This window comes from Schistocerca gregaria, chromosome 4 (assembly GCF_023897955.1).
Source record: "Schistocerca gregaria isolate iqSchGreg1 chromosome 4, iqSchGreg1.2, whole genome shotgun sequence".
NCBI classification, from domain to species: domain Eukaryota; kingdom Metazoa; phylum Arthropoda; class Insecta; order Orthoptera; family Acrididae; genus Schistocerca; species Schistocerca gregaria.
The window spans coordinates 546,514,498-546,631,681 of NC_064923.1; the positions used below are offsets into that span (position 1 = coordinate 546,514,498).

General features: G+C 42.6%; 1 protein-coding gene across 1 annotated transcript; it reads left to right on the forward strand.

The window, feature by feature from the left end:
- Positions 1-9,979: 9,979 nt before the first annotated feature.
- On the forward strand, positions 9,980-61,575 carry LOC126267804 (uncharacterized). Its single transcript, XM_049973109.1, has 3 exons — positions 9,980-10,311; positions 61,044-61,399; positions 61,460-61,575. Exons 1-3 carry the CDS (start codon positions 9,980-9,982, stop codon positions 61,573-61,575), a joined length of 804 nt encoding a protein of 267 aa, XP_049829066.1.
- Positions 61,576-117,184: the final 55,609 nt, after the last annotated feature.

The window sequence follows — 117,184 nt, forward strand, 5'->3', positions numbered from 1 at the left end:
TCTTTTTGTGGTTGGTGAAGTTTTGCAAACTACGTTTTTTATGACACTTTTTCATTTGTAGAAGATTATACGTGAGAGTAAAGATATGTGCAAGCCAAATTGTTCTCTGTTTATAACGGAAACCGCACCAGCAAAAGTGACGCAAATACTCATGTAAAGTAATATGGAGTAATCACACAGAGAACTGACCAAACTATTTTGTAAAACGCAACGGACTGGTGTAAGCACTGTAATTGCTCTTTATACGTCGTGTTTTTACGCAGAGCATCTGTAACTTCAGTGAGGAGAGACAACCACAAACATGAAAGGCCTTCCAAGAAAATTTACTTGCTACGTGATCCACTTTTCTTTCGCTAATGACATTCCGTTCGCTAACAATAATAGAATCCAAAGCATGACATATTTCAGAAGACAGAATGTTCTGTAGCCCGTAGTTCATTTAGTGCCTGTTGCGTATGCAGCGCCGCGCAACGAGACTGCTTACCAGGTTATCTCTCCTCCAGGCGAACCCACGAAATGGACCGTGCTTTCCCATAAGGCGTTTTTGTGACAATTGCGGGCTTTTAATGTTTTCCACAGAATGACTCGATACGTAATTGTGTTCTGTTTAACTGTCCACATAACACAGCACAATTATTTTAAAGCGAAGCTGGCATGTGCGCAGTCGATATTGCGGAACTTGTACAGAGAAATGTATCCATTGGTGTAACTTCAATTTAGAACCAACTTTCTGACAAGTTGCTTTCGGAAAACCGTTGTTCGCCATATCAAAGGCAGTGCGCTTTGTCGATCATATGGGAAGCAGACATCTTCTGCAGATATAACGATGACGTAGTCAACGACCGCCGAGTGACAATCGCTTCTCAATTTTTAGTCTAAATCATTTGATGAGCACGTCCGGGATAACCACTAAGAATTGTATCTAATCGAATACTTCAGTACGGTGCACTCAGCTGCGATGTGAGTGTAACCCATCAGAAACCTGTTCTCTTTTCCTCGACCCGTCCCAGCACATATCTTTTCTATAATGGCAGAAAAGCTTTAAACTTTTATTTACGATACCGACCTCTCATTCATTAAACTACAGTTTTTGAACTAATTTCTGAACATTAAAACTGATAATTTGAGATTTCAGACAAAGAACAAGCTCACGTTATACCGGGTCGGAATAAACTGACACACATAAAAGTATTTTTCTCTACGCTCGAGAAGTGTGAACGTTACACGCATGTCAGACAACGGCTGCAGGAAGGATGTGCAGAACTCGAAAAAGAAATGATCTTCGTGAAGATCGATTCAGAACATAAAAAAGTTAAAATAGCCTTTGGTGAAATTAAAAGAAAGGATGATAGCATTGAGAATCCGATGAGAATTACATAGTTACAAACAGAGAAAAGAGTTGATAGGTGGAAAGAGTAGATTGAAGGCCTCTTTGAGAAAGAGGACTCGGCTGATGACGTATCATCGTTAGGGATGGCATAGAAGATGCGATATTGGAATCAGAATTTAACAGAGCTATGGGAGACTTAAAATAAAATAGGGCCGAAATAGAGAAGATATAAAAGGTGGACTGGCAATGGCAAGAAAAGCATTTCTGAAGAGGAGAAATGTACTAACATCGAAAATTGATTTAAGTGTTAGGATCTTTTCTGAAGGTATTTGTCTGGAGCGTAGCCTTGTGTGGAAGTAATACAATGCTGAGAAACAGACAAGAAGAGGATATAATCTTTTGAAACGTGGAGCTATAGAAGAATGCTGAAGCTAAGTGGGCTGTATTTGTAACTAATGAGAGGACACAGAACAGAATTGAAGAGAGGCGAAATTTGTGGCACAAAGTGACTAAAAGAAGGGACACATTCTGAGACATCAAGGGATCACTTATTTATTAGGTTGGTGCATAAGTTAGTAGCGTTTTTATTTTGCATATTGCTATTCCGGTTGCTATGGGTTTATTTATTGACTGTCATTTTTTATTTGTAGTTCACTGTTGCTATTTGCGTTTACATATTTCCATATTGTGATTTTGTCGTTTGGAGCTGTGGACGATAGAAAATGGATGTCAAGTGGAGAAATCGGAACATTTCCGATATACGTGTATTTTTCTGTTTAGGTTCAATAGATGGGTGACAACAGCGTAGGCAGCCAGAAACATTTGCGCAGTGCATGGGGATAATGCCACTGGACAGCGCACTGTGAGAAAATGGTTTTAAGTAGGATCATTTTGTTACTAGTGGCTCTCGACGTTATGCAATACATTCGAGATTTGATGAAGATTGTTATAAGCAGTAATCCACAATGAACCAAGACAGTGTACTCGAGAACTGGCAACTGCGAGAAACTGAGAAACTGTGGTCATTTCATCATCGTGCGACACTTGAGCGCAGTGGGGAAGGTTCAAAAATGGGGTGTGTAGGTACCGCATGCTCTGAGCCAAAATCACAAAAATCAACGGCTCGTGAACAACACCGACCATTCCTATCCTTTATCGTTACTGCTGACGAGGAATGGTGTCTCAATGCAACCATAAGAAAAAGAAAGGAATGGTTGAGTCCAAACAAAGCAACAACTCCCCGTAAAAAGACCTGCACGCATTCACAAAAGATAATGTTATGCCTCTGGTGGAACAGCGAAGGTGCCATGTAATACGAATTGCTTCCCTGTGGTGTAACCAAAGTTGCTGACATTTATTGTCAGTAACTGAGGCGCAACCCACGAACAACGACCAGGAAGACTGCGTGAAGTGATGCTACTCCACGATAACGCCCACCCGAGTTCTGCTAGACTGACAGAAACTACTATACAGGAGTTGGGTTGGGAAGTCATTCCGGACCCACCTTACTCACTTGATTATGCGCCCCCAGATTTCACCTTTTCTATATCGAAAAACTTTCAAAGGACTTCTTTCCGGATGAAAATGCGTCCCGAATATGGTTCGAAGAATACTTTGTCTCAAAACCACATGATTATAAAACCCCGGAATCTGAAAGTTACTCCAGTAACATATTATTGATGATTAAAGCCTTTGTTATGTGTTCTGTTGTGTTTATACTTTTATGGGAAAGTACCGAACTTACGCACCAACGTTATAGTACTGGGGAGAACTGCGGGGAGGGGCGGGGTGTCAAAACTTTAAAGGGAGGCCAAGAGATGAATAGACTAAGCAGACTCGGAAGGATGTAGATTGCAGTAGTCATTCATAGATGAACTGGCCTTCACAGGGTACACTGGCATGGCGAGCTGCATCAAGCCAGTCCTCGGACTGAAGACCATAACTGGTGTCTGCAGCTTGATACATAACATGTATGAAGAATTTTGTGGGCTCTGTTCTCACCGAACTGAGGCCATTATGAAGACGTTACACGGTATTAGCGTCCTGTCTGCCGGCGGTGACTAAATTCTTTTTCGGTGTACTTAGTATTCACAACTGTCTCAGTTCTGCTGAGTAGTTCCGAAACTCAGAGGACAAAAAAAAAAAAAAAAAAAAAAAAAAAAATGCTCTGAACACTATGTACTTAACTTCTGAGGTCATTAGTCCCCAGGAACTTAGATCTACTAACTAACCTAAGGACATCACACACCTATCCATGCTCGAGGCAGGATTCGAACCTGCGACCGTAGCGGTCGCGCGGTTTCAGACTGAAGCGCCTAGAACCGCTCGGCCACTCCGGTCGGCTTCAGAGGACAAATGCATCATTAAATATAACTGTGATTCGTAAGCACGTGTGCTGGTGGTTGGAAAAGTCTGCGAAAGACGCACTTTTTCTCGTTGCGTGCGTCTGTATTGAGTCGTTTGGTCTGATTAAATTATCAACAGATTGTGGAGTTTAGGTGAAACCTACATCTTATGAAATCAATATAGGGTCTGTTATTCTGCATTTCAATAACATAACTTTCGCAAATATAACAGAATTACAAAGAATAAACATTTCTACAGAATCACTCTCATAACGAGAGCGCAAAGCAGCGCTTATTCGGAAAAACAATCCACAAGTGAAGACATTTCTGTAGGTGACATTAACGCCAAGTAGCGCAACACCTGAGTTATTTTAAACTGAGATGTGCTACAGTCAACGCAATAAGGAGTCTTTATTTCAACCATTTTCCTTTGTTTTTAAACTAGGACATATAACAACCACGTAGAAACATTGAAATCATACTCGGCCTCGGATTATATACCGGTTTTATTTCAACTGTGTTTTCGAAAGTGCTCCTGAAGTACTGTGTAATTCATAACCAAATTACGAAGATTATTACTTTGTCATTTCACTTACTTGTACGCTTTCTTCGGAGTATTTGTTACCCTACTTCTATAGGTTTTCCTTTTTTATTTCAGTTTTTCCTTTTTATATTGTAAGGTTTTTTTCTTTCTAAAAGTGTTTGTATGGAGTATAGCCACATATGGATGTGAAACAAGGACGGTAAATAGTTTGGACAAGAAGAGAATAGGAGCTTTCGAAATGTGGTTCCACAGAAGAATGCTGAAGGTTAGGTGGGTAGATCACGTAACTAATGAGGAGGTACTGAACAGAATTGGGGAGAAGAGGAATTTGTGGCACAACTTGACTAGAAGAAGGGATCGGTTGGTAGGACATGTTCTGAGGCGTCGAGGGGTCACCAACCTAGTATTGAAGGGCAGCGCGGAAGGTAAAAATCGTAGAGGGAGAGCAAGAGTGGAATACACTAAGCAGATTCACAAGTACGTAGTGTGCAGCAGATACACGGAGATGAAGAAGCTTGCACAGGATAGAGTAGCATAGAGTGCTACATCAAACCAGTTTCTGGACTGAAGACCACAAAAACAAAAAAATATATTGTTAGGTCAATTAATTTTCTGTTATTCTATCATTTATTGAAATATGCAGTTCTACCCCAAGCTCGTTTACCTACTTTCAAATCCGGCACAAGATAACGACTGCACGCTGTAATCAAGGTGCCGTCAATAATCGAATAAAAATGAGTACATTGGAATGAATATAAGCCAACAAACACGTAGAATCCCTGTCGAGTAAGTGTTTTTGGAAACTTTCGAGAATTGTGTAGCAAATTAGCTTTATTTCTTAAGGGCATAATTTTCGTAAAAATGAAGTTTGATGACATTTGAGGTGATCGGTGTTTTTGTGTCATGCAACCTAGAAAAAAAATTCACCCACGATAGCTAATAGACTGCGTGTTTTGCTAATAGGACTTTTCATCACCTCGTAGTTGTTCTGTCACCCGCGCACGTGTGATTTACCCATTATCATAGACAGAAACTCGTCCAAGATCGGGGCTGTACGTCGCTTAAGACTCAGCACGTGGAGTATTGTTTAATGTATGCCTAGGTGTTTTGCTAGCTACTCAATAATGCTGAATATTCTAAAGTTCACAGGAAGAAAGACAATAAGGAAACAACTTCCATTATCTCCACTCTGCAACTCACAGCCCCTGAAACTCGTGCCATCATGGAACGACGAGCGAAATCATTCACGTTATGTGATACATTCCTGACGTCCACCTGAACAGCTGCCCACTGTCGCCGCACCACTCTTGGTTGCCATTTCCGGTGAAGCTGCAATGATGGTCGCTGTGGTGACATCGTGTTGTGCTCTGCGTGTCGCCACACTGCCCGTATGTACACTAGTCTTGCTGCAGACAAGGCGATTTCCCGACTCGAGGTATGTTCGTAGCTGTACAATACTGTACGGCCGAGGGAATAACATGTCCGGCCTCTCAGGCACTAGTCACGTGGGACTGTTGAGTTCCTGCAGGGCCTTCAATATGGGCCTCTTGAGCCCATCGAATTACATGTCCCCATTTTCGCCGTGAGATATCGACTGACCTGAGTAGCAATATTGTGGATCGATGAACTGCAGACTAGGAGGTCACGATCAGCCTCTCTCGAGTTCTGACACATGCTGTTAGAATTTCTCATTCTTGCTCGTGATTCAACAAGACATTCTCACAAATAATCAACGTTGAAATATTATTTACGAATGAGAAACACGTTACATGATCTTGTTGCTACTCTTTCTTAATCTGTATGTTTGCCTTGCAATGCTAATCATTGGCAGTTTCTAGCACTTCAGCCATTTGTTGCATACTGCCTTCCTGGTGATGAAATTTTGAAAGCTAGCAGTATAAATTACAAAGCAGTGCGTAATATGAAGTAACTAGCACCATATCTGTTCGCAAAAATGAATATACAGTGCAATAAACGTAAGAGTAATAATCTGGTATTGAGTTTCGTAACGTAATTTATAATCAGTTGGATCAACGATGTATTTGGAACGTTCCCTGGTATTTTTTTGCGTTATGCGATCGTTCCATCGGTGTACAGCACTCATAATTCGTGTCCATATGTCGCTTTCGCTTACGTTTTCCTCTTTTTTTTGTCACCTGCTTTCTGTTTGTAAAGTCAAGTCAAGGGCTTTTGTTAAGTCTATAAATACTACATAAAACTATGGATAATCTTACGATCTTGCTATTTTATGCATGTTACCATCAGAATTTTAAAATGTGTTCAGATTTAGGTCTTATTCACTAAAATACGTGGCTGTATACTAATGTAAAAAAGATTCTACAGAGCTAAAGCATGAAATCTGAATAAAAGTACTTTGTGTAACGGGTGGATACGAATTCCCATAACGTTTTAGTTAGTTAGCATTGGAGGGGAACTGAATCTAAAGCTATTCGGAAGACCTCCGTGTATCCGCATGTTTGCCAAAAAGTGAGTTGGTAGTAACTGCGGCAATTACTTTATTTTAATTTTATGTCATATTCTGTAGGACCAAAATAAAGGAACAAGTCTTTATGGTCATGCAGCTAATCAGTACATGAAATTATAAGAGAAGAGTAACAACAGATCAAATGAAACTTATATGAATCCTATGCCGATGACATGCCATACGTTTAAACAGAAACAATAACAACGTAACACAGGAAGCAGCTTAATTTTTTATTTTTTCAAAAGTTCCTCGACAGCATAGAAGGAGTGAGCCATGAGAAATCTCTTCAGTTTAGACTTTTTGGGTACTTGTGGCAGCTTACTGAAAATGGCTGCAGTGGAATACTGCACGCTCTTCTGCACAACAGAATAAGGAGGTGCGTTCCAAATGCAAACTGGATTTTTGCATAATATTAACTGAGTGAAATCGGCTAACTCTTGGGAATAAGCTGATTATATTAACAACGAAACCATTAAAGAGAATATATATTGAGCAGCCAGTGTCAAAACTCCCAGACTACTGAATGGGGTCAACAAATAGCTCGCGAAATTACACCACGTATTGATCGAACCACCCGTTTCTGAACCAAAAAAGCCCTTCTTGGATTAGAAGAGTTACCCCAAAAAATAATGCCATACTTAGTAAGAGAATGAAAATAATCAAAGTAGACTACTTTTCGTGTTGAACTATCATTTATTTCAGATACTGTTCTGTGATGAATAAAGTAGCATTTAGTTTTTGAACAAGATCCTGAACGAGGGCTTTCCACAACAGATTACTATCTATGAGAGCGCCAAGGAAACTGAAGTGTTCAGTCTCAATAATCACATGCCCATTCTGTGACATCAAAAGGTCAGTTTTTGTTGAATTGTGTAAAAACGAAGTCAATCTATTTTCTACAAGCCATTAACTTATGTCTTGAACTGCGTTGTTTGGAACTGTGTCAATATTGTGCACAACATGCTTCACTACCAAGCTAATGTCATCAGCAAACAGGAATGCGGGGTGAGTCAAAAAGGACTTTACAACTTTAGACTGATAGAAATTTGTTGAGTAACTTACAGAATCGGTAGATGTGCCATTTTGTAGCAAATAACCTCAAGTTTGATTCACGTAGTGCATCAGTACTCTATTCCGACACCAGGAGAGCCAGCGTAGTGCACAATTATAATGGCTACTTGCTGTTTGGTTTAGTTTCATGAAACGAACTCTCGACAACCGTTTGGCGTTAATTTTCTTAGTGAATACACCAAACAACCTCGAAGCAGGCCTACAAATTACTCTTGGCACAAGAACTTTGTTGAAGCGGGTTGTTCACTGCGACAAGATAAATCACTGGTATTGTGTGTCTCGATACGCTTGAAAACTTTTTAATTCCACAGGTCGATGAAGATGATCGAGGTGGGATGGTTCATTACCAGCAAGACGGTCCACCATCTCATTTCCTCACGGAGGTTCGCGGTTTCCTCGATAATCGCTTCCCAGGTCTGTAACGGGCATGAAGGACCAATCACATGGTCGCTTCGCTTCTCAGACTTGATACTAGTGGATTTATTTCTCTGGCGTTTCATTAAAGACCGCATATATGTTTCTCCACTATCAATTTAGCAGACCTGAAAAATCGAATCTACGCTATCGCTGCATAAATTACGCCCGATTTGCTGCAACGAGTGTGGGAAGTAATTAATTACAGGTGGGACGTTCGCCGCATCATGAATGGTAGTCACACCGTGCCAAAATGACGCTTTACACTTTTGTGTGGCCGAGTGGTTCTAGGCGCTTCAGTCTGGAACTGCGCGACCGCTACGATCGCAGGTTCGAATCCTGCCTCGGACATGGATGTGTGTGATGTCCTTATGTTAGTTAGGTTTCGGTAGTTCTAGGTTCTAGGAGACTGATGACCTCAGCTGTTAAGTCCCATACTGCTCAGAGCCATTTGAACCATTTTTTGAACACTTTTATGTGAAACTTGAGGTTGTTAGCTACAAAATGAAAAATCTACCGATTCTGTCTGTTACTTCAATTAATTTCTGTATAATTCCAAATTGCTCTTGGCACAAGATCTTTGTTGAGGCGGGTTGTTCACTGCGACAAGATGAATCACTGATATTGTGTGTCTCGGTACGCTTGAAAACTTTTTAATTCCATAGATCAATGAAGATGACCGAGATGGGACGATTCATTGCCAGCAAGACGATCCACCACCTCATTTCCTCACAGAGTTCGAGGTCATCTTCATTGATCTGTGGAATTAAAAAGTTTTAAAGCGTACCGAGACACACAATACCAGTGATTTATCTTGTCGCAGTGAACAATCCGTCTCAACGAAGAAAGCTTTCGAAATGTGGTGCTACAGAAGAATGCTGAAGATTAGATGGGTAGATCACGTAACTAGTGAGGAGGTATTAAATAGAATTGGGGAGAAGAGGAGTTTGTGGCACAACTTGACAAAAAGAAGGGACCGGTTCGTAGGACATGTGAGGCATCAAGGGATAACAAATTCAGCATTGGAGGGCAGCGTGGAGGGTAAAAATCGTGGAGGGAGACCAAGAGATGAATACCCTAAGCAGATTCAGAAGGATGTAGGTTGCAGTAAGTACTGGGAGATGAAGAAGCTTGCACAGGATAGAGTAGCATGGAGAACTGCATCAAACCAGTCTCAGAACTGAAGACCACAACAACAACAACATCATTCCAAAGCTGTAAAATCCTTTCTGACTCATCCTGTATCTTAGCATCACCTGTAATACTAGAAGACATCTCAAAAAAATGGCTCTGAGCACTATGGGACTTAACTGCTGTGGTCATCAGTCCCCTAGAACTGAGAACTACTTAAACCTAACTAACCTAAGGACATCATACACATCGATACCCAAGGTAGGATTCGAACCTGCGACCGTAGCGATCGCGCGGTTCCAGAAAGAAGCGCCTAGAACCGCTCGGCCACTGCGGCCGACGAAAGCATGTCATTTACACAAACAAGAAACAGTAGCAGCAATAGTACCGACCCCTGGGGCACCGCCCACTTAACTGCGCTCCGTTGGGATTGCACATCGTAGCCATTCTCAATGCTGCGGAGAATGACTTTCTGCTGTCTGTTCTGAAAGTGAGAGATGATCCAATTGTGAGCCCGAGGAGGAACACATTCCTCGCCGCGGCCACGTCCCGGTGGCCGGCGCCTGGCGCTCAGACTGCGGCCGGTCGGTCGCTTATCTCTGGTAACGGCGGTGTTGGAGCAACAATGGTGTGGCCGTGGGCGGCGCCTGAGCCTCGCGATGCCGCGTGCCGGCTCCGCCGCCCAGGCCGCCGCCCCCGCCGCCCCCGCCGCCGCCGCTGCCGCCGGCGCCAACAATCGATACCCGGGCGGCGGCGCCAGCCCGTCAGCGCGCTGGCTGCCCACGCGGCGCGTAGGCGGAACGGCGCGGCTCGGCGCCCACCCGGTTGCAAATTTCCCTGTCCTGCCCTCTCGTAAAGCCCGGTCTCCGTCTCCCGGCGTTTGGCGAAATCTCGACTCGCAAAGTGCGAGCTCGAGGGCGGGCACGTTATGTTCCAGGGGTCCGGCGGGCGCCTCCGTCAGGGGAGGCCACCGAGCCAGGGTTGCCCTCTGGTTCGTTTCCACCGAGAGCGGAGGCGCTCGGGTTGCCATTACGCGTCTACCAGTTACACAGTGGTGCTAGCAGCTCGTTACTGTGCACTAACCAGGTGTGAATTCAATCTATGTTTCTGGCGTTTCCTACATCTTCGTCTGCTTCCACACTCTCCAAACAACAGTGAAGTGCACAGCTGAGGTTACTTTCCTTTGTGCAGTATATTAAGAATCTCAGAAAGAAGGCAGGATTTGAAGCTATTATAAACCGAACGCATTTATTTGAAAGAAGCAAACAAAATACACTATTCTCTTCAGGAGATGTTGATGTTTAAATGTAAACCACAATACCGAACAAATGACCCTTCCCGTGATAGGCCTCGACCTATGAAATGAACCGTCACTCTCTCATGCTTTTCACAATCAACTTCGTCGAGGACTAATCTGATTTCTTGTTTGAGTTCCGACAGAAGATCCGGTTAACCCGTGACTTAGCGTACCCCCGTGGGAAAGAGCCACAAGGTGTCAGGTCACGAGGTCGAGGTGGGTAGGTTTTGCCTCCTCGTAACGAGACTAGTCTTTCCGGGAACTTCCCACACAATAGAGCGATTGTGTCTCCCGAAGTGTGACAAGTTGCACTGTCTCGCCGAAAGCGTAAATTCGCTATGTTCATTTGATCCGAATGAAGCCAAAGTTAACGATGAACATCGCGCGATTAGGAACTACATTCACCGTGGCACCCTTCCCCGTTCATCTTTTTTTAAATTTAAAAAAAAAAAAACGGGGGATCGACTAAGCTCCCCCCCCCCCCCCCCACCCCACTCGAAATCCCACACCAAACCATAATTCGCTGAGGATGCATGACTTTGTCGTGAATTACTCAAGGGGTTTTCTGAGTCCCACATTTGGCACTTATGCTTTTTCAGAGAGCCGTTTAAACAGCAGTCTTTAACTGAGAAAATAATGCACTCTGTGAAAACATGGCTCTCGCGTTCCTTTTCCAGGTTCCATTACACAAATTGCCAATGTTTTCCATGATTCGCTGGTTTAGGTCCATATGTTAACTGAATTCTGTTCGAGTGTAAGTGCATTTGACGCTTGTGCATTTCTTGAGCAGGACGATGACATTATTTTCCCTGATTCCCAGTGACACAACCACTCATGTCACATTTGCCTCACTCCGGCCACTGCGAGGGCGTCCAGGGCTTTTGATATCTACTGTTCAACCGGTTACTTCAAATTTATTTACCTACTTGCTAACAGTAAATTAATCGGGCCCATTGTTGGTCCAAGAATAATACGGACTTTCGGAACAGCTTCCGCGAAACTTTCATCGTTCTTGTAGTGAGTTCTCACGATCAGCACTCGCTGTTCCGCACTGTGTCTTTCCATATTCTCAAACACTAACCTGGAAAACAAAAGCAGAGTATCAAAACATAACCTCAATGATCACTGATAACAAAACATGCAAAAATAAAGTTGCCGTGAGTAATAAATCAAAGTAATTGGCCTTTCAAATCCAGCGTTCTTTTTAAGACACCCATTACATTTACATTTACATATATACACAGCAAGACACGATACAGCGCACGGTACATCGTACCAATATTATCAATTTTGCTTCTTCAACATTCACATACAGTAAGAGGGGTGTGTCAGGAGTAGGGGAGACTGTTGTACTATGGAACACGTTTCAGACAGTTTTAATATATTTTATTTCATTTTGAAACGATAGCATTCACTTTATATGTGCTACAGTCTTTTCGTGGAATTATAAAAAGTACTCAGGGAAAGAGGGAAATTATGGTTTTTCCAAATGTAAAAAACTGTTCTAAGGTACAACATGCTCATGTATCTAGAAACAAGTAGTCTAAGAAATTTAAGAGTGTTGCAATTCAGGGAATCAGCCAAGACTGTCTTTAATAGCCTATGTGACACATTATTAGTCTACTACAAACCAATCATCACTATGCGTATTCAAATTAAATGTATTATAAAGAACTAGTAACAAGTTTTTAAAAAAATTGAAATAGAAGCTACTGGCAGCTAACGCAAATTTCCGCTTTCAAGGCAGGGAAAATTATCAACACATTAAGAAGACTCGGTTTAGTTGCAGATACCAAGTGTTTCGTGCTAGAATACCTTCTTCAGTTTCAAGGTACAAAATATCTCACGGCGGAGGAAGTATGGCTTCACCACTCACGTGTTAAGTACCTGGTTTTAAAAATATACGGAATTTTACTCACCATAAAACACTGTAACTGAATAATTAAGAATGTTTTCCAAATCGTTCTAATATGTTACGCAGCATTCAAATATACCTAAGTCGACATTTAAAATCGCTGCACAAAACAGAACCTCATGCCTCACAACAACAAAACAGTAGAGAATGCCGGAAACTGCTTATGGCTGAATCTAGTGCGCATTACTTTACGTGATTCTAAATTCAGTCACTAGACTGAAACACCGACCAGGGAACGTCATGTGTTCCTAGGTACACTACCCCCCAGATACAACATTCACTCCTGGCAGTGAATATTTAAGGAGGTGGCACTACAGACTGTTTCGAATGAAATATTCCATATAACATCTAACGAATTTTTACTCGTTACTTAGGTACTGCTGTCCGCATGAAACTCAAAGATGTACTCACAGAAGGCAAATGTTGACATTTAAAGTTGATTTTCATAAAAATTCCGCCCCCGAATCAATGCATGTTAGAATTATTTTGACAATGCCACGTGCAGCCGCCCTAAAGCATCCTTGGCGTTGACTGGGTCTGTTGTGTTAACGTATCATTTTACAGGGCCCGTTATCCAGGCTTCCTCAAAACGAGCTTCTAGCATTACTGTAAGCGGTTCCTATGGCTACACAGATGGGTACGTTCTTGCAGCAAACTCTAGTCAACGGGTAACACGTTCTCTGAACCTTGTATTCCCCGGAAGAACGGTCACGTTTCCAAGCCAATGAGATTCCTGGAACTTACCACTTTAGAGTTTAGCTTCTGAGGATGATTGAAAGACGAAGTCTATACAGAGAAATGAAACACAAGAGACGAGCTAATCGCTCGGATTACGAACAGTGCTACCCTAAAAAAAGGATGGCAAGACAACCGACGTCAGAAGAGCTACACGTGTTCTCAAAAGAAACTGCATTGAAGTCGGAGATGCATTCATGAAAATCAGCTTCGTACTTTGCAATACAATGTGTGAGTTTTTATTTGGATTACATACAAACAGCTGTATCTCTATAACCAATAAAGATTGGACACAAATATGGAATTTTTATTCAGAGTAGGCTATGCTACCGCCTCCCAAAATATTTAGTATTCCTGCTGACACAGCCTGAATAAGTCTCTGTATGAGTCCTCATCGTCGATTTCCGTAGCTAAATAGTCAGCGTGGCTGACTGCCATGCGGACGACCAAGGTTCGATTCCTGGTAGCGACAGAGATTTTTCCTTGGTGGGAGGTCTGATGCGGGGTGCACTCAGTCTCAGGAGGTCAACTGAGGAGTCAGCTGGGAATGTGGTTCTCTTACTCTCAACTTCGATACCTTCCTGTACACCACAGCATCATCAGTAAACGGCCGCAGCCTGCTGCTTAACCTCTCCGCCAATCATTCATGTACACAGAAAATATCAGCGGTTCTATCACACTTTCCTGGCGCTCTCCTGACCATAACCTTGTCTCTCATGAACATTCGCCATCGAGGACAACGTACTGGGTTCTGCTACTTAAGAATTCTTCGACTCACTCACATACCTGGCAACCTATTGCTTATGCTTGCACGAAGGTTATTCGAAAGTAAGGTCTAATTGGTCGCAAAATGGAAACCACGGTGAAAAACAAAAAGCTTTTATTTGCAACAGTTACCTACATCTTCCAGCCACTTCTCTGCAAAGTCGCCGCTCCAAATTAGACATTTTTCGTATCGTTGTACCAACTTTCTAATACCCTTATCATAGGAGGTAGGTGCCTGTGCTTTCTGTCAACCCTCTACGCTGGTCTACAGCTCGTTATCTGTGCCAAAATGTTGTCTTCACAACTAGCTGTTCGTGCGAGCAGAGATGAATCCCAAGGGGAGCCAATTACGGGGTGTATAATGGGTGATCAAACACTTCCCATGGAAAACGGTGCAGGAGCATCTTCATTGCCCCTACAGTGTGCGGTCGAGAGTTGTCATGAATAAGGAAACACATAACACTTATGTCATGGGGGTTGTTGCATGACACCAAGCGAAATATCTCAGCAGGACTCGGATTTGGTGGGAGACACCATTTTCTAGGCATCGTTACGTGCTCGCTGTGAGCTCAGAGCTGAAAAGAACGACGTGGCACGATCGACGGACATACTAGAGATACTGCCCAACACATCTGTGTAAAGCTTCATCTGAGTTTCACTGTGGTTTCAATTTCACACTCGATTGGACTTAACTTTCCGAATAGTCCCCGTACCTTCGTTAACAGTCGGCAGTTTGGCACCGTGTCAAATGCTTTACGGAAATTTAGGAATACGAAATCCGCCAGTTATCTTTCATCCATGGCTCGCATGTGAGAAAGGGTAAGCTGAGTTTCGCAAGAGCGATCCTTTGTAAAACCGTACTGATTTGTGGACAGAAGCTTTCCTCTCTCAAGGAAATTTATCATATTCGAACTGAGTATACGTCCAAGGACTCTGTATCAAACTGATGTTAAAAATATTTGTCTGTAATTTCGCGGGTCCATTCTTTTATGCTTCTTATATAAAAGGAGTCACCTGCACTTTTTTCCAGTCGCTTGAGACTTTGCGCTAGGTGAGAGATACGAGATAAATACAAGCTAAGTAAGGGGCCACTGCTGTAGAATACTCTTTGTAAAGCCGAACTGGGATTCCATCAGGACCTAATGATTTATTTGCTTGCATATCTTTCAGTTGTCTCTCTGCACCAGGGGTGCTTATTGCTATCTCCTCCATAGGAAGTCTGTGTGATGGTCAAGTGACGGTATGTTTGTAAAGATTCTCCTGCATGAACGATGTCTTAAAGGCGAAATTTAAAACGTGGCTTTACTTTTGCTGTCTTCTAGTGCCACACCAGACTGATCAAGAAATGAATGGATAGAAGCCTTAGACTCGCTTTTCTATTTTACGTAGGACCAGAATTTTCTCGAGTTCTCGGCAAGATCTGTTGCTGAGGTATGACTGATAGTTGTTATATGCTCCGCACATCGATCTTTTTACAAACATATGAATCTCTACAGACTTTTGCCTGTCGCCATTTGCGCTTTCTCCTTTGAATCGAGAGTGCAACAGCTTTTGCTTCTACAGCATTTTCCGAATGTTGTTAAACCACGGTGGGTTTCTGCCGTCCTTAATCCAGTTACTCGGCACAAAATTCTGCAGAGCATGATTTATAGGCCCTTTTAAACTTTGCCCATAATTCCTCTACGTCCGTCATATTGGACTAAATGATCTCCATTCATTGTTTAGGTGGGATGCTAATAACTGCTTACCTGCTCTTTGTAGCAGAACCACTCTCGTAGCCCCCATGACTGATTTATTAACTTTAATGATCACATCACTATGATGGTATCATAGCTACTAATCCCTTTCCCTATACTGCCACCATCGATGGGATCAGGCCTGTTTGTACTACACTCCATTACGTGTAGTCTGTGGAGCTAACTTCTCAAGGCAGTTTTCGCAAAATGTGTTCAAAAGTACTTCACAAGCCTATCTGTCTGTACCCCCTGCAGTGAATCCATAGATGTCCAATTGTCTAGACTCGCTACGTTAAAGGCTTCTCCAGCTAATACTGCGTGATGCGAGTATTACCGTGTTGCTGACTGTAGACTTTCTTTGAATGACTTGAAATGCCATAGCGTATTCGTGTGGCAGGTATAAACATGCAAAAATAAACTTGATTTTACGTAGACCGTTACACGCAGCCAACGCGTACAAAAAGAAATGCCAGCGGTTACGAAACAATCTGGAAACCTACCATTACTACGAGGAACATAGCAAACAATACCGAGTGCTGATTCGAAAAAAATACTATGGTGTGATGAGTCACTGTTTAGTTTTTGGAATACAACCCACAACCAGCTTAGAGACAGAAGTGATTACACTTTCTGCAGGACCCTACCAGCATTTTGCAGGACAATGCTCAAGCAGGTGCAGTGCAAGCTGTTACTGATTTGTTTGACTGATGGGGCTGCTAAGTGCTATACCACCTACTGCACTCCCCTGACTTAAGCCCTGGTAAGTTCAACTCGATTTCTAAATTGAAGAAAACACTTCACGGTATTCGCTTCAGAACCGCTACAAATTCGTTGGGAAATAGACCGCGCCGCTCAAACTGTCTACACAACTGGCACTGCTAAAAGTATCCTACGACTTCCACATCGCCGGCAGCGGGTTATACACAATACTGGTGACTAGTTTGTAGGTCAGTAAAACTTTGAAACACGTACCTATTCTAGGCGCTTCAGTCTGGAACCGCGCGACCGCTACGGTCGCAGGTTCGAATCCTGCCTCGGGCACGGATGTGTGTGACGTCGTTAGGTTGGTTAGGTTTAAGTAGTTCATAGTTCTAGGGGACTGATGACCTCAGATGTTAAGTCCCATAGTGCTCAGAGCCATTTTTGAACGTATCTATTTTGAAAGAGGTGTAAATAAATGGTTGCCACTATTTAAGTTCCAACCCTCGTATACTAGAACTGTACCACATGTAGCTGAATGAAAACTATCAACGGAAAACGGTGGAATTTTCGATCTTAGTAAATTAAAAGTGATGATCACTCCCCCGTCATCGAACTCCAGTACATAGGTGATATGCTGACTCATAGGACCCCTTCAAGCACTTTTGAATGTAGTCAAACAGGCATACACAAGTATCAAAATTTTCAGAAATCTTCATGAAATACCATCTATACAGGTACAGCCATGATACTGAGCGGTGAAATCTTGCAGAATGTTGAGCGCTTTCCGTACCCTAGTAGTTATCTCTCGGCTGCCGCGAATATTAACGCTAGAAACCATTACCGCATAATATGTGGTAGCAGTTCTTTTGATCGTCTGCGGGACAAAGTCTTCGACAATAATGACCAAGTTATTTATCAGACCATTATTATATCAATTCTCAATTATAGGTGTGAGGCCTGGATCAACTACGAAGGTATCTGAAGCTCCTCGAGAGAATCCTGAAAGTGAAACTGCGAAACCGACGTAGCTATATCAGTACCCTGGAGGAAAAAAAAACACCACAAGCATATCGAACGACATCAAAAAACCTACTTAGATGAGCCTCATGCCAGACTGACGTATACCTAAACAAATAATGTATTGATGAAATCTTCTCGGGCTTCCATCTGGATAGCTGCGTCGAAAATCCGCGACGTTTCGACGCAGCTACCCGGTTGGAAGCCCGAGAAGATTTCATCAGCAGTATACACTGGGAAAGCCTGCATTCACAAATAGTGTATTTCCAGCTCAAACACAGACGACGAAAACAAGGAGAACAACTGAAAAAGTACAAAGACATTTTGATGTCACCCTATAAAAATGCCAAATCGACACAGAGGATAGGGTAACTACTGTATCCAATCTTACAACATGCCATCGGTGTGTTTACTATTGCTCACAATATTCCAAACAACAATGGGCGAAGTCTAAGCTCGGACATGTGGCACTGTAGGAAAAGGCGAGAAAATCTGACAACCAGCTGCATCCCATGGTTGACTCGGCGATGTGTAGTAGAAAGTGTGGTTCCAGGAAAGATAAGCTCGGCCAAACGCGTTCTCATGAAGGTTAATGACACTTCTGGAAGACAAAAAAGTACTCATTAGCGAACCGGTGCATCTGATGATGATGATGAACCTCAACTGCGGACGCTGTGAAGTACAGTGCAGACACATTGTAGTACCGGTTTTGGCTCTTAATTAAATTTGGCTATATAACAACTATGAACCGAACGAGCTTGGTACAATAGTGCAGCAACGACACAGTGGTGTGGTCACGAGACTTGTTAGAACTGTATGAGCTGTATTCTGCTGTAAATCCTGCATTCATCTGCTTTGAAAAACTTCCGCACATTCGAATACCAATATCGTGGTTCTGTGATGAAATACAATAGATTATGAATATTATAGCACTCTTAAATAAAGAGAATTTAGCAAGGTTTGGATTTGAGACAGTCATTTACGAGTAAGCAAGATAAACCGTAGTAGCAAACGCGAAGACAAAGTGGATGCTGCTCGTAGTTGTTGGCTGTTGGTTGCTAACTTGGCTCCAGTGTAGACGTACTGGTGGTGTGGTGTCATGGCTGACGGATAGCTGGACGCCGAAGAGGCAGGCAGATAATTTGCATTCTAAAGTGTGCTGACCTCTTGACAGAACTGAGTTGCAAGAACAGCGTGTCTCAACATCTGGAAGCTTTTTACTCCTAGTTTAACGTATTGTTTGTTAATAATACTCATGCTTTGTCGTCGATGACATCTACAGCATTTTGCAACAAATAAATTATCAATAACGTTTAGATTTATATGTGAATTCACTTACTTGGTTGCTTCGACGATTTTGTATTAAACGAAATCTTGTGAAACGTATTTAGTTTTTATATGTGCGTTAACTTAACCTTACACGACGTATCCTTTGAAGTCCGAACTGATAATTACTGGTTGGAATCCAACAACAGCTGAGTCTATGACTTCGAAAATGATTAAACAGTGTGCATAGTCTGAGACAGTTATTTTCGTATTTGAATGAGTAGCCTGCATTTCGTGGATCACACTGTGTGCAGTACGATGGACAGACTAGGTGAACCTTTATCGTTCTTGCAAGGGATGCTCGTTTCGTTACTTTTTTGAAGATAAGAATGAACGTGCCTTTCCGTAATGCAAAAGTGATTACCAGTGTACATAGTATTAAAGTATTAAACTCTTAAGTGGATATGCAACATAACTGCATAAGCTTGACATACATTATTTGTTTTTTATTACTAAATGCTTATGTGTTTAACACGAATTGCGTTATTAAATAAACTCACGATGCGCGAATACGTTATGGTGTATCCTTCGTGTCAGACAAACGAGGAACCTTCATTCTTAACTAACCTTGGTCGGCCCTCCAAGAATATTTGCAGCAGATTGGTAAACAAAGCTAACAGACCCATAAAACGCAACTTATCGCTCGCTTGATCACTGGAGATGGAAAATGGGTCCTATATGATAATTCACAACGTAAAAAGCAGTTGCTCTCTCTGAATAAATCACCCCGAAGTACAACTAAGTCAGGTTTACACCCCAAAAATACTCTTTTCTGTGTTTGGTGGAATATTTGCGTGATCGTTCATTTTGAAGTTCTGAAACCTAGATAAACTGTGAATGCAGATCTTTAGAGTGACCGACTGAAAATTTCCCAGCGATTATCAAGAGAAAAGGAGTTATTCTACAACACGATAATGCAAGACGGCGCTACGCAGGACGAACCTTGGAAAAAATTAATGAATATGGAGGGGAAGTATTGCCTGATCCACCATATTGCGCCATCGGACGTCCACTTACTCGGATCGCTACATCTTCTAAGTGGTAAAATATGTGAAACTTTGGATGATGTCCAAAATGCCGTCTCCAGATATTTTGTTCAAAAACCAATTGATTTTTATCGGTATTGAACATTTGAACACTATTTGGATTAGAGGTTGTTGATAACGAGAGTGATTAGATCTTTGATTAAAAATAAAAACTTGTTAACAATTTATCTGTTTGACTGTAATGTATAAAAACATTTCTTTCCGGTCCGCCAAATGTCTCTGGGTTCTAAAAATGGCTCTGAGCACTATGGAGCTTAATTTCTAAGGTCATCAGCCCCTAGAACTTAGAACTTCTTAAACCTAACCAACCTAAGCACATCACACACATCTATGACCGAGGAAGGATTCGAACCTGCGACCGTAGCGATCGCGCAGTTCCAGACTATAGCGCCTAGAACCACTCGGCCACCCGGCCCGGCAAATGCCTCTGGGCATATGCTTTTTCGATCTTATTTTTTCTCAACACTCTTCGGTAACACCATTCACAGTTAATCATCACCGTGCAAAAATCAGTCTGTACGAGGCTTTATTTTTTCTTCATGACTAAAGATCGTATCAATTTGAAACTTTAAGTATATACTCCATTGTTTCACTTTACCCAGTGTATTTCTTCATCGAGATTGCAAAGGATAAAAAATAGAGACGTTTAGCTAGTCAGTTAAGCCAAATGAATTCATTTTGTTACCCCTATCAAGTCAGTCGATAATTACACCATAACTTTTAAACTAGAAGCTGTGGTATACGGATGGTAGAATTTTGACATAACTCTCTTGAATCCACCGCTCATTCAAAGGTCGCTGACTAACACTCGGTCGATACCTGGTCGCCTTCCTTTGTGTCTGAAAGCTCTTTCTTTCTTTAACATAAAGTTTCTCATATAAAAAGTTAGTTGTGAAGCTATATAACGTACTCGTTCAAATTTGTTACAATATATTTTTTTAAAATATCCCATGTTTTTTATACTAGTCATTTTAGATACATACAACTGCATTAATTGTCTGAGTGTGAATCCACTTTTCGCGTTTGGTTTATTTTTTAGTAACGACACCTAATGTTGCTAAAAGTTGTTACTGGTCATAACTACCTCTTAATCGCAGTGAAACAATAGGTCTTGTGAGAGACAGCTCATGAGATCATGAGGTCAGCCCACTAAGCTTTATACGTAAACGATACCCTTCTTGGATTTAGAACGTTTTCAGAAGCAACCTTTTAAAATAATTGCGGTAACCTTGTCGAAGTAGTAGGTCAAAATACCTCGATTCAGAAACATGACACACACTATAGCATTGTAATTCACATGAGTTAATTTAAACATCAATAGTAAATCATATACTACTTTTCAAACAGATACGCCTGCACAAAATGTAAATTCAGATCCATATTCCCCAAAGCAACAGTTACCGTTTCGTATTTAATAATAACGTTGCATTCATTTTTATTGCAGTACTGTATTCTTTTTGTTTTTAACACTTGAATCCTCACGTTAATCCTGTTCAGTCAATATATCATAAACGTGATTTGGATGGATACAGAATCGCCATCCTGTGAGAAACTGCGATTTGTATTACGATGCACTGAACTGTATAAAAAACTGACCTTTCGTTTAAATGAAAAATATTATTTATAATTTGAATCTAAGACATGCCATTAAGGCGTAGGGTTGCTTAAGTTACAGTGACGCCACGATCTACTGTGTTAAAAGACGCTGCCCTTATTGAAGGTATGCGGTGTATGCTAGTTACCGGTAAAGACATTGGTTGTAAGCCACGGGTCACTTAACAATATGACAGTGTGTTCGTGTGACATATTTTATGTTGGCGAAACTGATGTCAGCCATATTTACACGTCAGTCTTACTGTTCTCTTGTTTTTATTTTTTGTTCTACAAGCGGAAAATAAACATTAAGCGCTATATCTGTTTTATGTTCATCATTGTTATCATAATAACAAAAATTCTCGAAACACCGTTAGACCCTGTGGACCTCAACTTCTAGACGAAAAAAGGAGCTCACAGATTAAAAAGGCATGCACATCCACGCATGTTGTGTCTTTGTGGATCTACATTTTGTTATGTACGTAATATTCTCGGTTTACTTCCCCAGTCAGAAGAGGAAAAAGACTCGAGCTTTCAACGAAACCCTCCATCGCATTCGTAAGGAGCAATTGTCCGTCGTGCCTTGCTGTTGCGGTGACCATTTATAGTCCATAGGCGACTTGTGACTAGTCGGCGAACTTCGCCATTACGTTATACTGTCAGAGATTGTGTCCACCAATGCGCTCACAGCGCCAACGCTGCCATAGAAAGCCGCCTTATGTGCTACAAATGGTCACCACACCAGCAGGCAAGACCGTCAGATGTTCTTGAGGAAGGCATTGGAGGATTTCGTCGAAAGCTAGACATTTTAGCCACATCTGACGCAGGTAGAAAACCAAGAATTTTCTGTACAAGGATGCCACTGGCAGAAACTTCGGTTTTATTCATTTTGTGCTAATATTATTCGTGCCAAGTGAAAGCTGGATAGATGGCAGTATATCGGACCCAACACTCCTATTGCTGCCACGGTCCTTCTGCTAGATAACGATGTTAGGTCTTTGGTACTAGCCGTGGCGACAGTACTGCTGGTGAAGCTGCCACGCCGGCCACCAGCTGGCTTTCTCCATAGGCGAGACCTCCGTCGGACAGCGACGTCATTAAGGCCAGCGCGCAGACCGTTAACTGCCGGCACACAAATACTGACACTCACCTGCCGCAGCACATCACGGGCGACGTCTCCACAAGTGGCAGGGGCATACTCGGACCTGTGGTGCTTGCATACAGGAGAATTTTTTTTTTTGTGTATCTGCTGTCTTCTGAATAGCTTAATGGGGCCAGACACGAATTCCTCCCCTGTAGAAACTTCTTCATCACAGACTGGCAATTGCACCCAAAATCCTCAATTATTTGTTGTATGTATTACAGCCGCGCATAAAAACAGGTCTCGAGTTCTCTCGGTGATAAAGAGGTGGGGGTCAAGTGTTTTGTATAGTCCTTGGGCTAGGAACGAGTTGTGTACCCAACAGAAGGATCGCCTTAGTGTCACTATCCTACAATACTTGGTCGAAGTATGAATATTACACACTTCCTTCTGCTTAGGCAAATGAAGCAAAACGGTTGGTTCTTTTTGAATTTGATGTGTTCGACGATTGGCTTGATGGGACTTATGAAGGCACCGTTAGTTCATGGGTGGTCCCTCAGAAAACCTACAAAAAGCGATTTTTACTATATTTTCGCTGTTACTAGCGGACAAAACCGCGGACAAGGATTCCGAGGCGGCTATGCATAACAAATGGCTGAAATCTTCAGGATATATTCTTAAGATCCCGATCTCGAAAAACTGAAAATTTTCTTCGTAGGTTTATCCGTTTCCAAGACGTAGAGGCTCCGAGTTACCCTACTTCTACAAGCGAAATCCGGTATGAGGCGAAAGTTAAAAAATAAAGAACTGCAGAAAATTGCTCAAATTTTAATGGTATATTCTCGAGGCGTTTATCTAGAAGAAATACCTTCCTGATTCAAAAATCTTTATCCGTTGTCGAGAAACACCCCAAAAATTGTTTTTTTTTTGGCTTCCAAAATACAGCCGCGCATTCCGAGGCGGTTATGCAAAGCAAATGACTGTAATTTTTACAGTGTATTCCTAAGATCCCGATGTCGAACATCCTTGAAAATTTTCCTCTTATCTTTATCCGTTTACGAGATACCGAAGTTCAAAGTTACCCTGTTTGTACACATAAAACATTCACATGAAATCCGGAGTGAGGCGACTATGTAGCTTATAAAGTGACGTAGCACGGAGAAATATGCTATAAATGCCTCAGTTATCACCTGTTTCAGTACGACATGTTGTCGTACTGACGCACATGCAAAAATTTTTTGCACATAATATCCGGTCTGAGGTGTACAATTACTTTCGCGTTATTTCAACTATCTAGATTTTACTGAAAAATACATTTCTTATCATAGGAGTTACACGCCCGGATACAACAGGGAAAGCCGGCCGGGGTGGCCAAGCGGTTAAAGGCGCTACAGTCTGGAACCGGCGACCGCTACGGTCGCAGGTTAGAATCCTGCCTCGGGCATGGATGTGTGTGATGTCCTTAGGTTAGTTAGGTTTAAGTACTTCTAAGTTCTAGGGGACTGATGACCATAGTAGTTAAGTCCCATAGTGCTCAGAGCCATTTGAACCATTTTGAACAACAGGGAAAAAGAGGCACAAAAAATGCGAAAATGTTTATGTTTATCTACAAGAATCTGACTGAAAAGTGGGGTACCAGCTGCCTCATTTTACCTTCCTCAGCACTTTTACAAACCTTCCCAGAAGATTTGGCATGCGAACATATTCGTGGTTTTTTATGCTAAGAGAGGAGATTGCAGTGCCAATGCAAAAAGACTGAAAGTTATAAATGCTGGAAGATAGTAGACAGCAGATGAATTATAGAAAGAGTGGAGGAGTCAATGGCAGTGTGAGAGAAGGAGAAGGACACAGTTGACAGTGACATTTACAGAACAGTGCTAGGAAAAGAATGAAGGAGACAGTACCGGAGGGCGGGGAGAGGAATAAAGAAAAAGAGAAAGTGGATGAGAGTTCATCGATAATGAGAGACAGAGTATACAACAATTTATCGGTTACACGATAAATCAGTCTAATCTAAAAGCTCCAAATTCAGCTAAATATCTAGGTATTACAATTAAGAACAACTTAAATTGGAAGGAACACATAGAAAATGTTGTGGGGACGGCTGACCAAAGACTGCGTTTTATTGGCATGACACTTAGAAAATGTAACACACCAACTAAGAAGACTGCTTACACTACGCTTGTCCGCCCTCTTTTAGAATACTGCTGCGCGGTGTGAGGTCCTTACCAGATAGGACTGACGGAGTACATCGAAAAAGTTCAAAGAAAGGCAGCACGTTTTGTATTATTGCGAAATATGGGAGAGAGTGTCACAGAAATGATACAGGATTTGGGCTGGACGTCATTAAAAGAAAGGCGTTTTTCGTTGCGACGGAATCTTCTCACGAAATTCAAATCACCACCTTTCTCCTCCGAATGCGAAAATATTTTGTTGACACCGGCCTACATAGGGCGGAACGATCACCACGATACAATAAGGGAAATCAGATCTCGTATAGAAAGATATAGGTGTTCATTCTTTCCGCGCGCTATACGAGATTGGAATATTAGAGAAATGTGAAGGTGGTCCGATGAACCCTCTGCCAGGCACTTAAATGTGATTTGCAGAGTATCCATGTAGATGTAGATGTAGACAACGAGGAAGAGAGAGATACGGACAGTGAGAAGAAATAGCAGCGGCAGGAACAAGGATTGAGATTTTAGCAGAGATAACAAGAGGCAGGCAGTGATAGGGAGAGGGGACTGTAGTAGTAGGACACAACGAATGGGTCTGTGGCTGTGACACAGGAGACAATGACAGAGAGACACAAAAAAATAAAGAGTTGTGCTGAGTGAGTGAGTGAGAAAGAGCAACTGGGAATGGATAGGTATGAGCGACGTAAGAGCGATGGACTGTAGTTAAGAGACACAATCGATGGTGGTCGAGTTTAGGCTCCTTCTGCACATTACGTCAGACATACTCCGGCAGCAGTGTTCTAAGCGCTCTGCTGTGAATGCCGAACCCAATTCGAGCATTAAACATGATCTTAGCGAATTGTTTAGTGAATTTTATCCCACTTGTCATGGCTAATGGTGGTGGTAAGCGCAAAATTCTATACAAGCACGCGACAGACATAATTTGCAGGATACACACTTATTTCAGGCGCAAAGCACGTGTATGCGCTTAGTGCAGCTGTGGCTGGAAACCGGCAACGTTTCTCGACCTTCATGAACCGCCATCCATCGTGGATCGGACTGCAGTGGGTAAGAGATACAGTTAGGGGAGCTTCTGGGAGTCTGAGGTGAATTGTGTGATACAAAAAGGCGCGAACATATTCGTATGCCAAAATATTTAGGGGAATTTTGAAAGATACTGAGGTGGTAGAATGAGACAGCCAGTATCCCTTTTTTCATGCACAGCCTTTTGAACAAATGAGAACATATTCGCATTTTTTGGTATGCGACAGGAGCATTTTTCCGGTGGTATTGCTATATTCTTGTCTCTTCCTGAAATTTTTTTATATTCTTTTACATTTCCTTCTTTCGTCAGTCAGTTGAAATATTTCTCCTGTTAGAGAAGATTCTTCGCAGTTTAGAGATTCTTCATCTGAGATGCCTATTGTGGTCTTCACTACAGCAGTGTTAATAGCCCCAGACAATTTTAAACGAATCTCACCATTCATCACTACTTCAGTATCTTATTTCTTTCCACATCCAGTCTTGTGAATGACTCTCTTAAACTTCAGCCAGTTCTTCATTATTACTAAATTGTGATGAGAGTCTGTATCTACTCTTGGGCAGCGTGTCGTACAATCCAGTACCTCATTCGGAGTCCCTGTTTGACGTTTACATAGCTGGAGTCTTCCCGTGTCTCCAAGTCTTTTCTAAATACACTCCTGGAAATGGAAAAAAGAACACATTGACACCGGTGTGTCAGACCCACCATACTTGCTCCAGACACTGCGAGAGGGCTGTACAAGCAATGATCACACGTACGGCACAGCGGACACACCAGAAACCGCGCTGTTGGCCGTCGAATGGCGCTAGCTGGGCATCATTTGTGCACCGCCGCCGTCAGTGTCAGCCAGTTTGCCGTGGCATACGGAGCTCCATCGCAGTCTTTAACACTGGTAGCATGCCGCGACAGCGTGGGCGTGAACCGTATGTGCAGTTGACGGACTTTGAGCGAGGGCGTATAGTGGGCACGCGGGAGGCCGGGTGGACGTACCGCCGAATTGCTCAACACGTGGGGCGTGAGGTCTCCACAGTACATCGATGTTGTCGCCAGTGGTCGGCAGAAGGTGCACGTACCCGTCGACCTGGGACCGGACCGCAGCGACGCACGGATGCACGCCGTAGGATCCTACGCAGTGCCGTAGGGGACCGCACCGCCACTTCCCAGCAAATTAGGGACACTGTTGCTCCTGGGGTATCGGCGAGGACCACTCGCAACCGTCTCCATGAAGCTGGGCTACGGTCCCGCACACCGTTAGGCCGTCTTCCTCTCACGCCCCAACATCGTGCAGCCCGCCTCCAGTGGTGTCGCGACAGGCGTGAATGGAGGGACGAATGGAAACGTGTCGTCTTCAGCGATGAGAGTCGCTTCTGCCTTGGTGCCAATGATGGTCGTATGCGTGTTTGGCGCCGTGCAGGTGAGCGCCACAATCAGGACTGCATACGACCGAGGCACACAGGGCCAACACCAGGCATCATGGTGTGGGGAGCGATCTCCTACACTGGCCGTACACCTCTGGTGATCGTCGAGAGGACACTGAATAGTGCACGGTACATCCAAACCGTCATCGAACCCATCGTTCTACCATTCCTAGACCGGCAAGGGAACTTGCTGTTCCAACAGGACAATGCACGTCCGCATGTATCCCGTGCCACCCAACGTGCTCTAGAAGGTGTAAGTCAACTACCCTGGCCAGCAAGATCTCCGGATCTGTCCCCCATTGAGCATGTTTGGGACTGGATGAAGCGTCGTCTCACGCGGTCTGCACGTCCAGCAAGAACGCTGGTCCAACTGAGGCGCCAGGTGGAAATGGCATGGCAAGCCGTTTCACAGGACTATATCCAGCATCTCTACGATCGTCTCCATGGGAGAATAGCAGCCTGCATTGCTGCGAAAGGTGGATATACACTGTACTAGTGCCGACATTGGACATGCTCTGTTGCCTGTGTCTATGTGCCTGTGGTTCTGTCAGTGTGATCATGTGATGTATCTGACCCCAGGAATGTGTCAATAAAATTTCCCCTTCCTGGGACAATGAATTCACGGTGTTCTTATTTCAATTTCCAGGAGTGTATTTATGCCCAACAGTCACGCTCATCACGTAAATTATTCTTATTCCAGTCCTCTAGTCTTGATGTACTATTCTGGTCTCATGCAGTTTTTAGAGTTGCCTGAGCACCCTGATATACTTCTCTATAATTTGCATCTTCTGCCCTATGATTAGATGGATAACATCAGGGATAGGCTGCAATCCTGTCTCAGTCCCTTCTCAACTATTGTTTCCCTTTCACGTTCTTCGGCTGTCGTAACTGCAGTCTGGTTTCCGCACAAATTGTAGATAAATTTTTGCTCCCATCTTCAGAATTTCAAAGATTATGTACAACTCATACCGCTGAGAAACAGGCGACCATGTTCAGACCCAGAAAGGCAACCTGGTCCAACCCAGCCGGTGCCACGACGCGCTCATCACAGTCACCAGTCGCTGGACCTCTTGTTGCTTCGTCCGCAATGCAGCTGCGTTGAATAACAGCTGCGTTCATCTGTGATGATAAATTAAAATTAAAAGTGTCCAAGCTCTTCCAGATCGTGCAAAAGATTGAAGTGAAATAAAAAGGAGGAGGTTATAAAGCAATTTATTCTTGATACAACAAATAAAATTAAGATTCGTGAAAGAAGTATGGGATGAAAAAATAATTGGCAGGGGTTTAAGGCAAGCGTACTGTTAGTCACCGATCGTATTCAACAATTACTCAAAGAAAAATACCAAAAATTTGTCTTCAGTAAAGGTGAAGATTTGCAGTAGTCGAGTATTGAACTATCTGATGATATGTTAGCTGAAGATGAGAAAACAATCAGTAGATGTTCCATGAATTTGGAGCAGCTGTGAACATTACGGTATAAAGATAAATGTTAACAAAACAAAGGCAATGGTGACATTCAAGGTGAACAAAGAAGAATTGGAAGTTAAATGATGCAACAGGGAGACAGTTTTACTTAGGATGCGTACGAAGCTAAGAGACGGAAAAAGAGAGGAAACAAGGACGGCGATGGAAAAGGAAACCATTTATAGAAGAAATAATTTTTTCTGACTCATAGGATAAGAAGTTTTCAAAAGGTCGGTTTAGTGTTCCGTATTGTCTTCTGTGGCTCTAAAACATGGGCGATTTGATTGTTTTAAGAGCAACGGTTAGATGCTTTCCAAATGTATATGTGTGGAAGAAGACAGAGAGCGTCAACTGGAAACCCTGCACATTACAGGAACCACCAGGAGAAACTAAGATTGCTCGACAGATTAAAGGACGTAGAACATATCTAACAGTTGATATCAAGACGATTCGTCGTACATTAAGACGAAAAGGTGGCGCACTACAGAAAAGAATGGAAGACGCTGTGCTTATAGTGAAAGACCTGGTTACAGGACAGAACACACGATGCTGTGGACAGAATCGTACTACTAGTGAAAAAATTGTTGATGCAAAGTAGCTGGTGGCATTTTCCATCGTATTTTTTCACTTGTAAAATCACGCACACGAGAGAAATGTAAGCTTTTATATTATTAGTTGATGCAACGGTTTATCAATGGTCAGCCTATAATTATATACGATCCTGGTTTCGGGTAACGATAAAGAAACTCATAAGCGAGTAAGGCGGGCGCGGTTGCGTGTGCAAGGCGCGGGGCGGTAAGCAGGTCAGCGGCTATCAGGCAATACGCCTGCCCAGCGCAGCTCAGCGCCAGATAACAAAGCTGTGCTGCACTTTCACACGAAGCTCCAAAGAATGCCCGCGCTCGGCCCCGAACTCACTGACCCGCTCCGTATTTGTTTGTTGCATTCTCTGCCTAAGGGAGGTGTTGTGGGAAACGAACTAAATATTGTTTTGTCGAATCCCAGACGTTTCACCTACTTGGTAAAACATCGAATCACGTAAGTCTACAATCGTCATAGGCTTTCTAATACACTTTACACAGACAGAGAGCAATACTTGAACAGGATTGCGCATAATTTTTAATTTAATAATAATAATAATACTGAACATTTCGTGCAATATGAAGAAGTCACTTCTAAAGACATATGCAATACAAAATGTAGATAAACAGAGGGAGAACACATTTTTGTCTGAACTATGTACACTCTCGTGTTCTAATTTATATCTCATCACGTCTAGCGACCCACACACTTACACACACACACACACACACACACACACACACACACACACACACACACTAATGAGATGTAAATTAAAACATTAGATTTTCATTGCTTTTGCACACAATTAAAGCGAATACATGTTCAGTATATCTATGGCACTACTAAACACAAAACTGAGGCATTCTCTCGAACAATGACACGTTGAGTATATGTATGAAACTACTAAACATATAACTGAGGCGTTCTCTTGAGCAATGGCGAAACTGAAAAGTATTGAGTTCGAGGTACAGCGCATCAAACGTCTTCAATAGCTCTTTTAAATTTCAAACTCTCGTACATAGACTACATTTCAGTCAAATGTAAACGAAACCAGAATGAAAAATGCTCCTATTATATCAAAAACAAGGGCATGTATCATAGGCAGAGATTGGGGCATGAAACAAGAGATCTGGCAGCTTCAAACACATTTAAATCAGAACATCTCGACATATTCTCGCTTTTTTAAATGTTAGCATTACACAAAGAACCGCAGCTCCAAGAAGGAGTTGTGCGACATAAACCAAAGTTGGTGGGCGTATTTCTAACACCTGACAGATGACGTCTATTCAAATTTCGTGCCAGTCGCATAACGGTGGTGCTATTAGCGCCACTGTGGCAGGGGTAAAATTCAGGGAGCGAAAGGCTATTTACAATTTATTTACTATTAAAAACAGTCTTGATCACGATTTATTTATTAAGGTAACCAGTTTCGACCACAGCTGTGGTCATCTTCAGACCACTGAGTAGGATCCTCTTTCTACTGGAGAATCACTACTACAGAAACGAGATGGTAGGGAAGGGAAGCAGTGGTTGGGCAGGTAGTGAGACAGGGTTGTAGCCTATTCTCGATGTTATTCAATCTGTATATTGAGCAAGCAGTAAAGAAAACAAAAGAAAAATTCGGAGTAGGAACTAAAATCCATGGAGAAGAAATAGGTTCACCGATGACATTGTAATTCTGTTAGAGACAGCAAAGGACCTGGAAGAGCAGCTGAACGGAATGGACAGTGTCTTGAAAGGACAAGAGCAAAACGAGGATAATGCAATGTAGTCGAATTAAATCGGATGATGCTAAGGGAATTAGATTAGGAAATGAGACACTTAAAGTAGTAGACTAGTTTTGCTATTTGGGAGCAAAATAACTGATGATGGTCGAAGTAGAGAGGATATAAAATGTAGACTGGCAATGGCAAGAACAGCGTGTCTGACGAAGAGAAATTTGTTAACATCCAGTACAGATTTAAGTGTCAGGAAGTCGTTTCTGAAAGCATTTGTATGGAGTGTAGCCATATTTGGAAGTGAAACTTGGACAATAAATAGTTTGGACAAGAAGAGAAGAGAAGCTTTCGAAATGTGGTGCTACAGAATAATGCTGAAGATTAGATGGGTAGAGCACATAACTAATGAGGAGGTATTGAATGGAATTGGGGAGAAGAGAAATTTGTGGCACAACTTGACTAGGAGAAGGGATCGGTTTGTAGGACATTTTCTGAGGCATCAAGGGATCACCAATTTAGTATTGGAGGGCAGCGTGGAGGGAAAAAATCGTAGAGGGATACCAAGAGATGAATACACTAAGCAGATTCAGAAGGATGTAGATTGCAGTAGATACTGGGAGATGAAGAAGCTTGCACAGGCTAGAGTAGCATAGAGAGCTGCATCAAACCAGTCTCCGGACTGAAGACAACAACAAAAACAACAACAAAAACAACAACAACAACAACATGAGGATGCAAATCAGGTTTCCTTTAAATACACACGGTAATGGTCGTGAGCGTTGGCCACGTTTGATATTGGGCGTGGTGAGTTAATGTTAGTCAAGAATACCTTTACGGCAACAAATACGCCGTAATCAACATCTCATTGAGCCTGAACGATGGCGTGTAATAGGGCTACGAGAACCTGGATGTTCCTTCTGCGATACTACAAAGAGACGTGGGAGGTATTTAGATACTGTGCATGATTGGTGGCAGCAGTAGACATGAGAATAGACGGTCAAAAGGAGACCGGGCTCTGGACTAGCGTACGGTTCTGGTGCACAGTAACGTATCTGCAGCACCAATTTGAGCATCAATTGGCACAATAGTGACAAAACGAACTGTCACAAATCGGTTACTCAAGGGCAGTACATTCCACTGACCCCAAAACACCACTATTTACGACTTCAGTGGTGTCAAGCGATGGTTTATTCCAGGGCAAGATGGACGTTTATTGTGTTCACTTATGAAAGCTGGTTATGCCTCGGTGTCAATGATGTCCGTATGTTGGTTAGGAGGAGGCCAACTGAGAGGTTGAAACAAACCTATCAGCGTGCCAGACTCACTCGACCTACTCGTGGAGTCATGGTCTGGGGTGTGATTTCATATGACAACAGGAGCACTTTCGTGGTTATCCCACGCACCCTGACTGCAGATTAGTGCGTCAGCTCTGTAATTCGAACTGATTCGCTGCCATTCATGCACAGCATTCTAAGGGGTGTTTTCCAATAGGATAACGCTCGCCAACACACCGCTGTTGCAACCTAAGATGCTCTACAGAGGGTCGACATGTGGCCTTGGCCTGCTCGACCGCCGGAACTGTCCCCAGTCGAGCACATATAGGACAGCATCGGACGACATCACCAGCGTCTCCAAAAACGGCGTTAAACCGTCCATGTAGAGACCGACAAAGGGCAACAAGCGTGGAACACCATCCGAAAAACTGATGTCCGGCACATGCACAGCGCAATACATGCACGTGCGTTCTTGCATTCAACATCCTGGCGGATACACCGGTTACTACTGCACCAGTATTTTAGATTTGCAATTGCTTAGCTCGCAATTAAATTAACCTGTGATCTTGCAATGTTAATCACTTAAATATGTTACCTAGGCAAATGTATTCCCGAAATTTCATTGCTCTACATTAATTATTTTTTAGTGCTGCAATTTTTTCCGTCAATGTGCTATAATACATCGTGTTAAGTAAAGTAACATGATATATGATGTCATGTGGTACAGCATGATACATACCATCATGTCATCCAACATGGCATTTGTCGTTTGCAATATGACATAACATGTCATTAAAGTTTAGGATGCACGAACCTCCATTCGGTGATACCTTTTATTGAGGAAGCACCCCACTCTCCTAATGTAGATGCATGCCACTCTCTTGAAACACGTAAATTTATGTCTATTCGTTCTTACACTCTTCACCATAGATGCAACAGGGGGTGGGTTTTGGGGGAGAAATGGCCAACTCGGGGATAAAATCAGCCAGAAATAAAAAAGTTATTTTAGCGTCCCCCGAGAAACAAATTTATCCCCAGAAATTTTTTACTCCTAGAAAACTTTTTAGCTGTTCCATGTATGCTCTTCAGCAACATGATACTACATATTGTTTTTGGTTTGGAAACCCACTGTATTTTGGGCACCGGATCAGGGATATACTCTATAAATTGCAAGATGGAGATGTGCCAAATTTTTACAGTTAAGAGAACTCACTGCGCTGGGGAGGTAGGATTAACTCGTAAAAAAGAGCGAATACGTCAAGATCTTTTAATTTAAATATCTCTGAAGCTGCCAGATTAGTCGGATAACTAAATCCATTCTTTTATATCGCTACCTATGCCTAGGACATATCGGTATTTTTTGTACTATGGTAGGAGCATTTATCATTCCGGTTCCCCACTTCTGCTCTACAATAATTTTGACATTAGATCGCCATAGCGTGGCAACCGATGTAGATTTTTTTCGGCACGAAAAATACTGATCCGGTATGGATTTTTTTGTTGTGTTTCGAACTATGTTGCTTATTCCACGGTAACAGATAAAGCTTTCACAAAACAGCAGCACGATCGTTAGTTGCACATACTTGTTTACCGTCTTACGAAATTTCAACCGGTGTCCCCAAGGTTGAAACATAGAAAAACTCACAAATTTTTTTTGTGCACGTAAAATCCGAATGAACCTAGATTTTCGAAACCGAGTTTTCAATTATATTTACTTGATTCACTTTAAACAGTTTCCGAGCATTCAGTTCACGTAAGAAAGAATTTTAAGTGCTACATTTAGTTTTAATTTAGACTATCTCGACAACGAATAGAGATTATAGAAAAAAAAATCGTTTTGACCTTGTCCGTTTACCTATCATCGTGCAAAGTTTGAACCGTTCCGTACTATTTTACAGCATAAAAGTGGCGCGCTGCAAACACCTCCCAAAATAACGTGTTTTTGCTTGCTTTTGTACGTGAAATCCGAATGGTGCACAGACAAATGGTGCCATTAGCTGAGCATTAAAGAAAATATTTTGCAAAAATAAATTAATCGATTCGGTTCGTCATTCAAACATTGCTTAATATACTGTAACGTAGTCACAGTCAGACAGAGGTTCGAATGGGTGTACAAATTGCCGTTGCTCCGGCCTAAACCAAAAACTTTTCACCCCATGCTCCCAGCTCAAATAGGAACCGAGCACCAACACCCTCCACCATCCCCCAAACCGCGATCTGCTCGCGGCCTTTGCAGACATGTTTGTCACAGTGCTTACACGCTTCAATAATATTGTAGTTTCAGAATATATGCGAAATATGTAATAATTTCAGCAAAGTCGTTGTTCCAGAGAACACCTCAATTGCTCTTAGTCAACCGTGAAGCACTGAAAATTCTAAATTTGGATGTGCGGGCGGGATGGTAGTTGCATGTCTTTAGCGCAGCGTCAACTCTTTCGGTTCCAGTAGTGGGTTACGGCTCTTTGCGTGTGGCCTGATGGACTATCTACTGAAACAAAGAAAAATCATCACAGACTCCACTTACGTAAAAATATCTTTCTGAGGAAGGCACGAGCATTCTGAAGATCTACACATGCAATATTGGAAAAAAAAGAGGCTGTCCTCAGGACCCTAAATATCAGAGGTAAGCGGAGAATTATTGAATATGAGAGAGTAATGCTCACCTATGGGCATACAATGAAGGCTTTCACGACAGGATGTTTCAGCTGCTGTGAATTTTTCCGGGCTGTATGACCGTGGTCTATGGAACTTTTCAATCCCTGACGTTTCGTTCCAGGGAACGTTGGAAATCTTCGGGGGTGCTCCTGGTTGTGCTTAGTCTTTGCCGACTGACGAGTCGGACGTCGAAGAGCGACCTAAATACTGTGGAAAGTGGTGTATATAAGATTCCGTTTACGTGTGGCAAAGTCTACATTGGAACTACAAAGAGAAGTGTGAATACACGGATGAAGGTACATGAAAGTCTTTGCCGACTAAGGAAAACAGACAAATCAGACGTGGCGGAATATGCTCTTCAATCAAGTGATCACGTAGTGAAATTTTCGGAAACTGAAGTTTTATGTATTATGACGAACTATTCTCTACGGCTATATAGAGAAACCATCGAAATATATAAACATGGGGATAATTTCAACAGAAAAGAAGAAGCCATCAAACTCAGTGATATATGGACTGTGGCGCTACAGAATCGATGAGAAGTTTTTATCTTTGATGTACTATGATCGATCGTTAAAAACTTTTATCTTTGACGAGGTTTATCTCTGCTATCACGTGAAATCCAGACCACGCCCACTTTCCACAGTATTTAGGCCGCTCTTCGACGTCCGACTCTTCAGTCGGCAAAACTCAGCACAACCAGGAGTACCTCCGAAGATGTCCAACGTGGCCTTGGACGAAACGTCAGGGATTGAAGAGTTCCATGGACCACGGTCATCAACACGGAAACATTCTCACCAGCTGTGGGCAGCTGCCTTACCAATTTATTTTCTGCTATTTTTAATAATTGGTTCAAATGGCTCCGAGCGCTATGCGACTTAACTTCTGAGGTCATCAGTCGCCTAGAACTTAGAACTAATTAAACCTAATTAACCTAAGGACATTACACACATCCATGCCCGAGGCAGGATTCGAACCTGCGACAGTAGCGGTAGCCCGGTTCCAGACTGTAGCGCTCAGAACCGCTCGGCCACTCCGCCCGGCTTTTATTAATTGCTTAGAATGTAAATTCTTTAGAGAGAATCTTTCGATAACAACGTGATACAAAAGATATATTTGTGGCAAACTAATCTTATTTGATGATACAAAAGACGAAATTATTAAAGCTAATGAAAAAGAAATTAATAATTTACATCAGATTATTCTCCTCACTGTTGAAAGCCGCTCAAGCAAAAGTTTAAATTTCCATGATATTAGCATTAGCACTCTAAACACGTAACTTAAATTTCATGCATATGGGAAAACAACGTACGCAGATGTGACAATCAGTAAAACTTCATGTCACCCAGAGAAGCAGAAAATCTCTTACTACAGAGCGCCACCTATCTGCAGTCCCTGTCCATTGCCTTCATTCTCGCTACTCTGAGATTCCCGCAGGAGGTTGGACGTACTTGTGCATCCGCACAGAACTAGGTGGATTCATTGCCCATCTACGAGAGACAATTTGATGAATGTGGGGTGTCGTTTCTTCCGGAGATCAGATAATTATTTTCGCGTTGATGAGCAATGAATCAACCTAGTTCTGTGCGGATGCACAAGTATGTCCGACCTCCCGTGGGAATCTCAAAGTAGCGAGCATGGAGGAAATGGACAGAGGGTGGCGCCCGATGGTAATGTGGGTCGGCCTTAACGCGTGCTGGGATAGTCGGCGCAGTTGCGATAACACAGTGTACCGGATGGTGCAGGGGTTGTTAACGCGCCTGCCTAGTGAGCAGGAGATCCCGGTCCAGTACACATTTTTATTGGTCGCCGCCGATTCTCAGTAATGTCCCGATGCAGCTCACATCAGTAATCCCTAACCTTTCCTCTCCATTTCCCCCTCCTCCACCTTCAATTTACATATCGCAATTGCGGATTTCACGTGGTGTCAGTTCTTTCGGAAATGTCAGAAACAACGAACACTACGTATTCATACAACAACAAATGAGTTGAAGGCTGAAATAAATCCCATCATATCGCATAATAAGAACAAACCAATGCTACATCACAGCGAATAGAAAAATACGGCAACGAGACCAGGAAAGGATTTACGTGAAGTAGCAAACCTTTCCCGAGGAACGAATGTCAGAAACAGTTACCGCAGAAATAACGAAATAAATGACAAAGGTAACCACAGTAGCAAAAACAAGAGAAAGCCATGCAGTCGCTCAGAAATATACATCTTAGAACCATAGTGCATGTCCAAAGATATGAGTAGCCCAAACAGGAAGAAATTTCTACATGCTGCTGAATATGAACAGCAAGTGATAGACAAGTATCAATCAGCATCCCTGCTATTTGGCAGTTCTTCGGCATCTGAGCATCGATTAATCTTTTCGGTTGGATTCGGCATACATGAAGAAATTTGTCGACTCTCTTCCTCGCCAGACGGAGGCCATTATGAAGACTAGACGTAGTGGTACACGATATTGACGTCATGTCTCCTACTGGTGACTAATTTGTTGTCTGGCGTGCTTCATAGATTATGTATACAAGTGTACAGACATGGATTCAAAGTACATAAGCCTAGCTGTTTCGCGATACGATGTCTCGTGCAACTGAAAATGGAACTAAAGAGTTTCGTCCACGTAAAGATCACGGTGCCTCCGCCTGTTTGCACTGCGGACACTACCAGGTTGACGCACTGTGCCTACGATTTCCTGGTACCAGAGTTCCATGAACGACGCGGCCGCCGCGCTAGCGTGCGAGCTGCTGCTCGTGCCTGCCGCGGTAGACAGCTTACCATATTTTTTCCCGCACGTAAAAGTCATACCCTTCGATGAGATTTTAGTCGCTGGTTGGAAGAACAGCAGCACCTGCACAACGTTTGCCCACTCTCATGCGGTAGATTTGTTATGCATGGAAGTCCAGAACGTGCGGTAACTTGGATACAAACAGCTACAATTATAAGGGAGAGTCAGGTGAAAACGAAAAGATGAAAAAATTTAAGTAAACTGTTCATTATTCGAAAAGTAATCGCCATAACTGCTAATACATTCAGCGCACTGCGAGACAAGGTGGTCAATGCCTTGACGGAAAAATGTTTGCGGTTACCTACGGATCCACGATTATGCCCAGGCGTGCACCTCTTCGTCCAAAGCAAATCCACGGCCACTAATGTCTTTATTTAGCGGCTCAAAAGCTTCAAAATCGCATGAAAGAAAGATCGAGACTGTATGAAGGAAATGTAAGGGCTTTTCCGCCCACGTATTGCCAAGTTGTTTCGACTATGCTGGAGAAGTTACGCTGGCAAGCCGTTACACATCCCCCACATAGTACCGATCTCTTCCCATGTGATTTCTATATTTTTCGGATCCCTGAAGAAAGAAAGACGTTCGTGGCCGTCGATTTGCTTCGGACGAAGAGATGCATGCCTGGGTGTATTGTGTAAGGTGTATTCAAGGGGGGACTTAGAAACGACGGAGAGGCTTCGTCCCACCACGGCCCTCAGTGGTTCACAACCCCACAACAGGCCACAGCACTCCACCCAATCCACCGCCGCTCCATACCGAGCCCAGCGTTACTGTGCAGTTCGGGCCCACAGTGGAACGTCTCATTCTCATATCAGGCAAGTGTAGCTCCAAATGTTTGTATTGTGGAGTAATTACGGTGTTCGCGTACGTAGAGACAGTGTTAGAGCAGCAATCGCCGACACAGTGTAACTGAGGCGGAATAAGGGTAACCCGCCCGTGTTAGAGCAGCAATCGCCGACACAGTGTAACTGAGGCGGAATAAGGGTAACCCGCCCGCTTTCGCCGGGGCAGATGGAAAACAACCTTAACAACCATCCACAGGCTGGCCTCCAGCTCGGGAAGCAGTGTGCTAGATCGCGCGGCTAGCCGGGCGGGCACGCCAGGGTACAGTCGTTGTTCCGTAGGTAACCATAAAGATTTTTCCATAAAAGCATTGACCGTCTTGTCTCACAGTTCGCTAAGTATACCACCAGTTATGGCGATTACTTTTGAAATAATAAACATCATCCCATCTGTCTCGTTTTCATTTGACTGACTACATCCGTCGTAGCTTCGAGTCAAGGCACCTCGTAACTAATGGATGGCAATGGCATAGGTACAGCGTAGATGTACATATAATGCCGATCTCTCCAATTAAAGTACGATTTATCGTTATGACTGGAGACCATATATATTACTAAGCAACTATCTCGGAACTCGGAAACCGAAAACCTGTGCAGTTGCTTGTTGCCTATTCAGCGGCTTGCGGCGGCAGAAAAAAATTATTTCCGATAGTGAACCCGCCAATGCTTCGCATTTGCTAAATATTTATGGAAGTTGCATGCACACCCTAAATTCCTTACCCTCCCCCCTCTCTCTGCCCGTCCTCTCATCCCCCCGCCCCTCTTCATCCGTAATTCTCCTCCTTCCCCATCTCTCTGTTCGTAATCTCCTGCCACCTCTCTCTGTCCATGTCCTCCTGTCCCCTCTCTATGTCCACTTTCGTCTGAGTGTTTATTTTGGAATAAATCCGTCAAGATCTTTTCGAGATTTTTGGTAGCAACGTTTCCTCGTAGTGTATCTATAAATGTAATTAAAATATTACAAAAACATATAGCCTATTTCTGTCCGAATATTCATTAGGGTATCGTGCAAAAATTTAAAGTAAATCTGTCAAGAGCTTTCCGAGATTGGTGGTAACAACGCTCCCCTTCCCCCCTTCATATCACATTTATAGGTATACATTATATATAATACAAAAATTTATTATGTCATTCGGGATGATTAATAGGGTATCATGTGAAAACCTGAAGTAAATTGGTCAAGAATTTTTCTATCTCTGGGATAACTAAGTTTCTGCAAAAATATATGGCCTATGTCAGTCCGAACGTTCATTAGATTGTCGTGAAAAAATTCCTAGTAAATGGGTCAAGAACTTTACGAGATTTTCGGTAGCAACGCTTCCTCTTTAGGTATTACATACGGTATGTACTTATATATTGAACTGATGTTTTATGGAAACATGAGACGCCCTTACTGCCAAACTGAACGTATTTTTTTAATTTCTCTTTCATATCAAGTGAACCATTATCACCACACACACACACACACACACACACACACACATACACACACAAACATTTTCTTTCATGCAAACCTTGTCCTCACAAGTACGAACACAAAAAAGACAAAAATCAACCAAATCTGTCGAGCCGTTCTTAACTAATGATATTTCATGTATGCGCTAACTGATTTTCCGAAAATTGTGTTTCATACAAACTTTGTCCAGAGAATAAAAAAGCAAAATCAATCACATCGGTCAATCCGTTTTCAGGTGATGATCGTCCATATATGTGCCAATTGATTTTTATTTACATAGATTTCGCGTACTTGTTGACCAAATTTACGATTTTAAAAAGTTGTTGTAATCTATTAATTAAGATGGATAATCTCATATTAACAGCTTAATACACTAAGACAAGTACTGTGCATTTGTCTTGAAGCAGCGTATCTGGTGGCGCGCAAATACCTGGATTTTATTCATCTAGTATTTGAGAATGAGACGACTTACCGACTTACAACCAACTTTACAAATAATTTCAAACCTTTACGAAACGATTACTCGCTGACAGCCGCCCACAACGATAAAATGAATAAACTTTATCGCTTACCACATTTTCGCTGTTCATGCAGTAAAGCTTCAGCAACCTGCATGACGTTTTAATTTATTGCTTCTTCACTACCAACTCTCTTCACAGCACACGGCACGGTCTCTGCCCAAAAGGAAACACTTCATAGCGCCCTAGACTTACGCACTACTTGTTTTGCTAATATCTTCAGACAAAGAAAAAATGTTCTGATAATGAATGTGTGTGTGGTTCTCCTATTCGGTAAACAAACAACAGTTTTGATGTCGACTGCATTCTAAATACCAGGACAGAATATTTCACTTTCCCTTTACCCTAGAGCGGTCGAAAATAACAAGCTCTTTGTCGGAAACGTAAACTAAACGACACACAGTTGTTCCCTATTCCCGTCTCCATAAAATTTGGTTACAGAACATCCACAACTGTGCATCGTCGAATCAGATAATAAGCCGCTTCAGCCGTAAAAGATTTATTTGTTCAATTATGACAGGTTTCGGGTGATAATAAGCTCATCTACAGGTGAAACAAAAGCGATGAGGCGGGTGACCTCCGCACTCTGGACTCATCCTTCTTGTTTCATCTGAAGATCGGCTTATTATCACCAGAAAACGGTCGTGATTCAACAAATAAATCTTTTACTACTGAAGCGGCCTATTAACTGATTCCATGATATTTCTCTGTTCTTTATTGGATGACATTAACCTGCATTTATCGCCATTTGCCCTATACGGAGTGTTCAAAAAGTCTCTCCGCAGTGCCATATGATTGTTAGCCCAGCGTGCCGTATGCCGCAGTGAATATAACGAAATGAAACTCAGTGAAATACAAGTTATTAATTTCAGATGGTCCTGAGCACTATGGGACTTAACTTCTGAGGTCATCAGTCCCCTAGAACTAAGAACTACTTAAACCTAACTAACCTAAGGACATCACACACATCTATGCCAGAGGCAGGATTCGAACGTGCGACCGTAACGTTCGCGCGGTTCCAGACTGTAGCGCCTAGAACCGATCGGCCACACCGGCCGGCAGTTATTAATTTATTGAATATTCATTTTTACTCACAAATTTTCACATTAATGTTGAAAATGTCCCCTCTGTTGTTGAATACACAATTCAATTCGTCATGTTTCCAAACACAAGCTCTAACATCCCTTCTGTAACAGAAGCAGTGAAAGTGGATATTGCAGTTTTCAATTCATCGATGAATTTTGGACCGTTTTTTGGACAGTCCCTGTGAAATTATGCGATCACCAAAAACATCAGCAAGCAGTGACATTGAAACGCGAGCTGTACATGCGGTTGCACCATCCTGTTGAAAATAACACACACCAACGATACTACTGACTCTGGCTGAGATAAACGTAACCCAGGCAGGCGAACAATCAAACGGACGCGCAGCTAACAATCATACGGCACTTCGGAGAGACTTATTGAACAGCCCGCACTATATGTAGAAATTGTCGTTACAAATGTTCTCTATTCATGGTTTGTAACTATGAACTGTTTTCGGATGTTCACGTCCATTCTTACGGAAAGTCACTGCAATGTTCTCCAGCACACCACAATATAGCTAAAATAGATCCGCAAACTCCTGCTAGCCGCATCAACCGCCCTTGTATGATGAAAGGTATAGTGACGCTCCACCATTTGATACGAAATTCTGCGTGGATGCGCTGGCGACGTACGCGAACACAGCCCTTTTTCTCAGGTACCATTGCCGAAAACTTGGATAGTCTTTGGGTTCTAACGTACATACACTATTGTGCAGCAGCGCCTGTTTTTCATCAGGGCTACGCATTTCCTCAGCACAAACGCCAATTTAAGAACTGTCATAAACGTTCTGTTATAGCAGTGTGAAACAGAACTCAACCGATAAACTTTCAGAGATTGTACTAGAATGTTTTCTTCGTATTTTGGTTTAAGATAGCTGTAATCTTGGGTGGCTCGTTTCAGAGCACTTGCATTTCGTATCGTCTCTTACTCCCTTTGATCTTTGTATCTGTATCGTATTGAAAATATCTGAGAGTGCAGATGTAGACAGTATCCGCTGTGTGTCTTGTTTGAAAGTAAACTTATTTCCTTCAGTGACAACATCAATGCAGTCAGAACTGCTCGGGTTTGCCTTTCCAACGTTGCTAATAGTACGTGATACACAGTAGAGTGGACACATTTGCTGGTGAACAGCTGCCGATATGCACGTCATATATGGGTTCAATGAATGCAGTAGAAGAACGAAACTGTGGTATTACATATCGATAGCACCCGACTGGCGTCAATGTTGGCAACAGAATTACAAATTTGCGTAAGACGCCGATAGTGGATAGGTGGCACCTGGCGGACCCAACGGTGTGCGCTCACTGAGCCGCTCCTCTATCGGCTTAGTACCAGGAGCGCTCTCTGCAGCCGCAACACACAGTGGCCGGCAGGAGCCAGACATCCCACTTGCACTTCTCTACGTGAAGCTGCACAGGCGCCGCTTAGTTGTTACTCTGACACCATCGTTCGTGCTTCAGGACAGAGAGCCGCTTCTTTGTTGACATTGATAGCTGCATTTTTTGCTGCATTGTTCGTAATGTCTTCGTACGCTTGGTTCATTGTAAGTTAACTAAATCTCCGCTTTGTCAACTTTCCCGCTAATCATTTGTGCTTCTCTGTAGCCCACCTCTCCTTACCGTTGTGTACGAAGTGCACAGCAAACACAACGACACGATGCTGAGCTGTACCGCATCTCAGTGTACCAATTTCACCAGAGGACTGTTGTATTAGCTTGTGTTTTGTGTTGTACATTTTCGCACTGCGTTACAGGGTTCTCACTGTTGCGAAAGTATTTTCACAGAAACAAAGGTAACTGGGGCACAAACTCAACAAATCACAATTACCTTATTACACTGTAACGAGGTATCGGAGACCACAGGTCCCTCCTACCAATTTGCTTTCCACGAAAAATACCTGAAATTTTGTGATTGAATTTCGGGATCGCCGTGTTGTTGTTGTTGTTGTCTTCAGTCCTGAGACAGGTTTGATGCAGATCTCCATGCTACTCTATCCTGTGCAAGCTTCTCCATCTCCCAGTACTTACTACAACCTACATCCTTCTGAATCTGCTTAGTGTATTCATCTCTTGGTCTCCCTCCACGATTTTTACCCTCCACGCTGCCCTGAAATGCTAAATTTGTGATCCCTTGATGCCTCACAACATGTCCTACCAACCGGTCCCTTCTTCTTGTCAAGTTGTGCCACAAACTTCTCTTCTCCCCAATTTTATTCAGTACTTCCTCATTAGTTATGCGATCTACCCATCTAATCTTCAGCATTCTTCTGTAGCACCACATTTCAAAAGCTTCTATTCTCATCTTGTCCACACTATTTATCGTCCAAGTTTCACTTCCATACATGGCTACAATCCATACAAATCCTTTCAGAAGCCGTGTAGAGCGCTTTATTCAATCTGGTTCTCGTGGTACCTACTGTTGAGCTTCCCTATAACACGCGAGACTGATTTTCTCAGCGACGTGTAAGGATAAGAGGTCCTCTGTGTGAGAAAGTAGGTTACAGTACGCTTGTTCGCCCACTGCTTGAATACTGCTCAGCAGTGTGGGATCCGCACCAGATAGGGTTGATAGAAGAGATAGAGAAGATCCAACGGAGAGCAGCGCGCTTCGTTACAGGATCATTTAGTAATCGCGAAAGCGTTACGGAGATGATAGATAAACTCCAGTGGAAGACTCTGCAGGAGAGACGCTCAGTATCTCGGTACGGGCTTTTGTTAAAGTTTCGAGAACATACCTTCACCGAAGAGTCAAGCAGTATATTGCTCCCTCCTACGTATATCTCGCGAAGAGACCATGAGGATAAAATCAGAGAGATTAGAGCCCACACAGAAGCATACCGACAATCCTTCTTTCCACGTACAATACGAGACTGGAATAGAAGGGAGAACCGATAGAGGTACTCAGGGTACCCTCCGCCACACATCGTCAGGTGGCTTGCGGAGTATAGATGTAGATGTAGATGTAGAAAGGATTTCGGCATACAGGAGAATCCTTTTAGGATGCTAAATGGTGAAAGTTGAGATACGTGAAATTACCTCGTTCTGCCGTTCCACCGAGCAGTAGATAGCAGCTCGCAGGTTAATGCCATATTCCTTGACTTCCAGAGAGCATTCGACACCGTTCGGCGCTGTCGCCTTGCGAACAAAATACGAGCTTACGGAATGTCGGATCAGCTTTGTGAGTGGATTCAGGACTTCACTGGAGATAGACCTCAGCGCGTTGGTCTTAACGGGTCGATGTCATCGGATATAAAAGTAAAATCAGGAGTACCTCAGGGGAGTGGCTTATAACCGTTGTTGTTCGTCAGATAAGTTCTCGTGTAGTATTTGTGGATTGCGTGATAATATCCGGGAGGCTGCTTGTGGTCGGTACTGAAAGTATGACGTTGTCAACCGCAATGAGTAAAAACCGTAAGAGATTTTGGTCGTATGTAAAATCAGTAAGTGGGTCAAAGTCACCTACTCATTCTCTCAGAGACCACAGCGGCACCGAAACGGATGATAACAGAGAGAAGGCCGAAATACCGAATTCGGTCTTCCGAAGTTGTTTCACCGTGGAAGATCGTAACATTGTCCGTCCTTTCAATCGTCGTGCGAACATCGAAATTGGAGATACTGAGATAACTGATCGCGGAGTTCAAAACCAGCTACAACCCCCTAGTAGTGGAAAGGCTTCAGGACCAGATGAGATAACTATAAGATTGTATAAAGATTATGCGAAAGAACTTGCTCCCTTTCTAGCAGTAATTTGTCGTAGGTCGTTTGAGCAACAAAAGGCACCTAACGACTGGAAAAAAAAACGCAGGTCATTCCCGTTTTTAAGAAAGGCCGTGTGACAGATCCGAAAAAATATAGACCTATATCGTTGACGTCAATCTGTTATAGAATTATGGATCATGTTTTACGTTCAAGATTTATGACGTTCTTGGAAAGTGAACAGCTCCTCTATAAAAATCAACATGGATTCCGCAAACGTAGATCCTGCGAAACTCAGCTCGCTCTGTTCCTCCACGAGATCCATAGAGCAGTTGACAACGGCGCTCAGGCTGATGCCGTGTTCCTTGATTTCAGAAAGGCATTTGACACCGTCCCGCATTGCCTTTTAATGAAAAAATACGAGCTTACAGAGTATCCGAGCAGACCTGCGATTGGATTCAAGACTTTCTTGCAGACACAACTCAACACGTCGCTCTTAACGGAACTAAATCGACAGATGTAAAGGTAATATCCGGAGTACCACAGGGAAGTGTGAGAGGACTGTTGTTGTTCACAATATATATAAATGATCTAGTAGAAAGAGTCGGATGCTCTTTAAGGCTATTCGCAGATGATGCAGTTGTTTATACCAAAGTAGCAACGCCAGAAGATAGTAAGAATTTGCAGAACGACGTGCAGAGAATTGATGAATGATGCAGAGTGTGGCAGTTGACCTTGAACGTAAATAAATGTAACGTATTGCGCGTAGATAGGAAAAGAAATCCACTACTGTACAGCTACACTATTGACGACAGCATCTGCCGTAAAATATCTAGGCGTAATTATCCAGAGCAGCCTTATGTGGAATGACCATATAAAACACATAGTGGGAAAAGCAGACACCAGACTCAGATTCATCGGAAAAATCTTAAGGAAATGTAACTCGTCCACGAAAGAAATGGCTTACAAGGCGCTTGTTCGCCCGATTCCTGAGTATTGTTCATCCGTCTGGGAGCCCTCTCAGGTAGGACTGATAGAGGAGATAGAGAAGTTCCAACGAAGAACGGCGCGTTTCGTCACCGGATCGTTTAGCTGGCGAGAGAGCGTTAGGAAGATGCTGAACAAACTCCACTAGCAGACGTTACAAGAGAGAGAAGCTGTGCACCACGGAGAGATTTACTATTGCAATTTCGGGACAGCACTTTTCAGGAAGAGTCAGATAACATATTACTACCCCCCACATACATCTCGCGTATTGACCACGAGGGGAAAATTAGAGCCAGTACAGAGACTTACCGACAATCATTCTTCCCACGCACCCTTTGCGAGTGGAGCAGATATGGAGGGATCAGACAGTGGTACCGAAAGTACCTTCCACGACACACCATTAGGTGGCTTGCGGAGTTTGATGTAGATGTAGATTGCAACGATAGAAAAGTGTAGTGAAATGCGGGAGAACCTGCAGAGGATCGACGCTTGGGGCAACACAGATTATTGTATTGTATTGCTCATAAATAAATGGGAAACCCCGTTATTGCTCGAGTCCATTATTGAAGATCAGTCACTGGAAAGAGTAAAAACGGTAAACTATGTGGCATTTGATGTTCAGAGTAACTTTAACTCAAAGAAAGCTTGACCGGTTATGGAGTATTTTTCGTCAATCTGGGATGCTTATCAGGTTGGATTAATTGAAGAGACAGAAAACATACAACGGCGAGCGGTGCATTTCGTTGTGGGACAGTTTCAAATGGTTCAAATGGCTCTGAGCACTATGGGACTTAACATTTATGGTCATCAGTCTCCTAGAACTTAAAACTTCTTAAACCAAACTAACCTAAGGACATCACACAACACCCAGCCATCACGAGGCAGAGAAAATACCTGACCCCGCCGGCAATCGAACCCGGGAACCCGGGGGTGGGAAGCGAGAACGCTACCGCACGACCACGAGCTGCGGACTGTGGGACAGTTTAGTCAGCGTGAGAGCATTGCAGAGACGCTACAAGAAAGGAGCTGTGCATCACGGAAATTTCAAGAACGTATGTCCCAGACTCAGGCAGTGTATTACTTTTTCGCGCTTAGATCTCGAGAAATAACCATGAGAGAAAACTCAGAAAGATTAGAGCTCATACAAAGACTGAGGGATCGTCGTTCTTCCCATGTGCCTTTCGTGATTGAAACAGGCAGCTGGGGAAACCATAGTGGTGCCAGAAGTACCCTCCACCACACATCGAGAGTTGGCTTGCGGAGTACAAATGTAGCTGCTGGACGAACTATATGCGTGTCAGTATTCGTCGCGTAACTTTAGTTTTGTTAAAACACCGATAAATTAATAAAGAAAACGTATGACCGCTCTGGGCTATAGGAACTTATTTGATGGAGTTGCGATGGTCGTCCTGGAAGAGAAATGAATACCAATACAAATTGTAAATGACCACATAATTGTGTGTGATGTCCTTAGGTTAGTTAGGTTTAAGTAGTTCTAGTTCTAGGGGCCTGATGACCTCAGCTGTTAAGTGCCATAGTGCTCAGAGCCATTTAATTTAAAAACCTCATAATTGCACAATAACACTGCAATTAAGTTACAAGACAAAGTGCTGCTACAGGGTGTTTCAAAAATGACCGGTATATTTGAAACGGCAATAAAAACTAAACGAGCAGCGATAGAAATACACCGTTTGTTGCAATATGCTTGGGACAACAGTACATTTTCAGGCGGACAAACTTTCGAAATTACAGTAGTTACAATTTTCAACAACAGATGGCGCTGCAAGTGATGTGAAAGATATAGAAGACAACGCAGTCTGTGGGTGCGCCATTCTGTACGTCGTCTTTCTGCTGTAAGCGTGTGCTGTTCACAACGTGCAAGTGTGCTGTGGACAACATGGTTTATTCCTTAGAACAGAGGATTTTTCTGGTGTTGGAATTCCACCGCCTAGAACACAGTGTTGTTGCAACAAGACGAAGTTTTCAACGGAGGTTTAATGTAACCAAAGAACCGAAAAGCGATACAATAAAGGATCTGTTTGAAAAATTTCAACGGACTGGGAACGTGGCGGGTGAACGTGCTGGAAAGGTAGGGCGACCGCGTACGGCAACCACAGAGGGCAACGTGCAGCTAGTGCAGCAGGTGATCCAACAGTGGCCTCCGGTTTCCGTTCGCCGTGTTGCAGCTGCGGTCCAAATGAAGCCAACGTCCACGTATCGTCTCATGCGCCAGAGTTTACACCTCTATCCATACAAAATTCAAACGCGGCAACCCCTCAGCGCCGCTACTATTGCTGCACGAGAGACATTCGCTAACGATATAGTGCACAGGATTGATGACGGCGATATGCATGTGGGCAACATTTGGTTTACTGACGAAGCTTATTTTTACCTGGACGGCTTCGTCAATAAACAGAACTGGCGCAAATGCGAACCGAAAAGCCCCATGTTGCAGTTCCATCGTCCCTGCATCCTCAAAAAGTACTGGTCTGGGCCGCCATTTCTTCCAAAGGAATCATTGGCCCATTTTTCAGATCCGAAACGATTACTGCATCACGCTATCTGGACATTCTTCGTGAATTTGTGGCGGTACAAACTGCCTTAGACGACACTGCGAACACCTCGTGGTTTATGCAAGATGGTGCCCGGCCACATCGCACGGCCGACGTCTTTAATTTCCTGAATGAATATTTCGATGATCGTGTGACTGCTTTGGGCTATACGAAACATACAGAAGGCGGCGTGGATTGGCCTCCCTATTCGCCAGACATGAACCCCTGTGACTTCTTTCTGTGGGGACACTTGAAAGACCAGGTGTACCGCCAGAATCCAGAAACAATTGAACAGCTGAAGCAGTACATCTCATCTACATGTGAAGCCATTCCGCCAGACACGTTGTCAAAGGTTTCGGGTAATTTCATTCAGATACTACGCCATATTACTGCTACGCATGGTGGATATGTGGAAAATATCGTACTATAGAGTTTCCCAGACCGCAGCGCCATCTGTTGTTGACAATTGTAACTACTGTAATTTCGAAAGTTTGTCTACCTGAAAATGTACTGTTGTCCCAAGCATATTGCAACAAACGGTGTATTTCTATCGCTGCTCGTTTAGTTTGTATTGGCGTTTCAAATATACCGGTCATTTTTGAAACACCCTGTAGATGCCTACGACAAAAGCGCAGCTTGACTCCTATAGTCTTTAACTCGGATAGCGAACAACAGAGTACAAGCTCACTCATTAGTTCGATCGTGAGTGTTGTGGGATACCGAAATAGAAACCTTCTTTCCTCATCTCTGTGACAGTGTCGTGTGCATTACTGTGGTAACTGCGTTTGCCGCCACCAAGTGTCGTGTTTGTGCTGTTGTGGGTGAAGATGCAAACAAAACACGAGGAACATGGAGTACTCAGCATATAGTGCAACACGAGACGCCGACCTCAACGTCCCGGACTGACAGACGGGTCACCGCCAGTAAGGTCTCATCTGCTCTCCCCGCGAGGCAGTGTGGAGGAGCGTGGACCTTACCCTAGGACTAAGCTCCACAATATGCTGATAAGAAACTTTGCACTGCTACCTCCCAAGTCTGCCCAAATTTTGCTAAGTAAAATTTATTTAACCTTTAAGTTTCAAACCTTCTTCCTCAGGAACTGACACTACTCTAACTTGTATAAGCACTGGGATTGTGCGTGAAATGATGCACCACTGAAAATCCCAAGGGCATTTGTATAAATTTCAATTCAAAGTACAAGCAACAAAATCTTATGTAGAGAAAGCACTTTGAGAGTTACAATCCATATATAGTATGATTCTTTTTAAGAACTTAAGCAAGTAAAGAACGCCGACGGTATTCATTGAAAAATACCGAAAAGTAGTGAAGTACTGAATGTCAGCTAAACAACTAGGTACTATGTTTTAACTTTCTGGCCGGTGATGTTAACGTTGTTTTAACACCAATTTATATAACATTGTTAATAGGTTCAAATTACGTGTGGAGCAATCAGTGGAAATTTGAAAGACGAAAACACAAATAAAATTGTACAAACTGTTGACACATATAACCCTGACTGACAGAAGATTATGAGGAAATGAGCAGCATAATTTAAGTAAACGCTGCTGGCCACTAAAACCGTACAGGAAGGATGGAAAAAAATTTAGTTTTACGTATTGTTCGTATATGTGCAGTACGGTAGGAAGAATACATACTGGTATTACTTCATGATGTGTCCAGGATGCAAAAATTAGTACATTGAGCTGCCTCGTCTGCCAACAACAATGGCTTTAAGCTGGCTGGAAATCGACTCAAAGTCATGTCGGGTGACATACGGATACGTCATATCATGCTGTTTCAAGTTTGTGAGAGAATTCACTAGCCGTAGTAGTTACCGAGTAGTAGTGTACCAGAGATCGATGAGAGATCTGGAGAAAGGGCTGGCCAGGGCAACATTCGAGCACATTATGCATCGAGATAAATCAGGAGAGCGCTGCCATCATGTAGTCTTAGTTTTATTCTTGGGAAAAAGTCGCCAACGAGCTGACTTTATGACACAAAAACCGGTTTCAATAAGTCATCACTGTAATGGCAGTTGTCCACATTTTCGACTGAGCGAACCAGAGGGATTATCTTGAATAATGAAAAGTGAAACGAACAGCTGTATTGTAATTCAAACGTCGTTTATTCAAAACGTGTTACTAGTTTAGATATGCAAAATTGTCTTCTTCAGGCCCCTCTATATGAAAACATACGTAGCGTGATAGTTAAGTAGCCTATAATGTGAGTACTGGCAACGAAAATCACAGTTTGTGATTTAAACGGGAATAAATCACATCACTAAATTAAATAATAAAAGTATACTATCGATACCAACACAAAACAAAACTCGGCATTTAATTTACAAAGTTTAAATGTTTTATATACAATAACTACATATTCCAATGACGTAATGTAACCGAGGGGAGCCCACACGTACAACGAATTATACCAGAAAAGCAACAGAAGTCATTCATATATCTAACTGGAACACGTACGAATATCGGATGTACCAGTAATAAAATGAAACAACATAATAACATAAAGTCAAACGACAGGAGTTAACAAATGCAAGAAAACCTGATGAACAAACGTTAATTGGACAATACAAACCCAACGAAATAATATCACATATACACCAATGACGACCAGTACACAAACAATGTAAATCATGGCCTAGAGCCAAGTATACAAATAGCCCTGAAGTCACAAAAAACTATAAACACATGTTCCATTGTACAGAAGCCCAGTCATATCTCTGAAGTCCACGAACACACTAGCACAGCAAATATGTAACTCGTGTAAGTAAAGGACCATAAAAATGCAATATCTCCAAAGTAAGAACGATACTACTCACTAGTGTTTCTATTAATTACAGAAAAGGTACTGGCCATTAAACAATGTTGCCAACATGTAAAATCCACCATCAGTATCTGCCCACATCGTTAAAAGTACCATACATGTTAGATAAGGACGAACAGTTTCCGAAGAACACCTCTTGTGGAAAATCCTCTATTTATCTGTAACAATAGCCTATAAGGTAAACTAGTAGAAGTCAATCAGTAAAATCAATAAACACATATGTATAACATACAACCAAGAGACACATGCACATTAACAAACAAGAACAAGACAATGAACTTCAATGAGTCAATAAATTGGGGAACCGAGACAATAACCTTCACAAGGGAGGCAAACGCCGAGCACATCTTTTTATGTCCTCGCTAAAAGGAGGTGCCATTCATCGCAAATCGAATCCCAATCTACGTGAAATAATATTAGACGGAATGCGTAATTCAAATATTAAAACACTGAGTACCTAAAACACACTGTGATAGTGGTACACCAATGCAAAACGAACCCGTGCGCCCAAAAGGCACTTCGTAAAGAAATTCTCAACACTGAACCCAGTCCCAGTTACTGATAACCAGACGCAAAACGATACATTTAAAACGAAAACAAAAGCGGTAGTTGAAGTCATTCATTTTAGGACATACATCAGCCGCAACAAATTCACAACCGAACATTGCAAAACCACATACGAAATAGTAAAAGGCCTAAATTATATAGGAAACAAATAACACACTCATACGCCTTAAAAGCAGGAAGTGGTCGTGAAATATCTAGACTGAATAGTCCAAACAGCCATTCCAACACTACACACTGGGAAACCTGTAAGTAACACCCAATAACCATAAACTACAAATGTCCTCAGTAGTCCCTTGAAATATCCACAACTTCTATACGAATGCTAACCACCAAAATGAGCATTTTAGACAAGCACCACAGAATACCCTAAAAACATTAAAAACTTTAGAAAACTCTGACAACTAAATACATATCCACACCGGAAACAGCAGTTCATAACAAAGTATATGTACATGTTTAAAAACAGAGAACGACGAAACATTTGAATGCCTGCAAAGCAACGAGTGGCATACGGTGCAGTTCTTGTGTCTAAATAGTGTCATCCACCCTACCGGTGCGCCTCTCTCTGCTGCGAAGCAAAGGAAGCCGTAACAATGGTAGCTGTGGTAACAGTGGTGGTGTTCGAGACATCGTCACACTGTGAGTGTATTGTTGTGAGCGAGCCTATTTCCTGACTCAAGGTGCGTGACGTGGCTATACGATGCTGCACGGCTGAGCGAACTATATGCCTGTCATCTAGGCTGCTGGTCGCGTTTTGTCGATGAGATCCAGCACAGCGTTGAGTACGGCTTTCCTAAAACCAGTCGCTCACTACTCTTCGCCTTCTTACACGAGGCACAGAACGATCTTATTGCAAATGCGATTTATGAATAAGAAACCTTATACAGATTGTAGATGGAGCTACAGATACCAACTTTGTGTGACTGCACTGAAATGCTGATTATCTGCATGCCGTGTTCATGGTGCAGTTTTAATGGCGAGCAACCACATGCCTGTTAGTAGTTAGTGGCTTTAGTAGTAGAATCTTTTATTTAGCTGGCAGTACTGACGCTCGCTGTATTGCAGTCGCTTAATGAAGATTTTTGTGAGGTAAGTGCTTAATGAAATGTATAGGCTATTGTCAGGATTGCTTCTTACTCAGGGCCATTCTTTTGTATTATCTGAAGTCAGGTTGAAATTTTTTTTGAGCAGTCAGACTGCGTTGCGCTAGAATATTGCGGGTCAGTGTTGACATGATAAGAAAAAGTAAAGAGAAAGTAGACTCACTACGTTCAGTTTTACTCAGCTGTTGCAAAACGTAGAAGTTTCATCTTCTCAGTCATTCAGCATTTTAAGTAGAGATTCAAACATTTAAATAAAGAAGTTTCAACAATTTCAGCAGTGTTCGAGTGTCTCGCCAACTTTCTGGTCCTGGAGGGCTAGTGCACCGAGGGTAAGCTTGCGGGAGGCCCTACTCTCACTTTCCACGGACGTTTGTGTCAAAACTGATTGAATAGAAGTTCTAGGAAAAAAAAAAAACAGTTTCTAAGCTATTTCGTGTAAATGGTCAAGGTTTATCGAAACAAGAATGGCCACGAAATTGACTTAACTAAATTTTGTGGACTCAAGCCAAAATGATGTGTCACTTTCGGTTCCTTAGGCTTACACTCAAAGCATGACTGTCGCAATTCAGCAAAATGACAAACATGCTTGGTGACAGCATCAGTGATGGAGACTACAAATTTTGATCAGTTTTACAGTGTGAAGTACTGAACCAAATGTCTGCACGCTGCATCAATATGAGTGCTGCCCGGCACTTGAATTATGTCATTGATCTGTAGAGTATAGTGGACCCTAACAAATCGCATACCACTTGAAATTGAGCAACTGCCAATAAATGATCTTCCTCATAGCGGTGTCTACAAAAATCTCCCACCAGACAACCTATCACTTTGTTTCGCAAAATTAAACACAGTTTCAAAAAACTGTTATTTTTATTCATTTATGCGACGTGGTCCAGTACATTGTAATATTACATGTAGGAAGGTTAGCTTAAAATATTATTCGTAGAATTTTAGTTTAACAAATATAGTATGAATCTCGCGGTTACATCAGGTACATACTTTCCAAATACAAAATTATAGTGTATCAAGACTTGATAATTTAGTTAAATATCACTCTTATACCTACATCAATCTGTTAGCCTTCTTTCTTAGGTCCAGGATTTTCAGGACATGTATGAAATTTCAGTTCACACCAAAGAATTGTCGTATAAGTCAGAATCTTATTGAATAATAAAAGTTATAAAAATCTTTTGTGAATTCATGAACTAAGTGTGATTCATTGGTTGGTCATAGTTCTCCTTTTTCAGCTACCTGCTTCTTGAGGGTGTGCCTCTCTTTCATTAAATTACTACAGGCTGAAAGCAAGTGGACAATACATTACTCTCCTTCGTTACATGTGCACACAGCGTCTTCAAAAATTTTGAAAGGTTTAGAATAGACTTCCAATTCTCCATGGCGTGTTAACACGTCTGTACACTACGGTAATATTGGTTGTTTAATCGTTAATTGTTAATCGTCGACGCACCGTAGAAAAATATAGTTTCGTGTTTCCCCGTATTTAAGCGATTACACCACTCGATTTTGATGAGAAGTACTCGTTTATCATCCTCGATGTTGTTTAAGGTTTCTGCAGGAAAACAATCAAATCACTGCACATCATATTGTTACCCATTTTCTCGAAATTCAGTAAATGTGGTGCAAAAGCTTTTGCATAACCAGTGACAGCCTAAGGTATGATTCTGTTGTAGCTCATATCTTTTTTGGCAAAACTTGTGGGTTTATTGGAACAAAAAATAACAAATCTATTTCAGAGATAGGACTGCAGCCTGGTATAAGAGTTTGAATTTCACCTATGTAGTCTACCATCTGAAATATTTTGATGTATACACTTACTTGTGATCGAGGTTTTTCTACATTGTAAATTACTATAGTATCTCTTCAATTACGAACAATGTTTAAATCAGGATTTAAAATAACATGTTTTTTATTGATGCAAAAATTTAAAAGAAGCATAAATGTTAACGAATTCAATTATACATTTAAAAAAATTGGTGTGTTTCATGTCAAGTTAATAGACATTCTATGTTATATAAATGTCAAAGGCAGTCCTATGGTCCTACAGGTACAAAATTGTCACTGTAATTTTATCGAGGAGGAAGAGACAGTTGACTACGGAGGGGACTGATGACCATAGATCTTAAGTCCCATAGTGCTCAGAGCCATTTGACTACGGGGGACAGTAGTAGAAAGCTGCACACACAGGACATGGCAGTTTGTTAGTGAAGAAACGAGTTTTATTTTGTGGTAATGAATCGATGGTGAGTTCGGGGAGAAAAGTTGAAGCATTGTGAGAGTAGGAAGCATTTTTTGGATGTTGAGCAATGAGCAGCACGAAGATTTTGCCAGAGATGTGTGATGACATCTTTGTCATAAGAGTCACTGAATTTTAGGACAAAACAGCGTGATATTGAAGTTTTCAGCGGAGAAGAGGGCCTGATGGGAAGAAGAGGAGAAGAACAGAGGATAGAACGTATGCCAAGATCGACTCACAAGATCATCAAGAGGGAATGAAATATAACTCTGGAAGAACAAGAACTGTACGGATTTTTGTCAAAGAAGTAAGTGTGTACGGAAGAATAGCAGTGACAGTGTGTGGAGAAGATAACAACTACTTATTTGACAGAGAGGAGACTACTTTTCAACGTAATCCCCTTGAACATTTATGCACTTGTTCCAACGGGCTACAAACTGTTTAATTCTGGTTGCAAAGAACTCTTTATATTGATCTTTGAACCAATTTCCCAAAAACTTTTTCACGTCCTCGTTTTCCTGGAATCTCTACCCACATAGTACCTCCTTCCGTACACCAGACAAATGGAAATCATTAGGTGCTAAATCAGAACTGTAAGGGGGATGAGGCAGTACTTCCTAGCCCAATTTGTCGATGATTGCACAGGTTAGTTTTGCAATATGAGGACGTGCGTTGTCTTGATGGAGAATCACACCTCTCCTCTGAGATCCACGACGTTTCTCTCTCATGGCTGGCTTCACTTTGTTTAAAAGCAAATCCGAGTAGTATTGGCTGTTCATTGTACGCCGCTTTTCGAGAAAATGACAAAAAACTTGACAATCAACATCCCAAAACACCGTCACGATCACTTTTCCTGCTGATGTTTTATTTTGAATTTTTTCTTGACGGGTGAGTTGGTGTGCTTCCACTTCATGCTTTGTATTTTTTATTCTGGCGCAAAATAGCGAACCCAAGTTTCATCACAAGTTAAAATTTTTTTGAGGAAGTGCTCACCTTCTCTTTCATAACGTTCCTTTAGCTCTGTGCACACTCTCAACCTTGTTTCCTTGTGAAGCCGCGCCAACTCCTTTGGTACGTCAGCTTGTTACAGATAATGTTATGGAATGTACCAGTACCAACTTGAACCTTATCAACTATCGTTTCCACAGTCACACGCCGGTCGGCAAGAATAAAGCCATCAATTCGATTGTCAAGTGAGGGAATTGAAACTGCAGCTGGTCGACCAGAACGGTGTTCGTCAGTCACTGAGTCGCGACCATTTTTGAACTGCTCTACCCACTTGTAAAAATTTACACCATTCATACGTCCATCATAATGTACTTTAGACATTCTAAAGTATATATTCACTGGTTTCTTACCTTCAGCAAGTAAAAAAAAAAAAAAAAAAAAAAAAAAAAAAAAAAAAAAAAAAAAAAAACGAATGCCGGCCGCGGTGGTCTCGCGGTTCTAGGCGCTCAGTCCGGAGCCGCGCGACTGCTACGGTCGCAGGTTCGAATCCTGCCTCGGGCATGGATGTGTGTGATGTCCTTAGGTTAGTTAGGTTTAAGTAGTTCTAAGTTCTAGGGGACTGATGACCACAGATGTTAAGTCCCATAGTGCTCAGAGCCATTTTTTTTTTGAAAAAACGAATAACAGAACGGTGTTTAACTAATGTGGACGTTTCAAGTGGACTCGCCATTTTGAAATGTATTTTAGAGGTTATAAACAAAACAATGTTGATACATCAACTGATCAAGACTCATCCCAGTGATGCCAACTTAAAGCCATAAAAGTACTAACAGTAAGAAACTCGCTAACAGGCTTGAGAACCTGGAAAAACTCCCCTGCCTGTGGCTTGACTTGCCTATCTACCGAGCCTGGTCTCTTGTCGATGGACTTGCCAGTGTTTTATTGACTGCTGGTGGCAAAAGTTACCAAGGAGTAATTCAATCTTTTAATTTGACCGTACTTGAGAAGTCTTTGAAAAAAATTCTTTGTTTCTTTATGCTCCGAAATAAATGCGTGGCAAACTTCCCTGTATAATTGTACATCTTCAGGGAAAAGCAATAGTGGAAATTTGAATTTTTGTAGAAAAAATGGTAAATAATGCAGCTATGGATCAGACGTTTCTTAGAATATAGAAGGGCTTAAAAGGCACCTACTTTGTAGTAAATCTTTTTTGGTCAGCTTTACTGCGATGTATCTCAGAAACTACAAACCCAAAAATGACAACCCTCGCAAATTTTATAAAAAAGCAAATAGACAACATGCTCACAAAAGTAACCAAGTAAACCAAATAAGAAGAGGTCAGGCAAGTTAAACTTGAGTTATGTTTTGTCACGACAAATTTTATTGGCAGCTTTGTGTCCCGTTTGGATCTAAACTAGTGAATCAAATGACACAAACTCACAAAAGGTACACCATATGAACTATTCAGCTGTCTTGTCCAGGTTTGCAGTTTTACCACCGTTATACGCTGAAATACAGAACTTTAAACTTGGCTGCAATTTTTAGAAATGTCGCTTTGTCACTCTTCACTTCCCAGGCTCCTACCCAAATTTAAGAATAATGAAACTGTGCATCTGTCGTTGATCTTTTAGCAAACTTGCACACAAACTCTGAGCATAATTTGAGGTAGTTCATTATGAAACAGCCGTAAAACTACATTAGCTTTTATTGAATCACCCACAAATAACTTACGGGCACCTAAAGATAATGGAATTATGTCATACCGTGTCGTGCTAGACGTATATTGGTAATTAATGATGACTGAAGCAGAGCGAACTGTTGTAAAGGACTGGCTGCTGTGACCGTGCGGTTCTAGGCGCTTCAGTCTCGAACTGCGCGACCGCTACGGTTGCAGGTTCGAATCCTGCCTCGGGCATGGATGTATGTGACGTCCTTAGGTTAGTTAGGTTTACGCACTTCTAAGTTCTAGGGGACTGATGACCTCAGATGTTAAGGCCCATAGTGATCAGAACCATCTGAACCAATTTTTTGTTGTTGTTGTAAAGGAAGTGAAAGGATAGTTCGAATGTACAGGAACTGCCAGACAGTGGCAAATGTACGGATCCGAAATGTAGTTAATTTTGTTAATGATAACTTTTGTGTCAAATGCAGAACTCGGCTACAGTGAGGTACTTACCTGAGCTAGGCTAATAAAGCAAGATCCACATTTGAACTAGGTCAAAAATACATATTATATCATGAGTCATCCTTAATTTTATACAACTGAACTATGGTCGACTGCCTTACCTGAAAATAATTCATATTGCAGATAAATATACAGTAAGGAGAGTGATGTGGACTGCACATTTAAAATATGAAATGTTTTTCATGGCAATACTTTTGATGAACATTATTTTCAATAAATTAGTATAAACAAGAGCACGTATTTGTCTATTATCAAACAACTTTGTAATAAATAGATCTACGTGAAACATAAAGATATATGAGACACAAATTCCCGTCTGGTTTAGGAATATACTCAATCAAAAAGCAGATGAACAAAGGCATTATTATTTGCAGTATGTTCTCCAAGCGTTTTTGCTCTCAGTCACGCTGCAGACGGTGTTGAAAGGACATCCAAGTACGTACGCAACATTAGTGAATCTTCAGCATTTAAATCTCTTTTGATTCACAGCGCTGCAAACCCAACTGAATGTTTTCCGTTTTTACTGACACTAAATGTACTTCATTACGAACATTGGTATGTATGCACAATTCAACATAACACACAAAAGAGAAAGATAGTGGTCATCATCACACAGTGATGTTACTGTCGCGTCTTGTCCGCACAGACATAGTTTATGTCACCTTTTGCTACAAAGTATCCAGATTTTCTGGATATTGTTCTAGAAACATTATCTGCACATTCTCACGTGCAGCGTCTCCACTGCCAGGAAAAACAAGAGAAATCTTTTTATCACATCGATTACGATTAAAGTATAGCTTCAAAAACAACTGGATACAACAGAGTAATTTAGCTTTGAAACATGGAAACTATCATAAATTCAGGAAAAATATCAAAATTATTTAAAAAGGTTCCGCGTTCTATATATTTATGCGAAAATTATCTCTCGTCAAAATAATTAGTGATCGAGATAGATCTCAGCAAACGACGAGGGTTGATCGCCAACGTTGTTTACAATGTAAACCGGTGCAGTGACGTAAAAACCACTTTTGTATTTCGATTGTCTATTCTAGTTGTGTAGGTATTTCACAACCTACAAAACTTTTGAGTTGCCTATTCATTCGTGAAACGCAACTAATAAATGATGAACAACGCAACGCCATAATGCCGCTACCACTTTACGACCAAGTAATGAAGCAAACAGCACCTCACTTGAACGTGTAATTCTGTGGCAAGAAGAAGCTAGCGCGTTTCGCACTTCAGCGGAAACAACATCTCTGCGAGCGGCGGTCGGCTGCTGTTTATCGCGGGCGCTGACGTCTGTGGATCGACGGAAGTCGCATGACGTCACAGGCGACGGCTGTGTGGCGCCAGACTCAAGTCGAGTGCGCTCCGCGTAGATATACATCACGCGACGGCGGGTTGAGGTTAGGATCGTCATCTGCCGCTCGTGTTTCGCCAATACCTGACATATCATTTTTTCAGTGGTAATGGGACTAAAACTCATTGGGCGCCTTTGTTTCTTTATAAAAATTGACTCGCAGTGCGTTGGGATGTTACGTAAATTTCGTTGTTACATTAATCCGAACGCTCGACGTAGCAGAGGTGGAAATTTGCCCTGAACAGACAGCACACTCTAGAGCATATCTGTGTCTTGTTAATTAACGGTTGAGTTTTCTGACACATTCTACGCGACGCTGATTCTTGAAGAAGAGAAACGGCTGCTTTTTCCGAAGCTTCAGTTCAAAATTTGTTTTCTCTCAACCTTTTTTCTTTTTTGTGACCATCTTTTTGGGTGTGCGAGCCCGGTTAGCAGACGACCGCTTCAAAATCTCTCTTCCCGCCGTTCCCTATAGCCCATTTGGCATTTTCCCCAGCGCAGCGCTGCGCGCCCGCCGCGTCCTATAGCCCATCGTTGTTATCGTCCTCGCAGCTGCATAAAGTGAAACGGCGCCGCTGGCGGTGCGCAGCCACGGTGGAATAAAGCCGCGTGCGACAGCAGCGGCGCCCGGCGCTCCGCCGCGCCCTCCCCTTCTCTCCCCCCTCCAATCGATTCTCGCTGCGCTCTCTCGCTGAGACAGCGCGCAGCGTGTACTCACACAAACGCTGAATTGGCTACTATATAACTTTTGCTTAAGCTCAGTGTAAAAAAAAAAAAGTCAGATAAAACCTAATGCATGTTGAAAATTGGTACAGCTTGGTTCTGGACTGGTTTTCAACTTTTTCGCTGGTGACGTCACGGGTTTCTTTGGCTGAAAGAGAGCAGATACGGCGGAGGGATACATTGTTACGAAACAATGAAGAGCTACTGGTGATAACGGCGACGAACGGTGTTTTGAATTGGCAACGAAGCTTATCATTTTGTGGTTTTGGCAGGAATGGTGAAATGCGTGTGGAGAGAAATGGGAGCGGGCCGTGTCGAGTGACGGCAGCAGGATCTCTGCGAACAGCGAGGCACCGTTACTCGCGGGGAAGCGACGCGGAGCTGCGCCGGCCGAGCTGTGCCGTGGCGCGCTGCGCCGCGCTCGGTGCTGGCGGGTCCCCCGCCTCCGCACTTCCCCGCCGCCGGTGCCCTCCCTCGCGCCGTGCCAGGCAGCCCCACACTCCCGGCCGGCTGGGGACGAGCCTAGCGGCGATCAATGGCGGCGAACTAGCGAGCGGCGGAGCGGCCCCAGCAGTACCGACAGAGCAGCAGCGCCAGAAAAACAGCGGGCGGGAGAGGACGAGGACGAGTAGCGAGGGCGAGGGCGGGCGGGCGAGTGCGCGCCGGGACGGGACGGGACGGGACGCAGAGCAGAGAGAACAGTCGAGCAGCGGCAGCCGCTGCGGCGTGGCGTGGCGCGGTGCGCTCGCACGGGCAGAGCCGCGCCGCGCGGCGCAAAAAGAGAACGAGAATAAACGGGGCTAAAGCGGAGGGGCGGGGTAAAACTGACAGCCGGCAGCGACCCACCTCGCCTACACCCACCCCAACCCCTCACGCGAGAAGAGAAGCGACGCGCAGTTTCGTACTGGCGCGAATGAGAGCGCCGGGGAGGGGGGGAGAAATCCTGCAAAATGACAAAAATAACCCTTAAGGGTTTATGAGGAGAAAAAGCAAAATTATATCTGGGAACTTTTGTTCGTTTTACACAATTGAGTTTGGGGCTGGTACACGCACGCATATTGGAAACTGTTACCGTCAACTTCCAGCTTAATTCAGGAAGCACAGTAACACTATTAATTAATGAGCGTAGGTATATTTGTAGCGAACATCGCTTCGAAAGTTAACCTCGTCAAAGGCGTTACACGTCCCGAAGCAAAAACTTTATGAATACGCAGAATTACAACAACAATACAGGTTGTCATATCACACACGTCCTCCGGCTGCGGCATAACCTGCCGACTCTTCCGATTTAGGCGGAAGACTCCTGATCACTTTTTCTTCCTCCTCCGGATTTTTCTATTATTTCACCCGATTTTTTCTAATTATCGTCAGACCTAGGATATTTATTTTGAGAACCCGCCATTTAATTTAATTTTTTCTTCTTTCTTTGTTAATCGTCAGAGTTCGTTTGCTCATAGGTCGATTTGAATCGATACACGTATCGAAGTTTATAGAAATCAGGATGTCGCGGGCGACCTGTATATCGACTATGTGATTGTAGGCTTTCCCGGCGTAAATGCATATCGACTATTCTTTGTTCTCTTCCACCGTCTCCATTTGTATTTAGAACCATTACATGGCTTTGTGACGTCATAGTGAAAGACACAAATCAGTTGCCTCGGGTTTATACAAAAATGAGCCGCAACTTTTTAATCATTCGTATTTTCTGAGTTTTAGAACTGAATCATCTGATTTTTGGTTTTGAAGGTTTTTTCGTAGTTAAAAACATTACTACATATTTTTTTCCGTTTCGTATTATTCCTAATCGATTACGCGTTCATATGAACACATTCTATTTCTGAGGCCGAGTCATCTTCATTTGTCATCCAAAAGAGGTCGACGCTCACATGAGCAAATGGTATCTCTGCTACTGAGCCGTTTTTACTTATCACAAAAAATACTGAAGACTGGCTAGAAAATACTGCAATGTAGCTATGAATATTATAACTGAAATAACTCTTTCTCTTTAACAGTTCGATCATTTGAAGTGAGACCTTGATACAGTGCGTTGAACAATAAATTTTGTGTTAATGGCGGAAAATTAACTTTTCCCATATGACAACACAACGTGAAAGCCGTTGTATCACGTAAAATGACCTTGGATGTGAAATGTTTTGCACTATAAAATCTGCACTGAAAATTCATCAAGCCGCAGCTATAATCATCAAAATTATTTGTAATTGTGTTAAGTACACATTTAAATGTGTCTTTCAAAAAATCAATATAACTGTCATTACCGGTATCAATGCCCACATTATTCCTATTACCTTGTCTACGCAAAAATTATCTCTGTGTAGCCTTTCGTCTTTCATTCCGGCTCGTAAGCGTTCTACGAGACATAGAAAAAAAAATAAAAAAAATTTAAAAAAGTGAAGAAACTGAAAATTAGGAACTTACTTCAAATTTTGTGGCAACAGCGGCGGATGAACACAAAGTTAGTTCCGTTTTCTCTTTGGCAAACGTAAACGGAAAAACGACGCCAATGAAAAATGTCGTACAGTTTGTGTCGCCCAAGAAGGCTTCGTTGCAGCGCTGTTTTGTTTTCCACTGCTGACAACCTACCAGTTGTGACATTGTATGTATCTGCCCAGTGTGTATGTGTTGCTGCAAATGAGCCATACGCAACATTTAAAATGAAGCTTCCTAGAATGCGATTTCACGAAACCTTGGTACTTACGTGTGGCATTTCTACAGTAGCACCTGATCGGTAAGCATGGTGGAAGTTGGTAGCAGTATGATAGAGGAAAACATTTCTCATGTGTGTATGTCTGCTTCTTTTTGCCTCTGTTAACGGCTAAGGAACTCATAAAACTTTTGTTTTTGCTTGTGCGCATCTATGGCAAACTACATTTTGTATTATGTGAGTTCCATTGGTCTCTTTCCATAATTAACACTGAAAATCGGAACTTCAATTTTCGCTGTTTACATATTAATATTATTAACAGGAGCAGTAAAACACGAATAATAATCAGTCCTCCAGCAGCGACTGCATAGCGCTTCCGTACGTCGGCAGCAGCCAGAGCATGCCAGGGTGGTGCTCTCATTGCTAGAGTACTTGTTCCTCGTCTTTTGCTGTCCCTGTTCATAAATATCGGTAAAACGAATATCGCACTAGTCTAATTTAGGATCACTCTGTCGAATGGGCGCGATAAATTTACTTTAAAAATAATTTTGTTTGTAACGGTAAACAAAGCAGGGCCTTTTAGCGGTAGCGGGCGTCCCATGAAAGACGTGATGTGCACCATTTGTTTTGGCTGACTCCAGCTATACGATTCAAAAACAAAATTGCGAAGATCTGCCGAAAGACCAGAGAAAATGCGCCCGATGACTCGTAGTGGTGACACCCTATATATAAGAGGTAGAGTTGCACAAACAGCAAGAAACGCGAGTGGAGATATAGGATTCAGCCCTATCGACTGGTGCATTGATAACGTTGTTCCACAGCTAGCAGTCTGCGATTTCTGTTTGGCGTAACAACTACAGAAAAATTTCTACTAGATGTCAAAATTTAATAAGCGACATTCATTCTCCTCTCGAGAAATATTAAACTCACTTTTTCATAGTAACCATAGCCGCTGTTGTTGCTAAAACCAAAATAGTGTATAAATGGATAATTAGTAATCAATTCCTTTTGGTGTCTTCTGAATAGCGTTTTTACTATTTCAATGTACGGTGCGAAATCGCAGCTTTCTCGTGTGTAGGCATCGCAGTGGAAGTCCTAACATGGTAACTGAAGGCCTGGCGATGAAGCTGTGAGCATGAAATGTAAATTAGAATAGTAAGAACGCTATTGAGAAGACGAATTTAACTATCAATTTTTAGATCAAATTCACTGTTGTTGCTAGTTTTAATGAAAACGAAAGCCAGCCAACCGCATCGCTCGGCAGCTGTCACAGCTTACTGTACGAATGGGCGAACCAAAACTGCATAATTTTTCTTGGGGGTTCGTAAAAATCAAACAAAACTTTCTAAGGGTTAGTGTTTAACAACATAAGAGATGAATTAAATTCCTCACTGTCACTTCCAGTGGATATTACCACATGACAAATATTTCATACTATTTTGCAGCAAGTGTGCGCTTTCGATTCATGCCTTGTAGACATATTCTGAGGAACTTAAAGCATTTCTTCCCACAAGCGTGTAGCTACATGCTAACAAGGAAAGGGAACCGCGCGGAAAGAGAATTCGAGGAAGGGAAGTGCCGACATGAATCCAAAAAAATGGCTCTGACTACTATGGGACTTAAAATCGGAGATCATCAGTTCCCTAGAACTTAGAACTATTTAAACTTAACTAACCCAAGGACATCACACACATCCATGCCAGAGGCAGGATTCTAACCTGCGACCGTAGCAGTCGCGCGACCTGAATCCAGAAATGTTCCACATTCAAATAAAGTAGTACGTACTGTCAGTAATAGCAGTCTACAAAATGCTGATAAAGTTCAATTGTTGCCAGCATATAAGTTCACATACAAGAGCGAATAAGAAATTGTTTATAATTTTTTGCCTTAATATACATATCTCACTTCACAAATTCAGTGCTCTAATGCATTGGAATCGAGGAACAAAAGGTGCTTTCTTAAACGCAAATAAAATATACGAGCAACGAGTAGAAAGAGTTGTTCTAAACAACAGTTACTATGCGGTACTAGGTTTTATAATATTTTACGTGTAGAATTTATCTACCAGTTGGCAAGAGCGCGTTACACTTCAAGAGCGCGCGCACAACGCGTTTGGCTTGTGCTGCCATCTCTCGGCACCCGCTGGAAGCCCTGAAAAATTCGATTCGACGGCGCGAGTGAGAACGCAGCTCAGTGAACTCGCTCCCTAGCGGAGAAAGACGGAACGAAGCGCAGAGCAACGGGACGAGGGGTAACGGGCGACAGGGACGAGCGAGGGAATCGGGATTTATAAAGCGCCGCACAGGCAATGGCCAAAACAGCGGGACGCGCGCCAGACAACGTGACTGGGCGCTGAGGCACCACCTTTGCCGGAGCGGAGCGGCCTTGAAGGTCGTTAAACCGACCGCGAGTGGCATGACAAGTACGCGCGAGTGCACGTATGCTGCTAAGCCACTGGCAGGTGCAGCCACAGCGGCGCTGACTACAATACAATAGCTGTCCACTAATTACAGTCCGCCTGCGTTTCAGCTAAGAACCAGCCACTCGAAGGAGCGCATTTGGAAAATGAGAAACAAGGCGAGTGTGAGATAGTTGAGACATCTGACTATGTGTACTTTGTTAAATAAGGAGGCTACTGAGGGTGGCTCAGTGCTACGTGTACATGTGGTTGAATTCCAGGCATTAATCTCAATTAAACCTGTGTATAGCGTGGACCCGAACTTCGACAACATGTTGGAGATTCTTCAGGGTATTTGGCTACAAGGTAACCAGGGTCTCATGTGGTTCAGAGTAATAAAGTAAATATTATTCGTTCAATTTGATAACCCCATTACCTTTGATCCTGTAAAAATACCTTTACAATAGTGAAAAACCCTGTGACATACAATCACTAAAAAGTACAAAACAAAACATAGAGTAACGAAACAATCCTCCGACGAAACACCTGTACAGTGATTCATGCTGCACATTATTTTCAAAGAAGGTTTTTTTAAAAGACGGCAATAATCTTTACTGTTTTTGCAACTGTGCGATTGTTAAGCACACATCCATCCTTGAAAAGAAGACTTACTACGGCTATCTATGAGAGCGCTGATCTAAAAAATGCAACACTTTATTTCGGCCAAAATGCGGAATTTGTTGTGGGACATCGTGGAATAGTTCCGCTTCAGTCCGCATAGTTTCGTGAAGTTCCGATAGGTGGCAGCGCTATACGTAGCCTTCTGGAACGGAGGTGCGCTTAACCAGAGAACTGTTGCTGAGTTTCGTTTCGAAGAAAACTAGAGCACAGCACACAGTTATAGGCGCTCGCAGAGAGTTTACGGAGATCTGGCACTGAACAAAAGCGCGGATAGTCGTTGGCCGAGGCGCTTCTCATCATCGAAACAAGGTCGCCCAAAACTGTCTATCTTCCGTGTGCCGGCCAGGCGCACACAGCTGCGATTCCTGGTATGTTTGAATGTGCGGACACTCTCATTCAAGATGATCGACGGATCACAATCAAGCACCTCTGTTGGTAGTGCTGACACACTCGTCTACCAGATAGGGTACAAAAGATGTGCGATCCTCGCCGCCTGAGGCCCACAAAGAGCAATGAAGGGCCATCAGCGCGGAATTGCTTGGGCGTTACAAAGTTGATCGTGACATTTTTTTTATCGAACATCGCCACTGACAATGAAACATGGGTTCATCACTTGGAACCAGAAACAAAACAGCAATCTATGGAGTGACGCCACACCACCTCTCCTCCGAAGAGAAAGTTCAAAGCCATACACTCGGCCTGTGACTGCGATCTTCTAGTACTCTGAGGCGGTTATTCAATTTGCAACTCTGATGCAACTCTGACGTGTATCGTGCTACCCTCAAGAAACTGAAGAAACGACTTCAGCATCTTCGTCGCCATGACAACGGAACGCCGCACACAAGTCTTTGCACCCGGGATTAGCTCACTGGGCTGTTCTTCCTCACATACCCTGCAGCCCGGATCTCGCACCTTCCGACTTCCATCTGTTTGGCCCCGTGAAGGATGCACTCTACGCGAAGCAGTGCGCGAATGATGGTAAAGTTACGGACGGAGTAAGATGTTGGCTCCGACGTCGTCCACGCGGGCATACTGCCCCTTCCTTTAAGGTGGCTTAAGGCAGTCGCAAAGAACGGAGAGTATGTTAAAATGTAGAGTTTTGCAGCTAAAGGAGTGGAGAATAATACTTTGTACAAGAGTCCTGAATAAAACTAATCTGATTTCAGAAAAAAATGTGTTGCATCACTTACTGAACACTCATCATATTTAGTCCCTACTTGCATTAATTTTTACACTTAGTAACATCTAACTACTACTGAAATCTTCGAGGCGATGCTCAAACGGCTACTGTCGTTAGGATTTCAGTCATTGTTCGACAGTCGTAAGGAGATTTACCAGTGATTTAGATGCAACCAGTTCAAGGCGAATGCAAGGATCGTTTTTCATAGTGAGGCTACGGCAATTTTAATTCCCCTGGACTTGTTCATACGATTTTATGGTAATAGTTGGGCCGCTGAAATCTCGCCTTCCCTCTTTCCGAGCTGTGCTGAACGTAACCTGCCGCCCAGTACGGATCTCAGATTTCAATCTCGTATTTGGTGTAGAGATAAACTAATCGTTTATTCGAACATAATGTATGTTGTGAATCTTCAGGTTTTGGCGGGGCAAAGACAGTTCCATGAGTTTCGGGTGTGCAGCCGCAAGAATTCTCCTCCTTCTTCTAATATTTCGGCTGTATAACGTTCAGCCATCTTCAGATTGAGCCGCAAGACTGCCGCTCCAGTGCTCGCTTCGTCCCTTTATACTGGTATACCGCGCAACTGCACATACGACCACAGATTAAAATGCGCCAGAGACGTTGAAAATAGAGATAGTGGGTTCAACCTTGATAAATCATGGAATCCGGAACTTGGTGTAACAAACTCACAAAGACGTCGTCACAGTGCAGCTCACAATGATATATCGACATGCCAACACAGATCGACTGCGGAGTCATAGATGTAACCCGCGCATTGTGCACGTCTTTGCCGCCGACCAGCGTCTCTGATGCATTTGCATCTGTGACCGCATGTGCAGTTGCGCGGTACACGAGTATAAAGGGACGAATCGAGCTCTGGAGCGACAGTGTTGCGGCTCTCTCTGAAGATGGCTGAAGGTTACTCAGCCGAAAATTAGACGAAGAAGGAGAATTCTTGCGGCTGCACACCCGAACCTTAATGGAACAATAATGGTTGTTATATGGTTTTATTCGAACATAATGTATGTTATATGGCAATCGTCTTGTCAAATGCTACTAAAGCTGTAGGTTCGTTTACAATAAATTATTCAACTATTTGCATTCTACTGTTTACACAGTGTCAGTCACCTAAAACTTGCACCACAGATACTGCGGAAATAGAAAGTGCCATCGATGTGCGGTTTTCATAGCAAGGAATGATAGTCAGGGGCTCGTATTGTTAGCAATACCCAGATTGTGATAATACTTGGAAAGTGTGATTTTTGTACAAGCAACCAGTTAATATGAAAAAAAAATAAATGGAAATGAGCGTTGGGCGTCATTGGCCAGGAGACCCCTGGCGGGGCAGGTCCGGCCGCCTTGGTGCAGGTCTTATTACATTCGACGCCACATCGACGCCCACATGAGGAAGAAATGATGATGAAGACAACACAACACCCAGTCCCTGAGCGGAGAAAATCTTCGACCCAACCGGGAATCGAGCCCGGGTCCATAGGACGGAATCCGTCACGCTCACCACTTTTTTGTGGTCTTATTTTGTTCTATATTGTTCGTTGAATTTGTTCGAGGCGAACGTCCGATGACACCCGTTTAGATTCTTCGTTGACCCATTCACTTAATTTTTTGTTACAGAGAGTAGCTGACCCTCTGATCGCACTTGTCACTCAGGTATCGGGGCGGACACCAATTGACATTAACAAACTAAAAGTAGGGTAAATTAAAATGTCAGTGGTGTTTGTTGCAGGATTCTATTGTGAGTCAATATAGGAAAGCTCCCACGTCGATACTTGTTTGTGCCATTCAGACTGAGTAGTTGCTCGTTAACGATGTTTTTATGTTTGCTTACAGTGTGCTTGTGTGTTGCCTGAGTGTATTGTGATTTACTAGCCCTTTAGAGTGTGAGAGTCCAAGCAGTAGATCGAGTGGACGATGGGATTTACTAATGCAGAAAAAGCCGACTCGTTCATGGTGCATGTAGAGTGTAGGAAGAATGCATTTCGTTCCCGGTGAATACGAGAAGATATCCCAATAGACGTCAGCCACCTCTGCAGTTATTTATCAGCTTCCAGAATGAGATTTTCATTCTGCAGCGGAGTGTGCGCTGATATGAAACTTCCTGGCAGATTAAAACAGTGTGCCCGACCGAGACTCGAACTCGGGACCTTTGCCTTTCGCGGGCAAGTGCTCTACCATCTGAGCTACGGAAGCACGACTCGCGCCCGCTCCTCACAGCTTTACTTCTGCCAGTATCTCGTCTAATAACCTTCCAAACTTTACAGAAGCTCTCCTGCGAAACTTGCAGAACTAGCACTCCTGAAAGAAAAGACACTGCGGAGACATGGCTTAGCCACAGCCTGGGAGATGTTTCCAGAATGAGATTTTCACTCTGCAGCGGAGTGTGCGCTGATATGAAACTTCCTGGCAGATTAAAACTGTGCGCCCGACCGAGACTCGAACTCCGGACCTTTGCCATTCGCGGGCAGGCTCTCTACCATCTGAGCTACCGAAGCACGACTCGCGCGTGAGTAAGGCAAGTGCGCTTGCCCGCGAAAGGCAAAGGCCCCGAGTTCGAGTCTCGGTCGGGCACACAGTTTTAATCTGCCAGGAAGTTTCATTTATCAGATTCTTCAACCAGTACGTAAAGGTGGTAGTGTAACACATCGAAAACGTAATAGAAGGAAACAAGTGACGACGAAGAGAGGGGCATTAATGTTGTTACTGCTGTTGCTGTTGATCCCGCACGTTAGCTCCCGCGCAGTCGCACGGCAAAGTGGCGTGAGTAAGGCAAGTGTCCTACGCATTCTCCATCGACATAGGTTCCATTCCTGTCACATTTCTCTCCATCAAGAGCTGCATGGAAACGATTATCAGAATCGTGTTAACTTCATTACTTGGGCACACATGTATCATGTATCTTGTTTAGTGATGAGACCATATTTACTAATGATGGCGAGGTAAATCGTCGAAACATGCACTATTGCTCTGTTGATAATCTCCGTTGGCTTCATCAGGTGCAACGTCAGTGTCCATCGAGTTCAAACGTGTGGTGTGGGATAGTAAACTATCAGCTTATAGGCCCATTCTTCATAGACGAAACAATGAACGTGCGCAAGCACAGCAGCATCCTAAAAGACCATCTTCCACGGATTATAGAAGACGTTCCTGTGCAGACTGGGAGAAACATATAGTACAAACATGATGGATGTCCAGCCCATAGTGCACGATGTACTCTTATGAATTACTTCCATAGCATTGGAATGGAGCAGAGGACCTGAACCTTGGCCGGCCCGATCCCCGTATTTGACGCCTGTAGACCTTACTCTGCGGGGCAAGCTCAACGACGCTGCCTACGGGGACATACCAGCTACACTCTATGGTATGCAACGATGTATTTCTTACAGCCCGCTCAGATATCTCCGCTGAAATGTTAGCTGGTGTGCAGCAGTAGTTCCGTACCAGACTGTAAGAGTGAGTTGCCGCTGCCGGTGGGCATTTTGAACACAACCTGAAATGTTCAGTTTTCTCGTTAATATACATAACTTGTGTATGCACTTGCATTGTTCTTTAGCGTGTGCTATCACCTGTATTGTACAAGTGTCGTGTGTGAACTTTTCAAAATATGACATCTCGTAAACGACTCGCACTTGAACTCTGCAACAAACACCGTTGACATTCTAATATACCCTGCTTCCACTCTGTTAATGCCAAAAGGCGTTGTTCGATTTACACAGTATCTGTTTACACAAAAATACACTTTCAAAGTATTATTACAATACGAACCCTTGGCTAACAATCCATTCTGCGAAAGTCCATTTTGTGAAAATCGCACGTCAGTAGCACTTTCCATTTCGGCAATATCTGCGGCGCAAGTTTTACATAATTCACCCTATATATACATATTATTGGAGGGTAGTAGAGTCGACTATACGTATATCTGTTACATATTAGTCTACTCAACTACACTTCAGTAAGTGAAATCAAAGAGAACTATGATCAAAAACCAGTTACGTGTTAAATACGTTTTGAAATAGGAGCTGTTGGATACTAACAAAAATTTCCATTTTCAAGAGAGGTAAAACTGTTAAGACATTAAAGAAACTCTGTTCATTTTCAAGTATCACATCTTCCTTTGTGAAACACCTTCTGTTTCAAGGTACAAGATGGTGCACGATCGACTAGTATGGCTTAACTGTCCACATGGCATACAATTAGTTCTAAAAATATATAATGTTTTACTGATTATAAAATTCTGTACCTGAAGAATAAACAAGATGTTCCAAATAGCTTTAACGTATTATGTGTAGAACGCGAAATATATACTTATGCTGCACAGGACACAACGACGTGTGTAACTACAACTAAAATGGCAGAAAATGGTGGAAAGTGCCTATGGCAGTCTCTAGTGCGCATTCCTTTATGTGTTTGTAAAATCAGTCACTAAAGTGCCGGCCAAAAACCGTCGTGTGTTCCGAGATATACATTCTTCTAGCTACAACACAATATATTGCGCCGAAATACTAAAATCCATGCGAAAAGGTAAAATTGTGAGAACAGAAAGAAGAGTGGCTAGGTACATGCTAGGCGAAAGGACAACACCAAGACAACACAATAGGCCTCAACTTAACGTACGACATTTGGCCAGAATAGATGATGACACACTGCTGAAGCAAATCTATAGTAAAATTATGAAGCTGAAATGACAACCAGCACGGTTTATAAAGACACTAAATGACGTCGAAGAAGCAAACATCAACATAAAGGACATTCATAACAGGAATTTATTAAGGAACAAAATTTAGAAAATGTCGTTCAGGGACAAGCAAGAAAGGAAAAGGAAACAGCCTCATAACATCGAATAGTTCCGGAAGCAGAAATTTTAACATATTTATTCCTTCTAGGATCGTATTTTTTTTAAACCGCGATCGGCTCAAGGCCTTTGATGGTGCGGGGCCCAGCTGTCAACCCTGATGAAGGTGGAGCGTCTTGCCTTTTCCCTCTCCCCCTTTTAAAAATAGTTGTATGTCGCTTATGAAAAACCTGTACTTTGTTTCATCGTGTGAAAGGTGTTTTATAATTGGCAGCTGTGTGAGAGATATTATCGTACATTCAATTAATGAAGTTAACGGTCTGTTATTGTTCATTTGCTGGTCTCTGACCTAGTCTAGAAACCCTAGGTCGTGCTGATTAATGCTGTTATTTGCTAAAACTGTTTATTGAAGGCTGCTGTCTTGCCTGTCCCTCCCCCCCTCCCCCTTTCAAAAATAATTGTTTGTTGCTTCTGAAAACCTGCACTTGGTTTCAACGTATGAAAAGATGTTTTAGAATTAATTGCAGCTGTATATAAGGAATTTTACTAAGCTCGCTCAATGCATTAAGTAGTTGTCCCCCACCCCCAAAAACCTGTATTGTTGTTGTTGTTGTGGTCTTCAGTCCTGAGATGGTTTGATGCAGCTCTCCATGCTACTCTATCCTGTGCAAGCTTCTTGATCTCCCAGTACTTACTGCAACCTACATCCTTCTGAATCTGCTTAGTGTATTCATCTCTTGGTCTCCCTCTAGGATTTTTACCCTCCACGCTGCCCTCCAATGCTGTAACTGGTTGTTTAATTATGTAATTTGGTAAAGCTGTTTATTGAAAGCTGCTATCTTGCCTGTCTCCCCTTAAATGGCAGTGTCGCTGCTTATGAAAATCTGTACTTCTGATATCACTGATTTCATTGTAACGACAGATGTTTTGGTAATTAATAGCAGCTACCTGAGACGTTCAGCTAACTTGTTTATGAACTTACCCCTGCATTCAGCGTTAACAGTTTGTTGAAAGTCTGAGATCTATTTGATCGCAACTGATAAAAATTGTGGTAGCTGTTTGAATAGGTTTTGTTTTTATTGGTCTTAATACAATTGTTTTTTGCTCTAAACCTATTGAACTATGTCGCAACCATGTGGGGACTCCAATCCTTCCACTTGGGGATACCGCTTGAACCTTCTCACTCTAGTTTCACCTGTTAGACTGTGGGCGAAGAGGAAGAAGAATACGGTAGCTACGGGAAAAAAATAGTTCAACCTCTCTGATGTTTGAAATATACTCAAGATTTATTGCTGCAACTCTGCATACGGAGTCCATGGAATGATCACATATACACGAGCCGTTGTGAGGCATCAGGTATCGATCCACGATGAAACACTCATCTTTGTACATGGTGTAGCCTCCACGGACGGCAATGCAAGCGCTTACTCTGGCATTTAGTCGATCGTACAGATGGCGAATACTTTCCTGGGATACATTATTCCACGTCGACCTGTTCGTGTAGTTTTGTGCGAGTTGTTGGTTGACGAGCTGCACGAGTCACTTTTCGCCCCATTATATCCAACATGTGCTTCATTGGAGACAAATACGGAGATCATGCTGGCCAGGGAAGTTTCTGCACGTCTTGCAGAGCACGTTGGGTTTCACGGACAGTGTTTGGCCGAGAATTATCCTGTTGGGAAAATGCATCACTTTCCCGTTTGCAAGAACGGCAAAAACAAGTCTGCATGTACCTACAACTGGTTAGCTCCCCCTCCAGAAACACTAAAGGTAAATGTAAATGTCATGAGACTAGGGTCTCCCGTCGGGTAGACCGTTCGCCTGGTGCAAGTCATTTGATTTGACGCCACTTCGGCGACTTGCGCGTCGATGGGCGATGGGGATGAAATGATTATGATTAGGACAACACAACACCCAGTCCCTGAGTGGAGAAAATCTCCGACCCAGCCGGGAATCGAACCCTGGCCCTTAGGATTGACATTCTGTCGCGCTCACCACTCAGCTACCAGGTGAACAAGAGTTTCAGCTTATCGCTTCTCAGACCAGAAGGCCTGGGATGGGGACAGAGTGTCAGACGAATGCACTCTACGAGACGGCACTCACCAGGTCTACGTTGTAGGTGCACGCCACCATCACTTGCAAGCAGGCAGAATCTTCGTTCATCGCTGAAGACGGCAGCACGCATCTTCCAAGTGATCTTCTGACGGCGTCAGTCCAGCTGTACGCGTCAATGCTGTGGCTTGAGTGAAAGACATGTTAGAGGTGCGTATGTGTCCGTAGTCCCACTATTAATAGCCGGTTCGCAACCGTTCGTGTTGCCACGTCTGGACTCACAAGCTCTCTTGTCTGTGTTGTGGCAGCTGTGCGATCTGCCACTGCTGCCCTTGCAAGACGACGATCCTGGCGGGCGTCTGTGTTGCGCGGACGTGCAGAACTACGTCTACGGGTGTGAGAATGTTCACGTGACCACTGATACTAGCATCGTTGCACAGCTGGCGCGGCACGTCCAACTTACGTGTCAGTTCTCCAAAAGAACCATTCCGCCACGCGGGAGGCAACAATTTGACTACTTTCAACCTTGCACAGTTGGCTGTAAGATGATGACGATGATGTAATGCTCGGGGTGTGGGGCGCTCAACTGCGCGATCATCAGCGCGCTTACAAAGTACCAATTTTTACACAGTCCAATGTTCAACTCAATCCAATCTAACAACTGTCACGAATGATGATGAGGATGATGAAACGATGAGGACAACACAAACACTAAGTCCTCGCGCAGAGGAAATCCCCAACCCGACCGGGTATCTAACCTAGGACCCCGTGGTCCAGAGGCAGCAACGCCAGCCACTTTCTTTTCTTATTCGCGTTGACCACTCAACTATTTTTTTTATCACAATTTGTTCCTTTTCGTTCGTTCTATTTGTTCGGGGTGGACATCCCATGACGCTTGTCCAAGTTCATCGTTGAGTGATTAACTCAGGTTTATTATTATTATTATTATTATTACAGAGGGCCTCTGAGCGATCACGTTGAGCTACCATGTCGGCTCCACTAGATCACAAGCTGCGTACTTAACTGTAAGAGAGCACGAGTGCGTCTCAGCAGACGTTTGGCTGCTTGCTTTACACGATTACGCTACACTGAGCCTTCTGGCTGTGAGCTTTTCCTATTAAAGGGTAGACACAGGTGGCACTCTGGTAGCTATGTCACAACGCTCTCTGTTGGCGCACGACGTTGAACCATAAGTACATCTACTATCTCCCAGTTGGCATATGCCGTCATCGGGTGGAAATCGACGTTTTCTTTCCAGTTAAACTAATTTTCTTTTTCCGGCAGTATGATTTGAAGTGGTACAATGGTTAGCATACTTGACTCGGATTAGGGATGATTTCGATGCCAAAGACTGACTGATTTAGATTGTTCGTAGGTTTTCTAAACCGGCGGAGGTAAATACCATGTTCCTTTCCCATTCTTACGCTCCCCGTATAATGCTTCGTCTCTATTAATCTCTGTACGTTAAACTGTAATCACCTCTTTCTTTCCCTCCACAACACAAGTTCAGAAGCTTAACAATTTTCTGGTATTTTCTGCACATTCTCTTTGACGCTGTTCGTTTTTCTCTCCGACAACGTTTAGTTTGCGTAACTTAAAACTGTTATTTTTAGTCTAAGCTTATGGAACAGAGGAGGGGTGAACAGATAGTGGTACCAGAAGCTGCCTCGGCCATACGTGAAGGTGCCTTGTGCAGCACAGAAGTAGCTATAGATGTGTATAAATGCAGATCTTAGCAGCAAACTACAGACATCCAGTAGTGTCATGGAACAATCTATACGCCGGGAAAGTTTTAAATCTCAAGAAATGAACTACTTTAAATTCGTCATTTTTTGCTCTGTTTAAATTGCTGCGATGTCAGGGAACTAACTCTGAAGTAATAAAGAACAAAAGCCAGTTTTTGATTATTATAAACGAAAGTACAATTTATAGAGCTGCTAGAAGGATGAGCACTACCAGAAGCTTGTAGTAGAGTAGTTTCTTCTCAAATATTTTGACCAGCACGCGCGCGTGCATGGAGAGTGCATCAAACCAGTCTTCGGACGTACCACATCGATACTTCGAAAAGGTATACATTCTTTATGGTATTCTTATTGTTTATAGCTACTCGTATTTGAGTACAACATAATGTGATTACCCTTTTCGCGATTATTAAATGTCTGTTACTAACTGTAATGTTTTAACTGAAAACAACCCCAAATCTACTGAGAGAAATAAGAATTTAGGAACTTCCATGTGGACAGGGCCTACACAGAGGCCAAAACGATCCAAATACCAACTTAAGTGTGTTACTTTCCTGGCTGTAGATGCAAGCGAACGAAAGCGCGCAGAACGCCCGAGCAGACGCTTCCGATATCCGAAACGCAATAACACAGTGCGGTGGTGAAAGACAACACCAAATGTAGCCACAGTACGACGGACCCAGTGACATTTCCCTTGCAGCCAGAGTAATCGAATTGCGCGAAAAGCCAACGCTACGGGAGCCAGCGAAGCGTCTGGAACCCCCGGCCTACTGCAGCAGAGGGCGCCAGGGCACGCTCACGGCAAGGCTCAAGCAGCAAAACTTCTGTTCCACAGACAAGTTGTTTCACTGGCGGGTATTGGTACGACAGGCACCACAGTTTTAACCTCTTGTTCAGCACGTGGAACATGATGATGCAGGTTCCGCAACGGTAGCACGTTATTACTTGGATCAAAAACAGTTCAGACTGTGCGTATACTTCCGCGCCGATAGGCTCGTGGTCAATGAAAAATAGCCTTGTTCGCAGAAACCAGGAGTGATTATCGAAATTGAAAGTGCAACTCATGTTATTTAATTCCAACTATGTTTTTGTTGACACTCTTACCATGGGAGAAAGCAAAAGATGGTTACATATGATGCTGAAATTCATGTCGCACGGTGATTCTAACTAGCGACGTGTCTGACAGATTGAGATCCTTAATGTTGCCTGACAAGACTCCGATACATGTTCCACGCTAGCAAATTTGGTATTTGGCCCATGGCAAGTGTATAAGAAGCATGTACACGACAGCATCTCGTCGAAGAATTATGGTAATTTGGAAGCCAGCCATTAAAGCGTTGTAAAGAACACAGGACTCACGAAAATACATGTATTTTGCCAGATCTATTGCTACAGTTAGACATTCGTTTAATCAGTACTCACGTAAATCTTCTGGTTAATGTGATCTACGAAATATATGAGACAGGGAAAATACTCCCAGTCTGCAAATAAAATGTAATAATTTCTATTCCACAGAATGCAGGTGTTGACATGTGTTAACATTATCGACCCATCAGTTTAATATGCCACGGATGCAAAAGATTGACTCGAATTATTTACAGAAGAGTGAAAAACTGGTAGAAGCCGACCTCGGGCACAATCATTCTAGGTTCCAGAAAAAGTAGGACACGGAGACAATACCGACCCCACGAAACATCTTACAAGACACGTTAAGGAAAGGGAAACTTATGTTTATAGAATTTATAGATTCATAAAAACCTTTTGACGCTGTTGACTGGAATACACTCCTTGATATTAAGTAAGCATCAAGAATAAAACGTAACTTATACAGAAACCAGACTGCAGCTATCAGTCGAAATGCACGAAGGGGAAAAGGTAGTCTAGAAGGGAGTAGACATGGTTGTAGCCTGTGATCAACGATCAACGATCGTTCCCAAAGCACTTCAAGAAAATGCTGAAGTGTTTGTCTGGCTACACTCGACATGTCACCTCAATTACTTTGAGGGATTCAAGAACTTTTAAGGCCGGACGGTATAAAACACTTTTTTTTGCCACAAGTCATCGGCGAAATAAGGGAAAATAACCGACCATGTAGCATCATTCGTCATGATGGCACTAATAACTATTAACAATTGCTTATTTGGCAGAGAAAAACATCGAATTAATGTCTCGTTGCCCACATATACACGATTTATCGCGCGACAACGTTATTTTGTTCCCTCATCAAAAAGTACGTGGACAGTGGTTCTCTTCGACTCATAGAGCTATTTAATTCTCCCAAAACAATGTTTTGAGATATAAGTCTCAGAGAAGAAAACATTTTCCAGAACTGATTGGAACGCAAAAAAGTATATATTTTAGGTGGGATATTACGAAAAGCTGTATAATGTCTTTCTTTTATTGTTTTTCGTAAAAAGTTTAAAGGATGTCCTCCTATCGCCAGTGGCCGCCCCTATCAATCATATGTTGAATCCAGCAGTGCCTCTCTTGTTATAGCTCATCGAATGATCGGGTGATACTGCAGTTCTGTATTGCGCAAACAGCCAGCCTTTCATACCGTTGCACGTTACCGCTCGACTTTAGTAAATATGTTTTTGTATCGGTGAAGACATAAAAGAATGGATTAAGTTAAAACGGGGAATAAACCATAAAATTATGTTAACTGCTAAGAACGACCTATTTTTGCAGTTTTGTGACGACTGCTTCTGTCACAGAAGTTGCAGGCTATTTTTTGTTCGTGCTTTAGCAGTTATAATACTGAATTTGTATACTATTCGGTAAATGAAGGAAACGATTATGGTATTTAATAATTTTCATTTTGATTAAGAATTCTAGCACTTCTTCAAGCACCTAAAAATTCCAGTGTCGCTGGCAAGCGCCAAGTGCCAATTGTGTGTTCTGAGTCTCTCTATAGAACCTGTTGGCTTTTTTCCATGTTCACCTCCGTGCAGCTGTTTGTGACACTGGGGTTTCGCTCGTGCACTCTCTTCACTAACACAGGAATGTATAAAAATCATATCTCGGAGAACTTCTCTGTATTTGGCGGCAATAATAGCTGTTTCGTAGCGTTGCTGATCTAGTTCTAGCTCGTCATTGGAGTGGGGCAGATGATTAGTGAGTGAAATGAGTAATTACCTTGGGAACTGATAGTCCGCTCCTAGTTACTTTTGTCTCCAGTGGGACTGCTGACATTGTACTTCTGTGGCGATTCACCTTGTCTTACCATCGACTGGGACTTCACATCAAAGGCTCGCATACTCGCATATTAAATTGGTTCGTACTGGTTTATGTGCTTATATAAAACCTACATCTGGATAGTCAGACAGAGACTGGAGAATACTGGTTTTGCCATTCTGAGTGCTGTGCATTTTGAGCGGTTTAGACTTGACGTAACGGGTCTAAACCGCTCCACATACACAGTGTTAGGGTCCTTGGCATTGTATTTTTGTCACGGTCGGCTTGAATAATAAACTACACTGAAGAGCCAAAGAAACTGGTACACCTGCCTAATATCGTGCAGGGCCCCAGAGAGGACTCAGAAGTGCCCCAACACGACGTGGCATGGACTCGAGTAATGTCTGAAGGAGTAAAGGAGGGAACAGACAGGGCTGCCCATAAATCTGTAAGAGTACGAGGAAGTGCAAATCTCTTCTGAAGAGCACGTTGCAAGGCACAAAAAAAAAAAAAAAAAATGGAAATTTGTAATAAGGACTATGGTACCAAACTGCTGAGGACATCGGTCCCTAGTCTTACACCCTAATTAATCTAACTTAACCGACCGTACACTAAGGACAACACAAACCCATGCGCGAGGGAGGACCCGAGCCTCCGACGGGGGAAGCCGCTCGTCCCGTCACAAGACGCCCTTAGACTGCGCTCAATAATGATCTCTTCTGGGGAGTTTGGTGGCCTCTGTAGCAAATCTGGTCGTGTGGGGCATCGAATTGTCCTGCTGGAATTGCCCAAGTCCGTCGGAGAGCACAATGGACATGAATTATTTCAAGTGATCACGCAGGTTGCTTACGTGTCACCTGTCAGAGTCGTATCTAGATGTATCAGCGGTCCCATATCACTCCAGTTGAACTTTTCCCACACAATTCAGAGCCTCCACCAACTTGAACAGTCCCCTGCTGACATGCAGGGTCCATGGATTCATGAGGTTGTCTCCGTATCCGTACACATCCATCCGCTCGATTCAATTTGACACGAGACCGTCCGACCAGGCAACATGTTTCGAGTCATCAACAGTCCAATGTCGTTGTTGACGGGTCCAGGTGAGGTGTAAAGCTTTGTGTCGTGCAGTCATCAAGGTTACACGAATGGGCCTTGGGCTCCGAAAGCCCATTCCGATGATGTTTCGTTGAATTGTTCGCACGCTGGCACCTGTTGATGGCTCAGCACTTGCTGCAGCGATTTGCGGAAGGGTAGCGCTTCTGTCAGGATGAACGGTTCTCTTCAGTCGTCGTTAGTCCGGTCCTTGCTGCATCTTTTCCAGGACGCAGCGATGTCGGAGATTTGATGTTTCACGGGATTCCTAACATTCACGGTACACTCGTGAAATGGTCGTAAGGCTAAATGCCCACTTCATCGCTTCCTCGGAGATGCTGTGTACCACCGATCCACATTCAAACTTACTTAAATCTTGATAACCCGCCATTGTAGCAGCAGTAACCGATCTAACAACTGCGCCAGAAACTTGCTGTCTTGTACCTCACTAGGAATTGCCGACCGCAGCGCCATATTCTGCCCGTTTAAATATCTTTGTATTTGAGTAGGCTCTTCAGTGTATATCAACTGGAACAAAGCGTCTGATTTAAAAATTTAGCAATTGGAGGACCAAAAACGTAATTTGGATATTAAATGTAATCATATGTGTTTGATTTAATGTAATGTACGTCCAAACATGCATGTTGTGAAATTCTCTCTTCCTAATTCCAGCAAAAAATACACACCTTGCAACATCTATTTTTGAGGCTTTTGAGTGTGTATATTGATAATATTCAGCAATTCGGCAGTACATTACCATTGCGCCCTCAACAGGATATTAACACCAATCTCCTGTTCCTTCTAAGACCTTGTCTCGACCCACAAAACTTTTTTAGTATAGGGAAAACTTACGGACATAAAGTACTTTTTGCAACAGCCACCGTAGTCAGCAAACTAATAACCACTGACTCCCACCTGATATCACATGAATGGAATACGTGGGTGAAAAACATTTTTTGAGTCCAATAAGGAGCTTACGGCACCAGCAGATGGGTATTTTTCAGACATTAGGGACTCGCACGTCTAGGATGGAAAAACCCAGAGGAAATTAAACAAGCTGCTTTGACCTAAATGAGAACCACTTCGAGAAATAAGTACTTTTTAACTTAAACGTGGACAACATGAAAAAACAAATGAGTCTTTAACCCACAGAAACACAAAATTTCACCTTCACTGTAGGTGGTTATGGAGGGTGTCCCAGGAGGAACGGCCAGTATTCAGGAATATGACAGAGACGATCGATTCAAAACAAGTAAGTCCAGTAAATATGGGCTCTAAAATGCCTATCTTAAGAGCTATGAGAACTTCTTCATCTTTGATACGGCGAAACAAATCTCTTCTATTGAAAGCTCTTCGCTTTCCGTATTTTAATAGGTGGTAGTATGGTCCGAAACAAGGAATAATGTCCAGATATATGAGGTAGTAAGTGCCTACGAGCTATGAGCATTCGTTCATCTTCACTAATGTGAAACACATCTCTTCTACTGAACAAGTACTCACGGCTCTTAAGGTAGGCACTTTGGAGCCGTTGTTTACTGGACATTCTTCCTTGTTTTCGTCCATACTACCACCTCTCAACATACGGAAAACCAAGGGCTTGCAGTAGAAGAGATTTGTTTCACAATATAAAGAATGAAGAAGTCCTCATAACTCTTAAGGTATGTTTTTTAAAGCCCGCGTTTTATTTTTTGCTTCGAATGATCGTTCCAGTCATATCCCTAAATATTAAAGATTCCTCCTGTTAAACCATGTAGATACTATGGTTTTTATGAATTTCACCTTACGTTTCAGATCCACTGGAAGTTCCTATATTGCGCTAGAACTGCCTGCTACTTCACGACTTACTTGTCAGATTTAAAATAAAATCTTCGTTGTTCTTCTGAAAGGAAAACAAATTGACATTATGGCTTATTCGGAAATGTTTGCGACTGAATGGTCGAAATGAACGCTCGATGAGAAATCAGTGTGGCTGTGAACGGCCAGATTATCGGTTTTCTTTGAGTCGAACCTTCTATCCCTGTGATACACAGGGTGACTCACTAACTATTGCCACCAAGAATAACTCCGAAAGTATGATGGGAGCTGAAAAGTTGCATGGGACAACGGGGGCCATAATATGACGTTGGCTTTTTGTTGCTATGTGTGGTCGCTTCAGAGATATGAAGGCCAACTTTTTTTTTATGGGATGCTATAGTTTGGTAATTATTTTCTGATAGCGGCTATCGAGACGAATCCAATGACGTGTAACAGTAATGTCTTTGAAGGTCAACGAAGGTCACAAAGGTGGCATGAACGTCTATTTACAGAGGGTGTTCGAAGTGATGACCATTGGTATCAATGCAGTGCTGCAAACTTCTTATCATGGATTGAGTGGTATTCCTTATCACATCGGCACTTATCGAAGCACATGCTCTGACAAGTCTATCTCGCAAATCTTCAAGTGTAGTTGGAACGTGTTTATAAACAATGTCTTTTACGAATCCTCACAAGAAAAAATCCAGAGGCGTCAAATCTGCCGAACGAGCCGTCCACTACACACCTCCTGCACGTCCAACTCAAAGATTTGGCAATTGTCTCTGCTACTCATTTATAGCCATGAGCGAAAAATGTGCCGGACACCCATCGTGTTGATACCACATTCTCTTCCTTGTTCCTACAGGTATTTCTTCCAATAACAGACGTAACGTTTCTTGCAGGAATGTGGTGTACTTCCTACCATTAAGATTCCTTTCTATCAAATAAGGGCCTGTAATTCTGTCCTCCAGAATCCCACCATACATTCACCGACCACTGTTTTTGGTGTGCAACTTGCCGCAGCCAACACGGATGCAGAGCACTAACAACACTACTCTGGCAAATATCAGATTCCCTTTCTATTTGACGCGAACTAACACAAGGATCTCGAACTACAGTGGCAAGAGTACCAATTTCCGTTTCCTCGTTAGTAACTTTCCTTTGCCGGATATGTTTCCGATGTGTTACGGTCCAGTTGTTCTCAATTTATCATACACATATTTAAATGTACTACGTGTAGGGTGAGTACGTTGAGAATATCCTTCAGCGTATAAGTCTCTAGCCCTCACTGAATTTCGTTGGTATTCTCCATAAATGAGAAGTATATCGACTTGTTCTTCGAAGGAATACATCATTCACATTCGATTTATTCGACGATACTAGTCTTACAATTCCTATTAGTATTGCATTGCGAAACCGTCGAATGGTGTTCACATGTCCCTGGCACGTTAGATGGATATGCCGTATTCGGTGAATATTTACTATTTGCACGTTATATGAGAGAGAATTGTCAGAGCATGTTCTTCAATAAGAGTAGAAGTGATAAGGAATACCACTCAATTCATGATAAGAAGATTGCAGCACTGCACTGCTCCCGATGTTCGTCACTTCGAAGACCTTCTGTAAATGGACATTCATGCCACCTTTTTGACCTTCGTTGACCTTCAAGGACTTCACTGTTACACGTCATTGGATTTGTCTCGATAGCCGCTATCAGGATATAAGCATGAAACTATAGCATCCCATTAAAAAAAAAGTGGACCTCACCCAGCAACAAAAAACCGTCACATTATGGCCCCCATTGTCCCATGCAACATTTGTCCCACAAACTTTTCAGCTTCTATCATACTTTCGGAGTTATTCTAGGTGGCAATAGTTAGTGAATCACCCTGTAGAGTAAATTTCAGTTACCTAGTTATAACCCCGCAAAAGGGACTAAGACAGTCAAATATATTGGCAGACAGGAATCCTTTCTCCTTTAAATTTCTATCAATTAGTGAACTTAAATCGACAAGTTCCGCTACAAGCCACAGTCGGGAAGTTGTGTTAGCTAAACAAATGTGGATTCATTGACCGTACTGTACCGCTTATTCTACGTATGAAGGTGATGATGAACACACACTGCCGATTACGGGGGAACAAACACGTCGTTGGCAGACGATAGAACAATGGAAGTGGATCACGTGGAGCGGCGAATCACGTTACGCGTGGTGGCAGATCGTTGCTCCTGCAAATGCACAGTGGCTGGCGAGCGCAACACGCGCCAGTGCATTGCTTCTGGTGTAGCAGTTCTAACATCTAGATCGATGGTGAATTATTCCGATATAAACGGAAGGATAAACTTAGAAAGTAAAACAGTGAGGTGACCAAAAATCATGGGATAGCGACGTACACAGGCTGGTCGAAAATTCCTGTTACAGACTTCTAGGACTTGTAGAGGAGAGTGAGTACATCGTATTTTGAATAGGAACCCATGTCCGGAAACGTCATCCAACGAGACTACAGAGAGTCAAAGTTAAGGGCGCGGGCGTCTGTAAACGTATGTACACACGGGGTTATTCCGTGATGATGTTACAGACTTTCTAGGATGATGGAGAACGATAAATGTATTAATTTGAAGTATGGATCCCTGTACCAGAAACGAACGAGTCGAAAGTTATAAAGGAAAACCGTTCTGATACCTCTGACAGTTGAATGTATGTACCGGTTCTTGTGTTGTGAAGAGTGTAGGGCTGGTAGCTTTCAGTGGTGGTAGTGTGGACAAAAACGAGAAAAATTGTCCAATAAACGTGGGCTCTAAAGTGAGTATCTTAACAGCTATGGTTCAAATGGCTCTGAGCGCTATGGGACTTAACATCTGAGGTCATCAGTCCCCTAGAACTTAGAACTACTTAAACCTAACTAACCTAAGGACATCACACACATCCATGCCCGAGGCAGGAATCGAACCTGCGACCGTAGTGGTCACGCGGTTCCAGACTGAAGTGCCTAGAACCGCTCGGCCACACCAGCCGGCTTAACAGCTATGAACACTTGCTCAGTAGAGGAGATGTGTTTCACATTAGTGAAGATGAACGAATGGTCATAGCTCCTCAGGTATGCAATTTAGAGCCCACGTTTATCGGACATTTTTTCTCGTTTTTGTCCACAATACCACCACTGAAAGTTACCAGCCCTACACTCTTCGCAGCACAAGAACCGGTACATGTATTCAACTGTCAGAGGTATCAGAACAGTTTTCTTTTTTAACTTTCGACTCGTTCGTTTCCAGTACAGAGATCCTTACTTGAAATTAATACATTTGTCGTTCTCCATCATCCTAGAAAGTCTGTAACATCATCACGGAATCACCTCGTGTATACGTACATTTACAGACGCCCGCGCCTATAACTTTGACGCTCTGTAGTCTCGATGGATGACGTTTCCGGACATGGGTTCCTATTCAAAATACGATGTACTCACTTACCACTACAAGTTCTAGAAGTCTGTAACGGGAATTTCCGACCACCGTGCATATACAGGTGGGGGCATTACCGAGTACGCGAGGTATAACAGGCAGTACATTGGTAGAGCTGTCATTTGTACTCAGGTGATACATATGAAAATATTTTGCGACGTTATTACGGCCGAGCGGCGCGGAATGAAAACACTTTGAATGCAGCTTGGTAGTTGGAAATAGACGCACGGCACATTCCATTTCGGAAAAGGTTAGGGAAGTCAATATTCCGAGACCCTCAGTGGCAAGAGTGTGCCGATAGTAGCAGATCTCAGGCACTGTCCCTCACCATGGACAACGCAGTGGGCTATGCTTCCACTTGACGAACGAGACCAGCGGCGCTTGCGTAGAGTTCTCAGTGCTGACAGGCAAACAACACTGCGCGAAATAAAGGCAGAAACCAATGTGGCACGATCGACGAATATGTCCGTTAGGACAATGCGGCGAAATTTGGCGTTAAAGCACTATGGCAGCAGACGACCGACGCATGCGCCTTTGCTAACAGCACGACAACCTTGCAGCGCCTCTCCTGTGCCCGTGATCATATTGGTTGGACCCTAAAAGGCTGGAAAACCGAGGCAGGGTGAGGTGAGTCCCGATTTCGGTTGGTAAGAGATGACGATAAGGTTCGAATGTGGCGCAGGACCTACGAAGCCATGGACCCAACTTGTCAACAGGGCACTGTGCAAGCTGATGGTGGCTCCATAACGGTGTGGGCTGGCTTTACAAGGAATGGACTGGGTCCTCTGGTCTAATTAAACCAATGAAACTGGAAATCGGCTACTCGGAGACCATTTGCAGCCATTCATGGACTTCATGTTACCAAACAACGATAGCATTTTTATGGATAATAATGCGCCATGTCAGAAAATTCTAGACAATTTGAGGGAATGATCTGGCCACCGAGGTAGCTCGACATGAATCCCGTCGAACATGTATGGGACGTAATCGAGAGGTCAGTTCGTGCACAAAATAGTGCGCCGGCAACACATTCGCAATTATGGACGGCTATAGAGGCAGCACGGATCAATATTTCTGCAAAGGACTTCCAACGAATTCTTGAGCCCATGCCACACCGAACTGCTGCACTACTCCGCGGAAAAAGGTGTCGACACAGTATTAGGAGGTACCTCATAACTTTTGTCACCTCGGTGTATTAAAGGTATTTGATAGGGGTCTTGTATAATTAGCCTATCAGAGACAGCACTTTTTGTTTAGGTAGTTTTCGGCTGTAGTTCATTGTTAAACCAATCTCGCTATGTTCTGTCATGGCGTACAGGCCCTAAAAGTGAGGAGTGTGTACCGATGATCCTTCGACAGTTGGCTGAGATCAGTCAGTTATATCTCGTACATACATAGTTTTCTCCAGACAGGAGGAGTCATATTCTTAACTGTCAATCTGAGATGAAAAGTATGAATTGAGTCTACCAACTTTTAATTCATGAAACATCATTTTTAACGTCTTTTTTATGTTTTGAGAAGACAGGCTTAATGTGGCAGTGACGATTAAAGAAAATGATTTTGAAATTGGCGTTTTTACTTTTTCGTTTCTCAGAATACACGTAGTAGGCAATCTCAAATATACTTTTGGATACCTCTAACCAAATATACTTTTATGCAGCGTGATTCCTTGAGGATGTCACAAGGAGAAGGTAAATCTTCGCTACTGTGAAACACTTCTCGTCCATTGAACAAGTGTCCATAACTCTTAAGGTACGCATATTGCAGCACATATTAAATGGACATTCTCCCAAAATATGGAAAGCAAAGATCTTGCAGTACAAGAGCTATGTTTCACAGAATTGAAGATGAACAAGTGCTCAATGCTCTTAGGGAATTTTTTTAAGAATAGCCTGTGTTTACCAGACTTTTTTATTGTTTTCATCCATACTAGCACCTCTGAAAGTTGCCTACCATACAACCTTAGAGACAAAGGAAACGGAACATGTATTCCACTGCCAGAGGTATCAGCACGATTTTCGCTTATATCTTTCGACTCTGTCGTTTCCGGACCAGGGTCTGTTACCTCAGATTAATACATTTACATCTCTGAAAGTTTGTAACTTCATCATGGAGTCACTATGTATATCTCACGTACGTTAATAACACGAACCTCTTAGTTTGGGATATTCATCTTTGTTCAATGAACCCTTGGCAATAACTATCAGTTCTTGGACATTCAAAACACACAAAACTTGCTCGGATACGGTTTCTGAATGTTGTGTGTGTGTGTGTGTGTGTGTGTGTGTGTGTGTGTCGATGTTTGAGAAAGACATTTACCGTACTAGCCACCGCACAAAACAGTAGACTTCGATGAGCTTGGGAAAGGTCAATGTTTGCTTATCTTGCGAAGTGATACAAAACGTTCCGGAGTATGACTCGGTAGCCAAGTTGCAACGAAACAAATACACGAAAATAAAGAGACTACTCCGAATGCTCGACTCTTTTTCGTAGAAACGGTATAGGTGACAACGGGAATCGAACACCATATCGATTCAGACCGCGCGTTGCACTAAAAGAAAAGAGAATCAGACGTTATATGCCTTTCGTAAGCATCTGTGTACCGTAACGAACCGAAAGGAAAAGGGTAAATCTTCGCTACTGTGGAACACATCTCTTCTACTGAACAAGCGCCAACAACTCTTATGGTACGCCTTTTGCAGCCCGTGTTAACTGGACATCCCCCCAAAACATGGAAAGCAAAGAGCTTGCAGTACAAGAGATACGTTTCATTGTCTGCATTCAAGATATCTACGAAGAAACTCATATTCATTTTGAGGGAGACCGACCTATGAAATAAAATACGAATAAAACTGTTTTAGTCGAATAAAAAGTCTTCTGTTTGGTTTTTCAGATCTCTTCTTGCTTACCACTTCGCGACCTATTTCGCGACTTGCAGCATGACTGGTGTCATGGAATATACATTTCACCAGGCCTAAAAAGAACCGTTTGCACCTACTTCACCCGTAATTAGCTATCTGCATGTCGTCTAACGTCTTACCAAGAGTATAATCCAAATACACGTCCATTTCGACATTCTCTATTTTTTTTCGCGAAAATAAGACTACGTACAATTTGACAAGCTCGTCATATCATAGACGGTCGGTGTGAACAGGTAATAGGTCACGAACAAATCTGTCTACCTTCCTGAAGTATCCATCTGCTCTAATTAATTTAAAGTTTATGTCGATTGGAATGATACATAGTGGAAAGCAGCATGTGCAGACGTTACTTCTTCTCTAACTAATGTCTCTTCATGGAATGAGTATAAGTGTACATTGCTGTTTGCAATATGTACATACAAATGGTATAGTGCATAACGTGGGGAACTCTATAATACTTTTTGAAGACGATGGTATTGTCTATAGGAAAGTTGAAACGCCAGATAACTGTAGTGAAATACAGGAAGACCTGTCTCGATGATTGGGAAGGGGCTCGCAATGGTGGGCGAAAGTAAATAAATGTAACGTATTCCGCATAAACGGACGAAAACCGCACTGCTCTTCGATTACACAGTTTGAACACTGGTAACAGTTGTTGTTGTGGTCTTCAGTCCTGAAACTGGTTTGATGCAGCTCTCCATGCTACTCTATCCTGTGCAAGCTTCTTCATCTCCCAGTACTTGCCTCAACCTACATCCTTCTGAATCTGCTTAGTGTAGTCATCTCTTGGTCTCCCTCTACGATTTTTACCCTCCACGCTGCCCTCCAATACTAAATTGGTGATCCCTTGATGCCTCAGAACATGTCCTACCAACCGATCCCTTCTTCTGGTCAAGTTGTGCCACAAACTTCTCTTCTCCCCAATCCGATTCAATACTTCCTCATTAGTTGTGTGATCCACCCATCTAATCTTCAGCATTCTTCTGTAGCACCAAATTTCGAAAGCTTCTATTCTCTTCTTGTCCAAACTATTTATCGTCCATGATTCACTTCCATACATGGCTACATTCCATACAAATACTTTCAGAAATGACTTCCTGACACTTAAATCTATATTCGATGTTAACAAACTTCTCTTCTTCAGAAACGGTTTCCTTGCCATTGCCAGTCTACTTCGACCATCATCAGTTATTTTGCTCCCCAAATAGCAAAACTCCTTTACTACTTTAAGTGTCTCACTTCCTAATCTAATTCCCTCAGCATCACCCGACTTTATTCGACTACATTCCATTATCCTCGTTTTGCTTTTGTTGATGGTCATCTTATATCCTCCTTTCAAGACACTATCCATTCCGTTCAACTGCTCTTCCAGGTCCTTTGCTGTCTCTGACAGAATTACGATGTCATCGGCGAACCTCAAAGTTTTTATTTCTTCTCCATGGACTTTAATACCTACTCCGAATTTTTCTTTTGTTTCCTTCACTGCTTGCTCAATATACAGATTGAATAACATCGGGGATAGACTACAGCCCTGTCTTACTCCCTTCCCAACCACTGCTTCCCTTTCATGTCCCTCGACTCTTATAACTGCCATTTGGTTTCTGCACAAATTGTAAATAGCCTTTCGCTCCCTGTATTTTACCCCTGCCACTGTTAGAATTTGAAAGAGAGTATTCCAGTCAACATTGTCAAAAGCTTTCTCTAAGTCTACAATTGCTAGAAACGTAGGTTTGTCCTTCCTTAATCTAGCTTCTAAAATAAGTCGTAAGGTCAGTATTGCGTCACGTATTCCAGTATTTCTACGGAATCCAAACTGACCTTCCCTGAGGTCGGCTTCTACTAGTTTTTCCATTCGTCTGTAAAGAATTCGTGTTAGTATTTTGCAGCAGTGGCTTATTAAACTGATTGTTTGGTAATTTTCACATCTGTCAACACCTGCTTTCTTTGGGATTGGAATTATTATATTCTTCTTGAAGTCTGAGGGTATTTCGCCTGTCTCATACATCTTGCTCACCAGATGGTAGAGTTTTGTCAGGACTGGCTCTCCCAAGGCCGTCAGTAGTTCCAATGGAATGTTGTCTATTCCGGGGGCCTTGTTTCGACTCAGGTCTTTAAGTGCTCTGTCAAACTCTTCACGCAGTATCATATCTCCCGTTTTATCTTCATCTACATCCTCTTCCATTTCCATAATATTGTCCTCTAACCACCGTAAAATACCTAGGCGTAACTATCCGGAACGATATAAAGTGAAATGTTCACACAAAACTAATCGTATGCAAAATAAATGCTAGGCTTAAATTCAGTCTAAGAATCTTAAGAAAATGTAACAATGGAAAATCCAGGGTGAAATGTAACAATATTATGAACAGGAAAGTTGCTACTCACCATATAGCGGAGATGCTGAGTCGCAGATAGCCACAAAACGACTGTCACAAGTAAAGCTTTCGACCTCAAGGCCTTCGTCGTACGTGTGTGAGGGAAATAGTGAAGATGACAAGCATGCGAGTTATCTGGCAACGCCATGTTGTTCTAACGGCGTGTTCATCTCTTCCAGATGCTTAGTTCGAAGTTTCAGCTACGTACAGCCATCACGTGATTTTTTAGAGCACTTTTAGTGCAGTTGCGGTTTTATTGTACGTTACGAAAATGGAACAGGGCAATTTAAAGCAAAGATATGCCATCAAGTTTTATATTAAACTTTTGGAATCCTTCGAAAATTTGGAACAGGCCTGTGGACAACATTCCTCATCAAAAGCACAAATTTTTCGTCCGCACAAATAATTTTTTGAAGGCCGAGAAGACGTTACGATGAACGTCGCTCAGAAACACTTTCAACTGCAAAACCCAACGAAAACGTCGAACATATGCGTGCTCTTGTGAAGTAGGACTGAGGAGTGACACTTCACGAAAAGGACCTGTTAAATACTTTCACTTTACATCATATAATGGGTGCGTCATGGAGTGGATGCTACATCAGTACAACACCCACGTCACATGACCGCTTCCATTATGGAATTTGTGGCCTCAAAAAGTATTTCTGTTGTTCCACAGTCCTCCTGCTCTCTGATCAGAGTCCTTGTGACTGTTTTGTTCTCAGAAAGCGAAAAATGCCTTAAAAGGACGTCATTTTGTGACTCTGGAGAACATTCAAAAGAATGCGACCATGTTGAACGCTCTATCAGCTGAAGCCTTTCAGCGGTGCTACCAAGATTGGGGACAACGACTCCGCCGGTGTTTAGCTGCCGAAGGGAACTACTTTGAATGGAATAACATCGTTGTCTTAAATATGAATAAATAAATAAAATAAAAATAATTTTTTAATGTGTATATAACAAATCAGTCTCATTACTTTTTTCACACACGTCCTACAGGAAGCGCGATAACGTTACGGACAACTAACTCCAGTCGCAAACGCTACAAGAAAGGCGCTATGTATCAAGGTGAGGTTTATTGCTGAAATTCCGAGAGCTTATATCTCAAAGAGGGTCGGGTAATATCTATTACTCCCTCATGCGTACGTCACGCTAAATGAGTACGACGAGAAAATAGGAGAAATTAGTACCCTCCGCCGCACACAGTAAGGTAGAATATCGCTCCCCCAGCTCGAAAGGTATTCTACTCGAAAATGGCTACATGTACCAATCAGGGAATGTTAATTATTGTGGTTGTGGCGTCTCACATCCTTCAGTAAATTACCGCCGACTAGCGTCCCACGTCCGTCAGACTCCACGCGCCGATCGAAGCTACAGCGGCGGCCGGGCGGCGACCTTGTGCTGCGACCGTAAGGGCGCACCGATCGATATCCGAAGCCAGCAACCGTTGCCCGTCCGACAATCGATCCTGGCGACGCGAAACGCGCCGTCCGTTCATTTGCTATCGTTCGATGCAAGGCCTTGCTTTGTGTAGCGTTGCACCCACACTACTCCTAGAATGAAGCGTTTGTGGAATACGCTGAAATCATGACTGAATTATAACTGCAGAGATTCCCACCTTAAACACAACTGCACAGATCGCAAAGATACAGAGGTTCTAGAATAATGGCATTCTGCGCAAAAAGAAAAACAGTTTTAAATCTTTTATGGCACAAAGAAATTACATTCTTTGGTATGTGCAGGTAGAGGTGTATCTTTGGTAGTGTTTCGAATATTGTTTCCAAATCTCATTATAATAATAGACTACATGTAACTGGGGTCTAGAGGAATGTTCGTTAGTAGCTGTCGACTATGACCTGTGACGTAATGGCTGCTGTGACTTCACGTTTTAATTCGTATTTTGAATTGAATTTCTGTGTAACCTTACAGTCTATCGATCGTAATCTCGTTGGTTTATACAGAAAGTAATTTGTTAACCTTTGTGCGGGATTTGAAATTGCTTTTCAAGTATTAGTAGCATTGCGAAATATGAGGCAAGTACGGGACGAAGTTCTGCTCCCGATTCTGAAGATGTGGAAAATGTGGGACTGGGGAACAAGGGTTAGTTCTAGTGCCGGATTCCACTCGTCGGCTTTGAGCAACGAGATCATACCAAAGGCAGAGACGTTACACGGAGACAATCTCTGAAAACAACTGATCATATTCGTAAACAAACGAATGTAGCATACGATAAGGTCACAATATCAGTTCACGTGATTAATTACTTAGCCACAAATCATATCGAAAAGAACTGAAGGTAACGAAACTAAATAAGAACACAAAAAGTAATTTATGCGAATAAGAATAGCACGGAGAATATTTAAATCCATTACAGTATAGCGTATGATGAAGTCGTAAAATTGTGAAACAGCGTTAATTTTTAATAATTATTGAATCCAATGGGATTAGTGCAAAAGTAACGAAAATTCACAATAAGTGGGGTCTAAGGAATATTGGAATCGGTAACTAGAATTAAGCTATCTTGGTCAATTCAAGTTACCGATTCCAACCATTCCACGGTACATTGTAGCTTTTCCAGGAGGTGTGTGCACAGAAATGTAATAGGATTTCTGCATTTGTAATTGTTCGGCTCGTTATTTAGACCATTTTAACAAGTGTGTGAACTGAATTGTTACATGATTTCTGCATTTGTTATTATTCTCTTTATTACTATGAAAAAGAAAAGAATTTAAAATCTGTACCTACAATATTTGTTACTTTTTCCTAGTGCTTTCGAGATCAATGAGAAATCTAGAAATACTACAAGAACTAGTCCACAGATTTATTGAAATATGTCCAAAATTATGAACCGACGAATAGTTGAAATCGGTAGCTAGAATTGACCTCCTATATGGTCAATTCTAGTTACCGGTTCCGACCATTCGATCGTCCATTAATTTGATCGTTTTTCTGGCAGGTGTATGCTCTAAAATGTAGTCTTATAGGATTTATACACTTGCAATTGCTCTCTGAACTACTGCGAAAAAGTTATTAATATTGGAATCGGTAGCTAGAATTGATCTACAAAGTCAATTCTGGTTACTGTATGCAGTTTTTGTTACTTCACCGCAGTAGTTTTAGAGAGCAATAAAAGAGGTAGAAATGCTGTTACGTTTCAGAGCACACAACTGCTGCATATATAACTTACATGTGAATCATGGAACAGTTGGAATCGGTAACAGGAATTTACCTATATAGGTTAATTCTGGTTATCAATTCCAATATTCGTTACTTTTTGTGGATTTTCGTTTGTTGTGTACTGGCTTTTCTTCTAGAATTTAGTGTGTCGGTTTCTCCACATTTCAAGCTGGTGTTTTGTATTTGTTGTCACTCATTTGATTTTCCCGTTTTTCTGTTACATTTTGGTTTCTCCCCGTCCAAGATCCCACCTTTCCTGTGCTTATCTCGCTAGGGTCAATAATTAAGGATACAGTTAACGCTATTTTATAATATTATAGCTTCACCATCGCTTTACCATAATGCAATTTAAAGGTTCCCTGTGCTTTCCTACTAGCGTAAACTACGAGAATAATTCTTATCAGACATGAAAATTTGTTTTTAATTCATTTTCTTATTTATTTTTGTTATCTACAAATCGTTTCGATATAATTCATAATAAATAACTGCGTGAAATGTTATTGTAATTTTATCGCATGCTTTCATTGACTGCCTATGCGTAGCGACTTTGCCTTAGGTATGACGTCATTGTTCAAAGCCGACGAGTGGAATCGGATACTAGAATTTATCCGGGAACAACATATTCCTCATGTTCGTTTCAGAACTGTGAAACTGGCTGATAAATTGAGGGAACCAATGAATGTCATCCGTTTTGCCAGACAGCTTGCTATTGTAATGTAGTGTTTGTGGCAAAGACATGACATACAACGACACGACATATTCCAAGGTTCCGAAGTAACGCACAAGCAATTTTTTTATATAACGCTGTGTGCAAAAGATCGAGGGTGGCAGTTTGCACGTTAGAGGGACGTTGTTTGAGAAATCAAGGCTTCTTTTAGTATTTTCTCACTTTTTTGTTTAACATCTCCTATTTGGCTTGTTGCTCATGAGACAGAAACAGACCGTAAAACTGCTATAGAATGGTAAAAAAGTAATAATAAAGGATGAGAGAGGGCATGATGTTGTTAGGCCATGGATATAAGGGCAGTTGTTTCGGGGAATCACTCTTCTCCAAACATAATTTTTAGATTAATTAAAGGTGTTTCACTTAATAAAAAGTTAAATAGCAGATTTGTCAGTCATAATGTCAGATGTTTGTGCTAGTTATAAGGGATTAGACGAAATCGGGTGCATGCATTTGGCTGTGACTTACATTCATCAGCTCTCCCAGTCCCAGAATTAACGAATAACTTACATTTTTCTCCCTTCTGTAGTTAGTTCTGGAAGAAGGTAAGATGATAATTTACTGACAGAAAATGAGAGAACTATACGTGGCCATGTATTGAATAATACAGAACACATGTAACAATGTATATTAAATGTGTTCTATCTCGGAAACCTTTCGGAATAGGGTATATGTACATATGAAGCTTTTTCCTTCAAATTACATTATTAATATTCGGATCTTGACAGGAACTATTATTTTAAGCAAAAAAAAGACATCATACGGAAGACATATGCTAATGGTTTCCGAGATAGAACACGTTTAATATACACTGTTACTTATTTTGTGTAGTATTCAATGAACTGCCAGGTTTACGGATTTCACAAAGTGTATAAATGTCGTTTTAACACGTTTTCCTCTAAGAATTATCGTACACGTCACTTACAGCTGTTGTACAGTTTATGTTAAATGTTCGAATATCCCACCGCCAACTTAAGTGTATTTGGGCACTCTTCTATTACTTATATGAATGCCCTCTACATGTTCGCTAATGAGGGCAGCAGTGTCCATGTTTCAGCTAAGCAATTCATTCCGCTTATGCACCTTTTCTCTTGTTCAACTCAGACTTCATTCATCCCGAGCAAAGACGTTGAAAGCAACTACATAGGTTGGGCCAGAGTAAAACGTGAAAGAGGTTGTGTAGATAACACATACGCGCGCACCACCATGCCATAAACAAATGTACGTTAAATTTTTCTATCTTGGAAACCTTTCGGAATAGTGTATTCCTCAATCTGAAGATTTTTGCTTCACATGAGCATCCCTGCCATATCCCTGAATATTGACTTTCATTCTGGGAGACCCTGTAGGGTTTATTAATTGTCTGTTACGTTCTGACAGTTTTTACTCTTAAATTTTAACTGCGTTTACTCACCGCTTGGAGGGTTCGACATTGAACCGTTGCCGATGATGTTCATACTTAACTTAGTGAGAGTGCAACTTACCGTCTACGTTTCTCATTAGAACTTCCCAGGTTACTTGTTCGAGATCTTTTGAAACTTCCCTCAGTGAGAATAAGCATATCATTGCTGTTCTTCTTTCGACTTTTTTTACAACTGTCGTGTACGAGAAATCCAATTTAATAAGAATCCGAGAGCACGTCCCACCCTCCTTTCCTTTTCACCTCTACCTCCTACTGTGGTGACTAAATTACGCACTTTATTGTAGTTGCACAGGGGGGTTTAAAATACCTGCAACAGATATAAAGTAACTACGGACACTATGGCCACACAAAAGGAGAAATTATGGAATCCGCCGACGAATTTGCGAACTCTCCAACGTCACGTGGAAGTGGCATGTGTCATATCACTTCGTAAGTCCAACATACTTTTGGTGATTAAGCTCACCCATTATGGATACTGTTGAACACTGTGACTGTATATTGTTTGAATGTAAACACAGACAGCTGTGAGCAGTTGCTCATATTTGTTTATTTCTATAAGCTATATTTCGAGTCTTCATGCCTCATCTGAAGAAGAGCTTGAAACGCTCAGAACCTCGTTACCGGAGAGAAACAACTTTCATAAGTGACTAGTCGTATAAAACTGTGTTTATATTCAAATAATTTATGCGAACATTGCACAAGTTTTAATACATCATTTTCTAGTCGTAAAGTCGTTTTAAAGGTGCCAGAACGGCACGCAAAATATCGTAGTAGTACGCATTACGAGAGAATTTCACGACATGGTGAGCTAGGGACTGGTCCGCGTATTCGCTGCAACGGCCGAATAGCCCTGTGAACAATGCGACGTAAGCCTTCCGCTTTAAAACGCGCTGGCGAAGCGAGCAAAAAGACGTCATGTTTATAGCGGCGTGCACACAGCGGGCGGTGGCTCTTGAATACCTGGCGTAACGTTTTACTGTTTGAGTTGTAATCTGCAATTCAATCAAATTACTCAGCCATACTACAAACAGGACCTGTTTATGAATGGGGCGATTTTTTACTGGCTGCGGCGCGCCACGTTTTGCTACACAAACGGTGAATGGTGGGCGCTGCACTCCGACAGGTCCCACACAGACTGCTGGCGGTCAGCTGTTGCTTGCGGCTTCACAAACAGGCCGGAGCAGGTCCGCGGGCCGTCACCACCAGCCAAGAAGCGAAACATGTTCTTGTATGACAGCTTGATCTCGCTCTACTCGGCTTTTCAGCTACATGGAATCGTGACTCTCATTCGTAGCCGTAGTTGGCAAGTAATAAACACGAGCTTTCGCTGCGACTGCAGTTGTTTCTTATAATTCCGATGAAGAAAGAAATTCACATTACCAGAATTTGTTTAAAGAGGAGAGTGATGACGAGATGATCATAAAATAATGTCCCTGTTTATATTGCAAACTTCTATACTTCAAAAAATGGATCTGAGCACTACGGGACTTAACATCTGAGATCATCAGTCTCCTAGAACTTAGAACTACTTAAACCTAACTAACCTCAGGACATCGCACACATCCATGCCCGAGGCAGGATTCGAAACTGCGACCGTAGTGGTCGCGCGGTTCCAGACTGAAGCGCCTAGAACCGCTCGGCCACCCGGCCCGGCTCTCCTATACTTGTAACTAGCTGCAGGGCCCTGCGTTGCCCGGGACTGGCACTGTGCCTTGATACTCGTAGCGAATGCAAGCCGTATCGGAAACTGCAATCGATATAAATCGAAGGGCATATTTAAATCACTGGGCGTCAACGAAATGCGAAAAATGAATACGTCTTCAACTGCGGCATACCCCGTGATGATGGTAGCCTCCATTACGGTAGGCAATAGATTATTCACGGCCAGCCTTGGCGGCTCATGGTACTACCTCCAAGACGGGTACTGCTGCGATAGGAACTGCAGTCAGTTTAACACAATATATTGTGTTTGTTAGAGATTTAATATTTCGTTAATTTCCTTCACGGTTTCATATGAATGAAGAAATTTGAAGTAAACATGTCTGCCCAAATGTTCATTAGGGGACCGTGTAAAAATTTGAATTAATCGGCTAAGAACTTTTTGAGGTTTTTCATAATAACTTTTCCCCTTTATATATTACATTCATACATATTTCAAGTCACATTATGAAATCTTATGTAGACAGTGATCTTCGTCTTGTCCTGAAGGTAAAGTGCGCTAAATTTCATCAACATCAGAATGAAACTGTTGATTTGTATGAATTACAAAGAAACGGACACTGTTCTGTTTGGTTCAATTGGCTCTAAGCACTATGGGATTTAACAGCTGAGGTTATCAGTCCCCTACACTCACAACTACTTAAACCTAACGACATGACACACATCCATGTCCGAAGTAGTATTCGAACCTGCGGCCGTAGCAGCAGCGCGGTTCCGGACTGAAGCGCCTAGAACCGCTCGGCCACCGAGGCCGGCTGCTGTTCTGTTTTTGTAATCTCAATTCCCAAGAAGGTAATGGCTGACAGTTGCGTATATTACCGGACCATCAATTCACCAACTCATGACTGAAAAATGCTGACACGAATTATTTTGTGAAGAACAGAGAGACAGCAGATGGCGGCCTCAGGGAAGATCAGTTTGGGTTCCGACGAAATGTAGGAACGAGCGAGGCAGTACTGACACAATGATTTACAGTGATGAGCCTAAACATTATGATCACCTGCCAAATAGCTTGTTTGTCCGCCATGGAACGAAATACGTTACCGATTCTCCGTATCAGAGATTCTACAGTTTGCTGGTAGGTTTGTGGAGGTACGTGGCATGAGATTTCTACACACAGATAATGTAATTAGCGTAAATAACGGGCTGCTAATTTGTGTACGCGATGATGACGCCCGATAGCGACCTAGATGGGTTTAATAGTATTTACATCAGGCGGATTTGGTCGCCGAGAGATCAACAAGAGTTCACTATAATGCTAAAAAAAAAGAAAAATGTTGAAATGTGTGTGAAATCTTAAGAGACTTACCTGCTAAGGTCATCAGTCCCTAAGCTTACACACTACTTAACCTAAATTATCCTAAGGACAAATAAACCCACCCACCCCAAGGGAGGACTCGAACCTCCGCCGGCACCAACCGCACAGTCCATGACTGCAGCGCCTTAGACCGCTTTCTTTTTTTTTTTTTTTTTTTTTGTTCCATATAGTTCGTTGCTTTTGGTGTGGGCGGATGTCACAAGACGTCTGTTCAAGTTGATCGGTGATTCCTTGACTCAGTTTTTTTTATTACAGAGAGCACACAGCCGACCGAACACGCTGAGCTACCGTGCCGGCTGAAAGATGACATCACCGTCGAGGGAAACATCAAGCATGAATGGATGCAGGTGGTTCGCAGCTGTCAGCGTGTTTTGGACTGCTGCCACGTCCAATGCAAGTGCAGGAGAATATCTCCCACAGCGTAGTACTGTTCCCACCAGCTTGCGTCCGTGGTGCGTTGCCCGTTTCGAGCCGCCGTGCACCTCGATGACAGTGTTTGTGGAGACGGTCATAGACCTAGTGTAGCAAAAATGTGATTCACCCAAAGAGCCGACAGGTTTTCATTGATCGACGGTCGAATCCCGATGGTCCCGTGCCCACTGCATTCGTAACTGACGATGCCGTTGGTCAACTCGTGAACCCGTGGGGGCGGTCTGCTGCGGAGCATTTACGATGAACGATGTGCTCCGAAACACTTGTCTGCACCAGAATTGTGCTCTTTTGACAGAGAAGCCACAAATCATCATCTATCCTACTTTACAGAGCAGACAAGCCTCTGAACCCCAAGTTCTGTGAAGAGTCGTGAACGTCCAACCATTTAGCACCTAGTGGTACTTTCATTGTCCTTCTACCTCTTTCCGTAGATGCTCGCGACAGTACCACGTGAACTTTCGACCGGCTTCGCCGTTTTCGAGATACTCTTTCACAGGCCCTGCGTAATAATAATCTACCCTTTTCCAAAGTCGCTTATCTTAATGTATTTCCCCATTTGCAACACATATCTTCGCTAGGTTGATCCCCTGTCGTGTCTACTCCGCATTGCCTACTTTTGTTACGGCGTCACGTGCCGGCAAGCCACCAGGCAGTGTTCATAATGTTTTGACTTATCTTAAAATTAGAAGACAGAGTGAAGAAGGGACACCTACGTTTATAGAGTTGTAGCGTTTATAAAGCTTGATAAAGTTACACTCGTTGCTATTCTAGAAATGTAGTAAAGGGGGCGAGGGGTTATTTACAACTTGTACAGGCACCAGGCGCTGCTATAATAACTGAAGGACGTGTAATTCGCTAGCTATAACAGGACTGTAGTGTCTCTCGGATTTTATTCAATCTGTATATTGAAAAAGCAGTAGAGGAACCCAAGGAGAAATTTGGTAGCTGAAGTAAATCCGTCAGAGGCAGTAAAGACTTAGGAGATCACTTGAACATAATGAATAAAGTCTTGAAAAGACGTTATAAAATGAACATCAACAAAAGCAAAACAGGGGCCATGGGACGCCGTCGAAAAGTCATATTACGAAACGAGACACTAAAAGCACAACATGAGTTTGCTATTTGGACAGCAAAATAACTGTCGATGCGCAAAGTAGAGAGAATATAGAATACAGACTAGCAACAGCATGAAAAACATTGCTGAAAAAGAGGAAGTTGTTAACGTTAAATGTCGGTTAGGGTGTCTTTGCTGAAAGTATTTGTCTGGAGTGTTGTCATGTAAGGAAATCTGTTGTGGACTGTAAAGAACACTGAAAGAAAAAATGGAAGCTTTTGATGCTCTTTTGTAAAATAATAAGGTTATTAGAGAATCATGTTTGTTATCTGACACAAAATGTAGGTAGTACTTGTGACTAGTTGCTGCTCTCAACACTTTGTAGAAAATTTTAAAATTTTCTGCTACAGAAGTATACTGCAGAGCAGGTAGGTAGAGCGAATGTCCAATGAAGACATACCCAGTCGAATCGGGATATTAGAAATCTACGGTACAACTTGTCTGAAAGAAAGTATCGCTCGTTACGACACAACATGAGGCAATTTGGTTACGGAGGGAAATTAGGGGGGGGGGAGGGGGCAGGAAATAAAATCGTAGAGCGAGACTTAGGCTTGACTTCAGTGAGCAGGTTCAGCTGGATGTAGGATATCATTGTTACACGAAGATGTAGAGGATTCACAGGGTAGACTAGCATGGAGAGCTGCGTCGAACTAGTCTTCGCGTCAAAGTCCTCAACAAAGTCAGGGATTACTTCATACTTTGAAACAAATTAATAGCAACGTTACAACTAGGAAGTAAATTAAGTTAGTAACTATAGCATATCAACTGAAATCAGTGATTAGACAAATGCCTATGTTTTAGAGAACTTAAATTATGATATATTATAGTGGAATTTATAAAATATTTTGTGAGATTTTCTGCTACCTTACGGTCCCATTTTTATTACTTACGTATCTTATTCCAAATATTATTATTCACTAACATCACGCAAAAGATAATTTATAATTTGACATTGCAAATGACATGACTTCTAATTGTTGTGGAAGAAGAAACTGTGAATGAAACAGTACATATCAGCTATAACAGTTTCTCTTTGCTCAGCCCACTACAGTAAATATAATTCTTGTGCCTGATGTGGAAACGCAACTGTTTTATATATCATCCTAAACTCTCAACAAGATCCCTTTCGCAACGTTAATAATACCTTTATCGCTTATGTTCTTTTTGTACGATATAAAAAAAATGATAAGTAATCGGAAAATACCATTGTTGTATAAGAAGTTCGTCCTCTTCAAGCAAAAAGAATTTACACATTTTGTATGTGTCCCGACATATCATAAGATTTCATGGTCTTATCCTTTATGTACGACAGATTTATCGAACAAAGGAGGAGGAGAAGGAAATTACTGATGTACGTCCCGTCGACAACGAGATCATTAGAGAAGGGAAGGAGCACAAGCTCGGTTAGGGAAGGACGGAGAACGAAATCAGCCGTGCCCTTTCAAAGCAATCATCCCAGCATTTGCTTTAAGCGATTTAAGGAAATCACGGAAAACTCAGATCTGGATGGTGGTAGGCGGATTCGAACCGTTGCCCTTCACGATGAGAGTCCAGTGTTCTTGAAACGTCCCCTTAGAAAAATTATCGAATTACTGCGCTGATAAATCTCTTACATTATTTGATTTTCAAACAGCTGAACAAAACTGATCGTACTCAGACATTTCGCTCTTTACCTATTCTGATCATCACTAAACTGACACACAATATTTTTTAGCGCAACGCAATGATCCCTACAAAAGAATGGCCCTGACTAACATTAACCTATACCTTTCACAAATCACCTCACAAAAATCTTCGTTACTCGAACTACTGCAATACAGCGAGCGCCACTACTGCCAGCTAAATAAAAGATTCAAACTACTGAAGGCACTAACTACTGATAGACATAGTTAGCAAACGAAAGATTTTGATAGAGAACAAACAATGTATTTACCTTACTAGTGTTCAAAAGTCATAATATATATATATATATATATATATATATATATATATATATATATATATATAGAAGTTCATGACATCCATTCTTACAAATGTACTGTTTCTGATGGACACACGTCCAGATTATCCGCTCTCAAAAATCCACCATCTCACTTCCCCACATCCACCACTGCTGGCGGCTCACCTCCAACTGCACAACGCTACGCGCTGTTAACAGCCAACAGCCCAACACTACAATAGCGAATATTACAACAATGCCACCCAGCCCCAGACTGCACACTGCACAGCCAGTGATTCTCATACAGTGCGCTACGTGACGTTACCAATATAAAAACCTAAATAGCCTACTTACATGCTAATCACTGCGCCACCTCGCTCGGTGATTTAGCGAATAAAAAACTGTGCCCAGTACTTACACGGAAGTATACAGTAGGTCACAAACGTCTAAAAGAACGATAGCAGAAGTTATCTACAAAACTACTGTCCCATACATTTGATATCAGTCGTTTGCATAATTTTGTATTCTGAGCCCAAACGTATTCGCGTATTTTGATTAAAATGACCTTCTCCACACCTACCAGTATGGACCCAGTAACAGTTGGTTAAGCGAAATCCAACTCGTACTTTTCTTATTTGATTTTCTGAAAATCGTGGATCAGGCAGTCAGGTAGGTGCAGTATTTTTTGACTTGAGAAAAGCTTTTGACTCAGCACTACACCGACGCCTGTTGGCGAAGGCACGATCGTAAGAAGTATCAAATTTGTGACTGGACTGAGGATTCCTTGGTAATAAGAAAACAGCATATTACTTTCGCTGGACAGCATCGGCAGATCTAGAAGTTATTTCGGGCGCGCTCCATGGCAATACGTTGGGACGTTTGCGGTCCATGTTTGTTAATGACCTACCATGAGTATTAACAATAATCTCGGACTTTTCGCGTATGATGAAGTTACCTGTAATGACGTGCTGCCAGAAAAAGGCTACACAAATACTCAGCCACGTTCGTTACATGTGATGCTTCCAAACTTTCAAGTATCTGAACAAGAAAGACGTGGCCTCCGTGAAACTACAGTATGGCTTTTGTTTTCTTAACTACTCTTTTCGACAGCATTAGTATTATCTGATCATCATTTATGAGCCATACTGGTTTAACTATGGCGACTGCTGTCATGACGTGCCATGCATAGTTAAACATTATAAGCAATTGCATGTGTACCAGTATAATTGTCACAGTCTAAAACAGATGTTAAGTTTACGGTAAAGAGGTTAGTTACAGAAATTGTTTAATAGAAACTACAGTTTTTAAAAAATGCTGTTCATACGGATAAGTATATAATTGCTTACAATATTAAATTCCACATGACGACGGCGGTTCGTCACAGTAAGCCAGCATGACTCAGTTACGTTGTCCAGATGATGACTAGGCTGCCATAACCAGTCGCCGATTGAAGTAGCGTTGAACCTTACCGGCGGCTATGCTTTCCTTTTTCAAATCCAGTCACATCTTCATATGAGATTTCACAGTGATGCAAACGTTCGCAATTTTCCTTAAATGTTCAGATTTGTGAAAATGCGAATTTCACAAGACACATTACTGAAATCAGTAGTCTCGTACAGACACCTGGATGTAACACTATGTGTGGGTATGATATGGAATGATCACTCTAAAACATCGCTACTCTCACAAAGTCTGCCGCCGGAATATATACGCATTTACCTAGGTTGGTCTCTGCACGCAACAGCCGACACGCAACGAGAGCTGGCTGAAAATACGATATTTATTAATATTCATATATTTTTACCGGGACACCAGCGGTGTGAACATTCCAATAAAAACAAGTAATTAGTAACATTTATGTTTATTCATCAAACGTTAATAATGACTTTGTCATAACTATAAACCTCTGCACATTTAATTTATTGCTGGTAACGACATGTTTATCTCATAGCAAGTTTATGCACGACTGTAAAAAATGGTTCAAATGGCTCTGAGCACTATGGGACTTAACATCTATGGTCATCAGTCCCCTAGAACTTAGAACTACTTAAACCTAAGTAACCTAAGGACAGCACACAACACCCAGTCATCACGAGGCAGATAAAATTCCTGACCCCGCCGGGAATCGAACCCGGGAACCCGGGCGCGGGAAGCGAGCACGACTGTAGCTGACAGTATTAATGGGGTTTCAACTTTTCGAGCAGAAACGAATTCCCACACAGCTACCAGTTACCAAGACGGCAAATCACTCTGCGTGTTCTCCTCATAGGCAGTCCACAAAATCACTAATAGAAGTTATCGCTGCCAAGCCTATATGAGAAGTGAGTTTTACCGTGTCTCCACTGGAAGAGAGAGCGAATCATGGGCAGGTGGCCCTTTCTGCTAGGTACGCATTACTTCTTGAAAAGTGCCAGCAAATCACAGAATAGTCATTTCTCCTGATTACTTTTTATAATACTTTGCAGCATTTGGTTCTTAACGTCAGTCAGCCTAGTTCCGACCTTAAAGTTGAATTGTAATTTTTCTGTTAAATCTTCCAGGCTGAAAGGCTATTGTCGATACATGAAACTATTCCTTAGCTTTTCGTATCCGACTGCAGGAATCTTCTTTGAAGATAAGACGATGTAATGAATGAATCATGAAAGGTTGCCAGAAAAAAAAGAAAATTCATCTAAGTATGTATATTACCTCTAAGCTTCGTAACTTAGATAGAGACGTACATTTTAAGCTGCCTTCATCAGTCTGTTAATGAGGTCACGTGGTTTGTTCCCCCCCCCCCCCCCCCCTCCCCCATGAACCATGGACCTTGCTGTTGGTGGGGAGGCTTGCGTGCCTCAACAACACAGATAGCCTTACCGTAGGTGCAACCACAATGGAGGGGTATCTGTTGAGGGACAAGACAAACGTGTGGCTCCTGAAGAGGAGCAGCAGCCTTTTCAGTAGTTGCAGGGGCAACAGTCTGGATGATTGACTGACCTGGCCCTGTAACACTAACCAAAACGGCCTTGCTGTTGTGGTACTGCGAACGGCTGAAAGCAAGGGGAAACTACAGCCGTAATTTTTTCTCGAGGGTATGCAGCTTTACTGTATGATTAAATGATGATGGCGTTCTCTTGGGTAAAATATTCCGGAAGTAAAATAGTCCCCCATTCCGACCTCGGGGCGGAGACTACTCAGGAGGACGTCGTTATCAGGAGAAGAAAACTGGCGTCCTACGGATCGGAGCGTGGAATGTCAGATCCCTTAATCGGGCAGGTAGGTTAAAAAAATTTAAAAGGGAAATGGATAGGTTGAAGTTAGATATAGTGGGAATTAGTGAAGTTCGGTGGCAGGAGGAACAAGACTTTTGGTCAGGTGAATACAGGGTTATAAATACAAAATCATGTAGGGGTAATGCAGGACTAGGTTTAGTAATGAATAAAAAAAATAGGAGTGCGGGTAAGCTACTACAAACAGCATAGTGAACGCATTATTGTCGCCAAGATAGACAAGAAAGCCCACACCTACTACAGTAGTACAGGTTTATATGCCAACTAGCTCTACAGATGATGAAGAAATTGATGAAATGTATGATGATATAAAGGAAATTATTCAGGTAGTGAAGGGAGACCAAAATTTAATAGTCATGGGTCACTGGAATTTGAAAGTAGGAAAAGGAAGAGAAGAAAACGTAGTAAGTGAATGTGGATTGGGGGTAAGAAGTGAAAGAGGAAGCCGCCTGGTAGAATTTTGCACAGAGCATTACTTAATCACAGCTAACACTTGGTTCAAGACTCATGAAAGAAGGTTGTATACATGAAAGAACCATGGAGATATTAGAAGATTTCAGATATATTGGTAAGACAGAGATTTAGGAACAACGTTTTAAATTGTAAGACATTTCCAGGGGCATATGTGGACTCTGACCACAGTCTATTAGTTATGATCTGTAGATTAAAACTGAAGAAAATGCAAAAAGGTAGGAATTTAAGGAGATGAAACCTGGATAAACTGAAAGAACCAGAGGTTGTAGAGAGTTTCAGGGAAAGCAAAAGGGAACAATTAACAGGAATGGGGGAAAGAAATACAGTAGAAAAAGAACGGGTAGCTTTGAGGAATGAAATAGTGACGGCAGCAGAGGATCAAGTAGATAAAAAGACGAGGGCTAGTAGAAATCCTTGGGTAACAGAAGAGATATTGAATTTAATTGATGAAAGGAGAAAATACAAAAATGCAGTAAATGAAGCAGGCAAAAAGGAATACAAACGTCTCAAAAATGAGATCGACAGGAAGCGCAAAATGGCTAAGCAGGGATGGCTAGAGGACAAATGTAAGGATGTAGAGGCTTATCTCACAAGGGTAAGATAGATACTGACTACAGGAAAATTAAAGAGAACTTTGGAGAAAAGAGAACGCGTGAATATCAACAGCTCAGATGGAAACCCAGTTCTAAGCAAAGAAGGGAAAGTGGAAAGGTGGAAGGAGTATATAGAGGGTCTATACAGGGGCGATGATCTTGAGGACAATATTATGGAAATGGAAGAGGATGTAGATGAAGATGAAATGGGAGATACGATTCTGCGTGAAGAGTTTGACAGAGCACTGAAAGACCTGAGTCGAAACAAGGCCCCGAGAGTAGATGACATTCCATTGGAACTACTAACAGCCTTGGGAGAGCCAGTCCTGACAAAACTCTACCATCTGGTGAGCAAGATGTATGACAAAGGTGAAATTCCCTCAGACTTCAAGAAGAATATAATAATTCCAATCCCAAAGAACGCAGGTGTTGACAGATGTGAAAATAACCGAAATATCAGTTTAATAAGTCACGGCTGCAAAATATTGACGCGAATTCTTTACAGACGAATGGAAAAACTGGTAGAAGCCGACCTCGGGGAAGATGAGTTTGGATTCCGTAGTAATATGGGAACACGTGAGGCAATACTAGCCCTACGACTTATCTTAGAAGAAAGATTAGGGAAAGGCAAACCTACGTTTCTAGCATTTGTAAACTTAGAGAAAGTTTTTGACAATGTTGACTGGAATACTCTCTTTCAAATTCTGAAAGTGGCAGGGGTAAAATACAGGGAGCGAAAGGCTATTTACAATTTGTACAGAAACCAGATGGCAGTCATAAGAGTCGAGGGACTTGAATGGGAAGCAGTGGTTAGGAAGGGAGTGAGACAGGGTTGTAGCCTCTCCCCGATGTTGTTCAATCTGTATATTGAGCAAGCAGTAAAGGAAACAAAAGAAAAGTTCGGAGTAGGTATTAAAATCCATGGAGAAGAAATAAAAACTTTGAGGTTCGCCGATGACATTGTAATTCTGTCAGAGACAGCAAAGGACTTGGAAGAGCAGTTGAAAGAAATGGACAGTGTCTTGAAAGTAGGGTATAAGATGAACATCAACAAAAGCAAAACGAGGATAATGGAATGTAGTAGAATTAAGTCGGGTGATGCTGAGGGAATTAGGTTAGGAAATGAGACAAAGTAGTAAACGGGTTTTGGTATTTTGCTACGGTCGTAGGTTCGAATCCTGCCTCGGGCATGGATGTGTGTGATGTCCTTAGGTTGGTTAGGTTTAATTAGTTCTAAGTTCTAGGCGACTGATGAACTCAGAAGTTAAGTCGCATAGTGCTCAGAGCCATTTGAAATGATTTTTAGTTTTGCTATTTAGCGAGCAAAATAACTGATTATGGTCGAAGTAGAGGGGATATAAAATGTAGTCTGGCAATGGCAAGGAAAGCGTTTCTGAAGAAGAGAAATTTGTTAACATCGAGTTTAGATTTAAGTGTCAGGAAGTCGTTTCTGAAAGTATTTGTGTGGAGTGTAGCCATGTATGGAAGTGAAACATGGACGATAAATAGTTTAGACAAGAAGAGAATTGAAGCTTTCGAAATGTGGTGCTACAAATGGCTCTGAGCACTATGGGACTTAACATCTGAGGTCATCAGTCCCCTAGAACTACTTAAACCTAGCTAACCTAAGGACATCACACACATCCATGCTCGAGGCAGGATTCGAACCTGCGACTGTAGCGGTCACGCGGTTCCAGATGAAGTGCCTAGAACCGCACGGCCACAACGGCCGGCGTGATGTTACGGAAGGATGCTGAATATTAGATGGGTAGATCACATAACTAATGAGGAGGTATTGAATAGAATTGGGGAGGAGTTTGTGGCACAACTTGACTAGAAGAAGGGATCGGTTGGTAGGACATGTTCTGGGGCAGCAAGGGTTCACCAATTTAGTATTGGAGGGCAGCGTGAATGGTAAAAATCGTAGAGGGAGACCAAGAGATGAATACACTAAGCAGATTTAGAAGGATATAGGTTGCAGTAGGTACTGGGAGATGAAGAAGCTTGCACAGGATAGAGTAGCATGGGGAGCTGCATTAAACTAGTCTCAGGACTGAAGACCACAACAACAATAACAACAACAACAAAAACATGGTTTGAGAAACAACTGATTTCACGCACAGTGATTGCCTACAGGAGGTAATGACAGCCCCAAACGGCATATATAGAGGCACTCAAAAGCCAAGCAAGGCAGAGCTCGGCAGAGTTCGAGAGTTCCAGCGGATGAAGCAGTCTTGGACGGAAGAGCCTACAGCAGACATAATATAAGTGAGCAGTCAGACTCAATTAACTTCGTGTGCTAGGAAAGACTTTCAAAATGGTTGCCTATACTTACCTCTGGACAAGGGTTACTAGTTTCCATCGTACATTTGTCTACATGTACCTAAGTCTCTGTGTCACTTTCATTGTAACGAGTGTTTGAGCCTAAGACTTCGATTATTCCAAGAGAATCTGACACTTCTGTGATTAGTGGCCAATAGTACGACCTACTGCTGCGTCTTAACTTCGTCTGAGGTGGTCATTTGGTCATGTAAGCCTCATCCATGTATTTCAAACCAGTGTTCATTCTCTTCTGCAAGTTCATTGCTAACACGTGTAGAAGGAATGAAAAGCAAACCAGTAAGCCAACCCAGAGTTTCATTTCCCTGTCGTCTCCATATCTACCTTCGAAGGCTGGCATCCGAGCCTTTCTGTACTGTATACAGTTACAGAAATCTAAAAAATTTCAGACCAAGTTAGGTAGCACTGTGGGGTGCACACTGGACTTTCACTGGGAAGGATGACGGTTCATATCCGCATGTGGCCATCCTGATTTGGGATTTCCCTGATTTCCCTAAATCGCTTAAGGCAAATGCCGGGGAGGTTCACTTTGGAAGAACAAGGCCGTTTTCCTTCTCCGTCCTTCCATAATCTGAGCTTGTTCTCCGTCTCTAATTACCTCGTTGTCGACCGGAAGTTAAAAACTAATCTTTCCTCCACCTGAAAAATCTTAGCTTGATCCCATTGCTGTTCCACTCCTATACACAGGCTTTCCTGTACTAAGAAACGTATGACCAAAAATCCCACCTCACCTCTGATTTGAGCATGAGCTTCTCCAACAACGGTTCGAGGGCCCCCGAATTTATAGAATCACGTAGATGGCACCACCATTCGTCACCAGCAATTACGTGGTGCATCTTATGATATAACGGACAGCAGAGTTGCAGTACAGCAACGAAAAAATCACCATGTTATTGCAGTACTGAAACGTAAAAATCACCGTGTTATGGGTAAAGGAGCACCATGGTATAAGGGGCAGTGAAATTATCGACACTCGCGAAGAGAGCCATCCACCATAGGACAAAGACTTATGAACATGTTTCCTACGCAGACCTTTTCCACGATGTAAGGGGGCGTACCAGAACTTGGTGGAACAATATATCGTCCCTATTGTACCAACACAAAGGCAGACATTATGCAGCTACACCACTAAGCAATCCTGCGCCACTGTGTCACTCCCTTGTTATGTGGAACAGAAAGTTTCTAGTCGCCAAGATCCGCCTCCAGTTTAACTACTGACGATAACGACTGAGCCTCTATCGGCTACGAGTGATTAACTCATCCCTAAGTGACTGTGAACAGAGGAGGACATGGACCACATCATTTTCGGCTGCTAACTATGATACTACGCGACAGCCAATTTACTACAATGCTTAGTCTCTCGTGTACGACAAATTCCCACTACAACAAAGACACTTCTTACAACGAATGCTGTGTCACTACATAAACATATATACAGGTTGGTTCCGTGATAAAGTTAAGAATTTTCAGGATTATGGAGAAGGGTATCTGTATCGTTTTGAGGTAAGGGACCCTGGTCCGGAAACGACCGATCGAACATTAGAAGCGAAAATCGTCATGATACCTCTGACATTGGAATACATGTACCGGTTGCTAAGACTATAGGTTATGCAACTTTCAATGGTAGTCGTACGCACCCAAACGCGAAAAAAAAGTCCAGTAAACCTCGGCTCTAAAATGCATAGTTTAAGAGCTACGAGCACTTGTTCATCTTCAGTACTGCGAAACAAATCTCTTCTACTGCAAGCTGTCATATTTTTGGAGCAGATAGTATGGACCAAAACAAGACAAAAGTCCAGTAAATATGGACTATAAAATGCATCCTTAAGAGTGATGGGCACTTGTTCAGGAGAAGAGACGCGTTTCACAGTAGCGAACATGAACAAATGCTCATAGCTCTTAAGGTATGCAATTTAGAGCCCATGTTTACCAGAATTTTTTCGCTTTTTGGTCTATACTACCAGCTCTGAAAGTTACCTACCCAACAATCTTCAATCATGGCAACAACAGGACCGATACATGTATTCCACTGTCAGGGGTATCAAAACGATTTTCCCTTATAACTTTCGACTCGGTAGTTTCCTGACCAGGGTTCTTATCTCAGACTGATGCATTTATCCTTCTCCATCATCCCTGAAAGTCTGTAATATCATCACAGAACCGCCCCATATATGCGAGAGCCTGGTGAAAAGTAATTCCTCCGAATTTTTCGCGTGAAAACTGTAAATATTTTTAATAAAACAAACCTTATTAACATTCTGCATCCTAATTCTTTATGTCCACATATTTATTTCTCAACATAGCGAGCCTGGCGACGAACACATTTCTTTCCAAGAGAGACCAGTTTATTGATAGTGTCACTGTAGAATATATGACCTTGTTGACGAAGCCACAACCTCATTTCTGCTTGCACCGCCTCATCACTACGAAAGTGAAGTCCTCGGAGGCGTTCTTTAAGTTCTGCAAACAGATGAAAGTCGATGGGGCCTATGCCGGACTGTGGAGGATCTTCAACGAGAGTTAAGCCAAAGCGTCGGACTGTTGCAGATGTCGCAGCGCTCGTGTGCTGTCTGGCATTGTCGTGCTGAAGGAGAGGATGCTTCATGTGTGAACGAACCCTTCGAATTCGAAAGTCGATTTAGCATGCTGTTTCTCACGCACCGACATAGTTACGTTACACGTTGCCATGTTATAAGCTTCAATTCGGAGCCGTCTAGCGGTAGAGGGCTGCAAATATGTAGACATGCAGAATAAAGATGTAGAACGTTAATACCAAGGCCTACGAGAAAGATAGGCCGCGGCGCTTACGTCACGAAGGTAGCCCTGCGCTCGCTCGCTCAATCCATCAGACAAACTACGTTTCTACACCTGTTAACTCGTAACTAGGTGTGTACATACAAACGAGAATTGCATGTTCTACTGGAATCAGCTTTTATGGAGTCTTACTGTTATTAGTCCTACAATGATGGGAAGTCCGTAGGTCTACTTATAATTTGTTAGGGCTGTGATGAGGCACAATAAAATTAAAATCACACCAAAATGACTATCAGTTGCATAAGGAACCACTTTTTGTATGGCATGAGAACTGTTGAGCAGAAGAGACTGAATGCTACAAACAAGCCGTTATACCTTTTATATCGAACTCTGATCTTAAAATTAAATTTTGTGGTAGTACCTTTAATCAGTTTAACTAACCATTGAAGAATGTGTGTTTTTAGTCGAACAAGTGTTCAAAGCTGGCGGTAAATACACAGTTTCAGTTCGTCAAACATTTAATTCAGTCTTCCCGCAGACAGCACTCTCACATCACGATACTCTGTGAGATTTGATTAACAAATTTCGAAGCACGGGTTTAGTGACAGATGCACAGAGAAGTGGTAGTCTTAGCGTTTTGTCTGAGGATAAACTACTCGATATTTCCGATAAAATGTACATGAGTCCGAACAAGTCAGTAAGAAAACTCGCCCAGGAAATCGATGTTAGTGTCAGAAAGGCCCACACAGCTGTAAGGAAAAAATTAGAACTTTCCCCATACAAAATGGCTCTGAGCACTATGCGACTTAATTTCTGAGGTCATGAGTAGCCTAGAACTTAGGACTAATTAAAACTAACTAACCTAAGGACATCACACACATCCATCCCCTAGTTAGGATTCGAATTTCCCCATACAAAGTAACAGTTGTGCAAGAACTGAGAAATACTGATCATGTCAAGGGACTGAATTATTGTCAATGGTTCAAAAATTTCGTTGAACAAAATGGAAGGGATATTCTTAATGAAACGTTTTTCACTGATGAGAAGTGGTTTCATTTATCCGGGTACATGAACTTGCAAAATTTGCGTATGTGGAGTACTGCAAATCCATTGTATATTCATGAGCAACCACTTCATTCTGTGAAAATAGGAGTTTGAATTGCAATTTCTAGAAGTCAAATTGTGGGTCCCATATTTTTCAACGAAACAGTAAGCGCACAACGATACTACAGTTATATTTTGTACTCATTCATAGGAGAACTTGTGTTAAGTGAAATACTGAACGGTTATTTTCAACAACATGGTGGAACCGCGCATACAGCTCGCGTTTCAGTGTCACTGCTTGCTGATGTTTTTGGTGATCGCATAATTTCAAATGGTTAAAAAAATGGCTCTGAGCACTATGGGACTTAACATCTAAGGTCCACAGTCCCCTAGAACTTAGAACTATTTAAATCTAACTAACCTAAGGACATCACACACATCCATGCCCGAGGCAGGATTTGAACCTGCGACCGTAGCAGTGGCGCGGTTCCGGACTGAAGCACCTAGAACCGCTCGGCCACAACGGCTGGCTCGCTTAATTTCACAGGGACTTTTATCTATTTTGCGGTCCACGGTCGCCTGACCTAACACCACCTGACTTTTATCTATTTTGCGGTCCACGGTCGCCTGACCTAACACCACCTGACTTTTTCTTCTGTGTTGCAGCGAAAGCAACTGTATATAAAAACCGTCCAAAATCCATCGATGAATTGAAAACTACAATATACACTTTCATTCCTTCTGTTACAGAAGAAATGTTACACCTTGTGTTTGGAAATATGATTAGACGAATTGAATTGTGTATTCAACAACAGGGCAAACACTTTCAACATTTAACGTCAAAATATGTAATTAAAAATGAATATTCAATAAATTAATAACTTGTATTTCGGTATATTCTCTGCGGCATACGAAACGGGCGGCTAATAATCATGCGGCGCTGCGGAGAGACTTTTTGAACATCACGTATTAGGGTTCCCATTTGAAAAAAAAATCACTTCAACTTCCAAGTTTCATCGAAAATTGCGTTTGAGATCACCACCATTAGCAGCAGTGCCACCTATTTTCGTGTATCTCATCTCTATCCCTAGTTAATCCCCATTATGGAGTGAAATGGTCCACCCTATATACACATATATATCGTCTGAACGCATTGTGATTGAATGTGTGTACAACCTAACGTCATACTCATGGAGCATGGGTCATGGGAGTATGAGTGTATGCGATTGAATATAATTTACTAAAATAAACGTTACCAGTCGTGTTTTGTAGCACGTCAGATATCGTAAGCTGGGCGAGAGGATCATGTAGGCCACAAATGAAAAATAAAAAAAAAAATTGTTGAGAGAATGGTTTCTTAAATGCCGTCTGAATTAAGAGAAAGGTTAGCGCCTGTTACGTGAAATGAAGCGTGATGTTCGGTGCAAAGTGGATCACTATAGCTGCGTTCATGTGGATGGACTTCGTCCAGTGTGAAAGCACCCCGAGAGTGTGAGTCCGACTGCCGCCAGTGAGCGGCAGGGCGTGTCGTTGGCTGCTCCTTCTGTTGCCGCCCGACCGACGCCCAGGAGCGAGCACCGGCAGGCGACAAGTAGCGAGGCGCTGGCGACTCTTTAATCGCCGGCTGGCTGGCGGCTGGCGGCTGCTTAATGGCGCCCGCGGGCTAATTGGCCGTAGAGCGGCGGCCTCGGTAATTAGGGCCGAGTCGCCCGCACGCGCCAGGCCGCGCCACAGCCAGGTGCCCGCTACCCGCTACTTGTTAGCCTCAAGCCGCCCTCATTACCGGGGTCACAAGCCGCCAGCCGTGGCCGACTGTTGCGCAGCGGATGATCGGCGTGTCCCCTCTGTCACTACACGTCGGCCCGGATTCGGATACCCGCAGTAGCTATTACTCTATATACACTACTCGCTATTAAAATTGCTGCACCAAGAAGAAATGCAGATGATAAACGGGTATTCATTGGACAAATATATTGTACTACAACTAACATGTGATTATATTTTCAAGCAATTTGGGTGCATAGATCCTGAGAAATCAGTACCCAGACCAACCACATCTGTCCGTAATAACGGCCTTGATACGCCTGGGCATTGAGTCAAACAGAACTTGGATGGCGTGTACAGTTACAGCTGCCAGTGCAGCTTCAACACGATACCACAGCTCATCAAGAGTAGTGACTAGCGTATTGTGACGAGCCAGTTGCTCGGCCACCATTGACCAGACGTTTTCAATTGGTGAGAGATCTTGAGAATGTGCTGGCCAGGCCAGCAGTGGAACATTTTCAGTATCCAGAATGGCCCGTACAGGACGTTCAACATGCGGTCGTGCATTATCCTGCTGACATGTAGGGTTTCGCAGGGACCGAATAAAGGGTAGATCCACGGGTCGTAACACATCTGAAATGTAACGTCCATTGTTCGAAGTGCCGTCAATGCGAACAAGAGCTGACTGAGACGTGTAACCAATGGAACCCCATACTATCACACCGGATGATACGCCAGTATGGCGATGACCAATTTACGCTTCCAATGTGCATTCACCGCGATGTCGCCAAACACGGATGCGACCATCATGATGCTGTAAACAGAACCTGGATTCATCCGAGAAAAGACGTTTTGCCGTTCGTGCACCCAGGTTCGCCGGTGGGTACACTATCACAGGCGCTCCTGTCTGTGATGCAGCGTCAAGGGTAACCGCAGCCATGGTCTCCGAGCTGATAGTCCATGCTGCTGCAAACGTCGTTGAACTGTTCGTGCAGATGGTTGTTGTCTTGCAAACGTCCCCATCTGTTGACTCAGGGATCGAGACGTGGCTGCACGATCCGTTACTGCCATGCGGAGAAGATGCCTGTCATCTCGACTGCTAGTGATACGAGGCCGTTGGAATCCAGCACGGCGTTCCGTATTACCCTCCTGAACCCACCGATTCCATATTGTTCTAACAGTCATTGGATCTCGACCAATGCGAGCAGCAATGTCGCGATACGATAAACTGCAATCGCGATAGGCTACAATCCGACCTTTATCAAAGTCGGAAGTGCGATGGTGCGCATTTCTCCTCCTTACACGAGGCATCACAACAATGTTTCACCAGGTAACGCCGGTCAAATGCTGTTTGTGTATGAGAAATCGGTTGGAAACTTTTCTCATGTCAGCAAGTTGTAGGTGTCGCCACCGGCGCCAACATTGTGTGAATGCTCTTAAAAGCTACTCATTTGCATATCACAGCATCGTCTTCCTGTGTGTTAAATTTCGCGTCTGTAGCACGTCATGTTCGTGTGTAGCAATTTTAATGGCCAGTAGTGCAAAAACAGGGCCGGCTCCAGAGGTGGGCGAACCGTGCCACTGCCCAGGGCGGGAAATTTTTGGAGGTAGCATCTTAAATTTTAAAATAGTTCCGAAACACTGAATTAAACAAGACAAATGAAGAACTCTGAGGATACATTGGAAATGCAAATCATTCATGAAATTTAGCGTCGTACCGGAAGCTGTATTGGAATTTTGAAACAGATGGCAAATCAAACGCTGGATTTGATCACCTTGGGTAAATTTTTCAAAATAGAAACCTTACTAGAGACAGTGTTGTCAACTGAATTTCTACCATGCACCTACACAATACTTGAAATGTACTTAGGTAAGCTACGACACAATTTTATTGACCATAAAATAATAATACATAGTTTTAACAAAGACTCTAATATTTGGGCTTGCTGTTTGCCGCATTTTTGAAGAAATACGAGGGTGAGTCAAATGAAAACCTTAAA

What these genes read in the sequence shown, in the direction of transcription:
- LOC126267804 (XM_049973109.1), top strand. Translation starts at nt 9,980, where the DNA reads ATGCCGCGTGCCGGCTCCGCCGCCCAGGCCGCCGCCCCCGCCGCCCCC. An exon ending in CGAGCCAGGGTTGCCCTCTG is followed by an intron (nt 10,312 to 61,043) that starts GTTCGTTTCCAC and finishes TGGTTTTGGCAG; the next exon opens with GAATGGTGAAATGCGTGTGG. An exon ending in GCGGGAGAGGACGAGGACGA is followed by an intron (nt 61,400 to 61,459) that starts GTAGCGAGGGCG and finishes GACGGGACGCAG; the next exon opens with AGCAGAGAGAACAGTCGAGC.